General features: G+C 40.3%; 3 protein-coding genes across 4 annotated transcripts in view; 1 reads left to right on the top strand and 2 right to left on the bottom strand.

Moving 5' to 3' along the window:
• tm9sf2 (transmembrane 9 superfamily member 2) overlaps positions 1-27,780 on the top strand; it is a 29,506-nt gene extending 1,726 nt beyond the window's left edge. The window contains exons 3-17 of one of the 2 annotated variants that reach the window (XM_041947503.1): positions 2,714-2,807; positions 4,235-4,362; positions 7,331-7,460; positions 8,167-8,291; positions 8,540-8,651; positions 10,376-10,455; positions 11,109-11,217; positions 13,436-13,568; positions 15,641-15,760; positions 20,744-20,801; positions 20,952-21,111; positions 21,366-21,517; positions 21,952-22,063; positions 23,956-24,127; positions 27,433-27,780. In XM_041947503.1, coding sequence (XP_041803437.1) covers positions 2,714-2,807; positions 4,235-4,362; positions 7,331-7,460; positions 8,167-8,291; positions 8,540-8,651; positions 10,376-10,455; positions 11,109-11,217; positions 13,436-13,568; positions 15,641-15,760; positions 20,744-20,801; positions 20,952-21,111; positions 21,366-21,517; positions 21,952-22,063; positions 23,956-24,127; positions 27,433-27,500 — 1,753 coding nt within the window. In that variant the 3' untranslated portion in view covers positions 27,501-27,780. Of the gene's footprint in view, positions 1-2,713; positions 2,808-3,757; positions 3,836-4,234; positions 4,363-7,330; positions 7,461-8,166; positions 8,292-8,539; positions 8,652-10,375; positions 10,456-11,108; positions 11,218-13,435; positions 13,569-15,640; positions 15,761-20,743; positions 20,802-20,951; positions 21,112-21,365; positions 21,518-21,951; positions 22,064-23,955; positions 24,128-27,432 lie in introns of those variants that run through there. The other variant, XM_041947504.1, reaches the window with a different exon arrangement.
• A 26,428-nt stretch (positions 27,781-54,208) lies between these two features.
• pcca (propionyl-CoA carboxylase subunit alpha) lies at positions 54,209-101,089 on the bottom strand. The gene is made up of 25 exons (XM_041948032.1): positions 101,024-101,089; positions 98,751-98,828; positions 98,436-98,483; positions 98,074-98,142; positions 97,724-97,837; positions 95,756-95,809; positions 94,494-94,625; positions 93,556-93,592; positions 92,545-92,623; positions 91,780-91,882; positions 86,804-86,898; positions 79,664-79,814; positions 78,198-78,341; positions 77,155-77,229; positions 76,958-77,026; positions 76,733-76,808; positions 76,408-76,621; positions 75,672-75,774; positions 75,311-75,409; positions 75,058-75,111; positions 70,052-70,192; positions 55,096-55,174; positions 54,895-54,960; positions 54,519-54,638; positions 54,209-54,402 (listed from the first exon to the last, which is right to left on the bottom strand). Exons 1-25 carry the CDS (start codon positions 101,075-101,077, stop codon positions 54,209-54,211), a joined length of 2,448 nt encoding a protein of 815 aa, XP_041803966.1. The 5' UTR covers positions 101,078-101,089.
• A 3,120-nt stretch (positions 101,090-104,209) lies between these two features.
• Positions 104,210-121,598, bottom strand: zic2b (zic family member 2 (odd-paired homolog, Drosophila) b). Its single transcript, XM_041947510.1, has 2 exons — positions 120,876-121,598; positions 104,210-108,773 (listed from the first exon to the last, which is right to left on the bottom strand). The coding sequence occupies exons 1-2, from the start codon at positions 121,396-121,398 to the stop codon at positions 108,142-108,144; spliced, it is 1,155 nt and encodes a 384-aa protein (XP_041803444.1). The 5' UTR covers positions 121,399-121,598; the 3' UTR covers positions 104,210-108,141.
• Between the last annotated feature and the right edge of the window lie 7,601 nt (positions 121,599-129,199).

A 129,199-nucleotide genomic window follows, 5' to 3' on the forward strand; every position in this document is an offset into this window, starting at 1 on the left:
CAGCTTATTTTGCTGTTGCTATTGACTCTTGTTTTGAGATTTTGGTACCCCCAGATTCCTCACTGGAAAATGAGGCTTGTCATCATTGGAGGCAATCTCAAATAGAGCAATATCGAGATGAGATTCTGCAACCAGTGGCAATCCCATATCTCCACAGTCTGGGACTGAACTCTATCCTCCAAGATGACGCTCACCCCCACAGTGCAGGGTTTTATCAGAGACTACCTCCAGAATTTGGGAGTGGAGAGGATGGAATGGCCTACCATGAACACTTGTGGGATCATCTTGGGCGTGCTGTTTTTGCCTGAGTGACCAACACAACCACTTCGGCTGACTTGTTACAAATGCTGGTTGAAGAATGTGATGCCATCCCACAGCAGTGTGTGACCAGGCTGGTGACCAGCATGAGGGGGAGGTGCCAGGCTATTTTGGCTGTGTATGGTTCTTCCACATGCTACTGAGGCTCCTGTTTGTTCATTGAATAAATTGTAAATTGTTAAATTGCCAATATGTCTTGTTTCTTCAGACTTCAATCATCCGATTCACCAAACAACACCAAACAAAAGTCAGTAGCAGAATAAGCTGTTTGGCATTGGCAGAGAACATTTGGCAATTTTTTCATGGGCACAACCCACATACTCTCTGCTCATAAAAGGGAAACTACTTCCTTAAAAAGGGAAATAAACAGGCTTTCCAATGGTATAAAAACGTATTTTCATGAAGCATTGCTGAAATAATCTACCATACAAAAAATTCCTTTTTTTTGCGCTGTTTATTTTAGTCCAAAAACATTCAATAATTGTTATTGTTGCAGATTGAAGTTAAAGATGATTTTTAGGTAAATAGGTGGCCATTTTATCCATTAAATACAAGAAGTTGATTTTTAGGCAAAAATTCAGCAGTTTTATGCATTAAATGCAATTAAGCAACATCTGTTCTTCACAACAGTGTTTTCTTTTCATAAAAGTAGAACAATTATCTTAGTTTGTGTAAAGTTTTAAATTGAAATACATAAACAGTGTTCAAATTAAGTTTACCCTTTGAAATACTTAATTCAAACTTGATCTGATATAAATGAGATATAATAAATGCTCGTTATGAAAATTGTGCAGACTGGTTGTCAGTGAATTCATTGGCAAGCCCATGGTCCCTTTAAATAAAATGTAAAAAAAAAACAAAAAAAAAAAACACGCTACCTTCAAAGTGAGGTAAGTAATTTAAATATTAAGTTAATAACTTTTTAATTTGTGCTTTTGTGACTCAATGGCATTTGGACTCAAGAACATTCTTGCTCAGTAAGTGATGTCAAAGCAGCCCTTGGATAACAATGCAGCACCTGTTGTCTTATTTCATTCAAATGATGTCTAATGTCAGTCAGCATTCAGGGAGTTTTAACCATGTATCTGTACTAATTTACTGTATCTATCTGGTCAGAGTTCACATCAACACGACTGCTGTAATCTGTCAAAATTGGCCAAAAATTATCTTCAATTATTCTCTCTAAAAATGTGAATGTGATCGATTCATATGTATATTTTTGCACATTATGTCCGTAAGAGGAAAAGCCATTACAGAGACACATACTTTGCGTGTATTATTCCAACATAAACATCTTTTAAAATATTTACATAGCTACACATTGCAAAATAAACAAATAAAATAATGTCATATACCATGTTATTGAATTATTTGCTTGTTTCAGCTTGATTTACATCTCATTTTCAATCAGTGAAAGAGAGGTGTATACAGAGTTTCCAGTTTGTGCCGGTCCACGTGTGCTGAAAGATTTCAATGTCCCAGACAAACAGGAGAAATTCCATTCACCTATTATCTGATTATAGACCCTATTTTCACAGTTTTTTTGTGTCCAAGTTACTGGAGACAACAATTTTTCAAGTTTTCCAGTATTCAGCGAGAGCGCTGTAGCTGGCAGCCATAAAACAGGCTGCAGAGTTAATCCCCTAAGGTGTTTGCGCACTGTCAGCGTAGGTCCATTGAGTGTTAGATTTTGACACTGACGGACTCAAATAGTTATACTGTCCGACAACATTATGCTGTTATACACTGCTGTTACATTGCACTCTCCAAAGCCTCCAGACTTCATTCACAGAAACTGTAGTTTTATCGTCATAACACACATTTCATTCAAACACAACAGACATAAAATAAAACTCACCAAAACCTTTACACTGTTCTAACAATCACCATCTCTGGTTTGGCTGAAATAAACTCGTACTGAAACAATACAGGAGAGGAGTCATAAAGTGGGTGCACATCTGAGAAGCAGCAAAAACAGCATGTAGAACCAAAATATTTTTGCATCTAACTTGAATATTATTTTCAGCAGACATTGTGACTGTACAGACTTAAATATGTCAAACTTAAATAGGTTTCCCAGTAAAAAAAACTGAACAAAACAGTAATTACTGGACAATGGAAACTCTGGTTGTGTGACTCCTGTCCATCATGCAATGTATTTAGCACATCCACCATGGTGGTGCTGCTTTTTTCCCACAACTGAATATACATTTTCACAATCAGATGTATGGATGTTTTTTTTTACAATACAACTATATATTCAAACAGCCATAGACTGCTGGAATGACGATTTGGGGTTGCGGGGGAATGCAGTGTGCAATGGAGAATAGAGACATTGTGCAGTTTCATGTATTTGGCCCGAAACACTTTGAGCAGTCACCTCTTTTTCATGCAGGTTTGACTTTTGCTCGGAGAAAACAATGAAACGTCCATCTGAGAATTTGGGACAGGTTCTTTTTGGGGAGAGGATTGAACCCTCACCATATAAGGTAACACACTTCTACACACACACACACACACATACAGTGGTTCAGTGGATTTATTGATATAGACAAAATACACACAGAGGGTTGTTTTTTGCACATGCAAGCCGATGTTAGGCCAGGTGCAGAAAAGTAGATTCAATAAAGTAGAGCTGCAATTAACAACTATTTTCTTTATTGATTAATCTGACAGTTATTTTCTAGATTAATGAATTAGTTGTTTGATCTACTAAATGTTCATCTCAGATTTTGAATGTTAAAGGTGTTGTCTTTAAATATCTTGGTTTGCCAATTCAAACCCCAAAGATATTCAGTTTAATATGATATAAAACAGAGAAAAGCCAGAAATCTCCCTGTTTGAAAGGCTGAAAGTAGTGTTTTCTGCCATTTTCATGGGAAAAATTGCTTTAAAGATTAATGGCTCGACAAAATAATTGGAGATGATTTTTCTGTTGATCGACTTATCTTTGTACCTCTACAGTAAAGGAAAAAGAAGAATATTTATGTACTGGATTATAGCTCAAAGGGCAAAAGGTAAAGACATACTTTGCCACAAAATTGGTGTCATGCTGATATCATTGTCAATGCATCAAGCAAAACAATCTAGATAACAACTTTCAATGAAATCCAAGGAAGGCTGAAACTAGGCCACCTTTCTTCAGGTCGAACTGGCTGGTGAGGAGTCGAAGGTATTTAACCTCTGTGGGGTCGTGACCATGGTTGTTGAAACTACCATGTTGTGGCGAGATGTGTGAATATCAATAAGGTTGTCACATGAAGCCAACAATGAAAAGTTGTTAAATCTCCTGGGAAGGAATGAAAAGACAGTATTGAAGGTGGGAGATAATGAACAAGTAGTATGTCTCTCATTTTATTATTATTATTATTTATTCACATATGGACATAATGTAGAAATATAGATACTGGAATGGTTTGAATGTGTTTTTTTTAGATGGAATATACATAATACATTTTCTGCCCAAGTTTGACAGCCCTAGGATGAAGTGATGGGAATTTGATGGTCAAAGATCAAGGTACTGTGACCACAAAACACATTTTTTTAGCCATAACTCAAGAATTCATCCGATCATTATGACGAAATTTCACTCGAAAGTCTAGTAGGATAAAGAAATGATTTTTTTATTTTCCGGCTATTTTTCGGCACCATAACTCAGGAGCAGAAGGGGACATTGTGACCACATTTCACAATTTCCGTTACTGAATTTGAATTCACATTACTCTTGGGTGCCCACTTTGAAACTGTGGTAATTATATAGATCTTTTGTGCTGGCGGGTTGAAGATGGTTGTGAAGCATCGACCTTTAAAAATTTGTAGGTCATTTGCAGCATTGTTAATATCAGTGATAGCTGACAAACAAAAGCCAGTCGTTACAGTGCCAGGGCACATATTAACTGTGTGTATTGTCTGTCAGTTTGAATTTAAGAAACCTGCAGTGTGTCAGAAGGTGTGTACCAAAACCTACGACACCAACAACCCATCAGACAAAGCCAAACTGGACTTCCTCAAGAAAGGCATGTTACTCAACTATCAGCATCACTGGTATGTATGATTCACTGACATACATGTTTTGCAAAATAAATGAAAATGCAACCTCATGGATACTAGCTTGCAAACACATTAAAAACACACCAGAACACAACAAGGGATCTGTAAACCAAGTAGGTCTGTATAACAGAAATGATGTCAGTACATGAAAATATAATTCTGCCTTCAAGTAGAATCACTGCCATCATTTGCCCTTTTTCATGCATGTTCAGAACAGTTCAGTGTCAAGTCTTCTGAAATGTGACATGACTGTATGAGTGAACAGCGGTTATTTGGAAAATCACACCAACAATAACTCTATGATTGTCAGTGGTACTGTAGGCAGAGCTGGTGGTGGCTTACCCACGCCTCAGCATCCCTCTGATCTGTGTCTGCCCTCAAGGAGTTTTCTCATCAGATTTACCATCAGTTAGATTTGACATACACCTCTGATTTTCTTCAAATGCAATTAATTTAGAAGCAATAGCTGTTTAGTCAGGACCACTTTAAGCTGGGTATACAGTGCAGTGAAAAAGTATTTTCCCTCTTCCTGATTTATTATTTTTGTGCATATTCATCACACTTACATCTTAAAAAAAAGAAATCAGCTTTCCAAATATAGGGTTAATCACTGTTAATTCATGATTTAACAAGGGGGCAAATTACTTTTTCACAAAGGGCCAGTTAGGTTAGGGTTAGCATTTCCCCCTTAATAAATGAAATCATCATTAAAAAAACGCATTTTGTATTTACTCAGGTTATCTTTGTCCCATATTAAAATTTGTTGACAAATATGCCAATAATATTTTGTGTCCATGCAACACGTTGTGTCGCCATGGCGCTTTCAGATGCTCTGTTTGCCGCTTTGCACAAGTGCAGGGAGAAAAAGGCCCTAATTTGGGGGAATCAACTCGTAGCTCTGCTCCAACCGTGTGAGAATCTGCGGACGGCCGACCAAAATTTCCCCAGTGAGCAGAATAGATCAGGCTCAATGACAACAGAAATGCCATTGATTAAGTCAGACATAGCATAAAAGGTGGAGCTGGGGTTGAGGAGTTAAGTTTTAAATGGCTTGCAGTGGAAGCAGGCTATGACAGCTTAAATAGAGCGCCCTGTTTGAGATGTGCCAATAAGGTGTGAAGCAGAGAATCAGCTGAGCTGTCAGCAGGTGTGGGCTGGTTTGAGATCTGTTCAAGATTGCCTTTATTGTCATTGAGCATGGACAAAATTTGCATTGCAACCCTCGTGTTAGAAACAACATAATAAAAAAGATAAGAAAGATAATAAATAAAATAAAGATAATAGACTAAAATAAACATGCAGTTAAGATATGCGTAAATGCAATAAAAATCTACCAGAAATAAAAATGTACTAAAACAATAAAATATACCAACAACAGCTAAAATATACTGAAATTTATATACTGAATGCAGCTGACAATATGGGTCAGCCTGTGTGTACTTAAATGTTAAGTACACAGAAGGTGCAGGTGAAGGTGGAGGTGAAGTCTGTTGGTGGTGGTGCGGATGTTCCTGTACCGCTTTCCTGATGGAAGAGGTACAAACAGTCTGTGGCCCGGATGGCTGGGGTCTGTGGTGATGGATCTCGCCCTCTTCCTGAACCGGCCTTCATATATAGAGTCTAGGTCAGGAAGGGGGCAGGCCACGATTCCCTGTGCAGGAACATGATGTTGTCCACACGCTCCACCACTTCTCCGTCCATGAGGAGGGGGGCGTGGTCCGTCTTTCTGGACCTCCTGAAATCCACAATGACCTCCTTGGTCTTCCCTGTGTTCAGCACCAGGTTGTTGGCTGAACACCACTGGGTGAGCTGGTGTATCTCCTCTCTGTAGTGGGTCTCGTTGTTATCTGTGATGAGACCCACTACTGTAGTGTCGTCCGCAAACTTCACGACTGTCTTGGTGGGGTGGATGGCAGCACAGTCGTGAGTGAACAGGGTAAAGAGGGCTGGGCTGAGCACACAACCAGAGGGGATGATGTTGCGTTCCCTGTTCTCACCACCTGAGGCCTGTTGGTGAGAAAGTCTCTGATCCAGTGGCACAGAGACGCAGGCAGACCCACTGCGTGTAGCTTCAGCGCCAGCTTATCTGGGATGATGGTGTTGAACACCCGACGTAGGTGTTGGGCTGCTGCAGGTGTGTCAGGGCTGTGTGCAGGGTGATGGAGACAGCATCCTCTATGGACCGATTCCCTCTGTAGGCGAACTGAAGGCTGTCTAGGTCCGAGGGAATGAAGTCTCTGATGTACATGAGAATAATCCGCTCAAAACACTTCATGATTACCGGGGTCAGAGCAACAGGCCGGTAGTCATTCAGGCAGGTGATGGATGTCTTCTTCGGTACCGGAATGATGGTGGAGGACTTGAGGCACTGAGGAACCGTAGACAGCTGCAGGGACAGATTGAAAATGTCCAGGAACACTCCTGCTAGCTGGTCAGTGCATGTCCTCAAAGTCTTGCCTGACACCTTATCCGGTCCTGTAGCTCTGCGGGTGTTGATCCTTCTGAACGTCTGTCTAAAAAGAATACATGTCTAAAATTGGTAAAATGATTATTCTAATGAATTATCTCAAGAAAGAACAAGTCAACAAGAATGAATCTGACCAGACATTGAATGTCAGCTTTTAATACTTGGAAGTTAGGGTTAGGGTTTTTGATGTTCTTGGTGCTACAGATGCATTTCAGTCAGTACCTAAAAGTTCTAAGGGTCAATACTCAGCTATTTCTCTTTTTCATGGTTTCTAATATACTAACTAAAAACTATGCTTAAATTTGTACACAATTTTGAGAGAAAATTTACTCAAAAATGTGACAGTGGGCAGAAAATGATTATTATTTTGAATAATCAGACTATTTTAATGCTGTACCATCACAAGCTATTGTTTTTTTTTGTGTGTGTGTGTGTGTGTGTGTGTGTGTGTGTGTGTGTGTGTGTGTGTGTGTGTGTGTGTGTGTGTGTGTGTAGGATTGTAGATAACATGCCAGTAACCTGGTGCTATGATGTTGAAGATGGACAAAAGTTTTGTAATCCTGGTTTCCCTATTGGCTGCTACGTCACAGAAGCAGGCCGACACAAGGACGCATGCGTGGTCAATGTGAGTGGTTCACACATGGACAAAAACAAAGCCCTCTTGAACAGAATAATTTAAATGTTCACAAAACTTTCTGTATGAGTATCTCCACCTACACATAATTAAAGATAATACATGATAGTTCTGGCTTCATGATTCCTTACACATAAAAATTCCCATCAGTCCTACACAATTAGGTGTACAGTTTTTAAACTGAAAAAGACAAAAGAATACTAATCAGATCTTAATCGCTTTATAATTAAACATGTTAACCAAAGGCTATTCATTTGTGGGATTCAATACTGTATAGAAGAATGATCATGAGCTCTGTGAGCTCTGATACTTCAATGCCAGTGACGCGTTGACACATTTCTCAGCCACTGACGACTGTCATATCAGGGTTTTAAGTTGCACTAAGGATTTCTTTAAAATCATTACCTACCTAGCTACTGTGCATAATTTTTTGTTTTTAAAGAAAAAGAAAAAAGAAAGATAGAATTAATCTGATGCAATTAGGTGTTTGTGGGTCAGGTTTGTTTAGGGGTAGAAATGTGGTCAGCTACATGCATCACTGTCTGCCACCGTTGTTTTTCCTTTATTTTTTTTTAGTACTAGCAGTTGTCTGAGTGCTTAGAGTTTGAATGTTTTATATCCTACACATAGCCATAACTGTAACACATTATTATCCCATCTATGCTTTGAATTTTTGTGTCTTGGTTTTGTTTTGCAGTCTAACTTTAATGAAAAGGATGCTTTTTACATCTTTAACCACGTGGACATTACTATCCATTACCACATTGTTGAACATGAACAACTCGGAGCACGATTGGTTGCTGCCAAGATTGAACCCAAAAGGTAACAAATGACAGTTTTGGCTGGTGTGGAGCATTTTATGTTCGGGTCAACTGTAGATTTTTTTTTTGCAGGAGTGCTGGTCCTTTGCCCTGGTATGAAAACCATGTATTCCACTAATTGGTGAAATTGTGTGATGTTATTTAGTATTCTCATAGGTTCTGCCTGAATTATAATCGTATCTTTATATGCAGATTACATGTTGGTGGACTTCCAAAATCTATTTCCATTGTATCTCTTTCTCTATCCAGCTATGAAAACCCTAATGATGACAGCCCTGATTGTTCCGGAGGGCCAAGGTTCCTAAAAAACAAACACACAGGAGTGTTCAAGATCCCATACACTTACTCTGTCAACTTTGTGGTTAGTACAATAATATCATCTTGGTGGTTTTAATGCTGCCCATGTTTTGTGAGGCTCTAAAGGAGACCTAGGCTAGAGACTGACTTTTTGTTTTTGTGTGGACTGAAATGTTTTTTCTCTGGGGCTTTGAAAACCCACTGCCTCTAAAACTGTTCTGCATTTTCATTCAGTACAAATTTGCATCATGTTGTTCCCCAGAAAACTGTGGAGTGGAGGTGGAAGTAATGTTCACATTCAGGTCTCTATTTTCATGATCATATGTTATAGTTGGGCACGACAAAAGCTATGACATGCACTTTTAACACAGGGCTCTCACCGTCATGGCATGTGAATCCTTTGGAGAGTTTTTCTCAGAGGACGAACAGAGTTTCAAATGTGACTACAGCAGCTCTAATTTACGTCCAGGAGCAGATTTTTTTTTGCTATTTATGTTTCTGGGCATGTTGAGGATCAAAGTAGTAGTATTAAAGTTTATTTTAGTTAGATTTTACTGTTTTACTTGAAAAATATTTGCGGACAATCTGGGAATGAATAGTTGCCTATTCAGTTCTCTATCTTCATTGCACCATAGCCTTGATATTCCGCAAATAAAATAGATATGTTTTTGAAATAACACTTTGTTGTTTCTGGAAGTACCACTATGAAATTTAACCCAAACAATACTGATCACATCATGTTTGTCATCACAGCTACCCATCGGCCTGTATTGTGATTAATGGCTAAGCTCCAGGCAGTACTTTGACCAGACTTGTTAAAAAGATGAGATGCAGCTGGTTCCCTGGATACCTGAAGGTTTTGATTGGAGACAACAGGAAATAATTTGTAGGACATGCTGGTCTTGAATAACTTATTATAGTGGAGTTTTTGCTGGCCTTTGATTTTTAATCACACTGTGTATTCAACTGCAGTAGAAACTGGAGAATAATTTATCAGAACTGACAAGTTTCATGTGCACAGAGGTTTCTGAGATGAATTTGAACAGCCTGGTGCTGGTTGCACAAAATGTTAATACCACATCTGCCGTTGGTAAGCATGTCTTCACAATTCACGATCACTACAATTAGAGACGATTAGAATGTCTACAGATATGTATTCGCTACCTTCAGATGGCTCAGATGGCCCTCAATACAGGCTACTTGTAAGAACAGAACTGAAAATAGAAAATGAGCAAAACATGAATAAAGGGGTTTGTGTGGGTGTGCCCTCATCAAATGAAGTCACCAAAATATTGCAGAACATAGGTGCACTTCATTCTAGACCTGCGCTGAGCACAAGATGCACTCATCCTTGGCACCAAGATTGCAGTGCTCTTCTTCTCACACTGGGGTGCACAACAAGTAACCAAGATACCAAGCTGGCACTTCAAGGAAATAACCTCAGTGAGGCCTGGGGAAATACCAGTACAGCAGTACGGAGCAGCATTGTGTGCCATGCGCCCGCACCACAGTATAGCCCTAAGGTTTGAATTCTGTTGAGGCAGGCCACCTTTGATACAAACAACTGCAGGAATGTGACTGCTCTGTTCTTAAAGCATCTTTTCAGCATATCACAATGATTGATTTTAACTGCATTCTGTGATCTAGGTAAATATGTGAAATACAGTAGTTTTATACCAATCACCCAGCCCTCCCCACCAAATTGATGAAACATATTGATTTATTATGATAAAGGAATGTAGCTGAACACAGAACTGTTTGTGTATGTGTGTCTCTGTCTGTGTGTAGGAAGACAAGAATATTCGCTGGGCATCTAGATGGGACTACATCCTGGAGTCAATGCCTCACACCAACATCCAGTGGTTCAGGTAAGACTCAAACACAAACACACTGCCTTATGGTGATATGACATAAATTTAGTGCCAAATTATGAATGAAAAAATATTTTCAAGATGAACTAATTGTGGATTTGAAGGTTAAGCTCATGTTCAAAAATGCTCTGTCGCTGACGTTTGGAAGCTCAATAACAGCAAAGGTTGACTCAAAGTCAAGTGGTAATCAGATTGCAAGTCAAAGTTTGAGAGTATGCAGGGGCAGATTTGTAACTACTGACCCCAGAGCCAAGATTTAAGTGAGCAATAAGTGCCTTCTTTGCTAGACCTTGTAAGATGCATAATCTCATCTGAGCAGTTTTTTATGTTGCATACACACTTTAGGTGATGGCAGCGCGAACTCCACTGGATTTTAATCAGCACTAGTGTATGAAGTGACTGTCAGGTGATTCTGCCTGTCTTCCTTCTACTCTAGTTCTACAAAAAATGTTGTTTCAATAAAGAAGTATAGCAATAATTAGCCTTTTTCCCACATAAATTCAGTCTCATTCAGGGGCAGTTTTCAGTAACAGCGGGTTGACCCATGTCACCTGAGACAGTCCACAGTGATACAAGATTAATAAACATGTAAGTAATGAGCCTATACAGTCATACAGTGATAACTAATCCTTGCTGTTTTTTCTCCCCAGCATAATGAACTCATTGGTGATTGTGTTGTTCTTGTCTGGAATGGTAGCCATGATCATGCTTCGGACTCTGCATAAAGACATCGCCAGATACAATCAGATGGACTCTGTAGTAAGTACCTGTCTCTGTTGCTGATAGAACACTTTTGAGCTTAGATAAGCTGTGGTCAGAAAATTGTGCAGTTACAATGATGATTTGCCAACTTAATTGTAACTGTACTAGTGCAGTGCTCGTTGAAAACGTGCCTAATATTTTGGCCTTTGGTTTTGCTGTCTGCAGCTCTCTCAATATCATTGACCTGCTGGGCCAAAGAGCCCCTGCAGTTCTAGACAGAGCAGTTCCAGGCCCCACGTACACATGTCCTACCAGTTTTTTTTTAACCTTCTTTAAACTTTATTAACAACACAGTAATGTAACAATATGCCACGGTTTTAGACAGTTTTTCGAGGTGTTCCCAAAAACGTGAGCCACATGATAATAATTATTGTTATTTCTGCTTCTTTGTTAAATTCCATTTTATTCACTGAATATAGGCCAAAGCTCACATGAAAAGGAAAATGGACAATTGTTTTATGTATTAACAACGTTAAGTTATCCACAGTGTAAGGTTGTCGAGACATTAACGTTAAAAGTCAAATTATCTGACATCTTGTTCGGTATAACCAGAGCAGTTGAGAGAGAGAGGGTTAAAGTTGTTAACTGTAAGATTTCAGTCCTGGTTGATTTGGCAACACCTGTAGTTACTGGTGGTAACAGCAAGTGTGGTTTAATACACATGTCACACAATTCTTGTGGCAACAAAACAAACTATTGTTGTTGTCTTACTAAAGAAGTCATGCAATTACTGGTCTTTTTCCAACATCCTGTAAGCAACCTTGGTCTGATTTTATGCTGCACACGGCATGAGTCTGCAAACGGCAGGGCACAGTGAAAGGACACGGTCACATTGCAGAGAAGTTGGAGGTGTGCAGTCTGCACATTGCTGTGAGATGAAAAATGCTCTTTGTTCCAATACCCCCTGCAATAATTCAAACTGATCCGCTGTCAAAAATTATGAAAAAAGACTGTTGTCTTGTTTTGTTGATGCATTTTTGATGAATGATGAAGGTCAGTGTCAATGTCACTAACTAACACATTGCATTTTCTATGTCTACTTCATCATAAAAATCAACTCACGTTTCAGTGCTTTAAATGCTTTTAATGTGAAGCTGCAGCAGAAGGAAATGTTTGGATTGTATTAGCAGTAACCTAATACAGCATTTTTTCCAGGAATGTTGCCATACACACCTGGTTCGTAATATTGCATATAGAAATACTGTAATACTTTCAGCAGTGGGCCATAGGCTCAATCACCACTGTGCTACTTCATTTGGCAATAGAAAGGCTAGAGACTGAACTTCAACCCAGAAATTAAAAATACTTTCTTTTCTTCTTTGCTGATTGTTTTGGTGTGAGTTGCAGAGCTCTGGAGATGTTGGCTCAAGAAATGTCTGCCTTCTCTTAAATATAATAGAACTAGATGGATTGTGTTGCTCAAAGCAGCAAAAAAATACATTTGAAAAATTCACCAGCAATGTCTTTTTCCAGAAAACATGATCCACTTACTCAAGAAAATCAACACACCTTGTTGTACAAACTGTTTTCTTTCTACTGAGCTCACTGTGCAGAAGGAAAACATTCATCTACTCATGGACAGGAGTCTCATGCTCAGATGCAAACTTTGATGGCAAGTGGCATCTAGTTCCATTATATTCGAAAGAAGGCAGACATCTCTACAGCCAATATCAACACAATCAGAGTCTCTTGTAGTTGGTAGTGTCCTGCATTTTCTTCCACACAACTCATATACAGCAGAACTCTGCAACTCACACCTAAGCTTAATCTAGATGGATCGATTGCACTACAGGTAAAAGAAAAAAAAAGATTTTGAAGTGTACTGAGATTGTTGCTTTAATCCTATCCCTTTCTCTACATGGCTCTGGGTAAAGTAGTCACTGACTGTGGTTTAAAACTTGGGCATGTAGGGTGATTCATGTTTCTCTTGTTAGAGCTGCTCATCCAGACTACTTCACACTTGACACTGCACCTTCTTGGGTCCTCAGCAATACACCCAACAAGTGTTAAGTGGATTGGAAGAACAGTTGTCAAGAATATTGAGGGATGGGCTGACAGACAGAGACTCCTCATTTAGTCAAATTTACCATCACATGAAATGTAATCATACAAGGCAATCATGGCACTACTCTAGCATGTGACAGTTGCATCTTGCAGACTTTAAGAATAAGCTGTGTTGTTGTCATCATATGTGTTCTTCTATTTTGCTCTCCAGGAGGATGCCCAAGAGGAGTTTGGGTGGAAGTTGGTCCATGGAGATGTTTTCCGACCTCCCAGAAAGGGAATGCTGTTGTCGGTTTTCCTTGGCTCTGGAACCCAGATCTTCATTATGACCTTTGTTACCCTTTGTATGTTGTTGATTTCTTCCTGATTGTTTAGTACAATGAAAAACAATCATAGATGCGAAAGTAGTACCAACTAATGGCGACAGTGCTTGGTAGGTTTTGGTGTTTAATTATTTGCTTTTTACAAACCATCAGCTTTTGTGTTTTTCTTTTGTCCACTCTTCAGTCATATCTACTCAATAATTAATGATCCGTGACTCTTTATCTTGCCTGAATAATTAAAAAGTAAAAAAATACAAGACATAGAACATCTCATTGCATCGAGTAATTGAGAATAATCAATTATTCATGCTATTAAAAAAGTTTAAAAAAATGCAAATTTACCTGCCTGCCTCACTTTAGGACAGCTCTTGAAGCATCTATGTTATACATAACATAATTTGTATTGGTTATATAAATTATTCAGTTCAAGTTCAATCACTGAAATCTGGGGACTCTCCTTATACCCAGACATTGAAGTCCAGTAGGGCAAGTGGCATAATAGCGCAGGGGGAAAATTGGCATTTGCCCTTGTAGTCAGTAGACATGTTGGGTCGTCAGCCACTCATGTTTGTAGTGCTTTATTGTGCCTTGCAGGTACTTGAAAAAGTGCTTGCACACTTGGTTATTTATGCTCTTTTCTAGCCTTGCACCTACAGGATTTGTATAACTGCTCTCCATGCAGGTACTTCACAGTAACTACTGATGCCTTTCAATGAAGAGCTCTATCTCTTCTTCTGACCCATAAATACCATAATAACATAAACAACTATTGCCTGGTCTACTAACATTAATATAAAATGATATTGTATCCATAATTCAGTAACATGGGTACACAGTAACATGGTACTAAGAGCAATAAATGGGCATTTTTAACATGTGAAATGCAAATTTCATATGAGAAAATGTTTTATTTTAACGTGATTACTTTGATTGTCTGTAGATAGTTTGCGCAGACATTTTTCCTGTTTGCTCCAATCACAAACATCTGTGTTAAATACTGTAAATCAGCATCTTATTGACATCGTAGTGGAAATGACAGGAAGCTGCAGTGCATGGTGAATAATCTGCATTACTGAGTGACCATTATTGATGAGTCACACATTGATGCCAAGGGAAAATCAATGAGGGGATGTTGAAAGACTAATGCAATGCAGCTAGTGTCTCTCTTACAAAGTTTGTCCACTCAGTGCATTCTTGGTCACAATCCATCAATGAGTAAATGGTAAATGTGAAGTGTGGATTCTGAGAACAGTGGCAAAATGTGCATTTTAGAAAACCCAACAAAACTAAAATCATCGCATTTTAGAAAACATTAACACATTAAAAAACAACATTTCAGACAACATATCAAAACTTAAGACACATTTTAGAAAACACAAAACAATAACATTTTAGAAGGCAACAAAACCGAAAACAGCATTTTAGAAAACATTAACACATTAAAAAACACAGCATTTTGAAAACGCAACAAAACTAAAAATGTGACTTAGGAAAGACATTAACAACTAGAAAACAACATTTCAGACAAAATATTGACACATTAGAAAACAAAAACAAAAGCACAATATTTAAGAAAGCACTGTAGTGCCATAAATAAAATGAAAGAATAATTAAAATATGTTTTTTTTTATTTCTGAAATTATTTTACATTTTTAATTCAGTTAAATCTGATTGTTTTACAATTTTTTGCAAGTATGATCAGTGTCAGTCTGATAACAAAATACATTGTTTTTAATCTTTTTATTATTACAACATAAACATGAGTTTAAAAATCACACTCTATCACATCATGTTGATCAATTATAATTCAAAATGCGTCATTCTTGGCAACACACATTGAAAATACCACAATGCTCACAGCCATTGTTCCCAGTTTTTAGTGGGGAGGTTTGGCTGAAACTGGTTTGTTAGTTGTGTTTTGCCCTTTGGGCCCACAGTAAAATTGCAATAGTGGTCAATATATCAGAATCAGTCTTAACCATGAATGTTGGTACCATCCTAAAAAATCCAGGATCAGTGGTGCTCTATATCTGCCTTACTTTTCCTGACTTCAACTGTTTAATGTGTAACAGAGTAATCTCTGCCCTTTCCAGTCTTTGCCTGTCTTGGATTCCTCTCTCCGGCGAACCGTGGGGCTTTGATGACGTGCGCTGTTGTTCTCTGGGTTCTTCTCGGAACTCCGGCTGGATATGTGGCTGCTCGCCTCTACAAATGTAAGTAAGAAAGAAAACAGGAAAGGGTTTTATGATGAAAGGAGAAAAAGAAGAAAAATTCAACGTTGGGCTGCGGCTACAAATTGTTGGACCGGAATTTTGCTTATTCGTTTACATGATAACCTTATTTTTTCATTAATTGCAAGAATGACATTTAGGGGAGATTTATTCATTTATTTTTCATGCCACAGCTGTCCTTGCATCATGTCACTGCATTCTCTTTTTTAAAACTAATGAGACCGTGGAGCTGTCCATGTGCCTGACTATTTATGGCAAAATAAGGCTCATTGTGCTGAATCGTGAGATTCTGCAAGATAGTAAGTGAATAGTCAGATGATAGTGAGTTGCTATTGTCAGAAAGAGACATTGAGTTGTATTGATTGTTTGGTCTGACTGATTTCGGTGCAATTTTTAATCAATTTTATTTATATAGTGGCATGCAAAATTTACATTAGTGCGAATAGTTAAGTGAGTAGAAGATGCGCTGATCACCAAAGGTCATTAAGTTAAAGATGAAACATCCTCTTCAAGATTAGTGCATTGCATCAGAAGTTTGCAAAGAAACATCTAAACAAGCAATGAGCAAAGGAACACCACTATCAAGCACAGGGGTGGATCAATCATGCTTTGGGCTTGTCTTGCAGCCAGTGGCATGGGGAACATTTTACTGGTAGAGAGAAGAATGGATGCAGTTACGTACCCGCAAATTCTGGAAGCAAGCCTCACACCGTCTTTAAAAGATACTGAAGATGGCCCACTCTCCATCACCTGATCTGTTAAAGCAATTGAAAGTGAAGTTAATCTCTTATCTACAAGATATGCTAAGACATAAGACATATGAATATGGTGATAAGACGGGGAAGGTTTACCAGCTACGTCATAAGAATGCAGATCAGTCTATATAACTTATAGACCTCTGAGAGATCAATCAATGTTTCCATACATATTATTCAAAGCTTTATACCTCGAATCCAATAATGATGAGTCTTTGATTCATTGTTTCTCAGAAGAAACAATGAGACAAGCGGTCATATCATTATTTCCATAAAAAAGATACAGCCCCCCTAGAATGCCGCTCATTTTGACCTATTTCCTTATTGAACTTATTAAACTGCTTGCTAAAATGTTAGCCCGCTGTTTAGAAACAGTTTTACCCACCATAGTTTCTGACGATGAGATTGGATTTATTCAAAATTGTTATTCCTTTTTTAATATACGTGGATTACTAAATATCCTTTACAATCCCACTCCGCCTGACATTCCTGAGGTACTTTTATCACTCGATGCTGAGAAAGTGTTGGATCAGGTGGAGTGGGAATGTCTTTTCTATACCCTAAAAAGATTTGGATTTGGCATAAGGTTTACATCATGGATTCAGGTTATCTATTCATTCCCTCTTGCAGCAATTTGCACGAATAATCTTCTTGTCACTATGTCCTGGGACCAGACAAGACTGCCCTTTGTCCCCACTCCTATTTGCCTGGCAGTCAAACCATTAGTATTTGTGCCATGTGATGACATTTCAATTAAAGGTATATGGAGGTGTATCCCTCTATGCAGATGATATGCTCTTGTACTTATCTGACCCGTTAAACTGACTGCCACAAACCTTACTAGATACATTTGGAAATTATCAGGTTACAAAATAAACACACAAAAAATTGAAATTATGCCTATCAACCCTGCAGCCAGAGTTTACTTATTTGGCTGTAAATGTAGTACTTTAAAATAAGTAAAAAATTAATTTAAATATTTGGGAATCTGGATCACTCATGATATTAAACACCTTTACACGGCTAACTTACCCTCACTTATAGATTCTCTTCTCCTCTTTACATGCTTTGCTTTTCTCACCCCTTGAATCTATATCCAGTTACTCTATTAACTCAGTGGTTAAGCATTCTTTGCAGGTCTGGACAGAGTTCAGTTCAAGCTTTGTCACTTAATAATTTATCAATCAATGACCCTATAGCAAGAAACAAAGTGTTTAAACCCTCTGTTCCAGATGGCTCCTTCAATACCTTGACTAAGAATGGATTAAGCATACATTAAATTACTGATACCTGTTGATGATAATTTTGCATCATTTGAGCAGCTGAGATTAAAATTTAAAATCCCTAATACTCACTTCTTCAAATATTTGCAACTTTGCAGCTTTGTGTCTTCACACTCCTCCAGCTCCCTCCTTAAATCTATTTTAAAGCTAAATTCCAACCCTAAATAAATTATAAGTAAAATTTACACTCTACTCAACTCTTCTGGTCAGAAAAATGGGCCATGAACATGTACAGATGGAGTCGGAAGACGGGAGAGAGGAGCTCAGTGTATCTTGGGAAGTCCCAGTCGAAGCCTATAGCAGCATAACAAGGGGCTGGTCAAAGACAAGCCTAAGCCAGCCATCTGCCCCCTTGACTGAGACTTCAAGATGGTTCCACAGGGGAGCAGTTTGATAGCTGGAGGCTCGGTTCCAATTCTACATTTAGATTTAGATAAGCCTACATTCTGGGAACATTGTGTTCTAGTTGATTTATAGGGTACACTGAGCTCTTTAATCTGTGATGGTGCCTTACCATTTTGGGCTTTGTAGGTAAGGAGAGGCATTGTACAGTGAGCCAGTGCAGAGAGGCTAATATGGAACAAATATTATCAGCTGGGGTGTCTTAAGATACTTATTGGAGCAGCCTGATAATAAGAAAATAATCCAGCCTGGAAGTTAGTTAGTTAGGTTGATGTTAGTTGGTGAAGGTCAGTGGGAGAAAAGCAGTTTAAATATATATATATATATATATATATATATATATATATATATATATATTTAAACTGCTTCAGGTTTAACAGCTGTTTCTAAGGTTCCTGTGTTTAAAGATCAATCAGTACCACTTTAGGGCATGAGTTGATACATTTTGTCTGTAGTAATTAGAATTTTATTTTTAAAAATCGGAATACATAGCTCAATAGAGAGTAGAGTAGTGCTGAAAAGAAACCTGAGGTTGTATTTATTTTCCTCTATCAGTAGTGAGTAATGGGCAGTACTTAGGGCAGGCATGTCCAAACTCATTCCATAAAGGGCCGTGTGGCTGCAGGTTTTCGTTCCAACCAAGGAGGAGCACACCAGGCCAACCAATCAACATCAAGGGATCCTTTAGTTATCAGCTGAAAAGTGAGATCAGCTGATTAAATGAGTCCAGCCTGGTGCGCTCCTCCTTGGTTGGAACGAAAACCTGCAGCCACATGGCCCTTTATGGAATAGTTTGGACATGGCTGACTTAGGGCCTTCATATATGCTTTATGACAATCTTGCCATGCTAGATCAATAGCAAGGTCGAGAGTGTGGTTAAAAGTAAGTGGTGAGAAGCAAATCAAATCTAATAATGAGATATACACATTCCTAACATTAGTCATCATAGCAATAATTACTTTGTCCTAATTAAGGTCTAAACTTCATGAAAACTCAGAATTCAGATAAATATTTAGATTACGGACTAGGAGTGCGGAACAGTATAGCAAATAAAATTGGTCGTAGTGTTTTCCAGATTTTATGTGAAAGACTAAGAACAGGCTTTCAAATTAGTTAGTTTAGGTCTGGAATTGATTAATAAGTTGATTAATTGCTTTTGTCTTACAAAGCACTTGTGTTGAAAAATTCTGTCTTAATAATAATTGTATTAATAATGTCAAACTCTCATTTATACTATTTACTGAATGTACAGACAGTTTAATTTTTTATTTCACACACATTTTTTATTTTATATTATCCCAATAACCGGCAAACTGAAAATACATCATAAATATAAACTAATAAATATTGTAAATAATGTAAAATGATATTTTGTCTGACATGACTTACTGTCTGTTTTCAAATGAGGCAGTGGGGAATATGGCTACTCTTCATCTTGATAATTTTTTGTGCTCTTCAACATGCAGACTGGCTCCATGACTGTGTTGTGAGGGATGCAGCACATGACTAAAATCTGCCATACCATACTAGGGGGACAATGCACCAGTGCATCTAAATCTGCTTTTTAGAATGCCAAAAGTGCAGTCAATTACTGCTTGTTTTGATGTGTGCCGGGTTGTAAGCTGCTTCCTTTTCATTTGTTGGATTGCGCTCCAGAGTCATCGTCCATGATTGCAAGAGAGAGGATGGACATCAGAGAAGAAGTAGTGAAAGCATTGTGTAGAGCTAGAATATTTTCACATCTAACACAAAAAGTAGACTGGAGAGACTTAAATATGTTGGACTTCAGCAAAAAAAAAAATAAAAAATAAAAAAGAGTTATTACTGGACAACAAAAACTGGCTTTTTTGACTCTTGTCCATCATGCAATGTTTACAGTGCAGCTGCCATGCTATGGCCAATATTAATTTTCACAATTGAATGTATGGGTTTTTTTTTTTACAATTTAAACATATATTCGAACTTAGAATATTTGTTGACAGCCCCAATAGGATTTTTTTTTGTCGATATTACAGCACAAACGTTTTCTTAAAGCACCTTTCTTACCCAGCAGCCGGAGGTTGTCATCCATGTTTTGCTCCATGTGACAACATTCTGAAGAGACTGCTGTTCCTAAAAATATAGCTGTCATCCACGGTCATACACTGTCATACAACTCTCCCAGGTGTTAATAATTTTCACTGTGTGTGTGGCTGTTAGTGCTGGTGTTTGTGAATTGGACTGTTTTTTCAATGGGGTCATTTGCATAGAAAGGGGCCAAATTTTCACCAAACATATGCATATTACCTCATTTAAGTTAATGCAGATAGCACCAGAGCACTGAGACTCAATTTGCTTGGTAACACATTTCGATACATGTCAACCTTTGCAGGTGCTTTAAGAATTACGTAGTTTATTTTTGTCTTATTTGTGCAAATGAAGCTGCACAGTCCTTTCGTGAATTTGCTAATAACATAACAGCTTTCCATTTTGATTTGATTTCTAAAAATCCTTTTCTTTTGTTTTTGTGTTTGGTTAATTGTCAGCTTTTGGAGGAGAAAAGTGGAAAACCAATGTTCTGCTGACAGCCTTCCTTTGTCCTGGGTAAGACTGTTTTGGCCGGCTCAAACACTGAACATAATAATGGACACAACACCAGGGTAGAAGCTTACTGCATGATGAAGACACAACCACTTGATCACACTCTCTCACTCATTAAGTCCTTCATCTAACACCCTCTCTGTCTCTGCTCAGGGTGGTATTTGCAGATTTCTTTGTGATGAACTTGATCCTGTGGGGTGAAGGGTCTTCAGCATCCATGCCATTTGGGACCCTGGTAGCCATATTAGCACTTTGGTTCTGTATCTCAGTGCCACTTACCTTCATAGGAGCATACTTTGGCTTCAAGAAGGCAGTAAGTAAATATAAACCTACATACCACATACTGTACATCCATTCATACCTACTACACTCCATAATTGTTGGCATACATTTAATGCCAGTGGTGGATATAGAAAGCGTAAACTGTCACGTCAACATTGTCAGTCAAGTACAGTAAGTACTCAAGTAACTAAAGAACCGAATGTGAAAAACAAAAAACTTGTATCTCTTTCTCTCTCTCTCTCTATCCCTCTCTCCCTCCCACTCTGTTGTGACTGATTGTTTAAGGGTATTGAACACCCAGTGCGGACCAATCAGATTCCTCGTCAAATCCCGGAGCAGTCATTCTACACAAAGCCATTCCCTGGTATCATCATGGGAGGAATTCTGCCGTTTGGGTGTATATTTATTCAGCTGTTCTTCATACTGAACTCCATCTGGTGAGAATGAAGAAAAAGGTTTGGCTGTAATTATTCATAGAGAGTTAGAATGCACCTTGTGAGATCAGTTTTTGCTACTAGAATTAAGTATGGAAAAAAGCACAATTCTGCCACTCCATGCCCTGTTACTCACCTAATCCAAAATTGTGATAGTTTAAGATGAATTTAGTGTACTTGTTGGTGTTTTAAATTAACAGTAGTTATTTTTACATTGCATTGTTATTATTATTACAGAAATTAGCTGACTTTTCAACTGTGAGATGAAATCAACCTATAAATTGTCTAATTTTGGCAGAATGACAGACAAACAACACGTCACAAGGTTGAATTCTGTTATTGTATTTCCTAAATATGGTGGCAAACGGATGCTTTTTATATATTGTATTTGCTGTAGTCCATTTAAGAAGACAGAAATGTCTCTTCCCGTCATCCAGGTCCCATCAGATGTACTACATGTTTGGCTTCCTTTTCCTTGTCTTTATTATCCTGGTGATCACCTGCTCCGAGGCGACCATCCTGCTCTGCTACTTCCACTTATGTGCTGAGGTGAATAGTATGATATATATACAATAACTTGAGATATTATCATCTTTATGTTTTATACTGATAATTTTGTATTAAAGTTGTTAAAAATAGTTATTTTGTCCCAGTATTCAGTATTCAATAGTAAATTTTAGCAGTTTTATGTATAAACTTACTGTTACCATTAATTATATCATTCCACTATTATTTTCCCCAACAAGTGTGCAGGTATTCAGCTGCATCACTATGGACTCCAAAGTGTCTGTGGGACAATGAGAACAACTATACATCTCTTGGAATTAGCTCAAATGTTATGAGGGAAACTTTACAAACTTTCTGTACTTTAAATTTACAAATTTAAAGTACAGAATACATCTGCAGTTACAGTTTGATCTTAATACATTTATTTGACATGAAGTCTAAAGATGTGTCCTGCAGAAAAGCAGTCATGGTCCCAGTAAATACAGTATCCAAGAACAGAATAGACATTTTCCAAAAAATTATCAATTTAACCCCAACCCTTAAGGCAGGCATGTCAAACTGATTCCTTAAAGGGCCATGTGGCTGCAGGTTTTCATTCCAACCAAGGAGGAGCACACCAGACTGGAGTCAATTAATCAGCTGAGCTCCGTCTTCAGCTGATAACTAAGTGATCCCTTGATGTTGATTGGTTGGCCTGGTGTGCTCGTCCTAGGTTGGAACAAAAACCTGCAGCCACACAGCCCTTTATGGAATCAGTTTGACATGCCTGCTTTAAAGGATAACATAGTTCGATGCCCCCCACCGGACTGGCAGAGTGGTGGAGCATTCACTCCCCCCCCCTCCATTAGCTGGCTGATGTGCCCTTGAGCAAGGGCACATCTTAACCCCCCAATATGCTCCCCGGGCGCCTGATGCGGCAGCCCACTGCTCCTGTGTTTCTCACTGCATGTTGCATATGTGTGTGTTTCAGTAAATCAGCGATGGGTGAAATGCAGAGATGCAGTATCTCTAGTTTGGGATTACTAGAGTGAATAAAATTAAAATTAAATTAAATTTACAACCTTTACGACCTTATTTCTAGCATTATTTCTAGCATTAAATACGACCATATCCGTATAATACGAGTACTCGGGGGCATCCGATAATAATAATCTGCGGTGAAACTCGTTCACATTCCAATATTTTGTTCTGATATGCTGGTGCTATTCCACTCTGAGCCCGTGGTGGCATGTTATCAACATCCAGCGTCTCTAGGCAACTACCTCTGACGTGGATGATGTCATTACCGAACGCCGGGCGCTGCGAGCAGCTAGCCACAACACGGCTAACTCTGCGGCGGTCGGCTACGAATACGCAATAACGAACCATAGCTGTGCCAAACTACAGCTAAACTAGCCGACCGCCGGCTCAGAGGGGAATAGCACCAGCATATAATAACAAAATATTGGAATATGAACGAGTTTCGCCGCAGATTATGCGTTTATAGAGGCTGCGCACGGATGCCCCGAGTACTCGCATTATACAGATATACGCGCCACTCCTCTGGGGTTAATTTCTTCAAAACGACTCCAAATGCCACCAAAGTTATCTGGGTGAGTAAATGGTCGTATTTAATGCTACAAATAAGGTCCAGGTTGTAAAAAATGAAAGTTATCCTTTAAGGCCTAGGAGCAGGGGAAGTCTGAGATGCCTTATTAGATGTTCAACAAACCAAATGATGTCTGAATATATTTGTATTTGTTGAATTTGAGCTTGACTTTGTTTTAGGTTTCTGTGTTACTATGATTGATTCAATACTTACCAGCACGTCCCAGCAGTTCATGGCTCTGGAAACAAGGCCACTCTTTTAACCTCTTCACTCGGGGCCTACATTTACAAAACTGTTTGTTACTTCCCGTACATCTCAACTGTGGCTGTTTTTCTCCTCTTCATAGGACTACCATTGGCATTGGCGTTCCTTCCTGACCAGCGGCTTCACTGCTGTCTATTTCTTGGTCTATGCCATTCATTACTTCTTCTCTAAGCTGCAAATCACTGGACTGGCCAGCACCATTCTGTATTTTGGATACACCATGATCATGGCTCTCATCTTTTTCTTATTCACTGGTAGGTATATAAAAAAAAGGGAGGGTTGCAGTAATTCTTAATTCCAGATCATCACAGTTGTTATGTTTCTCATGAACACGGCTACAAAATGGATTCTTTTTGGAGGTTAAAAGTTGGTTGAAAGTTCTCAGTTTAGAGAGTGGATATCTTGCTGTCAGAATTGAGGTATTTTTAAATCTGACTATTATCAATTAAAGGGATTACCGCAATAAAGTCCATGGCAGTATTTTTTGCAATATTAGAAAAAGAAAGAAATTAAAATGACTTGAAAATGCCCTTTATTAGTACATTAGTGTCAACAGCATTTTCTTTTTCATATAAAATGTGTTTTAATCTTAAAATGCTTCTGCTGTTGGTCACAGCTGGCTACTGTGATCGAAGCCAGCTGCATATGAAGCATGTGCAAAAAATTGGCCTAAATTGTCTTTGGCAATGAATGCGTGAACCAAGTACAATTTCAAAACAAAAACAATGTAGCAATCAGTAGCAGTCATTTTATAAAGGTATTAAAAGAGCTGCTCCATTGGGTGACCACATCCATGATTAGTTCATGTACTGGCAGGTTAACAGTCTCTGTTTGGTGGTCAGCTCAGCTGTTGCAGTTGCAAACACTGCTACACGCCTCACTCAAACAAGTAGACGGCTAGCATGGCCTACATTCAAACCTGCTTGTTAAGCAGTTTACAGTGTGTGAAAAAGACTTACTGTGTGGCGACAGTCCGGCCTCTCTCACCGCTACATCCATATTTCGTGCATTGTCTGTAATGACAGCAATACCGTGATGATTGTTGTTATTCTTCATATTGAGCTCCAAGACAGCAGATTTAAAAACCTCAGCTATGTTGAGTGCAGTCTCTGATTGGAAAAGAGGCCACGTCTATAGGTCAGTAACTTGTGAAGTCCACCCTTCTGTGGTTATTGAGATGCACTCTGCTTCTTTAAGGCTCAGTGTCACCTTAGCTTTTGTCTCTTGCTACAGTGCCGGTATCACTGTGTGACTTGAGTGTGTTCCTAATGGAATTGTAGAGATTAGCTCCAATGTGTTTACTAACCTCTGAAATCCATTGTTGTCAGCCACAGAAAATGGCCTGAAGTCTTTGGATATACAGTATATTCATTGATGCATCTTGTTATTTCTTCAGTGACGAGGCAGGTCTCCAAATGCTTCTTTCAGGCTCCTTTGGCCTGGCTAAAGCTTTTTTCTTCACAGTACGATTTTGTGATTTTAGCTTTTCTGGGTAGCGGTGTGCCAAATGGCTTCTCAAGTTTGATGTGTTTCTTGTTGTGTAGTTGACCGTCATCCGGCAGTATTTGCAAGCTGTTTTGCATTTGTCAGTTTCTTTTTCAACATTGTCAGTTCATGAAATTAGAAATCCAAAAACGCCGCCACACGTCAGCTCTAAAGGTCGATGGAGCATCCTCAGTCTCACAGTTGGAACTGTGGAAATCTTTCTCCACAGAAGGGTTATCTTGAACTCTTGACTCTATCCCCAAATATGCAGCAGTAAGATCACTCATGTGAACAAGAGCAGTGGTGTATGTCACAGTTAGGAGTTTGGTTTTTTTTTAATTACTTATTATACATAGATGTAGCAGAATGTAGCTGGCATTAATGTGTTGGGGTTTGAATGTAAATAATCTTGGTACACTCTTTCAAAAAAAAAAAGACATTGAATGCATTTTGTGCAAAACCAATGAAGAGTGATCCACTCTTTGGTCTACACTGAGAGTTGCTGTGCTTGATGTACATAGTTAAATCCTATAAAGAAATGCGACTTAGCAAATGTCAAAGCAACCTGTAAATTACTAATGGAGCTGCTTTGTTGACTGTGACCACTAGAGGATTTTGTACGATGTAAGCATGTGAAACAAACAACTGGGAGGGACAAGAGTGTTATTTTCTCCACTTATCCTATTCGTAGTACATCACAGAATAACTGTCTAAACTCACATGTTTAAGAAGACTTTGGATAGGATGAAAAATAATTACACCAGTGGGGTGTTTTTGTGCACTTGGTCACTTGTATGTTCATAACAGGCTACAGTCTGTCAGTCATCACTGGACCTTTTCCTATTTTAAAGTCTACAAAAACTGATTTTTTCGGATTTGAATGAAATAATTGAACAAATTGATGATACAAAGACCTAAATGACACTTCACAGCAATGGTCCCCAACCTTTTTATCACCGCGGCCCAGGAGGGGAGGGGGTGTATGTAGATATTGTAAATTTAAGAATAAATGTAAATCCACTGTGTACTCGTATGCAACCTTATTAGAGGCTTCCTCGTAACATTGCACCAACGACATTGTCTTTTAATCCAGGGTACTTGGTCTCCAGGTGGCAGTTTTGAGGCTTCATTGCCTCATTAGAGAGCCGGTCATATGATGCACAGCGGGCTCGGTGTGTGGGAATCACCTGTTGACAAATCCAGATTTCAAATAGGACTCCTTTTATTGTCTGTTAAAAGCTTTTTTTCTTGGAAGGCTCTTCTGTCTCTTCACTGGGCCTTTTCCCCTTCGCAAAGAAACTTTCCAAAGACATCTATTTTTTTACTCATTTTGCGAGCTTGTAAGTTAAATTTGAGCTCTCAAGTGACCCAGATGTAACTGAGAGAATCCGGTCATTTTTCAAAATGAAAGATTTTTCAAAATAAAAGACAGTTCAGACTCAGATAATAAATAAAATGGAAATAATTAATTATTTCTTGTGCGGCCCGGTACCAATTGATCCACGGACTGGTACGGGTCTGTGGCCCGGTGGTCAGGGACCACTGCTTTACAGTAATAGTAAAGGTGTTCACGTCTATTCATTTTGAATGCATACAGCCAATGGGGAAACTCCAATACTTGACCGACCAATGATGTACATTCAGTCACTCAGGAAATCAGTGACAGATTTTGGCCCTGCATCATTGCGGTCCAGCAAAAATATTGAGTTGTCCAGCTTTAAGTCTGGCTTCTGCTGTTCACTATTCCAGGGGCCAGTTGTATAAGCAACTGAAAGCCACATAGTGTTTTATGCATTTGACTGCCCAAAGTTGATAAAGGGTGAAACAAATTAGTCTAGAAGTTGTGCTCAGGGAAAAGCTGTAATATTAAACGGTTAAATCTTGTAGTGTCCTGAAATTGGATTCAGCTGTGCTAAAAAAAAAAAAAAATCAATGAATCTCTAATGTTGAATCATTGACGGTGTTCCACTGCCCCTCAACCTCACATGTGTATACATTACATTATGCTGATTTTGTGCTATGGAAAAACTATTTAATATAGCTCTAATTTAATGTGTATTTTCTCTGTCCTCAGGTACAATCGGCTTCTTTGCCTGTTTCTGGTTTGTTACCAAGATCTACAGTGTGGTCAAAGTAGACTGAAGGATTCCAACACAAAGCAGACTATACATTGCTGGAATGGCTGGAGGTTGTTTTTTTTCCATCACTCTCTGGAACATGCAGCACTGTCAAACTGAACTGAATATTATAACCTGAACCTTCACCTTTGCATTTCCTCAAGCACAGAGGACTTTCTGCTTCTGACAGATGACAGTTTCCTTTCTTTCTGTGCCTATAATGTTTTTGTGTGAACATGTGTACACTGGGTTGTAATTTTAAACATACAGTATCAATCTTGATGAAATAAATAATAACTGTACGAGCTCCTTCCCAGTATCTGACACATGGAAAGCTGGCTCATGCCACCCTCAGACAGTGGAGTGACCCAATGCAGACTGAGGACAGAGGCTGTGTCAGCAGTCATGCATGCATTTTACTTTGTTTCATGATTCCTGCACTCTCTGTTTGCAGATGTTGTTGGAAATTGTAGCCATACAAATAACATGACCAGTTGTGGTCACTGGATATGTCAAAATGGGCCAATGCGGCTGTTCATTCTTAAGGCCCCTCTTACGTGCAGCGAGAAATGCAGCCTACTTTTGTTTAAATTTGAAGGTTCATACCAGTGAGTTCTCAATGGTCTCCAGCTTCCTCACATTATTGTGATTTTCATTTATTTGCTGTGTTGGGGGATAACTTACAATTTGGAAAAGAGGTACAGGTTCAGTGAACTAGCCTTCAGTTCTGTGAAAGGGAGATCCTCAAAAGACACTAAAGCACCTTTATAAACTAAATTCAGAATATTTCTGTTAATTTTACTTGAGCCATTATTTCACTGTGTTAATGATTTATTAATTTTATCATGAGTTGTGAAGGACCTCACAATCACACATCTTGCTGATGCAACAGAGTTGATAAAACTGCACTTTGAAATATCAAGGGGTGATTAAAGGCATTTCTATATCCATGTATGGTTAACTATGGGAGTGGAAATGTGGCTCAGTTACACAATGTTTGATATTTATAAAACAACCATGTGTACTTGTGGCTTTGTAAGTTAGTTAGCTTAGTCTTAATTGTGAAGCCACATAGTTTTATGCATCTGACTGCCCAAAGTTAATAAAGAGTGAAACAAATTAGTCTAGCCTTGGATCTGTCAGCTGTGTCCAGGGAAAAGCTGTAATATTAAACAGGTTCAGTGAACTAGCCTTCGGTTCTATGAAAGAGAGATCCTGCATGCCTTGTAAGAGGCAGCCACTGAAATAAACCAGTCACAGTTTGACAGCTTCCACAATGCAAGGAAAAAAGTATTGTATTCTGTTCTATCAGAAAGCCCAGGTCCAGTCTCACTTTTGTGCTAGCCTCTTTTGCATTGAGGGTCAGCACACACCAGGGGGCAATCTTGATGCCTGCCCTGTTTCCCAGCATCAACTTCTGCTCCAGAAAAGCAGCAACTGTATCCAATTTGCTTCTCAGAGAGGTACTTCCTAGTTACTTATTTTGTCTGCAGCTGGTGCATATTGCACTTTGTGTATGCGTTGTCCAGTCATTGTAGGTTTCAGGACAGTCCCAAGCTTAATTCTTGTTTAGTTAAGGCTAACGTTACCAGCAGGAAGTATTAAGGTAGCCTGTTTGGCTTACATTATGGGCACATCAACTTTAGTTTCACATTGGTTCAGCTTTTTTTAAAAACTGATTTGGAAAACAAAGGAATGGCACCTCTTTACCACACGGAATATCTTACCTATATGCACATGTATAGGACAGCCACATGTAGATAGTCTCATCAAGATTATATCTTATGTCCTCTCTTTCCTCACCTGGTCTTGGATAGAGGTTATCCAGGAATGAAATGCATTTTTGTTTTTCTATTTTTTAGATGTTAACGCTGCAAATGTGCAAAATGGATTGGAAAAACAGAGATTTGGTGGTGGTTGAGTGTGAGTGAAACAACAATTTATGAAATTTGAAAGATGCTGATTTAATTGAATGCATTTTGAGTAAAAGCAATGAAAAGTTATCAGCAGTTTAGTCGACACTGACTGCTGTTGTGCTTTTGAAAAATGAACATATTGAGGAATTAATTTGTGTAACCAGTTGTTAAAAAAATTAATTCTGAGCCTTTATTGAGATTCAAGAGAACAGAACAGCCTGGTCAACCCATTCTTCTTCTTGAAAAGTGAAAGTCATTCTTGTGAAACGTGACCTCCATGAGACAAAGTTTTTCAGTGATCGGCCAGCTGACGGACTGGTTATTATTTTTACCTCACATTAGTTGTTCTCAGCTTTCTGCACCAGGCTTGTGAAGAGAGTCAGTGAAACATCCCATGTATCATAGGCTTTACCTTGATAAAGTTCAACTTTATGGCATTTGAAATTTTTATTGTAAATAACTTTTGTAAAAAATGTGGAATAGGAATTGGACCTAAAAAGATGTAACTAAATGCACTTGTTCATTACCATGGAAACATTCTCCTAATATCCATGTTTTAAACTATGATTTGTCATATTTTGGGTGTGAATTAGGTTGGTCCAACAATTAACTTGGATTTTTTTCCTCACATTTGAGTTCTAAAGAATTTGCATCCTAATTAAATGTTGCTAGAAGGCATGACAAGAAAAGTACAATACATATAATGATATTTTAGACAGGAGAGGGTGACATTGACTCAAATTTGAAACTGCTGGCATAAATACAGTAAGATGGAGGTGATGACACCCGATTATGGCAATCGGAGGTCACTAAAATTAATGTGGAGTTGGTGTGTACGTATGCAAAAACAATGTTGGACTCCGCAGTCTTCTCTGGACGCCTGCCAAATGTGACCGGTAATGACATGTGTAGCTGCATGTCAGCATGTCATTCAATTGCTGGCTGTCGAGGTGGTGTCCAGCAAACAGTGGGTTTCATTGATAATTGGTAGAGTTTCTGGGGAAGACCTGATTGATAGTGCTAAAGGTTCATTCCATAATACCCTTGACTCTATCGCCCCCCTAAAAAAGAAAATAACAAAACAGAAACCCACAAATTAAAGCAAACATCACGGAAACTTGAAAGGAAAGGCTGTGTGACCAATTTAGAAATATTTCGTTTTGCCTGGCTAGACAGTCTTAAAATACACAGGAAAGCCCTCCTAAGTGCCAGAGCAGCCTATTACTCTTCACTGATAGAGGAAAAAGAGCAATCCCAGGTTTCTCTTCAGCACTGTAGACAGGCTGACAGTCATAATTCTATTGAACCATGTATTCCCTTAACCCTCAGTAGTAACGACTTCATGAGTTTCTTTAATGATTAAAATTGTCACTATTAGAGACAGAATTCAGCAACTGCTGTCCTCAGTGGGTACTGATTTATCTTCAAATACAGAAACTATACAAGTAGCTATTAAACCTGTTGTATTTTGAGACAGCTTTTCTCCTGTCGATCTTCAACAACTAATCTCAATAATTTCCTTATCAAAATCAACCTGTATCTAAGATTCTATCCTGATCAAACTATATATATATATATATATATATATATATATATATATATATATATTTAATCCTTGAGAAAGCAGTTGCTAGTCAGCTATGCGATTTCTACATTCACAGAGACAGCATTGGTTAAAGTTGCAAACAACATTCTAATTGCATCAATGACTTGTTTCTGTACTAGTCTCACTAGATCTTAGTGCTGCATTTGACACCATTGACCATGGAATATTATCTATTACAGAGACTGGAACACCTCATTGACATTAAGGGAACTGCATTAAGATGATTTAAATCCTACTTTTTAGAATGATTTCAGTTTGTACAGGTTAATGATGACTCCTGTGTGTACACTAAAGCCGGTCAAGGAGTTCTGCAGGGTTCTGTGCTTGGACCAATCCTATTCACTCCCTCTATGCTTCCTTTAGGCAACATTATCAGCAAACATTCCATGAATTTTCACTGCTATGCTATGCACCCAGCAAGACTTACCAATGAAGCCAGAGGAAACCAACTTAAGAAAATAAAGACCTGGACGACCGGCAATTTTTTTTTTTGTTGTTCCTCAATTCAGACAAAACGTTATTGGTACTTGGGACACCTGAGAAACTGTTTATGTATGTAATTATGTCGATATAGCAACTATGGATGGCATTGCGCTGGCCTCTAGCACCACTGTAAGGAATCTGGGAGTCATCTTTGATCAGGATATGTCATTTAACTCCTATGTCCTGAGACAACTTAGGTTGTGATTTGCTGCTGTATAAATAAAATTGAATTGAACTGAGTGTTCTTCCAGTGTTACGTTTTTTCACACCCAAACTAGTAAAAAACGTGACTGGCTCGGACCTCAACAAAAAAAAAATCACATAAGGCATAATGAACATAAAACAGAGAAAGAAAATGTATGTAAAGATAATATGGAAAATGAAACCACTGAATAACTAAAAACATCAAGTTAAAAAAAAGAGTACATAAAATACATAAACTCAAGTATGCAAACTGTAATGCAACCAACCGTTTAAAAGAAGTACAGCAGTGCAAAAATGCCAGGAAAAGCATAAAAGTTTCAGACCTGTATCAGGAAAGTCATAGCTTGTTAAAGGCTCAGGTGAAGAGATTAGATTATATACGTTTTCTGCTTTATTTGAAAAATATTCAGAAAGCTGGCTTCTCTGATATCTATAGATAGTGTGTTCTAGAGCTGTGGGGCATAATTGACAAAGGCTGTGTCATCAATTTTCTAGTTTGGTTCTATTACATAAGGGACCTTAAAATCAATTTTAAATGTTACAGGAAGTCAGTGGGGAGTAGCTAAAACTGGACTAATGTGCTCTCAGAGATTTGAACGAGCTGCAGTCTGTCAGTGTTTTTGTTTGTTTTGTTTTTTGTGAAGCCAGTAAATAGTGCATTACTGTAATCGGAGTCTGTTTGAAATAAAAGCCTGAATCCGGTTATCAGCATCTTTTTGGTTCCTAAATGGTCCTACTCTAGTGATATTTTTAAGGTGGAAAATTGACGTTATCGTCACCTTGTTGATGTGGGACTTGAATCTTAGATCTGAATCTAGGATAACAAGACCAACCAACCAAGACCTGTACCCTCAGATTTAATTCAGGGAGTTAATTTTTCCAGATTATTGAACAGCATTTCTTTTTTTTTGTTTTAGAGCCTATTTCAATTTTGTCCTTTAACTTCAAGAAATTATTGCTCATCCATTTATTTGGTTCAGCACAGATACACATAACTATGGAAACATGCATTGTGCTATCTAATTATGTCACCAAGTAGCAGCACGTAGAGTATGAACAGTAATGGACCAAGGCAGCTGCCTTGTGAAACCCCAAAGCAAATGTCTCTCAGACACACGATCCCCATGACTGACATAAAACTTCCTCCCTTTGTGTTAACCTGGGTTAAAGTAATCGTCAGAAAGGCTAACTAACTTTTCAAGATGATGAAGATATCATGGATATAAAAAACACTGCACTTAGGTATAAGAGGACAAGAATTGAGACTTTCGCTAATTATTTTAGTAAGAATGGTTTTATTGCTACGGTATGTTCTGAAGCCTGACTGAAATTCCTCCAGGATGATATTTTCTTCAAGAAAGGAGAAGATAAATCTGTTCCAGTATCTTACCAATCAAAGCTTGTATATGGGCTGATAGTGAGTACATTACCAGCTAGGTTGGGTTTCTTTCATAGGGGTTTTACAACAGCTATTTTGAAGCTGTGCCTGGAAAGATGCCTGATGCCAGAGATGTATTTCTAATCTTCAGGTCATGACTTCAAACACTGTCAAATACCCTCTTTAAAAATGCTGCAGGTACAGGTCAACAGAGGAGGTGGGCGAGTTACACTCAGAGCTCAGCCAATTTAATTATTTTTGACTTATTTAGTGCCAAATCAGAATTAAAGATATCTCGGGACACTCTCCATGTTGAACAGATCAGGATGACGCTCTTCAATGCACAGGGGCCCAACAATTACTGCATAAGCAAGCACAAGTTAAAACTTCCTTTTAACATGCAGGTTTCTAAGGTGTTAAGTGCCAAGTACTATAACTTCAGTTTTGTCTGAATTTAGTTACAAAAAGTTGTCGGTAGCTAACTGGTTTCATCTGACTTCATTGATAAATATAGCTGGGCTTTTTTTGCACAACAGAGTACTTTGTGATAGTGTTCCAGAAAGGAATCATATACAGGGAGAATAGAATTGGTCCGAGCATAGAACCTTATTGAACTCCATGACTAAAATTTTGTGTGCATAGAGGAATCATCACTGACATGTACAAACATAAAGGACTGTAGTAACAATAGCACTAGCATTCAGGCTGGAAAATGAAAGAAGAAAAGGGGGAAAGGGCTGGGGCTTACCGAGGCAGCATGGAGCAAACCAAAAGAGGGAAGGGTCCTTTAAACTAACTACCTGTGACACTGCACACCAACCAAAGAGGGGATTGTGAAGAAACCACCACCACCAGGGAATTGGACCGCTGCCTTGGCCACGTTGCCTGTCCAACAGAGAAAACTAAAGTTAATACCGTGCCATGAAATGCTTATACCACTTGTGACATAATAATCACTCATAAAAACCCATTCTCTCACACACATTCACAACATTAACCATTCATTGAAAGACAGAATAATCACAAAAAACATTACTAAATGAATTTATGCTAATTAAATCCTAGTTTACACAATATACAGTAACAAGTAACAGATTAAGGTGTATGGCTAAAAATAGGCTTTAGGGCATTCAATCGTTCGCAACTGGACCTCGTCAGTTTGTCTTAGAAGACGTTTCGCCTCTCATCCGAGCAGGCTTCATCAGTTCGTACGCAACCAGACTAGATAGGACAGCTCTAGTCCAATGCAATGGTGTTAGGATCAAGTATTTATCCCCTGAGTGAGGCCAACCCCCAAAACCAAGAATGGTATCACTCTATTGTGAGGCAAACGATCCCCCCATTAAGGCGGGGTGGGGTGCAACCCTTGGATGTCAACGACAGTCGTTTGCCTCGTTAGTGTTCCATTGTTGTCATTGGGAGGCTCCTGGAGCCATGTGTGAATGGCTTTGTTGTTTATCCTCAGAGGCTAAATCTTTGAATCTTTCTGGGAGAGATGAAAGGACAGCATTGTATGTGGGAGATAGGTGGTGTCTCAGACCTCCCCCTCTGTTCAGAGATGGTTTTTCAACCTTGACATAGATGGCTTCTCGTACTCCTCTTTCAAACCATCCCGGTACATTTCAAACCTGGGAACACTCTCAGACAAAGGCTGGTGCACTTCAAAGACCGGACACCTCACACTCAGAAGAACAATCTGGTTTATGCAGTCCAGTGCAGTGAGGAATGCACAGACTTGTATATTGGGGAAACCAAGCAGCCACTGAGCAGACGCATGGCACAACACAGAAGGGCAAACTCTTCAGGGCTGGACTCAGCTGTTTACCTGCATCTCAAGGTTTGAAAGAGGAGTACGAGAAGCCATCTATGTCGAGGTGGAAAAACCATCTCTGAACAGTTGGCTTGCAGTTTAAGGGAGTACTGCTGAGCGATGGAGATCACGACAATGAGCATCTGCCGGGGGACAAAAACTGAGGCATTTACTTTTTTTCACAGGTTTTGGCAGGTTTTCACTGGTGAGCCGAAACTCCTCAGACAATATTAGGCTTGGACACGATGCAGAGCATCCACCAGGGAAGGATGGAACAGCGCCAGGTCTCTGCTCGCAGTTTGAGAGAGCACTGCTGAGCCCTGTAGATCATGATGATGAGTATCCGCCAGGGGACAAGGTCTCTTCTGTCGGCTTGCAGTTTGAGAGAGTACTGCTGAGCCCTGGAGATCACGATGAAGAGCATCCACCGGGGAAAGAGGGGAAAATCCACGGACAATATTAGGGTTGGACACAATGACTCCTGACCCAATTTCCAAGGCACAAAAACATGTGCTATGATGGAGGCCCTCCAACACCAGATGCCACTGACACAGTCTGACACACACATACACAGCCTGACAAAACGCACACAACCCAGAGCTCACCTCCCATGATGGGCCCTCTAGTAGTCATAAGAAATGGCCTGCTGCAAGCAGCTCAATTCCCACGAGACACCAACTCCCAAAAACAAGCAGGAGAATACCTCACTGAGACTGCTATCACTAGCGCATAAGTAGAATCTGCACAGGAAGAGCCAGCAACAGCAATAGCATTCACAGATGTAGACACAGACAGCATACCCCTTCACCAAGTAGTACATCAGTTATGGCCTGTAGTTACAGAGAAGTTCCCCATACAGATAAAATCTGCTGAGTTATGCCGCATTCCACCAAATGAAAGTTAGAGAGGCACAGCCTATCTGTCAGAGACCTATGGCAGGACAGAACAGGTGAAAACCCAGCCACAAGTGAGACCACTGAAATGCTGTTTAAAGGAAACAAGAAGCCTCACTGTCTCCCACTGTGCAAACTTCAATGAAGACTGTGGTGGGATTGTCAAGTATGGCATGCAAAGTCTGGGCCGCACATGTCACTCAGTACATTGACAATGAACTAGAGCAACAGGAACAGGAGACGAAAGACCTGGCTACTCTCCAGGCACAATTAGTAAAATCACAGTTGAAGTAGATGAGGGATAGAGCCAATCAAGCCAAGGCATCTGCTTAACAGATGCTCAAACAAAGTCAGCCCCAGCAGCCCCCACAGGCTCCACTGCAGGCTCCTCCACCCATGCCATCTCATTATTCTCCCATGCCCTATGGTCCCTATCCAGACCCTCCTCCCTATCCACCTCAAACATCTCAACCATCAGGGCTCCAGTATAGGCCTATATTCAATAACAGCTATAGGCAAAAGCGGTACAAAAGACCTCCCACATCACAAAGAGCAACCAAAGCATCGTAAATACCACTCATTGAGCAACACCATTTATTGACTCCAATGCATTTACACTATCAGCACATAGGATTCAAGGTCTACAACAACTCCTTAAAAAAAACCCACATCCATTTTACCAGTGCAGGTGCTAACATGGCCACACAGATGGACTCTACACAAGACCATGACTGTGTAGCAGAAACCTAGAAACTACACTCCACACTACAATAAGAACCAATTGAAGATGCTCAAATGACTCTCTATTGTGACATAGTCTTCACTCACAACTGGTGCACTAGTAATGTCATATGGAAGCTTTAGGGCATTCAATCGTTCGCAACTGGACCTCGTCAGTTTGTCTTAGAAGACGTTTCGCCTCTCATCCGAGCAGGCTTCATCAGTTCGTACGCAACCAGACTAGATAGGACAGCTCTAGTCCAATGCAATGGTGTTAGGATCAAGTATTTATCCCCTGAGTGAGGCCAACCCCCAAAACCAAGAATGGTATCACTCTATTGTGAGGCAAACGATCCCCCCATTAAGGCGGGGTGGGGTGCAACCCTTGGATGTCAACGACAGTCGTTTGCCTCGTTAGTGTCCCATTGTTGTCATTGGGAGGCTCCTTGAGCCATGTGTGAATGGCTTTGTTGTTTGTTTTCAGAGGCTAAATCTTTGAATCTCTTAGGGAGAGATAAAAGGACAGCATTGTATGTGGGAGATAGGTGGTGTCTAAGACCTCCCCCTCTGTTCAGAGATGGTTTTTCAACCTTGACATAGATAGCTTCTCTTACCCCTCTTTCAAACCATCTGTCTTCTCTGTCCAGAATATGCACATTTTTATCCTCAAAGGAGTGTGCTTTCTCCTTGCAGGTAATGCAGGTAAACAGCTGAGTCCAGCCCTGAAGAGTTAGCCCTTCTGTGTTGTGCCATGCGTCTGCGCAGTGGCTGTTTGGTTTCCCCAATATACAAGTCTGTGCATTCCTCACTGCTCTGGACTGCATACACCAGATTGTTCTTCTGAGTGTGAGGTGTCCGGTCTTTAGGGTGCACCAGCCTTTGTCTGAGAGTGTTCCCAGGTTTGAAATGTACCGGGATGTTGTGTTTGTTGAAAATTCGCCTGAGCTTCTCTGATACACCAGACACATGTGGAATGACGATGTTATGTCGTCTGTCCCTCTTTTCTTCCTCTGTCACCCTGTTCTTTCTGGAAGCAGCTGAACTTTTCACAAAAGACCAGCTGGGATAACCACAGGTTTTGAGGGCCCCTCTCAGGTGTTTGTGTTCCTTGTCCCTTGCCTGTCGGCTGGTTGGAACATTATCAGCTCTGTGTTGTAGAGTTCTGATAACACCTAGTTTGTGTTCCAGTGGGTGATGTGAGTCAAAAAGGAGGTATTGGTCTGTGTGAGTAGGTTTTCTGTAAACCCCAATATGGAGGCGCCTGTTCTCTCCAATGTGGACATCACAGTCCAAAAAAGGCAAACTCATGTCCTTGACATCCTCTCGAGTGAATTTGATGTTCTTGTCCACTGAGTTAATGAGTTAATGTCATATGCTGTGGTAGAAACAACACACACTGGCCGAGAGACAAGACAAGCGTACACAATACCTCAACCTGCTTCAGCACAAATGGCAGAATTGGTGACTATTACTGAAGCATGTAAACTAGCAAAAGACAAAACTGTGACTATCTACACCAGGGGTGTCTAAACTTTTTTCACTGAGGGCCACATACAGAAAAATATAGGAGGGGCTGGGCCACTTTCTGGAGGTGAGCCTCACCTTTAGTGTATTAAAGTTAGAAAAAACAATTCACAGTTGGTCAAATATGCTATATTGTTGAATATGAACACAGAAAAACTGCCTTCATGACAGCTTTCCATAAATGGATGTTTATTGATTTATTCAGAAAAAGGCTTGGCAGCTCATTCTCAGAACAGCAGCCTCAGATTTCTTCTTAGTCAGGATGGTGATCCCCCACAGTACAGAGAAAGAACAATAAAGGGGAAAATGGGATGGGTACATTTCAAGCTTGTTATTTAAGTTATTAGGCCTATTAACACACATTAACGTTCGTTAAAAACTATTTTTAGAATTAACAGACTGAACTGGACTTAACAAGAGTGCATATAATTTTCGTCAGTTATTCTGGTGAGTATGAGCTGCGCTGGGTATTTAAATCGGTCAAGGCGCCTCACTGAGACTGAGACTCCAGACAAATGGCACTTTGATCCAAGAGCAATCGAATCTGCATCACTTGAGATGAGCTGATTTTGCACAGTGTGTGCGCTGTGCACAGCGATGTGTACTCTGCATGTTGACAAGAAACACGCATATAAGAAAGTGGTGCACAAAAGCAGAGTAGTGACATACTAGTACTAGTTATGTGCATGCATGCTTATTAAGACACGGATACTGTGGAATATACTTTGAACTCAGCTAAAGTGGGAACCGCATTGCACTCAGTGGGAGCAGTGATGCTGCCTTGAACCTTCTACCTTGCATTATTTTGGTTCTGCCATGTTTGGTAACCTGGGGTAAATTTGTTTTGTGATTGTCTTTTTGGTGGGGCAGCTGCCTTGTTCAACAGTAGCTCCCCCTGGTGTTAAAAATAAGAAGTGCAATGCACTCAAACAAAATTTTCAAGAGCGGGCCATATTCTATTCTAAAATTTCTTGCGGGCCAATTAAAAATTGACTGTGGGCCACAGTTGGCCGCGGGCCTTAGTTTGGACACTCCTGATCTACACAGACTCACCCTGTGCAGTGCAAGCTGTACACGTCACTAGAGAAGGGAAGGACCTTTTTTGTGACCTCATCTGGCACCCTTGTTAAACATTTGAACCAACTATTTGACCTTTACTATGCATTATTAGAGCCACGGGTAACCATTTTCAAGTGCAGAGGACATCAAAAAGGAGATGGCAGAATAGCAAAAGGAAATTACGGAGCAGATATGGCTGAAAAAGCAATAGCAAAATACAATGTAAATTGACACATGACACAAAAAACAGTAAGTGATAAGCCATATAGGGAATGTTGTTTGCCAAATAATGTGTTGTTTTTCTCTCGTCAGTTATGCCAACATACGCTCTTATCCTTACATTTGCAATATTTCATACATGGGCAATATTATATATTTCCTTTACATTTTGTGTAATGTAACAGATCATTTACTGTTTTGTATATTTTATTTTTCTGTGCAATAGTAGTAACACTATTTATTATAAATTTTTTTTAAATCTGAGGGCAGCATACATTGTTTTTTTCCACAGCTATTGGGGCAATGCATATTTTTTTACATATTTTTAATATATTTTTTCATTTATAGTCAAATTTCATTTTGCTTGTATAATATGTACATATATATCGTCTACTTTTGTCCCATCTGAAAAACAGGCATGGAAAGAGAAAGGAGCCACAGAGGATAATTAGGGCTCTGGAGAAATCATGAAGGCAGGATAGTAGCTCCAGCTGGACTACTAAATCTAATATGCCAAGAAGCCCACACTAGAGGTCACTGTGCGAGCTCTCATTTCTCAGCATTGGTGGCACCCCCACTTTAAAGACATCACTAAATATTTTGTGCAATCATGTGACATCTGTAATCAGTTTAATCCAAAGGTTTCACTCAAGGCAGGGTTAGGAAGTTTTCCAGTTCCTGATGCCCCATGGAAGGAGATAGTGATTGATTTCACTGACATGGATGCAGATCACAGAGTTGAGGGAAAGAGATATCTTAGTCTGTGTATATCCATTCTCAAGGTGAATTGAAGCCACACCTACCAAAACTCAAAAAGGGCTAATCGTACTCTTAAAGAGGATTGGCTTAAATCTGCGCAGACATAGAACTAACCTGGATCGAAGCCCTCCCTATAGTGCTATTTAACAATGAATGTCAGCCCACATGAGATTTTGACAAGAAAAATGTCCTGTCCATTTACTACTGCACCAACAGACTGAGCACCTGGATCCATAATAATCCATCACACTGTGCACCATGAGACAACATTGACTGATGTTCAAAATGACTTAGGAACCTCACTGACTGACAATGACTATAACTCTTGACATGAAATCCTACCAGAGACTGAACAGACCTTAACTGACAAAACCCTCCAAAAAAGACTCCACTATGGAGACTAGGTGTAGCACTCAAGTGGCTATAACTGTATTTGTTACATTAAAACTGATCATTGTAATACCAGTTTTGTGGTGGGAGACCTAACCATCAAAAGCACAATCAATCCAAAGTATTGCCAATAACTCAGTACCAGTTCCTCCCACCACTACTGCTCAACATCTGGTTAAACAGTCCTTGAGCTTTGACAACGGACCTGTAAATACTTCAAAGTACTTTAGCCATTGGCCTCACCAATGATTTTCCCCACCAATCTGTACCCATGTCAAATACAACCACACCTGTCTAGTGAGAACTGATGCTACTGGCTCATATGTTTGTTGTAAAATGTTGTAAAATTCCTGATAATTGGTGTGTTATCACTGTCAACGTCACGTCATTCGACTAATGTTGGTTGATCAAACAGGGTTTGAGACATCCCTGTTTTGGTGGGTCACTATAAACAAAAATCTGGACAGTTAATTTAAACACAAGATACTTGTGCTCAAAAAGAGGATTCATTCTCAGTGAAGAACCTTGGACCCCTAATCTGCCTCTATACGTGCCAAAGAGCAGTGATTCCTAACATGTCTCTGGGGGTCATCAGGTGGATACCTCCCTTCAACAGTGTTTCGCCTACTTAGTCCCACTACACCTCCAGGAGGCTAGGCGGTGAACTTCTGCGTCCCAGAGTCACCCCCCTAGTGCCAGTTCACACTGCTCCCACACCATCCAAACAGCACTGCCATGTTCAACTGACCCAGGCCTGTTTAGGAGATGCTCCAGGTAGTGGCCAGTACCGATGCTACCATTTAGCTAATGCTAACCACTAAGAAGTACAGAAGAAGACAATACAGTTCCAATGCAACCATTTAGCTAATGCCAATGCTAAATGCTAACCGCTACCTGCTAGGAGGAACAGAAGAAGACAATACAGCTGGATTCACCTATACTGTTAATGTTAACTGCTAGATGCCAATACTAACTGCTAAGATACTATCATACTACCACCGCTTTAGCTATTGTTAGCTGCTACAATGCTAGCACAGGCCTAGATGCCACATGTAACTGCCAATTGCCGCACTACCATCTACCATCATCTACCCCTGCCTCTCACCAACTGCACCAATAAAAGTGGGATGGGAATACAAACCCTGGTTCGGGTAAGGGGAGAAAAGGAAAGAGGTAGAGTTAAAGATGAAAGTAGGGATTGGATACAAACCCTTGTTTGGGTAGGGGGTAGAAAGTTTAGAGGGTGCTGAAGGTGGAGGCCTAATCGACGGCCTCTTCTAACATTTCCTTTAAGAAGCAAACAAAACAGGAAAACAACCATAAAAGAACAAACAAGCCAACTCTGTATCTTACAACACAAACTCACCTGAACAGACCACATGGTTTCAAAGAGAGACTCTAGCTGGCCACACCCCCACCTTATCTACACTTCCTCTTCCTGGATCTCTTCCTATTGGGAGGGCAAGAAGATGGGGTGGGGAAAGCAGAGGAGAGGTGTCTTGTTCAGACTTTAACCTCTTCTCCTGCCAGATTAGGCATGCATGTCCTCTGCCTCCCCCTACCCCCTCACTGCCCCTATTTCACCCCCCAACTACTATTATTTGTCCTAATCCATATCCACTGACTAGACTTAGCAGCCTCATCTGACATCTCCCTCGCTGTCTTCCTTAAATTTCACCCTTGCACTCCCAGCTCCCTCAGTGAAACAGCTGACCCTGCAAGAAAACCTCTACACCCCACTTCAACCGGACAAACCCTGGTCTTCCATCCCCTCTGCTCAGATTCTTTAACCTTTATACCTAGTCTTCTTCCTTTCATAAGCTGCCTCCACTGAATTTTCCCAAGGGACTGTTAACTCAATAAAATACAGTTTTCACTCATGGACCATAAGACAATGTCAAAACTATTTCCTGGGGCACAACTAGCTTTCCCAAGTCCACCTGCATTTGCCAATCAGGCCCTACCAGGCAGCCACCTACCTGCCTTCTCCCTGACTTAGCAGCTCTATTTTTCTCCCCCTCTTGAACAAACTGCACACCTAACCCCTTTCTAGAACTTCCAGAATTCACCTGCTTCCTTCTCTCTTCAATGCCTGCAGCTAAGCTTCTCAGCACCTAAATATGCCGCCATGTATACCGGCCTTGTGATAAGCTAATTCTACAACCTGACAAAATGTGCTTTGAACTTGTCCCTGAGCAGAGTGGGCACAATTGGTCACCCTGTACCCAGAGACTTAGGTTCTGCGGGGTTGGCAACACATCGTATGTCGACCCTATCAGAAATTTAATATATATTAATATATATCCATATTCCACAGGTCCCTCCAGCTAAGTTTCCTCTTCTCAACGCCTTCCCAATTCAACCATTGTCCCTGTTTGGCCTGACCAACTGCTTTTGCCCCCCTTAACAACTCCTCCTGCCTACGCACCTGTTCCACTACAAGCTTTCTTTTCTCCTTTAGACCTGCTTTGTTCCACACTGGTTTGCCTGGGCCAAGCCCCAAGCCTCCCCGGCTAAATTGAACATTGCCTGCTGTTTCTGCATGCCTAAGAGCTGCCTCTGCCTCCTGCACTGCTGCCCTTGGGTTCCATTTCCTCCCCCCAGAAGGGTTCGGAACCACATTGCTAACTAACATGTCCTTACTCCCAGATAATAAAAGTTCTGTCCTAACCTTAGTGCATTTAAACTCCTCTGTTGGACTGGATACTGGCAGCTGAAGCATTCATTTCCCATACAAAGCTACATTGCTTAAGCACCTGGGAGCACCCAACCATTTGCTAATATAAGAGCTAACTAGCCTTTCCATTCTCTGCTACAGATAATGAGACTTCATATACTGACATTGGCCACATTAACCTAGGATACAAGCCAAACTGCAAACACCACAATCTCAGTTTTCCTGGGAGCCCTGATTTATCTATTCTCTCCAGCCCCTCTGCAACATCCTTTCTAAATTGCACAACCTGTTCATCATTCAGGTCCACATTATACCACCGTCCTAGACTCTTGACTGATTTCTCCCTAATTGTTGGGATTTCCTCACCATCTATAGCAAACTCCCTATTACTTACTTTCCCTCTGTATATTGAAATACTCCTTGACTTACTAGGCTTAATCTTCATACTAGCCCACTTGAGATTCTGATTGACTTTATCTAACAACCTCCTTGTACATGGCACTGTTGAAGTTAGCAGTGTCATATCATCCATATAAGCTCTGATTGGTGGAAGACGCATTCCATTCTGCCGTCTCTCCCCACCTACGACCCACTTGGAAGCCCTAATAATTACCTCCATAGCCATTGTGAAAGCTAGCAGGGAAACTGTACATCCTGCCATAAAATCAACCTCCAATCTTTGCCAGTGTGGCAACGTGGTGGTGGTGGTACCTTTATATTATATAGGGGCGGTAACAGAATGATACAAATTGCAAGCCAGACAACGCCACCTAGGGACTTTCACCCAAGGAATTTTACCCAGTTCTACACAATAAGGCAAACACAGGTTCGAGCACTACAGACAGATGTGGTTCAAAAGCAAATCAGAATTTATTAATGATTTAAACAAAAAAACAATTATTAAACTGGAAGTGTCTGTTGGAGGGAAAGAGATTAGCACTGAGCAATGAATGCAGATCAAAATTACGGTAGGATGTATGGAAATGTATTACAATTACAGTAACTGTTTTTCACTTAAAACACTTCCAAAGTGAAATATTAAAACTATCAAAAAAAGGGAAGGGGAAGTGAGTGGAAGCCAGCAAGGGGGAGGCAAACTACCGAAGGAGGTGTCCCAGGAGTGCACTTACTCACCACTCGTGAACTCACAGCAAACACACAATAAACGGGTGCAAACTATCGTGTCCCAGTGCCCTTATCACTACAACAGAAAGGTGCCGGGAACCACCCCGAGTGCCTAGCCTCCACCGCCAGCCAGCAACCACTGCACTGTAAGGGAGAAGAAAGCAAATGTTACCAAAGAAACAGTTAAAACTGTATTAAACCAGTTGGTTCGAACTAAAAGGGCAAATTTTAATAGCACTTAAAACCAAATCTAAAACAAATAACCCAAGACAAAACAGCACAAATAAAAACAAATGGAACAAATACAGAACAAAACAACTGAAACAAACAAAACAAACGAATCCAACAAAACAGCAGCTGATTGTGTCTGAGCAGGTACTACAGTTACCCTGATGTCCTCGGTCTGGGAAAAGTCACCACTACAAAAGAGGCAAACAGTGTTAACATTTTGTGGGGTTTGTGGAAGTTAAACATTGTTAAAAAAGTTAACAAACCTCAAATCCCTCCCAATGCACACCACGACGACCAGGTCACCAGCAACAGACAGCAAACTACCAAACACAAACAACACATGCTCACAATGCCCCTGCCAAAACAAAAGTCACAAGAAGTCTAAAATGACCTCCAGGCCACATTACCCACCTCAGAGACACGACCATGTGGCAGCCACCAGGCACAGACAAAGAAAGGGCAGCCTTCATGCCACAGGTGTCTTAAATAGGCTACCAATTTAGAGGGGTTGGGAAAAGGGGAGGAGCCGACCCACCTCCCGGAGAGGCCGCAGTCCGCGGCCTCCAGCTCAGGCTCTCTCTGCCACACCAGCCTGTTGTGAGCTCTGCGATACTTGCACACAGTCTGATGTCTTGTAAATATGCTTTCACCAAATTAACAACTACCTCCAGCACTTTAAAGTAGTGAAAGGAACTCCAAATAAGGCTATGCGTCACTGACCCAAACGCATTAGCCAGATCTAAAAATACAACATTCAAGTCTCTTTTCTCCCTCTTAGCTGTCTGAATCTGATGCCAAATCATGCTAGTATGCTCTAAGCATCCTGCAAATCCTGGCATCCCTGCTTTTTGCACTGTCAAATCTATCATACCATTCCTTTCTAAGTAATTAGCCAGCCTCTGTGCTATGATTCTAAAGAAAATCTTTCCCTCAACATTTAGGAGAGAAATAATCTGAAACTGGCTAAGGACCGATGACTCCTTCTCCTTAGGGATTAAAGACACCCCCTGCCCTGCGCCATGCTCTTGGAATACTTTGTTTCTCCCGAACTATTCTCAGGTATCTCCATAGTGTCCTTAAGATGCCAGGTGCACTCTTATAGACACGGTAGGGGACTCCATTAGGTCCTGGGGCCGAAGAAGCCTTTGCACGCCTAACCACCTCCACAACTTCTCTCCATCTAGGTGGGCTCACATCATTTTGATGTTCAAAGGCTCAATAATATGACTAGTGATGCAATAGCTAAACTACATGAACAATTGGCTGCTACTTCCCTGATGACTTACCAAAATGAAATGGCCCTTGATTTTGTCCTAGCTGAAAGAGGTGGTTTGTGTGCTATGTTTTCCCAAGATTGCTGTGTATTCATCCCTAATAACACAGCCCCAGATGGCTCCATAACTCAAATCCTTTCTGGTCTTAAAACTATGTGTGAAGACCTAGCAGAACACTAAGGGATAGACAATCTGCTAACTGATTGGCCAGACAGAACCTTTGGCAAGTGGGAAACATTAATTATGTCTGTGTTTCTTTCACTAGTTGTAGCAGTGACTGTGTTCATCTTATGTGGATGTTGCTACATACCATGCATCAGCCCCTCTGTCTAAAATGTATTACCAAAGCCATTAATGATAAATTCCCCACACCACTTCCTTATCAATTAACACAACATGCAGGTGAAATTGTTCCACTGGTTTCCCTCTCTGAGGCCGGAGAGGATGACACTGAAGCTTGCAAGGATGTTGACAACAACGAAGACCGCTGTTTGTACTCCTAGATACACTGATTTTGCTAAGGTTACCACATATTCATACACAGCATTGCATACACGTAGAGGCGTGAGACCCATAGTTTTCTCTTATAATTATTGTGCTCATTGCAGGCATGTTATCAGTAGAGTTATGGAAGCTTGCACTCTCTTGGGAAAGTGGTTGGGTTCCCAGTGTTGAGGTTTCAAGTGGTTTTTATTAACTGAACTGCGGTTTTTACAGAGTACCACTAGGTGGCAGCATTACACATCTTGACCTGCATTGTCAAATTACTGTATTACAACACTCCCACTTAATTTTACAATTAACTTACCAGTATGTCCTTTTACTAACATAAATCACTTAGGAGATGTATTAAACTTAGACTCTTCTTAGACCATAAGACTTCATTTTAAACAAAAAATAGCAAGACATTTAATTTACATTAAATTCCTTTTTCTTTTTCTATCTTGCTTACCAATAGTCTCACTTTAGACTCTATCAAACAATACTAAACATTAGCCTACACTTAACAGAATTACACAGCGCAAAGTCCAATCTCTCTCCTAAGATATTCAAACTTCTGCTTTGCTAATGGCTTGGTCAAGATATCTGCCTTCATATCCTCTGTTGGACAGTATTGCAGTTGAATCTGTCCATTCTGCACACATTCACGAATGTAATGATAACGAATGTCTATGTGCTTTGTTCTTGAATGATCAACTGGATTCTTAGCTATAGCAATAGCTCCTTGGTTGTCTTCCAGAATCACAGTTGGCGTAGCATCCATTCCGAGATCACTCAGGAGTCGTGTAAGCCAGGTACATTCTTGTGCTGTCTGGCTGAGAGCAACATATTCTGCTTCAGCTGTTGATAGTGCAACAGTGCTCTGTTTCTTGCTGAGCCAGCTTATTGCTCCTCCACCGAGTAGGAAAACATTCCCGGTTGTGGAACGACGATCATCCTGATCTCCTGCCCAGTCAGCGTCTGAGAAACCAACTAAAGTTTCAGACTCTGACCGCTGGTACTTGAGAGTGAGGTCGATGGTACCTTTCAAGTAGCGAAGTATCCTCTTCACAGCTGTCATGTGTGCAGTGTTTGGTTTGGCGTTGAACTTTGACACAGCACTCACTGCTTGTGCTATGTCTGGCCTGGTTGCCATTGCTGCATATAGCAGGCTCCCTACTATTGACTGATAGGTACCTGGGTTCACTGGGTTACTGACACCATCATCCTTTTGTAACTTCACATTTGCATCAGCTGGGGTCGTGACTGGATTTGCTTTATCCATCCCATACTTTTGAAGAACAGCTTCAATGTAATGCTTCTGGTGAAGGTACACACTGTTGTTTGTCTTGTCTTGAATGACTGAGATGCCCAGTATGTAAGACAGCTCACCCATGTCTTTCATCTTGTATCTCTTCTTCAGAGCAGCTTTCAACTCAGTCATGCTCTCCAGTGACTCTGTGATCAAAATCAGATCATCGACATAGACATCTAATATCTCTAGCTCTTGTCTAGCTCTCACAAACACACAGGGGTCTGATGTGCTCTGGTTGAATCCAATGTCTTTCATGAACTCTGTGAAAGTCTTACTCCAGCAGCGAGGGGACTGTTTAAGGCCATAGATTGACTTCTTGAGCTTGCACACCAAGTGCTCTTGGCCTGGTTTGATGTACCCATCTGGTTGCTCCATGTAGATTTCCTCCTCCAGATGTCCATTCAGAAATGCAGTTACGACATCCATCTGATGAACATGCAGGTTGTTCTGAACAGCAAAGGACAGCAAGGTACGAATTGAGCTGAATCGTACAACAGGTGAGAAGGTTTCATCATAGTCAATGCCATAATTCTGTGAGTAGCCCTTGGCAACAAGTCTACACTTGTATCTCTCCACTTCTCCATCACTATGGTGCTTGACTTTGAACACCCATCTCAAACCTATTGGCTTTCGGTCTTTTGGCAATTCCACCAAGTCCCAAGTCTCATTCTCAAGCAGGGACTCATACTCTAAATCAGCTGCTTCCTTCCACTCTTTTGCATTAGAGCTCATCATTGCTTCCTTCATTGTACTTGGTTCTTTTACACTACAGACATTTGCATAATGTTCAACAGTCACTATGTCTGCAAATTCCTCATAGGCATACCTTTTTGGGGCTTTTCTGATTCTCCCACATTCTCTCGGGGCTTCAGTGACTGGTGTCTCATCAGCTGTTGCTCCTCTCTCATCAGGACCACTGTCAGCATCACTGTCTGAACAAGACACTTCCACTTCCTGTTTCCAGTCAAAGTCAGTTTCGTTGAAGATGACGTCACGGCGAATCAGAATCCTCCTTTTCTCCTCATCAAACAGACGGTAACCCTTGGCATTGTTGGCATATCCCACGAAGCGAAGTTTCACCGCTTTCTTGTTCAGCTTTCGCCTCTCTACCTCTGGAACATGTGCATATGCCACACAGCCAAACACTCTCAAGTGACTGATGTTCGGTTTTCTGCCACTCCATCTCTGGTAGGGGGTCTCTTGCTTCAGAACTGATGTGGGCAGCCTGTTCTGCAAGTAGGCTGCTGTTGCTACAGCCTCTGCCCAAAACATTTTTGGCAGCTTTGCATGAGACAGCATACTCCTTGCTGCTTCAACTAATGTCCGATTTTTTCTTTCAGCTACACCATTTTGCTGTGGTGTATGGGGTACAGACATTTCGTGGTGGATGCCTTGAGCTTTCAGGTATTCTTGAAATTCTTTCGATGTGTATTCCCCACCGTTGTCTGTTCTCAGTCTTGTCACTTTTTGTCCACACTCATTAGAGAAAGTTCTCTCAAACTCTTTGAACTTGCTTAGTACTTCACTTTTCTGCCTCATGAAGTATACCTTGCAGCATCTTGAGTAGTCATCAATGAATGTCACGAAATACTTTGCTCCACCTATGGATTCAGTCTGCATGGGACCACAGACGTCACTGTGAACCAGTTGCATCTTGCGCTTTGATCGGATTTCTCCCACTGACTTGAATGGCTTTCTAGACAGCTTGCCCTCCACACATGCTTCACAGAAGGGGCTCTCTTTTTCAGCAGGAAAGTCCATTCCACTCACCAGAGGTTTCACCTCCTTCAGCATGGTGGTGTGGCCTAGTCGTTGATGCCATAGACTGGCTGCAACTGATGCACTTCCTGCTGTATGAGAGGGTGAGACACTCTCCATCACATCCAGCTGATATAATCCATCGGATCTTTGTGTTCCCATTCCTCGAAGATCTCCATCTTTTCCACGTATGTAGCATCGGTTCCTCTTGAACTGCACTGTGTTTCCTTTTTTCGTGGCAGCTCCCACTGAGAAAAGATTTCCGGACAGCTTGGGAACATACAGCACATCATACATTGTGACATCTTTGACATCACTCATTTTGAAAGTCATTTTCATTTTTACATTTCCGAGTCCTTGGGCATCGACTACTCTGCCATCGCCCAGTTTCACTGCTTGTGACTTAGCAAATTCCTGGTAGTCCTGCAGTATTTCTTTTGAACATGTCATGTGTTTTGATGCACCTGAGTCAATCAGCCATTCAACTTGCTTGGCTTTCTCATTCTGATTTGTTTCTCTGGCAACAAATGCACTGTCTGTTGCACTCTCAGAATTCTCATTATCCTCACATGTCATGCGCTTAGCCTTGTGGGTTTGATTTTTCTTTTTCAATTCTGGACAATTTCTTTTTAGATGTCCCTCTTTCCCACATTTAAAACACTTCCATTTTGACCTGTCTATTTCAGACTGTGGATCCCCACGCACTTGTGTTGCCATTGCAGAAGCGCCACCTGCAGTTGTAACACTGGTACTGTCATTTGCCTGCAATCGTTTTTGTTCTTCATTAATCAGTGACTGCTGCACGAATTGAAGAGTCAAACTTTCCATCTTTGTCTCTAGGGCAGTGACAATCGTTGCATAGCTGGAGGGAAGACTACCCAGCAATGTCACAATCTGATCCTCTTCCTCAATTACAGCACCTATTGCACCAAGCTGATCAGTTAACTCTTTCATGCGTTTCAAATGCTCGGTTATCGTTTCACCTTCCTTCATTTCACATCTGAAGTACTTCTTCTTTAGAAACAATTTGTTTGCTAGGGTATCTCTCTCAAAATGTCCCTTCAGCGTATCCCACGCCTCTTTAGGTGACTGGCAACTTGTAATCAGGTACAGTTGAGATGTACTTACATTAAGCACCAACATCGAAAATGCTTTTTCTTTCTTCCTAACGAATTCGGCTCGTGCTGCCGCGTTAGCATCTCCTGCTAATACCTCCGTCTCCATTACCATGCCCCACAAACTTCGAGCTTTCAGTAGATGCTCCATTTGGAATTTCCACGTAGCCCAGTTGTCTGCTCCACTTAGCTTCTCGATAAACAGTCTGTCCTCCATTGTGAATCCCACAATACCGAGTACTCCTCACAAAGTCCGTGTGAAACCGCTGTTTTAAGCTAAATTACAAGAACTGACTGGACCTAACTGGGCCCATAACCTGTTGAAGTTTCAAGTGGTTTTTATTAACTGAACTGCGGTTTTTACAGAGTACCACTAGGTGGCAGCATTACACATCTTGACCTGCATTGTCAAATTACTGTATTACAACACCCAGTACCATGATGACTACTCCTGATATGAAATGTTTAGTTTATGCTTTTAAACATTATGATTGTTTCTGTTGATTCACTTTGTTCTGTTTACTATTTCCACATTCAGGTGCAATTAAGAATTGCTTGCTGTAAGTCACAGCAACAAAGAACAGCTTACACACACTGGCATACATATAGGATGCTCAACACAATAAAGACATGCTTACATACCCACTAGACGATTATGAGACTTTTACTTTTTTGTAATTGACAGTTTATTATTTTTCAAACAAATACAAGCAACAAACGGGTGAATGGCAAAACAAAACTGACAGGAACACAAAAACAGACAGAAACACAAAAACACAAGCCACCACACTGGCACTGCTCAACAATCAATCACACATCAAGTACAAATCACTGCCATAATCACAGTAGCAGGCTGACCATCAGCTCACAGTCAGCCAGTCTGTAAAGCGGCTCCATGTGGACATATATTGATCCAGTCTATCTAGTAGAGAGTACATCACCTTATCATAAGCAGCTAGTTGTGCCATTGTTGTAGACCATTCTTCATAGGGGGTGGCCATTTATTCCTCCAGTGCCTTAGTAATATCCGTTTAGCTGTTGTGAGAGCCAAAACAATCCATCTTTTCTCAAAACATGAAAAGTCTTTGTCCTGAAGCTCCGTAGTCGATCCCAAGATAGACAGTTAGTTTTGTAGAAATTTGAAACTTTTTGTGCAAGACTTCAAATCTAATCTGATGGATGTTATTCCACCAGTCTTTAAGTACTGGACATGTCCAGAGTATATGTAGTATAGAGGCACCACTCCGCCTCATCTCCAACAAGAGTCTACTGGTATTAAGTTCCATTTATAAAGTTGTTCTGGTGTCCGATGCCATCTATGTATTATTTTCAGTTGAATGAACCTATTACCTATTTCTTTGTACATTGTATTAATGTTCTTTAAACATGATTCCCAATCCTCAGGGGATATGCACACCTCCATATCACCTGCCCAGTGCTTCTTAACCTTGAGTAAAGGGTCACACAGTTGTTCCTGTAATAAACTATTAATCTTAAGGGTAATGCCTCTGCCTGAGCTTGATTTAATCAGCAGACCTTTATTGGACTGCCTATAGGACAGGTAAGCGGGCCTCCTAACCATTTAGACAAGACACTTTGTATTTGGACATACCTCCAGTATTGATTATGAGGTCATTTGTATCTATCCCGTATTTGGTTGAAACTTAAAAAATGCTTGGTATTGCTATCAAATAAATGTAAAATATAAATTATCCCTACTTTTTGCCAAATGGTCCAGTTAACTGTTTTACCCCCGATTAGAATTTGTTTGCTATTCCATAGAGGTGCATTAGGGGATTTGAACGGCCCGCTCTATGTAATAGATAGATAGATAGATAGACTTTATTTATCCCAAGCTGGGAAATTGCAGTGCAGCAGCAGCATTACACACAGTGAAATAAGTGGTAACACTTTATTTTAAGATACACCTATTCACCATTAGTTAGTTGCTTATTAACATGCAAATTAGTAACATATTGGCTCTTAATTAATCATTATTAAGTACTTATTAATGCCTTGTTCTGCGTGGCCTCATTATGCAACCAGTTAGCCATTAACTAAAAGTCTTTCCTCAATAACCTCAGAATTATTGCTTATTAGTACTAAGTAAGGAAGTTGTTGTATATGAATTATGATCTTAATATGCTTTGCTTAGTATGGACTTAATAAGGTGGTAGTACCCCAAGAATAATTATTCTCCCTTAATACCACTTGATGAATATGGTCTGTTCTTACATAAGAAAACACAAAACTACAAATATTAATAGTGTCCAAATAACTCTAAATTAAGTCTTTGTTACATAGAATATGTTCCCCATACTAAAGTGACATCTTGATCATTACTAATTCACTAATAGTTGAACACTTATTAACCAACACATGTTCCCTAAACTAAAGTTGCCTCCTTTTCACAATTAGTTAATATGTTATAGCACACAACTACTGCAATAAACAAGTGATGGGTTACACCTTTGAAAAATGGGTTCCCTCTCATTCAGTAGTAGAATAACAAAGACAGCACAAGTACAAATACCTCATTTATTAAACCACTGGTTCAGGTTTTCCCAAGGCTGACAACAAATACTGCTCGACCAGGTAATCTTCCTGAAATTTCAAACGCTGACAACTGTATCAGTGTATGTAAATATGTCATGCAATATGGTATCAAGTGTATAAGCAGGTCATACTGTATAATACAGGTACTCTATTGTTGAAAAACACTGCACAATATAAAGTACAAAAATACAAAAAATTGAAATCTAAAAAATATAAAACCTGCACAGCTCAACTTGACTTGTCAAAGGTTAGAACAAATGTACTGAACTGTACAAACATTGCACTTCAGCAGCCTAAACTTGCTCTATAATTACGGCATCAGGTGACTGATTCCCCTGTGCACAAATATTTCACTTTTCTAAAACCATGTAACAGAATTTTAACTGAACAAAGAAGCTCACTTAAGTCCTAATATTTCATCAACAAGGGGAGGAGTTGACCTGTGGCCTTCATGTCCTCTATAATGCTCTTCTTCTCAGAGGTTATGTGCGTTGCACACCTCTTAGCAAAGGACTGCAGGGTCTCAGTTGCAGGATCATACTTCAGGGTGTTGAAGGTTACAGGATCCACAATGCTGAGCTCTGTAATTGCAGCAGTCATCTTGATGGTTCCCTGGTCCACGCCATTGATTCTGAAGGCTTCAGTCATGGTGCGGACTTTGCTTAAGCTTTTCAAGACTTTTTTATATCTGCTGATAACCTCAGCTGGCCCTTTCACTGAAAAATATATAAAACAAAAACAAAGAAGAAATGAGCACAAACCACGGCTTAAGGTCAACTGAAATTGCTCAAACTGGTCACTTCTCTTTTGATAAAAGTATGAAGCATATTCTAGGAATTGAAGAATCTGCTCATTTCTTGATATGATTTCAAGCACAATATGTGGTTCAGAATCCAATACAAAAATGAAAAAAACTGTCAGATCTGTATAGTTGGTAAGTCTTATGTTTAATTCTGAGAGACAATCTTTCTAGCAATACATTTGATGTTGGGTAATAATTAGTGTGAATGCTGCAAATGGAGCTTTATTCTGATGAAAGCCATATTTTTGACTTTAGACATTTAATTTTTATTTATCATCAGATTCCTAGTATATTCAGAATCTAGAACTGAAGATTTTTGCCTCATAATTACTTCAGGACATATTTATAACAGCTCTTCCAATGCTTTTATTAATACTTATTTTTCATGACCACTTGGTGCTAACAGGGCAGGTGGTTCAAGTTATGCCATTCTTACCTCTTACATGAGCTTTTCCAGGCACAGCCACAGTTGCAGATGCAGGTGGCTGTGTCCGACGTTTCTTCCTTCTTTGGATGACAACATCACTGTCCGAGGACTCACTGATGAAGAAGATGGGGGAATGACATCATCTTCATCCATGTTGCCGTCATCATCCTCATTGTCGTCCTCCAAAGTAAATACTTTAGGTTGAGCTTTGATCAAATAGAGGATAGATGAGACAAAGATCAGATTTTTATGAAAATATATCACACTGTTCATTACAATTACATTATATTTTGCAGATACAAGTTGCCCCCAAATCACTCACATGATCTCTTCTTTCCCATGATTTGCTCACGCAAGAAATTGCGCTCTTGCTCAAGATACTTTATTATTTTTTCTTGCCATTGGATCCTGGCTTCTAGGAACTCCACTTTGGAATTTGATCCTTAGAAATAAGAGAGCAGGATACGAAAAAGATTATGATTTGACAGTATTAAAAGAGTGAGACAGAGAGAGAATGACATGCATGCAACAAAGGTAGTGGACCAGATATGGTGTGTGCCTTAATTTAATTTGTAAGCACACACATGTATACTGACAAAATCTCCCTACAACTTTAATCTCAGGCGGAAAAATCACGCAAGAGATGAAACTCAGCTTAGACAACAAAGATACACTGCTAGAAAATGAGAAATCATTACCTGATCCTATGCTGCTTATGCTGCTGCAACTTGGAGCAGAGCCTTTATCTCCTTTATCTTCAGGACCTACAGAATGGCATAGGTACAACAAAATGTATGCATATAACATATGACTAGATGACTTTAAACGTTTAAACTCATTTGGACAAGAAAATTATTTAAGTATTACAGTTCCTTGAAAGTTAACAGAGAAAGATTTACCATCCAGATTATTTTTGGTCTCCTCTGTCATCAAGTCATCTTTAGGGACTTTAAGGGACAGTTGCTTCTTGGCCTTAGGCTATAGAAATATAAATAAATTAATGTCACTATAACTGGCAAAATGTAACTTAATAATAATCTACACAAGATTCAAAAGCTCTTCTTGTTCAATGACTGCATAGTGCATAACGTATTTTTCATTATAAAATGTTGTTCATACCAGAGATGGGACCATGTGCAAGTCTCAAGTAAGTCCCAAATCATTTTTCTTTGGGCAGGTCAAGTCAAGTCTAAGTCACGTAGTTATTGCAATTTCACCCGCAGAATAGAAGATGAAATCTGTTGTCATGACAACACCATTCTCAGTCTTCACTCATTCCAAATAGTTTTAGATAATAATTTGATATTTTATAGTCTATCCCCCGCACTCTCTCTCCCCCTCCTTCCAGCGGTCCTTTCAAAATAAATGCATAAAATAAATGCATAAAAGTCCGGGAAAAAAAAACGACTGAGCTGTTGCCGTGCCGGTGAGAAATATAGTTGTGGCATTATTTTTTGTCAAGTCAAGTCAAAAGTCAGCAAAAGAGCGACTCGTGGCCAAGTCACAGTGACTCGAGTTCCCATCTCTGGACTACGTTAAAGCATTACGCACCTGCACTCAGCTATCTTAACATTACATAAGCTAATTAGCTTCGACACTGCATATAAACGGGAGGGTTTAATACTCTTTAACTATGTAAACGGCCGGGGGACGGGTGTTATGATGTCCTTGCAAAACTCAGGGAGACTTTCAACTAACAGGCTAGCGCTTAACTTACCATTTTTGTTAGACGAATTTCGCTCTTCACTCTCCAAGCTATGAATGAAACGTCAAATAGCCGCCTTCTCCATGAGTACCTTCCTGCAGGTAAGATGGCCGACAAGGATGAAGTCTTAAGCGGAAGTTAAATAATTGCCTTCAAAATAAAAGCTTACAATATATGCTGGAAGTATGTAAAGTTGTTTTTTACAACGATTTAAAAAAGATATAGATATAAATTGCTCTTTCTGTGAAGGACACCCTTTAGAGATATTTCATTTATTTTGGTCTTGCCCCCCCCCCTCTCCAGCAACTTATGGATATTTGCAACTTGATTTCCACCTGTATTGATCCACATTTTTGCCTTTGCTTTGAAAAATAAAAGCTTACAATCCATGCCGGAAGTCTCAAGCGGAAGTTAGTTAATCGCCGCTAAAACAAATGAAAGCTCACATGTATGTTTACACAGAATTTTATGCATTTTGTCACATGACAGCAAAGTAACAGCCAATTATTGGATTAGAGCAACGCATCGGAGTAGCACGGCTGCGGATTGGTAGATTCTTATGTCAGTCATTACACTACAAAGTGGGTCACTTTGCGCCTTTCTTGAAGCAGGACTGCGAGGTTGAAACCATAGACGGTATACATCCATAGTAATAAAAAAAATCGCCATGGTATGAGATAAAAAAATGAAACTAGAAAATTCCCTCTGGGAAATTTTGAAAGGGACACGGGGTGTGTTCGAGCCGACAAAATTATCTACGTTTTAAAGTTTGAATGAAGTCTCTAGGACCAAGTATGCCCGAGCAGCGGACAATTGAAAAAGGCTGAAATTTGAGGAAATTTCCCCATTCATTTCTTATGGGAAATTTATCGCAGTTGTTTGCGTCTTACGTCGGCCTTCGATGGTCATAGCTCGAAAACCGTAAGAGATATCAAAATGTGCCGAGGGTCATTTTGAGCCGACAAAATTATCTACGTTTTAAAGTTTGAATGAAGTCTCTAGGAGAAACTATGGCGAAGCAGCGGACAATTGAAAAAGGCTGCAAATTGAGAAAATGGCAGATATCAGAGGTAGTCAGTCCCTGATTAATGAATTGCTCTCAGCTGTGTTTCTGTGGCTTTCTCCTTGTCTGTCTCTGTTGATCACCTCAGCTGTCTGTGTCTGCTTCTCTCCTCTGCTTCATGTCTCTGTTAACATGAATTAATGAACTGAATCAATAAACATGAATGGAGCTAATGCTAACGGAGCTAACAGAGCTAACACTAACTGAGCTAACAGCTAAAGGTGCGAATATAGCTAACGGCGCTAGCGCTAACAGAGCTAACTGTGCTAACAGAGCTAACAGAGCTAACGGCGTTAACAAGGGGGCGGGGGGATGGGGTTTTCATTATGCATTTGTCTGTGTGTGTGTGTTTATGTATCTGTCGTTGTGTGTGACTGCGTATGTGTGTGTCTTCGTCTGTTTGTGTGTGTGTGTGTGTCTGCTTGAACTACACAAGCAGCCCAACCAGCTCCTACATGGAGATGTGTCTGGTATATGTGTGTCTGAATGTGTGTGTGTGTGTGTGTTTGTTTGTGTGCGTGTGTAACTTCTGCCCCACCTGCTGATAATTACCTCTCTACCTCTCCCACTTTTTACCTGTTCGCGCTTGGTGAAGCTGAGTTTAACTGTTTGTTGGACGGAGATTGTTTTCAAACAATGCCCTTGTTTTGACTGAGCTCGTTAAGATAATCATTCTCAGGCTTGTTGTCCTGCAGATGTGTGTGCGTGGGTTATTGACCGGTGTGTGTGTAAATGACAGTTGCACCTGTTAAACTCTTCCCTTGAAAAGCGGCTTTTTCGCTGTCGGTTTCTTCCGAACAACTTGCGATTGTGTCAAAACCGTAGCTGCTATCAAAAAACCGATTACACTGTGAGATGCGGACAAGTCTGGGCCAGATGTACGTGTGTTTTATGTCCAGATATTCTTTAGAAAAATGACAAAATGGTCGACTTAAAAAGACTCTGCGACTCAGAGAACAGGAGTTTGTATTGTATGCAGTGAGATTTGGGTTCGGCGAACCTCCTGAACTAAATCCTCTGGTGAGAGAACCGTACCTCGTATCAGAGTGTACTATAGATCATCGGACTCCCGAGAACTTCCTGAGTCCGGCCATCTCCTCGTTTTATTCCTGACACAACAACTTTTCGTTTTATGGCGATCTAAAGACAGGAGGCATTTCTGCTTTGCTCACAAAACAGCTCTGAATTTTAACATGGGACTTAATGGGAGAACAGGAGGGCGCTGGCTGCACAAAACGTCTCACTATTTAAATTCAGTAAGTCTCTCGGCTTTTTCGAGGACATCACACGAAAGAGGACAAGTTTGTCTACAAAATGAGCCCAAAATTATGCGTGTAGAGTGTAATTTGTGGCCGTAGCGACGAGAAAAAGAGAAGATTTTCAGATCGTTTTTAGACTCTGTGCCACTCTAGCACGCACTCTAGCACGAACATTCCGCGCAATACACACCCATTATAATCTCAAAATTTCCCGCCAAACGATCACTGTCATTGAACAGTGACTGATCAAAAACTATAGGACCAATCAAAATGTGGATGAACACACCAATAGACCAGACTTGGGTCTACATTTTAAAGTTGAAATGAAGTCTCTCGGTGAATGTATGCCTGAGCTACAGATGTTTGAAAAACTCCAATTTCAATCTTGTTTTTTTCACCGGTCCCATTCATTTCTTATGGGAAATTTATCGCAGTTTTTCGCGTCTTACGACGCGAAAAACTGCGATAAATTTGAGAAAAGTAATAGCACACCGATCCCGAACAATACGCACGTTTTGATATATAATTTGCGAGGGTTTTCTCAAAGCTGCGGGGCGAGTTTGAGGACGAAAACTTGGAGGAAGATGAAAAATAATAACTAGAAAATTCCCCCTGGGAAATTTTGAAAGGGACACGGGGTGCGTTCGAGCCGACAAAATTATCTACGTTTTAAAGTTTGAATGAAGTCTCTAGGAGAAACTATGGCGAAGCAGCGGACAATTGAAAAAGGCTGCAATTTGAGGAAATTTCCCCATTCATTTCTTATGGGAAATTTATCGCAGTTGTTTGCGTCTTACGTCGGCCTTCGATGGTCATAGCTCGAAAACCGTAAGAGATATCAAAATGTGCCGAGGGTCATTTTGAGCCGACAAAATTATCTACGTTTTAAAGTTTGAATGAAGTCTCTAGGAGAAACTATGGCGAAGCAGCGGACAATTGAAAAAGGCTGCAATGTGAGAAAACTGCAGATATCAGAGATAGTCAGTCCCTGATTAATGAATTGCTCTCAGCTGTGTTTCTGTGGCTTTCTCCTTGTCTGTCTCTGTTGATCACCTCAGCTGTCTGTGTCTGCTTCTCTCCTCTGCTTCATGTCTCTGTTAACATGAATTAATGAACTGAATCAATAAACATGAATGGAGCTAATGCTAACGGAGCTAACAGAGCTAACACTAACGGAGCGAACAGCTAACGGTGCGAATAGAGCTAACGGCGCTAACGCTAACAGAGCTAACTGTGCTAACAGAGCTAACAGAGCTAACGGCGTTAACAAGGGGGCGGGGGGATGGGGTTTTCATTATGCATTTGTCTGTGTGTGTGTGTTTATGTATCTGTCATTGTGTGTGACTGCGTATGTGTGTGTCTTCGTCTGTTTGTGTGTGTGTGTCTGCTTGAACTACACAAGCAGCCCAACCAGCTCCTACATGGAGATGTGTCTGGTATATGTGTGTCTGAATGTGTGTGTGTGTGTGTGTGTGTTTGTGTGCGTGTGTAACTTCTGCCCCACCTGCTGATAATTACCTCTGCACCTCTCCCACTGTTTACCTGTTCCTGTTCAGTTTTGACGTGCTGTTTTTAATCACTTTTTAGCTTTTGGTTAGCCCTTTTGGTGTGTGCATTTGTGTGACTCCTGTCTCAACCTCTTTGGCAAAGAGCTTTCTGAAGCTGAGTTTAACTGCTTGTTGGACAGAGATTGTTTTCAAACAATGCCCTTGTTTTGACTGAGCTCGTTAAGATAATCATTCTCAGGCTTGTTGTCCTGCAGATGTGTGTGCGTGGGTTATTGACCGGTGTGTGTGTAAATGACAGTTGCACCTGTTAAACTCTTCCCTTGAAAAGCGGCTTTTTCGCTGTCGGTTTCTTCCGAACAACTTGCGATTGTGTCAAAACCGTAGCTGCTATCAAAAAACCGATTACACTGTGAGATGCGGACAAGTCTGGGCCAGATGTACGTGTGTTTTATGTCCAGATATTCTTTAGAAAAATGACAAAATGGTCGACTTAAAAAGACTCTGCGACTCAGAGAACAGGAGTTTGTATTGTATGCAGTGAGATTTGGGTTCGGCGAACCTCCTGAACTAAATCCTCTGGTGAGAGAACCGTACCTCGTATCAGAGTGTACTATAGATCATCGGACTCCCGAGAACTTCCTGAGTCCGGCCATCTCCTCGTTTTATTCCTGACACAACAACTTTTCGTTTTATGGCGATCTAAAGACAGGAGGCATTTCTGCTTTGCTCACAAAACAGCTCTGAATTTTAACATGGGACTTAATGGGAGAACAGGAGGGCGCTGGCTGCACAAAACGTCTCACTATTTAAATTCAGTAAGTCTCTCGGCTTTTTCGAGGACATCACACGAAAGAGGACAAGTTTGTCTACAAACTGATCCCAAAATTATGCGTGTAGAGTGTAATTTGTGGCCGTAGCGACGAGAAAAAGAGAAGATTTTCAGATCGTTTTTAGACTCTGTGCCACTCTAGCACGCACTCTAGCGCGAACATTCCGCGCAATACACACCCATTATAATCTCAAAATTTCCCGCCAAACGATCACTGTCATTGAACAGTGACTGATCAAAAACTATAGGACCAATCAAAATGTGGATGAACACACCAATAGACCAGACTTGGGTCTACATTTTAAAGTTGAAATGAAGTCTCTCGGTGAATGTATGCCTGAGCTACAGATGTTTGAAAAACTCCAATTTCAATCTTGTTTTTTTCGCCGGTCCCATTCATTTCTTATGGGAAATTTATCGCAGTTTTTCGCGTCTTACGACGCGAAAAACTGCGATAAATTTGAGAAAAGTAATAGCACACCGATCCCGAACAATACGCACGTTTTGATATATAATTTGCGAGGGTTTTCTCAAAGCTGCGGGGCGAGTTTAGGGACGAAAATTTGGAGGATGATGAAAAATAATAACTAGAAAATTCCCCCTGGGAAATTTTGAAAGGGACACGGGGTGCGTTCGAGCCGACAAAATTATCTACGTTTTAAAGTTTGAATGAAGTCTCTAGGACAAAGTATGGCCGAGCAGCGGACAATTGAAAAAGGCTGCAATGTGAGAAAACGGCAGATATCAGAGGTAGTCAGTCCCTGATTAATGAATTGCTCTCAGCTGTGTTTCTGTGGCTTTCTCCTTGTCTGTCTCTGTTGATCACCTCAGCTGTCTGTGTCTGCTTCTCTCCTCTGCTTCATGTCTCTGTTAACATGAATTAATGAACTGAATCAATAAACATGAATGGAGCTAATGCTAACGGAGCTAACAGAGCTAACACTAACGGAGCGAACAGCTAACGGTGCGAATAGAGCTAACAGCTCTAACGCTAACAGAGCTAACTGTGCTAACAGAGCTAATAGAGCTAACGGCGTTAACAAGGGGGCGGGGGGATGGGGTTTTCATTATGCATTTGTCTGTGTGTGTGTGTTTATGTATCTGTCGTTGTGTGTGACTGCGTATGTGTGTGTCTTCGTCTGTTTCTGTGGCTTTCTCCTTGTCTGTCTCTGTTGATCACCTCAGCTGTCTGTGTCTGCTTCTCTCCTCTGCTTCATGTCTCTGTTAACATGAATTAATGAACTGAATCAATAAGCATGAATGGAGTTAATGCTAACAGAGCTAACAGAGCTAACACTAACAGAGCTAACACTAACGGAGCTAACAGCTAACGGTGCGAATAGAGCTAACGGCGCTAACGCTAACAGAGCTAACTGTGCTAACAGAGCTAACAGAGCTAACGGCGTTAACAAGGGGGCGGGGGGATGGGGTTTTCATTATGCATTTGTCTGTGTGTGTGTGTTTATGTATCTGTCATTGTGTGTGACTGCGTATGTGTGTGTCTTCGTCTGTTTGTGTGTGTGTGTCTGCTTGAACTACACAAGCAGCCCAACCAGCTCCAACATGGAGATGTGTATAGTATATATGTGTCTGAATGTGTGTGTGTGCGTGTGTGCCTGTGTAACTTCTGCCCCACCTGCTGATAATTACCTCTGCACCTCTCCCACTGTTTACCTGTTCCTGTTCAGTTTTGACGTGCTGTTTTTAATCACTTTTTAGCTGTTGGTTAGCCCTTTTTGTGTGTGCATTTGTGTGACTACTGTCTCAACCTCTTTGGCAAAGAGCTTTCTGAAGCTGAGTTTAACTGCTTGTTGGACAGAGATTGTTTTCAAACAATGCCCTTGTTTTGACTGAGCTCGTTAAGATAATCATTCTCAGGCTGGTTGTCCTGCAGATGTGTGTGCGTGGGTTATTGACCGGTGTGTGTGTAAATGACAGTTGCACCTGTTAAACTCCTCCCTTGAAAAGCGGCTTTTTCGCTGTCGGTTTCTTCCGAACAACTTGCGATTGTGTCAAAACCGTAGCTGCTATCAAAAAACCGACTACACTGTGAGATGCGGACAAGTCTGGGCCAGATGTACGTGTGTTTTATGTCCAGATATTCTTTAGAAAAATGACAAAATGGTCGACTTAAAAAGACTCTGCGACTCAGAGAACAGGAGTTTGTATTGTATGCAGTGAGATTTGGGTTCGGCGAACCTCCTGAACTAAATCCTCTGGTGAGAGAACCGTACCTCGTATCAGAGTGTACTATAGATCATCGGACTCCCGAGAACTTCCTGAGTCCGGCCATCTCCTCGTTTTATTCCTGACACAACAACTTTTCGTTTTATGGCGATCTAAAGACAGGAGGCATTTCTGCTTTGCTCACAAAACAGCTCTGAATTTTAACATGGGACTTAATGGGAGAACAGGAGGGCGCTGGCTGCACAAAACGTCTCACTATTTAAATTCAGTAAGTCTCTCGGCTTTTTCGAGGACATCACACGAAAGAGGACAAGTTTGTCTACAAAATGAGCCCAAAATTATGCGTGTAGAGTGTAATTTGTGGCCGTAGCGACGAGAAAAAGAGAAGATTTTCAGATCGTTTTTAGACTCTGTGCCACTCTAGCACGCACTCTAGCACGAACATTCCGCGCAATACACACCCATTATAATCTCAAAATTTCCCGCCAAACGATCACTGTCATTGAACAGTGACTGATCAAAAACTATAGGACCAATCAAAATGTGGATGAACACACCAATAGACCAGACTTGGGTCTACATTTTAAAGTTGAAATGAAGTCTCTCGGTGAATGTATGCCTGAGCTACAGATGTTTGAAAAACTCCAATTTCAATCTTGTTTTTTTCGCCCGTCCCATTCATTTCTTATGGGAAATTTATCGCAGTTTTTCGCGTCTTACGACGCGAAAAACTGCGATAAATTTGAGAAAAGTAATAGCACACCGATCCCGAACAATACGCACGTTTTGATATATAATTTGCGAGGGTTTTCTCAAAGCTGTGGGACGAGTTTGAGGACGAAAACTTGGAGGAAGATGAAAAATAATAATAATAAGAAGAAGAAGAAGAAGAAACGCGCGGGATAGTAATAAGTGACTCGGGGCTACGCCCCGAGTCACTGGCTCCTGCAGCAGAGCTGCAGGAGCCAGTGCCTCGGAGCGTGCCCCGTGTCCCTAACTAGAAAATTCCCCCTGGGAAATTTTGAAAGGGACACGGGGTGTGTTGGAGCCGACAAAATTATCTACGTTTTAAAGTTTGAATGAAGTCTCTAGGACAAAGTATGGCCGAGCAGCGGACAATTGAAAAAGGCTGAAATTTGAGGAAACTTCCCCATTCATTTCTTATGGGAAATTTATCGCAGTTGTTTGCGTCTTACGTCGGCCTTCGATGGTCATAGCTCGAAAACCGTAAGAGATATCAAAATGTGCCGAGGGTCATTTTGAGCCAACAAAATTATCTACGTTTTAAAGTTTGAATGAAGTCTCTAGGAGAAACTATGGCGAAGCAGCGGACAATTGAAAAAGGCTGCAATGTGAGAAAACTGCAGATATCAGAGGTAGTCAGTCCCTGATTAATGAATTGCTCTCAGCTGTGTTTCTGTGGCTTTCTCCTTGTCTGTCTCTGTTGATCACCTCAGCTGTCTGTGTCTGCTTCTCTCCTCTGCTTCATGTCTCTGTTAACATGAATTAATGAACTGAATCAATAAACATGAATGGAGCTAATGCTGACGGAGCTAACAGAGCTAACACTAACGGAGCTAACAGCTAGCGGTGCGAATAGAGCTAACGGCGCTAACGCTAACAGAGCTAACTGTGCTAACAGAGCTAATAACGGCGTTAACAAGGGGGCGGGGGGATGGGGTTTTCATTATGCATTTGTCTGTGTGTGTGTGTTTATGTATCTGTCATTGTGTGTGACTGCGTATGTGTGTGTCTTCGTCTGTTTGTGTGTGTGTGTCTGCTTGAACTACACAAGCAGCCCAACCAGCTCCTACATGGAGATGTGTCTGGTATATGTGTGTCTGAATGTGTGTGTGTGTGTGTGTTTGTTTGTGTGCGTGTGTAACTTCTGCCCCACCTGCTGATAATTACCTCTCTAACTCTCCCACTTTTTACCTGTTCCTGTTCAGTTTTGACGTGCTTGTTTTTAATCACTTTTTAGCTGTTGGTTAGCCCTGCTTGTGTGTGTGTTTGTGTGACTACTTTCTCAACCTTTTTGGCAAAGCGCTTGGTGAAGCTGAGTTTAACTGTTTGTTGGATGGAGATTGTTTTCAAACAATGCCCTTGTTTTGACTGAGCTCGTTAAGATAATCATTCTCAGGCTTGTTGTCCTGCAGATGTGGGTTATTGACCGGTGTGTGTGTAAATGACAGTTGCACCTGTTAAACTCTTCCCTTGAAAAGCGGCTTTTTCGCTGTCGGTTTCTTCCGAACAACTTGCGATTGTGTCAAAACCGTAGCTGCTATCAAAAAACCGATTACACTGTGAGATGCGGACAAGTCTGGGCCAGATGTACGTGTGTTTTATGTCCAGATATTCTTTAGAAAAATGACAAAATGGTCGACTTAAAAAGACTCTGCGACTCAGAGAACAGGAGTTTGTATTGTATGCAGTGAGATTTGGGTTCGGCGAACCTCCTGAACTAAATCCTCTGGTGAGAGAACCGTACCTCGTATCAGAGTGTACTATAGATCATCGGACTCCCGAGAACTTCCTGAGTCCAGCCATCTCCTCGTTTTATTCCTGACACAACAACTTTTCGTTTTATGGCGATCTAAAGACAGGAGGCATTTCTGCTTTGCTCACAAAACAGCTCTGAATTTTAACATGGGACTTAATGGGAGAACAGGAGGGCGCTGGCTGCACAAAACGTCTCACTATTTAAATTCAGTAAGTCTCTCGGCTTTTTCGAGGACATCACACGAAAGAGGACAAGTTTGTCTACAAAATGAGCCCAAAATTATGCGTGTAGAGTGTAATTTGTGGCCGTAGCGACGAGAAAAAGAGAAGATTTTCAGATCGTTTTTAGACTCTGTGCCACTCTAGCACGCACTCTAGCACGAACATTCCGCGCAATACACACCCATTATAATCTCAAAATTTCCCGCCAAACGATCACTGTCATTGAACAGTGACTGATCAAAAACTATAGGACCAATCAAAATGTGGATGAACACACCAATAGACCAGACTTGGGTCTACATTTTAAAGTTGAAATGAAGTCTCTCGGTGAATGTATGCCTGAGCTACAGATGTTTGAAAAACTCCAATTTCAATCTTGTTTTTTTCGCCCGTCCCATTCATTTCTTATGGGAAATTTATCGCAGTTTTTCGCGTCTTACGACGCGAAAAACTGCGATAAATTTGAGAAAAGTAATAGCACACCGATCCCGAACAATACGCACGTTTTGATATATAATTTGCGAGGGTTTTCTCAAAGCTGTGGGACGAGTTTGAGGACGAAAACTTGGAGGAAGATGAAAAATAATAATAAGAAGAAGAAGAAGAAACGCGCGGGATAGTAATAAGTGACTCGGGGCTACGCCCCGAGTCACTGGCTCCTGCAGCTATTTCATAGCTGTAGGAGCCAGTGACTCGGGACGTTGCCCCGTGTCCCTAACTAGAAAATTCCCCCTGGGAAATTTTGAAAGGGACACGGGGTGCGTTCGAGCCGACAAAATTATCTACGTTTTAAAGTTTGAATGAAGTCTCTAGGACAAAGTATGGCCGAGCAGCGGACAATTGAAAAAGGCTGAAATTTGAGGAAATTTCCCCATTCATTTCTTATGGGAAATTTATCGCAGTTGTTTGCGTCTTACGTCGGCCTTCGATGGTCATAGCTCGAAAACCGTAAGAGATATCAAAATGTGCCGAGGGTCATTTGGAGCCGACAAAATTATCTACGTTTTAAAGTTTGAATGAAGTCTCTAGGAGAAACTATGGCGAAGCAGCGGACAATTGAAAAAGGCTGCAATGTGAGAAAACGGCAGATATCAGAGGCAGTCAGTCCCTGATTAATGAATTGCTCTCAGCTGTGTTTCTGTGGCTTTCTCCTTGTCTGTCTCTGTTGATCACCTCAGCTGTCTGTGTCTGCTTCTCTCCTCTGCTTCATGTCTCTGTTAACATGAATTAATGAACTGAATCAATAAACATGAATGGAGCTAATGCTAACGGAGCTAACAGAGCTAACACTAATGGAGCGAACAGCTAACGGTGCGAATAGAGCTAACGGCGCTAACGCAACCAGAGCTAACTGTGCTAACAGAGCTAATAGAGCTAGCGGCGTTAACAAGGGGGCGGGGGGATGGGGTTTTCATTATGCATTTGTCTGTGTGTGTGTGTTTATGTATCTGTCGTTGTGTGTGACTGCGTATGTGTGTGTCTTCGTCTGTTTCTGTGGCTTTCTCCTTGTCTGTCTCTGTTGATCACCTCAGCTGTCTGTGTCTGCTTCTCTCCTCTGCTTCATGTCTCTGTTAACATGAATTAATGAACTGAATCAATAAACATGAATGGAGCTAATGCTAACAGAGCTAACAGAGCTAACACTAACTGAGCTAACAGCTAAAGGTGCGAATAGAGCTAACGGCGCTAACGCAACCAGAGCTAACTGTGCTAACAGAGCTAACAGAGCTAACGGCGTTAACAAGGGGGCGGGGGGATGGGGTTTTCATTATGCATTTGTCTGTGTGTGTGTGTTTATGTATCTGTCGTTGTGTGTGACTGCGTATGTGTGTGTCTTCGTCTGTTTCTGTGGCTTTCTCCTTGTCTGTCTCTGTTGATCACCTCAGCTGTCTGTGTCTGCTTCTCTCCTCTGCTTCATGTCTCTGTTAACATGAATTAATGAACTGAATCAATAAGCATGAATGGAGTTAATGCTAACAGAGCTAACACTAACGGAGCTAACACTAACGGAGCTAACAGCTAACGGCGCGAATAGAGCTAACGGCGCTAACGCTAACAGAGCTAACTGTGCTAACAGAGCTAATAGAGCTAACGGTGTTAACAAGGGGGCGGGGGGATGGGGTTTTCATTATGCATTTGTCTGTGTATGTGTGTTTATGTATCTGTCATTGTGTGTGACTGCGTATGTGTGTGTCTTCGTCTGTTTGTGTGTGTGTGTCTGCTTGAACTACACAAGCAGCCCAACCAGCTCCTACATGGAGATGTGTATAGTATATATGTGTCTGAATGTGTGTGTGTGTGTGTGTGTGCGTGTGTGCCTGTGTAACTTCTGCCCCACCTGCTGATAATTACCTCTCTACCTCTCCCACTTTTTACCTGTTCCTGTTCAGTTTTGACGTGCTGTTTTAAATCACTTTTTAGCTGTTGGTTAGCCCTTTTTGTGTGTGCATTTGTGTGACTACTGTCTCAACCTCTTTGGCAAAGAGCTTTGTGAAGCTGAGTTTAACTGCTTGTTGGACGGAGATTGTTTTCAAACAATGCCCTTGTTTTGACTGAGCTCGTTAAGATAATCATTCTCAGGCTTGTTGTCCTGCAGATGTGTGTGCGTGGGTTATTGACCGGTGTGTGTGTAAATGACAGTTGCAACTGTTAAACTCTTCCCTTGAAAAGCGGCTTTTTCGCTGTCGGTTTCTTCCGAACAACTTGCGATTGTGTCAAAACCGTAGCTGCTATCAAAAAACCGATTACACTGTGAGATGCGGACAAGTCTGGGCCAGATGTACGTGTGTTTTATGTCCAGATATTCTTTAGAAAAATGACAAAATGGTCGACTTAAAAAGACTCTGCGACTCAGAGAACAGGAGTTTGTATTGTATGCAGTGAGATTTGGGTTCGGCGAACCTCCTGAACTAAATCCTCTGGTGAGAGAACCGTGCCTCGTATCAGAGTGTACTATAGATCATCGGACTCCCGAGACCTTCCTGAGTCCGACCATCTCCTCGTTTTATTCCTGAGACAACAACTTTTCGTTTTATGGCGATCTAAAGACAGGAGGCATTTCTGCTTTGCTCACAAAACAGCTCTGAATTTTAACATGGGACTTAATGGGAGAGCAGGAGGGAGATGGCTGCACAAAAAGCCTCACTATTTAAATTCAGTAAGTCTCTCGGCTTTTTCGAGGGCATCACACGAAAGAGGACAAGTTTGTCTACAAAAGATCCCAAAATTATGTGTCTCCTATTCACCGTTTGGATTTTACAGCAATTTTAGAAACACATTTCAGGCGATTTTTCACCGGCTGTCTCACTCTAACTTATGACATCACCCACTGTAGAGGGAGAGATTCTGAGCATTTTTGTGAGAAACTTGATGGTCTTCAGATGGTCATAGCTCGAAAACCGTAAGAGATATCAAAAAATGTGCCGGTATTAATTTTGAGCTGACAAATTTATCTACGTTTTAAACTTTGAATGAAGTCTCTAGGACAAAGTATGGCCGAGCTGCGGACAATTGAAAAAGGCTGAAATTTGAGGAAATTTCCCCATTCATTTCTTATGGGAAAGTCTTCGCAGTTGTTCGCGTCTTACGTCGGCCTTCGATGGTCATAGTTCGAAAACCGTAAGAGATATCAAAATGTGCCGAGGGTCATTTGGAGCCGACAAAATTATCTACGTTTTAAAGTTTGAATGAAGTCTCTAGGAGAAAGTATGGCGAAGCAGTGGACAATTGAAAAAGGCTGAAATTTGAGGAACTCCCCCATTCATTTCTTATGGGAAATTTATCGCAGTTTTTCGCGTCTTACGACGCGAAAAACTGCGATAAATTTGAGAAAAGTAATAGCACACCGATCCCGAACAATACGCACATTTTGATATATAATTTGCCAGGGTTTTCTCAAAGCTGCGGGACGAGTTAAGGGACGAAAATTTGGAGGAGGATGAAAAATAATAAGAAGAAGAAGAAACGCGCGGGATAGTAATAAGTGACTCGGGGCTCCGCCCCGAGTCACTGGCTCCTGCAGCTATTTCATAGCTGTAGGAGCCAGTGACTCGGAGCGTGCCCCGTGTCCCTAACTAGAAAATTCCCTCTGGGAAATTTTGAAAGGGACACGGGGTGTGTTCGAGCCGACAAAATTATCTACGTTTTAAAGTTTGAATGAAGTCTCTAGGACAAAGTATGGCCGAGCAGCGGACAATTGAAAAAGGCTGAAATTTGAGGAAATTTCCCCATTCATTTCTTATGGGAAATTTATCGCAGTTGTTTGCGTCTTACGTCGGCCTTCGATGGTCATAGCTCGAAAACCGTAAGAGATATCAAAATGTGCCGAGGGTCATTTTGAGCCGACAAAATTATCTACGTTTTAAAGTTTGAATGAAGTCTCTAGGAGAAACTATGGCGAAGCAGCGGACAATTGAAAAAGGCTGCAATTTGAGAAAACGGCAGATATCAGAGGTAGTCAGTCCCTGATTAATGAATTGCTCTCAGCTGTGTTTCTGTGGCTTTCTCCTTGTCTGTCTCTGTTGATCATGCCATCGGTCTTGTCTAGGTATGTTTGTAAACCTCAACAAATAGGGATGTGTTACCGTATCTCCAGGATTGACAGACACAGCCACCACTGTGCCTGGCATTGGTGAACGCAAGATGCTGCTGGTGTCTTCTGGAACTTTCTCTGGCATGTAGGAGTTCAACTCTGCAGCCAACTTGGACAGAACACGAACCTTAAACTGCAAAAAAATAAGCAAACACAATGTGAGAACAATAACAACAATAATAATATTATCTGTATAAGAAATAGATAACATATTGCAAAAAGACCAAAAGGAAATGGTTCCTGATAAAAAGAGAGCACAACCACTACCTAAAAGGGAACACCATTGATTTTATACAGCAAGGTCTGGCCGTCTGTGAGCTTACCAGCTTACCAATTTCTACTGAAATTAACACACACACACACACACACACACACACACACACACACACACACACACAAACGCGCGCACACACACACACACACACAGAAAATTGTTGGTACCCCTCGTTTAATGAAAGAAAAACCCACAATGGTCACAGGAATAACATGAATCTGACAAAAGTAATAATAAATAAAAAAATCTATGAAAATTAAAAAATGAAAATCAGACATTGCTTTTGAACTGTGGTTGAACAGAATTATTTAAAAAAATAAACTCATGAAACAGGCCTGGACAAAACTGATGGTACCCCTAGAAAAGACTGAAAACAATGTGACCACAGGGACATGTTCAGTCAAGGTGTGTCCTCTAATTAGCATCACAGGTGTCTACAAACTTGTAGTCAGTCAGTTGGCCTATTTATACGGTAACAAGTAGTCACTGTGCTGTTTGGCGACATGGTGTGTACCACACTAAACATGGACCAGAGGACGGGAAGGAGAGAGTTGTCTCAGGAGATTAGACAGAAAATTATAGACAAGCACGTTAAAGGTAAAGGCTTCTGGTTCCTGTGACTACAGCTGCACATATTATTCAGAAATTTAAGATCCATGGGACTGTAGCCAACCTCCCTGGAGGTGGCTGCAGGGGGAAAATTGATGACAAGTCGAAGAGACAGATCATACGAATGGTAACAAAAGAGCCCTGAACAAGCTCTAAAAACTGTAAAGGTGTAGGTCAAGGTACACCAGTGTCAGATCACACCATCTGTCGGTGTTCGAGCCAAAGTGGACTCATGGGAGATGACCAAGGAGGACACCATTGTTGGAAACAAAACATAAAAAAAAACGGCCTGGAATTTGCCAAACTGCATGTTGACAAGCCACAAAGCTTCTGGGAGAATGTCCTACGAGACAAAACTGGAACTTTTTGGCAAGGCACATCAGCTCTATGTTCACGGACGCAAAAAGGAAGCACATCAAGAAAAGAACACTGTCTCTACTGTGAAACATGGAGGAGCCTCTGTTATGTTCTGGAGCTGCTTTGCTGCAACTGGCACAGGGTGTCTTGAATCTGTGCAGGGTACAATGAAATCTCATGACTAGCAAAGTATTCTAGAGAGAAATGTGCTGCCCAGTGTCAGAAAGCTTGGTCTCAGTCGCAGGTCATGGGTCTTGCAACAGGACACCCAAGAATGGCTAAGAGGAAAACATTGGACCATTCTGAAGTTGCCTTCCATGATCCCTGATCTAAATCCTATTGAACATCTGTGGAAGGAGCTGAAACGTGCCATCTGAAGAAGGTAGCCTTCAAACCTGAGACAACTGGAGCAGTCTGCTCATGAGGAGTGGGCCAAAATACCTGCTGAGAGATGCAGAAGTCTCATTGAAAGTTACAGAAATAGTTTGATTGCAGTGATTGCCTCATAAGGTTGTGCAACAAAATATTAAGTTAGGGGTACCATCATTTTTGTCCAGGCCTGTTTCATGAGTTTATTTATTAAATAATTCTGTTAAACCACGGTTCAAAAGCAATGTCTGATTTTCATTGGTTGATTATCATAGATTTTTTATTTAGTATTACAAATTATTTCTGTGGCCATTGTGGGTTTTTCTTTCATTAACCAAGGAGTACCAACAATTTTGTCCACGTGTGTATATATACATACATACACACACACACACACACACATATACATACATATATATACACAAACATATATATATGTGTGTGTGTGTGTGTATATATATATATATATGTGCATATATATACACACACATAATATGCATATACATATACGCACACTCACAAACACACAAGTACTGTGAAAAAGTTTTAGGCAGGTTAATAAGTGTTTATACAAAATGCAAAGCGAGCGAACAAAAGAAAAATCTAAATCAATTCAATATCTGGTGTTACTACCCTTTGCCTTCAAACCAGCATCAATTCTTATAGGTATACTTGCACACAGTCAGGGATTTTGTGGGATTTTAGTCAGGTGTACGATGAACCAGTTATACCAAACATATGCTAATGATCACCAATTTCACATGTAGGTTGAAACACAGTCATTAACTGAAACAGAAACAGCTGTGTAGGAGGCTTAAAATTGGGTCAAGAACAGCCAAACTCCACAACCAAGATGAGGTTGTGGAAGACAGTTTCTTGTATCAGGTCATACACCATGGTAAGACTGAGCACAGCAACAAGATAGAAGGTAGTTATACTGCATCAGCGAGGTCTCTCCCAGACAAAGATGTCGAAGCAGGCCTGGGTTTCAAGATGTGCTGTTCAAGCTCGTTTGAAGAAGTACAAAGAAACGGGCAATGCTGAGGATCATAGACGCAGTGGTCAGCCAAAGAAACTGAAAAACAAGCTTATTTCCTTTCCAAATTGGAAGATGTCCACCAGTGCCATCAGCTCAGAACTGGCAGAAACCAGTGGGACCAAGGTACACCCATCTACTGTCCAAAGAAGTCTGCCAGAAAAAAAAAAGCCATACCTCTGACATGGAAACAAGGCCAAGCTCAACTCAACTATGCATGAAAACATAGGAACTGGGGTGCAGAAAAATGGCAGCAGGTGCTCTGGACTGATGAGTCAAAATTTGAAATATTTGGCTGTTGGCTCCATTTTTGCAAATGGAGTTGGAGATCTGGTCAGAATTATTGGTGTCCAAATACAGGCAGATACAGTGAAAAAATTTTAAAAATTAGGACATCCTATGAAAAGATGTGTTTTTTGACAAATTTAAACATATGATAGATTCAAGTAATATAACTTAACAAGTAAAACTGAAGCAAATAATTTCAAAACCTTCTGTAAAATGTAATAAAATAAAAATGCAATTTTTGTTGAGGAGTAAATTAGGACCCCCCCACATTTTATCCCTCTTAAATTGGCTGAAATCACACACACATCAGGTTCACATGATTACTACATCGTCACTCAGCATTTTGAAAGAGACTTGCCCTACTTAACCCTCAGTCATTCAGTTTGGTGTACTCCTGACTGTTGACGTGAGAGTTAGCACCATGGTGAGATCAAAAGACCTGTCCGAGGCCTTCAGAAAGAAGACTGTTGCAGCGTGTGAGTCTGGTATGGGATTGAAAAAGATCTCAAAAGATCTTGAAATCAGCCTTTCCACTGTCTGGAAAATAGTGTACAAGTGGAGGACATTCAAACCAACTGCCAACATGCCAAGGTCCGGCCGTCCAAGCAAGTTCATCCCAAAGCAGACCACAAGATGCTTAAAGAAGTCTCCAAAAAGCCTAAAATCTCATCACAGGACCTACAGCAGGCACTGGCGACTGTTGATGTGAATGCATGCCTCTGCTATCAGAAAGAGACTGCACAAGTTTAACTTTCACAGGAGGTGTGCAAGGAGGAAGCCTTTGCTCTCTAAGAGAAACATTAAGGCCAGACTGAAGTTTGCCAGAGAGAAACAAAGACAAGGAACAGGACTTCTGGAATAATGTTCTTTGGACAGATGATTGTAAAACTGAATTATTTGGACACCAGAACAGAGGACGTGTTTTGCGAACACCAAATACTGCGTTCCAGGAAAAGAAGCTCATACCAACTGTGGAGCATGGAGGTGGAAGTGTCATGGTTTGGGGATGCTTTGCTGCAACAGGACCTGGCCAGCTCACCATCAGAGAATCTACCATGAATTCTGCAGTGTTTCACAGGGTGCATGAAGAACATGTGAGACCATCATAAGAAATTTGAAACTGAAACGGAACTGGACCCTGCAACATGACAATGACCCTAAGCATACCAGTAAATCCACCAAGGACTGGCTGAGAGTCCTGGAATGGCACAGATCTTAATCCTATTGAGATGCTGTGGGGTGACCTGAAACGTTCAAGAAACCCTTCAAACATCACACAGGTTAAAGCATTCTGCATTGAGGAGTGGGGAAAACTTTCCTCAGACTGATGTCAGAGACTGGTAGAGGGTTACAAGAAGTGTCTCACAGACGTTATTTCAGCCAAAGGGGGTAACACTAAGTATTAGGGGATAGGGTGTCCTAACATTTTCCTCAGTTAGAATATGCATTTATGGTGATGTCTTTTGCTTAATGAGAAAAACACTGTTATTTTCTGTTGTTTACCTGTAATTAGATCACTTTCTTTTCCAAAGATTAATAGAAACAAGATTAGACATTGATTTGCAGCAGGACAACGACCCCAAACATACAGCCAGTGTCATTAGGAACTATCTTTGGCGTAAAGAAGAAGAAGTCCTGTAAGTGATGGTATGGCCCCCACAGAGCCCTGATCCCCACACCATCCAGTCTGTCTGGGATTACATGAAGAGACAGAAGGACTGGAGGAAGCCTACATCCACAGATGATATGTGGTTACTTCTCCAAGATGTTTACAACAACCTACCAGACAGGTTCCTTCAAAAACTGTGTGCAGTTATGTCTAGAAGAATTGATGCTGTTTTGAAGACAGAGGGAGGTCACACCAAATATTAATTTGATTTAAGATTTTTCTTCTGTTCATTCATTCACTTTTGTTAATTGATGATAATAAACTATTAGCACTTCCATTTTTGAAAGTATTCTAAGTTAACAGCATTTTCTCACACCTGTCTAAAACTTTTGCACAGTACTGTATATAGCATGTGTTGTTATGTAATTATAACTCCATGCAGACATGAAACCTTACCGATGTGCCCTGGTACTGCAGGACAATCTTTCCTGAAGCATCTCTGTGCAGACACTAAAAATGCAAAATGCTAATATTAGATGATTGACCATTGACAACATATTAACTGTACTACAACTGCAGTCGAAATAACTGACCTCTGTAAACTGGTGATTTTTTTTTCTTTTAATATGCTGTTTTTTCATCTCTTACTGTGTACTTATTGTGGTAAAAAGATATATGATTTAACACCTTGAACCTGTGTGCGTGTTACCTGGAGCATCCTGTGTGTGCCATTGATGCTGAGTGGAAGCAGTGGGGAGGCCAAGTTCCACTGTCCACTGACTTCCACCTTTCCTCCATCCACCTCCACCTATGAGAAAAAGATTTTTTTGTTCTTAGGTTTCCTGATGCCTTGCTGTGACTTACCAAAAGACAGTGACATCCTGTTTTGAGTCTACATTGTGACTATAGTTACAGTTAGTTACAGTAACTGTTACTCATGAAAGGTGTGTCCAAACCTTTGACAGGTGTTGTACATAGATTAGCCTTAGGGACTTCAGGACACTAAATACCAATATCAATACAGGAAAATTGATAGATTTTATTTTTTAATCGATACATTAAATACTCACAGTATAAACATTTCCTGATTTCATGACCTCCATAGAATGACATCCCTCCCCCAGCTCCGCACACAGCTTCCAGGTGCTACATTCCACAGGGATGGAGGACACTCTGCAACACACAAGGCTCATTTTAAAATATTTGGGGCCAAAGCATCAAAACGTAATCCTCTTGTGGGTCAACATCCATTGAACTATCGGAAATAAGAAGTGTTTTTGTGGTTCCCAGACCAATACATCCTCTAAAACAATCTGGCTGATCATGTCGTCGCAATTTGAGGAGTTGTCCCAGTCCCAGTTAAAACTTTTATTCACATCATATCTATAATTTAAGGTTACACATTTGCTTATTTTTCATAAGCAGCATTCTTCAAATGCTGGACATCCTGTTTCAAAACGATTACATGTGTAACCTTAAATTATAGATATGATGTCCAGCATTTGAAGAATGCTGCTTATGAAAAATAAGGTGTGCCTAAGACATGAAATGGTGATTAAATATAGGTCTGGTACACTGAAGTAGTCAATTGGCTTTGGCACACCTTATTTTTCATAAGCACCATTATTCAAATGCTGGACATCATATCTACAATTTAAGGTTACACATGTAATAGTTCTGAAACAGGATGTCCAGCATTTGAAGAATTGTAGCTGCATCTTGTGCACACTGTGTGTTTAAGGGATGGTGTGTAGCAAACTAGACCTCTGTTCTCCCTGATGACATCCAGCTTGCTCGCATCCTCACCTCAGGTTACCCAGGACCTTCTCTGAACGGAGCTGAGCAGTGATGTAGAGTGCTGCTGCTGAGGCCAACAGCTCCCTCCGTGTGTTCACATCAAGCAGGTGACCCTTGAAGCCATCGGGGTAAACCTCGGGCAGAAAGTTGGTGCTGATGTCACCAGAGATAAAGCGGGGGTGGGTGATGATTTCCCGCAAGAGGGGAATGTTGTGGGTCACACCTTTAGAAAGCATTACGCAGTTCATTACAGAAAGAAAAGAAAAGCTAATGTCTATTTAAAAAGTGACTATGTGTCTGAGCTGGCATTTACTGAGACAATCTCTTAGTGCACCTCTGATAACGTAGTTATCCAGTGCGTCCTCCATCCTGGCAAGGGCTTCAGCTCGTGTAGCTCCATAAGTAACCAACTACAAATAGATAAAAGGAAATTATTGCAGAAACCACAAACCCTTGTGGAATGGTGGCCTTTTGTTATCATTATTGTTGCGACCATCTGTTCCGGATGGTCATTTACGGATCATTTACAAAGCCATTCCATATTCAACACATCACCAACCTTAGAGATCATGGGATCATAGTAGATGCTGATATCACTTCCTTCCTGGATGCCACTGTCTACACGGACCTGACAGAGTGAGGAGCAGATGATAACATTTTCCTACTGACACTCACCAATCAGGAAGTGGTTTGTGTGTTAGGAGAATATAATTAGAAAAAAAATGGGTGAAACTAAAACTACACACACACACTTACATTGCTGAGGTTGAGTGGCTCTTGGTATTGAGACAGTCGTCCAATGGAGGGAAGACCGAAAGATTTGTAAGGATCCTGACAGAACAAAACAACAGAGAAACAGATCTCACTCAGGTTTCACTCACAACAGCACCATAAGCTGAAAGTTCCATCAACAAAAATGTTATACTAATACTAATACTAAAATGGAAATACTACAAATTTGTCATACAAAACTACATAGTTAGATGCAATATATACAGTTTATGGTCTTGCACTCTCTTGCAGGGGACAAGGACTGATTCATTACTGTGTTCTTTTACAGTGCTAAATCAGAGCAGCAGCATGTTGTAATGTCTGTTGAGGGACTGAATGTTATATTTTTAAGACTTCATCAATTTTGTAAAGGAAAACCAAAGACAAGTTATTTGGAGGGGTAAACTCTCACTGTTTGCTGAGTAGCACTTACCTCTAACTGAAGGCATACATGCATGTCATATTAACCAACTTCAACACAAATACGGTAACAGTCTTGGAAAATATATAACTACATCTGCATAGCCTGCTGCATACAAACAGTTTGTTATCTGATGTCCTATAATGCTTGCTATGTTTGTAAAAGCACAAGATTAAACTTGTCATCTTATGTACTTGATTTTAAGAGCCCTTTAAACATTTCCATTATTTTAGTGTGCAAAAGTACAAAACACTGTATGTTTATTATCCATTTCTTCCATATGCAACTCCAATATTCAAGGCAATATTATTTTTATACTATTTTTTTCATATAATGTACATATATACAGTTGCTTTTTATTTCAAAAGATTTAACATTATTAAACCTAACCACATTGATATTTTCTGTTACAAATACACCTTAATACCTCTCACACATGCTCTCATACACTACATAGACTTACACCCCACCCACCCACACACACCCACACACACACACACACACACACACACACACACACACACTCACTCACTCACTCACTCACTCACTCACTCACTCACTCACTCACTCACTCACTCACTCACTAACCCACAAAAACAAGTCAAACCTCAGCATAGACGCGGCTCTCAATGGCCCAGCCGTTTATTGGGATATCTTCTTGTTTGTGCTGTAGACGATAACCTTTGGCAACTCTGATCATCTGCTCCACCAGGTCCAGACCAGTAATACACTCTGTAATGGGGTGTTCCACCTGGGGTCAAAAGTTAAACAGAGAAGAGGTTTCTGCCAGCACACTAGTAGTGTGCTTGAGTGTGAAACTCAAATTAATGGCCTTTTCCAGGTATTTCAGTCGCATCTTAACTCCATACATACTGATGAAGACCATGAGATGCGGTTGAAAACTCTGGGAAAAAAGCATGTAATTAGACCTTGAGTGACCCTAGCAGAGTCCAGCCAGGAACTTTTGTTGTGTGTCTTTCCCCATCTAGCTCTGGTCTCATTTCCTGTCCTCTCTCTCTCTGTCTCTCTCTCTCTACTGTCTCAGCTTCACTGTAAACTGTAAAAGGTGAAAATGTGAAAAAAGAAATAGAAAAAAAAGCTGATTGTTCAAGTAAACACCAGTGCACTCGCCACTGAGCTGGCCTTCCACATAAGAAGACAGCATCACTGATACTACTTGTTCAATTCTTCTAAATAGACCTCCATTTTATCAAGCTTAATTTCCCAGCCTCATGAAATCATTACAACAGATACTCTGGTAACTTGTTTTTTTGCTTACTGTTGGCAATTTCATTATGAATATGATTAATCTAAACAGTAAAGGTATAGCTTCCTTTGTGATTCCTTATTCCTTCCTGATTTACTTGCCTCTTCTTGGCATTTGTTTCTGATTGGTCAACAGGCAGCTCTGCTACAGCAAATTCTCGTGAAATAAATTTGCTTAAAGTTGTGAGTTAGAGCCCTGGGTGATGCAGAATCAACATGCCTGTGCCGCGTGGTTTAGATACACATGATTTCAAAGATATTTTTAATTTACAAAGTTTTAAATAGCTTTGGTCCATGCAGTTTGCTGAATGCACATGTCTGCTGACATCTGTCTCCTCCTCTTCCTACTCATCCTCCCCTTCTTCTTTGAGTCTCAAAATCTCCTTTGTGTACACAGGTTCACTTAGCTTATACGGGCATCTTACAGAACATAACAGACCATATTTTTTTCCAGGTAGCTGAACATGACCACAACATGCCATTGGTGGCAAAGGTGAGTTCAACCCTCAGACCCAACTGATGCAGAATGAACACCTTATACCTAGCTGGAATGCTGTGTAAATTACAAACACACTGTATGATTTTGAAGTTTAACGGTAATTTTGATCTGGATAGTTCTGCTGATAGACCCCCCTTTATTTCTCACTTGATGTCCTCCTCCTCAAAATGCCCAGTCCTGACTCACTGCTGGTTAGTTTTTTTATATTTCAATTGCTTATTGCAAATTATTGCTGATTGCTAGCTGGGGGAAAAAAAATGAATGTAAACCCAGGTGTCAGAACTGTGTCCACACACACAAACACAGACCTGTAGTCGTGTATTCATTTCCAAGAAGTAGAAGTTCTTCTTAGAATCCACCAGGAACTCCACGGTGCCAGCGGAGGAGTAGTTTACAGCCTTGGCCAGCTGCACTGCCTGCTCACCCATCGCCTGCCGTGTCACTGGGTCGAGGAAAGTACTGGAGAGGACACAACACTCGACACTCAGACTCAATCCAGGAGTGCAAATGGGGGTGTAATAGAAACAAAATCCACAGCTTGAGATCTTTTTAAGATACAAACCAAAAAGTCACAAATAGAAGAACCAGCACCAGTAACTTGGCAATTAAATCACAATTCACACAAGCAGTATAAACATGTAGCTAGGTAAAAACAAACATGAATAGATCAGCCCCATTGTCACTGATACCTGGTTCAGCTATTTGAGTCAGTATTGTATTGCTGCATCCCTATTTCATAAACTAATTTTGATGACTCAGCCACATTTTAGACACTGAGAGAAGAATGAAAACAGATCAAATTTTACAGTGTGGCCATTCTGTCTATCTATAATATTTTGGTTGACAGATTAGGTAGATAGAGCACCGTCTTTGAATCCAGCTGCGTTGCTCCCACTGGTTGACTCTGAATTATGAAAGAATGATTTATTGTTAATTCATATTTATTTTTTAGACGTGCTTAAACTGGCATCTGATTGATTTCAATATACAGTATAACCTTTTGATTAAAAGAGATAACAGATATTTTTGAACATTTTGATTATTGCTTGTCATTGATTACTGATCATTTTATGATTTTGGTTTACATGTTGATCTTTTGAGTGTTTGATTGAGAGGTCATGTGCTGCTTGTCAGGTCAGCACATTACCAGCTGGCAGTTTGTTTGTTTTATTATACTGCAATTACATTTTATATTAATGCCACCACTCACCTCTTTGGACTGCCTTGAATGGCACTGACTAAAAAAAAAGCTGCAGAAGCCTACAGCACTCCCAGCAACAACACCATGCTTCCCTGGCTTGGTCCCTCTAACATTACAATGCCAGAGCCACCAACCATCAGAACCATCTACGAGGAAGAACCCTGGCCCAGGCTTGGAGCAAAACCCAAGGCACAGATCTGCACTTCCTCATTTGGAGCAAGGATTGTCATCCAGGGCAACAAGGAAAAAGGTAGGAACTCTGTAGAACTCCAAGGAATTCTATACTCTACCTCCAGAGTCTAGTCAGCTTGGAAACAGGTTGTGAGACTCCTCTCTTACATTGATGTCTCTATGGCATCAGAAGAAACCTGGATTATTTCCTGGTTTAATGGACAAGGGATCCTCAAAAGCCAAACCAACAACACACGTATGGGAATATCACCAGTTAATTCAACCACCAGTTTAACTGAAATACCAGCACAACATTGGCGAACAGCTCACCAAGTCCAGGTCCACCAGCCAATGCCCATGTCAAGTCACAACCCTAGTTATAAGTGACTCCATCATCAGAAATGTTAAGACAATTGTCCCAGGTACCACTGTTTACAATATAGAAGACCGTTATCGAGATCCCAATAAACCAATATGACATTACCAAGGTCATTGTACATGTAGGCACAAATGACATGTGTAAGGAGCAGTCTGAACTACTGCAAAGTGACTTTGTACATTTATTCTGCTCACTTAAGAGATCAGAGAAGCGCATATAAGTGTCCGGCCCCATCCCCTCCTGTGGCCATGGTGTTGAGCATTTCAGGAGGCTACTGCCTCTGCACACTTGGCTAGTGTGAAAATGATGGCATTCATCCTAATTGCCTGGGGGCAACACTACTAAAACTGCTACTGTTGACAACGATGTCAACAATAGGGAAATTAGCCATATCAAAACCACATTCATCTGGGGACAGGATCACAGTGACTGATCTCAGGCTACGCTGTATATTCAACATCACAAACAAATTATCGATCAATAGTACATTTATTATTTAATTCCAAAATGAAAACATTACACTTCATAAAGTATTGTAGCCTACTTATAACACAAGGTATGGCAGGGGTCCACAACAGTGTTTGTCCAAGGGCCACAATTCTTTAGTTTTAAGAGTTAAACAGTCAAAATGTATTTAGGCCTAATTAGCCTATTATTATTTAATAATTTAACTTTCTTACAAAATTAATGTTATTTTTATGGGTCTATACCAAGGTGTGAGAACAGACTAAAAAAAAATTAAAAATCCATAACGATAACAAGACACTGAACTAGAAAAGACGCCCGCCAAAGAGGCAGTCAGTGCTCAATACAAAACCCACAGTTCAACTACTAATGAATACAAAATGGTCCTTATCTCAACAAAAAAACTCCTTTTCATGATCCCAGGAAGCTAACAAAAATACTTAGTCTGAAACTCAATACAACAGTTGCCGGCCAATGCACCAAGTGGAAATCAGTCAAAAAAGTGAACGATGACGTTACAGACAATTACTATGCCACATACTACAGGTAACTTTCAACCAGCTTTTTAACCACAAGTGCAGCTGACACCCCAGTGCCAAAGACCATGTTAGTGTTAACTACTCCAACACCAGTTTTGACCACCACAGCCTCCTGCCAATTATAACCACAGTGACAACATTCTGATTTTGACACCTATGGACGCTGCAAGAATAACTACTGCAATGACTCCCAAAATTACTACCACCGCCCTAATGATAAAATAGATGAAGAGACCACAGGCACAGGCGATGATTATAATGAGCAATGGAGACTAGTTCGGCGAAAAATGTAGAAGAGCAAGAAAGAGTCATACTCACGTAGCAAAGAGTGGAAACTATGACAGACAAACTTTGGGAAAGCACAAACCAAAATGGATGGTATAAATGGGTATGGAATACTATAAAAGTGACTTCTAACAAATACATAATGTGTGCAGGAGCACCATTAACATTAACAACAATTATTCCAGAGAAATATACATTTGAAGAATGTGCCATGGTGCAGCTAAGGGAGTGAAGGGAAGGGAGATTTATCCCTCGACAGGGCTCAGCATCACTTGTTGCCTTTGTTTGTGTAATACAATGGAGTGACCGATATAATTAAAGTTGAAGAAACATCAGATGGGATTCACAGACAGAAAAGAGAATGTTTACTGGATTAAAATGTTTAATTAAACAGCATTGGCCAGCCTACAGGAATTCTAGATGTGTTTAAAGCACAACATGAAGTTTGAGCTGGAGTCTTTATTGTTATTGTTATTGTTATTGTTGTTTTTATTATTATTATTTATCGACAAATATTAATTTAAAAAGGAGGATGAATGTTTGGGAAACACTGCTGTACCTTTATCTCTAACAATACTGCATCTGATAGCACATTTTCAGTTGCTATGAATAAACTGCAGAATTTGAGACAAGAGTTTAAGGAGAACGCTGGCTGAAACAGCTTGGTCATGGGATTGGTTATGGGGAGCACTGTAAAAGCAGGGGTCATTAATAGCTCTGATTGTAGATTTTCTATTGGCATTGTACCAATGCTAAGAAGGCAGTGCCTGAAGATGATGGACAAACAGAAGAATGACAGTTTTCCTGTTCTAACAGGTTTTTTGCTCCTACACGCGGTGAACTCATTTAGCTAATTTTCTGATCATTATTATCAACAGTAAAACAAGCATGCTATGTAGGGTTAACACATCATTGTCATTGTTTGAATATATAGCTTAACTTTAGCAATATGGTTTGATCACAAAGTTTTATATACACAAGTTGATTTTGCTGTATTAACCTGGACACTATGTACAATTAATTTCCTTCTGTATGAGGATTTACACCCTCACAAGGGGGGCTACGTGGTAGAATTTGTTCATGCACTGATAATTCTGGAAAATTCCAGGCACATCCTGTCCTGCTAAAGTCCCTGATACCTTTGCAATAACAGAATAATTAATAGTACGTGTCCTAAGAATGTTCAGGCCATGGATAAATAACAGGAAAGCTTAGGTCATGGTAATCTGCCATGTTCACAATAACAACACCATGTAAGGAATGTGACCTAAGATAAAGCAATGTTGAGAATGATATATTTGCCTGGCTGGACATCTTCCCAAAAGGAGCTGGTGTCGGTCACATCTACACAGAAGCCTGTGTGGGTGTATGCATGTCTGCAAAAGTATATAAAAGAATGCGACCACAATAGGACAGGACTTTGCTGTTGAACATCTGTGTGTGCTAGCTCATTCAGTCACGGAAGAAAGACAGCACAAAAACACAATGAAGCAAAGAAAAACAGTTAGAGCTGCAGTAGCTAGCTGCCACACATTTGGAAATACAGTCTTTTTGCCTCGCTGGGTTGGTAAGCTAATGAATAGCCACTCTTTGGACAGACTGGACCTTTTCGAGTGGTGAGTAACATTACATGTGCACATTTTCTGTATTCACTAATACTATGCAGGCCAGATGGGAAGTTGACAATATGGCTGGGTCCAGATATACTTGCTGTTTGGTCCAGATGCAGACCAGAATCCAGAACTTGAGAAGACCAGCTGTAGATCATAATATACTGCTGGTCTTACTGAACTGGCTGACAACTCTAAGTAGCCACAGATAGCCACTAATGAAAGTGAGAGGAACACCTGTATTCTTATTCATAGAACCTTAATGAAACTGATTTGACCCCACTGCAGGCAACAGTATAATCAATGCATTTGGGCTGCTGCTGTGATTTGGAAAAGAAATAAGTAAAAGGAAGAATTAACCCAAAAATTGTCTGAAAGAGTCCATGAATTAAGCTTGAGGATGGAGACACACCATGATGGTGTGAGTGAAATATATTAAGTAGTATGCCCTTACCAAAAATACCTTTCGAAAAATATTGGATACTGAGAGTCTGATATTGCGTGTGGAAGATGCAGTCATCTACCTGCTACATAGATCTCTTTCCCATCTGGAGAGCACTGGGAGCACAGTGAGGATCATGTTTTTGACTTCTCCAGTGCGTTCAACCCAATCCAACTATCACTGATGAGGGGGGAGCTGGAGTAGACTGCTACCTGGCTGCGTGGACCACTGATTACCTCACCAGCAGACCTCAGTATGTATGGCTTTGCGACCGTGTGTCGGATGTGGTAGTTCAGGCAACACTGACAGCTGCCACCTCCAGAAGTTCTCTGATGACACAGCCATCATTAGATGTGTATCACAGGGGATCGAACTGGAATACAGGGAAGTCATAACTAACTTTGTTGCCTGGTGTGGACTGAACCACCTGCTTATCAATGTCAGCAAGACTAAGAAGATCGAAAGACCTCTGCAGGAAAGTACCACGGACTACACCAGTGAACTTCCAAGGTTTGGACATTGAGATCGTGGGGGAGTACAAATACCTGGGTGTCCACCTCAACAATAAACTGGACTGGTCCACCAACACAGATGCCCTGTACAGGAAGGGCCAATTGCTGAGAAGACTTAGGCCCTTTGGAGTGTGCAGGACACTGTTAAAAACTTTTTATGACTCTGTGGTTGCATCTACAATCTTTTACACAGGGGTCTGCTGGGGCTGTGAGGGACAGAAAGAGACAAGAGACAACAAATTGGTCAGGAGAGCTGGCTCTGTCCTGGATTGCCCTCTGGACACCTTTGAGGACGTAGGTGAGAGGAGGCTGTTAGCTAAGCTCACATCTATCGTCGACAACCCCTCTCATCTCCTGCATGGGGGCTCTGAGTAGCTCCTTTAGCAACAGCCTACTGCACCCACTCTGTAAGAAAGAATGCTACCACAGGTCCTTCTTACCAACAGCTGTCGGAGTGTTCAACTCCAGCATTGCTGATTAATGTAGCACTGGGTCCATATTCATACTGTTTTTGCACTAATGTGTGATTTATTTTCCTTTCAGCCTGCTATCACATACAAGAAATATCTGTCCAATATTACTTTTTCGTTCTCTTTAATTACTTAACCTATGCATTTTTTTTTCTACTGTAACACGTACATATTTATTACTGTGCAATAGAGTAAACACTGGACTAAACTTATCCGTACCCACCATGTGCAATTTTAATCCATGTGGAATTTCTGTTAAAACTGTGAAATTCTCATCATATTTTTGGTTGTATACTTTTTACGGCAATATTTTTATAGTTCTTTTGTGGCAATGTATATTTTCTTTTATATTTCATATAGTTCTTGTAAAAAAATGAACATTTATATAGTCAACTTTTATTTTGTATTTTTCTATTTTGTTTGTTTGTATTCTGTTGCCTGCTGCCTGTAACACTCAAATTTCCCTGGCTGGGGATGAATAAAGTCTCATTTTATCTTACCTTAGTGCATTGCCGTAGGCACAAATACACATAGAACTTTTCTGTTTTTGAAAAAAAAAATGGAAATACCTCATTGTAATGTTGTGTATTGATCAGAGTTTGTAATTAAACATTAGAGGGGGCTGCAGAAGAATTTCTGTTATCCAACTGGGCCACAAAATGCTTAAGTTTGGGAATGGTTGATTTAAGGAATGTTAACAGAGTCAGACAGTTTCTCTCCCAAGCAGAAAAGTTAATACATACATTGACATTATATCATTTTTACCATTGCTTTCTTGTGAAGTTTTTTTTTTATCTTGTCTTATCATGTTCTTTTTATTCAACAAACTGCATTTACTTATTTGTATTGTTTTATAATCGATTTTATATATGTATATATTATCTGAATTTATGTTAAGCACTAGCATTTTGTGTGCAACTTGAACTCTGAAGGGATTCCTGATTTGTCCCTTGAGTAATAGTAAGATAGTGGCAATTGATGATCTAAAAAAATCAAAAAGGGGGTATCTGTGAAGGAATTTTCCTTCTTTTGGACTGAAAGGTTACATGAAAAACTCTCAGTGCAGCTGTCCAGATATGGCTGGGCTGTATCTAGGGTTGGGCTGTTCAACAGACTCAACAGGCTGTCTGCCTGCCTTCCCTTAAAATGTATTACATGTGAGGTAGGCATAGTTTCCCATTTATAATCCACACCAAACAGAATCCTCAAATATGTATAGCTGAGTGAAGAATAACCTTACTTGGACATGTATTAAGTCTATTGTTGCTGTAGTTGTGGTCTTTATTACAAAAGTTTGACCTTGCCAAAAGCAAGTTGGTTGCATTTGTCCATGTTGATTTATAGCAAAAAAATTGCCAAGAGTTTCTCACTGACCTTGGAGCCTCTTCCACAACCTTCTGGTTCCTCCTCTGGATGGAGCACTCCCTCTCATTCAGCCACAGAGCATTACCATGTTTATCAGCCAGCACCTACAAGAAGCACAAAGTATTCTTTGGTTGTCTGGTGAATGAGAGCCATTAGGAATTTCTTTTGCGATATTGACTTTGTTTTTTGCTTTTTTTGTCACAATAGCTGCTATTTGAAACAGCTAATGCTCATAATGATTCATTATTGACATTTGAAGATAAACTATATGTCCCAATGACACTTTGCAACAGACAACTTACAGTATTTTCACTTGAATTCTGTTCTGCAACAAGCTTTGCACACCTGGATTTGAGGATGTTGTGGCAGTCCTTCTCTGTAGATCGTGCCAAGCTCTGTCAGGTTTGCTGGGGACCATCGGTGGACAGCCATTTTCATGTCTCTCCAGAAATGCTCAATTGGGTGCAAATCTGGGCTCTGGCTGGGCCACTGCCACTACCCCTACCCCTGCATTGTTTTGGTTGTGTACTTAGGGTCACTGTCCTTTTGGAAGGTGAACGTTCCGGCCAGTCTGAGGGCCTGAGCACTCTGGACCAGGTTTTCATTAAGGATGTCTCTGTACTTTACTCCATTCTGCTTTCCCTCACCTGCGACAAGTCCCCCTGTCCCAGCCTCTGAAAAATATCCCCACAGCATGATGCATTGTGCAGGTGACAAGTAATGCCTGATTACCTCTAGACATGATGCTTAGAAATGACAGTATTTCAGGTCCTTTCTTGTGGACTCCAAGGGGGGCCAGTTTTTCACCCTGGTATATGCTGCACTTGATGGTTCTGTGATGGTCTTGGAGTTGGCTTTCAGTGTTGTTTTCTACAGCTGCATTGAGTTGTTGATACAGGTGATCAGTGCACCGTTTAGTGCCAAGAACTCTAAGATCCATGTGTTGAGCGCTTAGTTGTACGCCTTTTTGCAATCAATCCAGGCAGTGCTCAGGTTGGTCTGCCTGGTCTTAGAGTCTTGGGTGACTGCTCTACCAGTTGCTGGTGCTGTCTCCATTGCCCTTCTAAGCTTTGGTCATATGTTGACTCGTGTCTACTGAACTTACCTGTAATGATTCTTGAGAAGAGCTTCCATGTTGTGGAAAGGCAGGTTATCTGCCAGTAGTTTCAAAATGTTCCCTGTACCCTTGAGGAGATCATTCATAATCAGGATTGTCCAGTCATGCCAGGATCGGACTACACAATATTTCTGTCTATGATGATGTCAGATCTAATGATCACAGTGCAAGAATTCTTGCTGTGCCTTGGTTGGGTGACTGGCAAGACTACACGTATGACCCCACCTAATCACAGCACATCTTATTTCAAAATCATGCACAAGTGCAAAGGTCACTGGGGAAACAGGTGAAGCAACTGTCAATCAGTTTGACAGAGGCATTGAGTCATCTTTTTTAGCTCGATCATGGCACTCTCTTGAGGAAACGTCAGATATGCAGGGGCACTTATGCCACAGCTCAACAAACATTTCCTTTTTTTCCATTGTCTTCACCTGACAGCAGCAACCTCAGCACCCCTCCTCCTCCTCCTCCTCTTGGTCATGGTTACCTGACTGAAGAAAGCACCTAACTGGTAAATGCTCAGGAACATCGTGGGAGATGTCACACTAGGCATGTCAAGAGAAAAAAATCCTGACATGCTCAACATTGGGGTGTTGTGGAGGGTCCCAGATGCTGCACCACAGGTCGTTCAGTATGTCACACTACATGGGTATAGAAACCCAATTGTTGTTCATGATCAGCCACGATGCTGGTAATTTGCCAGCCACAACAAAATCACCTCGAAATTGGGCAAGATTTGTGTAGTCTGATCTGATCTGATCTGGCTGAGTGCCTGCTATTAGCAGCTCAGTCATATGTGCTGCCAAGCGATCACGGAGCGCTGCCTTTGTGATGTTAACCTGTTCTTGTTCTGGGTGGTTGCTGTGGCCTGCTCTTAGGTCCACCAGCCACTTGACGTTGGTCTTGTGTGATGCCTTTCTCCCACTTGCCCTTTCAGGGTCAGCTCAGGGTGGGTCTGTCCTTGTGGTGTTATTCCCACTGATCGGATGGTAGGATGGGTCTTTGGAGAACAGGCCATTGATTCTGTTGCCCTGTGCTTCTGTGATGTATCTCGTCATCTCTTCAGCAACTAGCATACATCTTCATGCAGCCAGACCTGCGACTCTTTGTTTAGCAGTTTCGAGAGCATCTCTTAGGTTTAAATAACCATAGTACAAAAAGTAAGGAAATTTGTGTTTGGTAGATTATTTCTTTGTTGTAACAATGCTTCTTGCTAATAAATCTTATACTGTTTGAGAGACTGTTTATTTCCCTTTTAAATGGTGCCACATTTGTAGGGAACATGCATTTGTGGGATGAGAAGCAGAGCTGAGTATGTGGGTTGCACTTATGAAAAATCTGCCACATCTTCTTTGCCAATGCTGAGAAGGTGATGCTGACTGCTGCACTGATAGAGTAACATTGTTTGGTGGTGATGGTGTGGGGTGGCATTTTCCTCACTGGAAAACAGGGGCTTGTCATCATTGGAGGCAATCTCAATGCAGAGTGCAGTGGCAATCCCATATCTCCAAAGTCTGGGACCAAACTCTATCCTCCAAGATGACAATGCTCAGCCAAACAGAGCAGGGTTTTATCAGAGACTACCTCCAGAATTTGGGAGTGGAGAGGATGGAATGGACTACCATGAACACTTGTGGGATCATCTTGGGCGTGCTGTTCGTGCCTGAGTGACCAACACAACCACGTTGGCTGACTTGCGACAAAGGCTGGTAGAAGAATGGGATGCCATCCCACAGCAGTGTGTGAACAGGCTGGTGACCAGCATGAGGAGGAGGTCCCAGGCTATTTTGGCTGTGTATGGTTCTTCCACACCCAACTGTAGCTCCTGTTTATCAAATAAATAAATTGTTAAATTGCCAACATGTCTTGTTTCTTCAGACTTCAATCATCCAGTCAAGAGTCAATAGCAGAATAAGATGTTTGGCATTTTCATTCGTCGTTTCATTCTCTACCACAGGCCTGGGAGTTTGAGGGTTCTGCGCAGTATCTTAGCTATTTCTAGGACTGCACTCTTCTGGACAGAAACCTCAGATGCTGTTCCCGGAATCTGCTGCAGCCGTTCTCCCAGTTTGTGGGTCACTGCCCCCAGTGCTTCGATTACCACTGGTACCATTGTTGCCTTTACTCCCCACATCTTCTCTTCCCTGGCTCCTCTTTCAGCCAATGGTATTTTTCAAGCTTCTTGTGTTCCTCCTTGAAGTTGCTGTCAGTCTGGATCACTATGTCTACTGCCATCCTATGTTGTTTGTCTATCAACATGATATCTGGTTGGTTAGCCACCACCATCTTGCCAGTCTGGATCTGGTAGTCCCATAGGATCTTGGCTCAATGATTCCACTTTGACCTTGGGGTGTCCAGCCCATACTCAGTACAGATGTTTCTGTACACTATATACACGTGTATATACAGCTCTAGAAAAAAATTAAGAGACCACTACAATCTACTACTAGTACTTTTACTACTACTACTACTCTACTATCTATCAGTTTCTCAGATCATCAGATTTTATTATTCCTTGGTATGTGTTTGTGTACAAAGAACATTTTTGTTTTATTTTATAAAACACTGAAAAATAAAAATATTGTCATTTAGAGCATTTATTTGCAGAAAAAAAAACAAAAAAGATGCAATGTTTCAGACCTCAAATATTGCAAAGAAAGCAAGTTCATAATCATTTTTAAACAACATAATACTAATGTTGTTAAACTTAGGAAGATTCAGAAATCAATATTAGGTGGAATAACCATGATTTCCAATCACAGCTTTCATGCGTCCTGGCATGCTCTCCACCAATCTTTCACATTGCTGGTGACTTTATGCCACTCCTGGCGCAAACATTTCAAGCAGCTCAGCTTTGGTTGATGGTTTGTGACCATCCATCTTCCACTTGATTACACTCCAGAGGTTTTTAGTGGGGTTTAGGTCTGGGGATTGGGCTGGCCATGACAGGGTCTTGATCTACTGGTCCTTCATCCACACCTTGATTGACCTAGCTGTGTGGCAAGGAGCATTGTCCTGCTGGAAAAAACAATCCTCAGAGTTGGGGAATATCGTCAGAGCAGAGGGAAGCAAGTTTTCTTCCAGGATAACCTTGTATGTGCATGCATCCTTCGCAAAGATGAATCTGCCTGATTCCAGCCTTGCTGAAGCACCCCAGATCCTCCACGTCTCCATCTAACCATTTGATGACCAAGTGTTGGGGAAAGCTGAAATTGGACTCATCAGAGAAGATGACCTTACTGCAGTCTTCTATGGTCCAATCCTTCTGGTCTTCTGCCAACCTAAACCTGGCTCTTCTTTGCTTCTCATCCATGAAGGGCTTTATTCTAGCTTTACACGACTATTACTATTTCGAACCGTTCTTGATGTGCACTTCACCCAAGCTGCCATTTGCCATTCTTTTTGTAGGTCACTTAATATCATCCTACAGTTGCTGAGTGACATTCGAATGACATGACGGTCCTCCTGGTCAGTGGAGAGTCGTTTTCGCCCTCTGCCCGTCTGTAGCTTTGTTGTCCTCAATATTTGCTGCTTGACCTTGTTCTTATGAACCGCCATCCTAAAATTTCAAGGATGGAAGCAACCTGACGCTCACTGTATTCCTCTGCCAGTAAAGCCAGAATTGAACTGTTCTTTTCCTCACTCAAAACTTTTCTTATCAACTCTTTTAGCATGGTCAATAGTTATTTTGTGATTCCAATTACTTTTGAACTACTAGCACTGTTTTTGCCATCCTGCTGATTCTATTGCAAGAGGATGGTGATGACCACAGCAGTGGTTTTTATACTTTTCCTTGTTAAATAAGATTTGGTTCAAATGATATATATATATACATAAATATAAATTGTTCATATATGTTCTATTATACCTGTATCTCTATGTGTCTGGGGCTGTCGATGTACTTCTCGATGAGCAGCCTGTCATCTCCAAAGCTGGAAGCTGCTTCCTGGGATGAGAACCGGAAACCTTCCCTGTAACATGAACAAACACAAAAAGGTTGCAGCAGCTAGAAAGCATAAACAAATATCAGTCTTTCAGAATTGCAAAAACCTGCAAAAAGACCACAGCAAACTCAATAATTTTAGCATCCACAGTGCACAGGCCAGTTGAAAAGAATAATGATGAGCTTTAGCTGCCACAACAGGCTGCCACTCTTGAAGTGCAGCTACTATAGAAAGCGCTATAGCACTATAAGAAATATATGCTCATTCTGAATTTGATATCAGCAACACTTTTTAAACAAGTTGCGACAGGAACAACAACCTGTTTGGAACATTCCACAACTTAACAGGTTAATTGGTAACAGGTGATTGCATCGTGACTGGGCACAAAAGGGTTAAAAGGTTCAGCCGCTCATAAGTAAGGATATCACTTGAAGTATTTGAAATAGTTTCAAAGTAGTAGTGACTGTGTTTGGTAGTAGTTACTGGGCTATTTGCAATAGATTTTGTAGTCATTTGTGAGGTCAAGTAGTTTACATAATTTAAGCAGTACACTTAAGAAGCAGAACTGCCCTCCTTAGTTTGCGCTGTGAAGGCTGTTTATTATACATTATTTTATCAATAAGGATGTGAAAAAGAGTGGATGATGATTTTTGTACACTGAGGGTGTGACACAAACAGGAATACAGTACCTTGTCTCCTCATCATTCCAAGCAATCCTCATTCCTTTCCCTCCTCCTCCTGCAGATGCTTTGATCATCACTGGGTAGCCTAGTAACAACAAAGATAAAGCAACATCTCAAGTTTAAAGGTGCATCTCCAAAAGTGATTCTTCACCTTACTTCAACCACCGAAATCTGACTAGCCTTTTATGAAGAGAGGCAGTCGTGTATCTATGGCAGACTACAGAGGTCATGGCCCAAAAATGACCAACAAAAGACACCACTGTACAGTCATAGATCAAAATGTGCTGTTTATCAAAGGGCATTGGACCAATAACAACTGTCCAAGCAAAGCTGAGTGTATTAGTAAATCAGATAGCAAAGAGGAGTGCAACATTACTCTGTATACAAAAGACCTGCTTTTATTTTTTTCGTTTTTGGATGTCTAGATCTAGCTAAATTTAAGCTTTTGAACTGGTCTTGATCGCAGCCTCTGCCAAAAATATGTGAACTGCCCTGAAAAGATAAATTCATGCAAGAGAACCAATGAATTTGGTTGGACTCTACCAATTTTGCCAGGAAGAGTGGTGAAAGATCCAACCAGAACTCCAGAAGTTTAATAACTACCAAAAGGAGTTGACTGAGAAGAAAAGAGCAAAGTGATGTGCAACCAAATTTGAGTTGTGTTGGATGTACATTTTTGACTCATTAGATTTAGTTACATTTTTGGAAGAAGCAAAAAATAAATAAATTGTAGAAAACAAAACCTTTTTTTTCACCAGAGAAAAGCATCAGTTATAGAAATCATTAAAATCTCCAAATTGCTTTGACACAAATGTCCATTGCATGTAAACTTTTGACTGCAACTCTATGTAAACAGATAATAAATAGTAAATCTTCATAATGATGAACATCTCCTCTGACAGATGGGTGTGTGGGGTCAAATGAGTGTGAGATCATTTCTGCAGTGAAAGAGCAGTGGGATTCAGCTCTGTAAGACAAACACATACAGTACACTTTCAGTGGGAAATGATGACTTACCAATGTCCTGTGCAATCTTCACAGCTTCCTCAGCATTCTGACACAGAGAGGGGTTTATGTTTACTGATTATGAACCAAAGCATTACTTACAACTGTGCAGTAACTGTCTCTTCCATGCTTTGGAGCCAAATTATTTTTCTCAGCAATAAAAAAAACAACATAAAATAGCAGACTAACATGTCCTTCTGAGTGGTCCCTGAACACAACACACACGTAACAGTTCATATCATGTCAATGCATCATAGCAGCTGTCCAGAAAGTGGCAAGTAGATAAATTAAATGGCCCTTGATATAATAAAAGTTCACTATCCCTGTGGTGAAGCATAACTTGTGTGTCCAGGTTTGTTTTTGAGTGTGGAATGGGCTCATTCCTGCACTTTGTGACCAATGGGGGGAAAAAAACAATTGCACAATTGCTGTTCTCACCAACCAAAGACTCAATGGGTGTTCTACTATCTCCAGCCCTCAGGACAGTAATGGGCCCATTGTGGCTTGGTGGATCAAAATGGGGCAAAGAAGATGACACACTCCAAAACCAAACCACACAAAGGTGAGACTTATGCTTTATAGGACATGGAAATGATTGATTAAACAACTTAAGAATTGCAATAACATTTTTAGAATGATGTAGTGAGCATCTCCCCTTAGATTTCGGTCCAGAACCTCAGGTAAATATGATTTCTATGTCTGGATGCTGATGGATCTCAGCGGTGAACAGAAATTTTCCAGCCTGTTTGTGTTTTCTAAACGTGTTGTTTGTGGTAAAAATGTTTTGTATATGGGCTGAATGAAATCACTTATTGTTGTATAAGTAAAAGTAACAACATTAAGCATTATTTTGGTATTGCCTATTATAGCATCGAAAAGTACTGATGAAAAAAGAACAAGTGAATAAGGGAGAGTGTTCCATAAAGAGACCTTAGTGTGTGTGCCTGTACCTTGACGACTCCATCGAAGCCTGGGATAGTATTGACCTTAGCAGCCTTAGCGATCAGCTTGCTCTCAATTTTATCCCCCATTGCCTGGATAGCCTGGGTGTCTGGGCCAATGAATGTCACATCCTCTGCCGCCTAGCAACAAAACAACAATACAATGACATTTACATTATCAAACTTGTAATATTAATATTGAGAGAACAGAAAGCTGAACTCTCACCCCTCTGCTGAGCTGGCTCCACTAGTCTCACAACACACACTGTGTTTGCAATCATTATTTGTATCGTACATCTTCCTAAAAACATGAAACATTAACGTTAACGTTGAGGAGGGAGAGGGGAGATCAATATCCATCTAATGTCTGTGTGTTCAGTAGTGAGGTCAGGAATGCTAAACTATGTCTAAACAAGGATAAATACATTTTTATTTCAACATTCAATAGTTGAGAGTTTAGACTATGTTGTCACACATACAGATCTTCCAAGGTCATGAGTAAACTCCCATACTCAACTGCTCTTATATCTTTGTCCTAATAAATAGATGCTAGTCAAATACCGAGTATTACCCTAACTTAGCGTGAGTGCCTCAATAAGTAAATTTCAGCTGCATTCAAACCATGGAGCACTTGTTACCACTTGGAAAGCTGGTGCTTACATGATAGATGACAGTCACCTTGGATGTGTGTCACACCAGAATGGGTTAGCTTTGACACAATCATGTAATGTCTCCCCATTTATTCTCAGTTACACAGTCACACCAAATCTGAAGTCCCAGATCAAAATTCAAAAGGTCATGACAGCTCATTCAAGTGTTTCAGTATACATTATCCTCATTCTTTCGTGAATTATTTATTGATTATTTATTAGCATAAATTACTCATGTTCATGAGACTACAACAAATCATTAATAATCCTAAGACTGATAATCAGTAAATCAGTGACAAATGCTTTTCTCCACTAAAATAAAAAAAAAAAATCATGGCTTAGCATTTGTCATTAATTCTTAATTCATAATAGTCTAGTCCTTGTACAATTTTTCAATATGTCTCAATATTTTCCATTGGCAATATATTTCAAAAGTCTTTTGTATAAAATGTACATAATATAGTCAACTTCCTATTTTGTATTTTTTATTTTCCATTGCCTTGCTATTTCTACTTCTATTGCTGCTGCATGTAACACCAAATTTCACCAACTGGGGATTAATAAAGTTTATCTTATGTGTCAAGAGATAATACATGTGTATTTTATTCAATGTGTACTCACCAGTCGCTTTGCAAACTCTTTGTTTTCAGAGAGAAACCCATAGCCAGGATGTACCTACAGAGAAAAAAAAAATGTAACCTTTACTTGTTCCAAATGCTTTCAAACACAAAGCTATAGCTTTGAATTATACAACCAGAGGTATATTCAACAGATCGACCGATTACCGGCCGGGCTGATTATTGGCGCAGATATTTGGAGTTTTGACGTATATTAGTATCGGCCTTTTTTAAATCCGATGGCCCGATATCAAGAAATCAATTAAAAACTGGGTTATTTCTCTCCTGCCACTTCTGTCTCGAGCATTGTTCCGCCCACGGCGCCATCTGATTGGTTAAGCGAGCCACAGTATGCCTAAGTGGCAGAGTCAAAATGAAGTGAAAGCTGTCCTCACACACACGGCGGAGAGGGAGCCCCCTCAGGATTTCCACACAAGAAGTTTTCCCACACGAGCGCCAGCATTGCGCCAGACAGAATCATTTGAAATAATGCTGTTGGTAATATCGATGTAGAAACAGCCCCTGATAGTAGAAGCCTCTGTGTGTGATTGTGAGAGAGAGTAAGAAATTCAATTCAGTCTTGTTTTGTTGCAGGGAAGCACACTGAGATGAAGGCTGACGAGCTTTTAGCGTAACATTAGCTCGCCGGTCCTGCTCTAAACACTCAGCAGACTCAATGGGAGAATGTCTGTTATGCAGAGAATAGTGTTTGCATGAAAGACACATGGAAAAACTTTACAACTCACAACTACTAACGTTGCTGTGAGCTTTCTGGTCCTATGATCTGAAAATTAAAGTGAAGATGAGTCGCTATGGGCTAATTAGTGTTTAACAGCTGGTCTAATCCCTTGCAACAAGGCTGCTGATAATATTGATATGGAAATAGTGATAGTGGTAAGAAGTGTGTGTGAGAGAGTAAAATTCAAGAGTCGTTTATCTGAACAAAAAGGTGGAACATTTTAAATCCTGTGTGAGCTCATTAAAGCCCTAAAGGCTGTTTGTGTTCTGTCAGGAGTCTCAGTAGATTATACTTTTTATGTAGCTTTTGTCATATTAATCATTAAAAATGTAGCAACATAGTTTTGAATGACAGGGTCCCTGCTATTGTATGAAAATATAAAATTTAATAATGAAATCTACTGTAGGCTTCCCAAATGCTGTAATATTTGTTTACTGTGGAAAATTTCAAGGAGCTATTTAAGTTTTTATTTTAAGTTTACAGGAGTTGATGCTGAGCCTGGGAACTCTGTTTTAAGTTGGAACAAAAAGAGCAAAGTTCAAAGTCATTTCAGTTGTTGTGACATTTTACTTTATTCACTATGTATAGAATTCAGGGAGCTATTATATAAGTTTGCTAACGCCATGTACTTTTTGTTATGTTTGAACTTAAAACAATGATAAGTCATTTCAGTTATATTTAAATGATGGAAACATTTCAGGTAGCTATTTTTTTAAGTTTTTATTCAACTTTATAAGAGATGCTTCTGACTCTAGGAACTCCATGCACTTCTGGAGCTATTTGTTTTCTATTTGTTCGGTTAAATAAACATGCTTTAGGCATTTAAACCAGGTTCAGTGTTTGTATTATTCAACATTTTTACACCAATTTTTGCACTTTTACTGAAAATGAATATCGGCTCCAAATATCCGTTATCGGCCTCTGTAACTGCTAATAATTGGTATCGGTACTGAAACACCCATTTCGGTCGATCTCTAGTATACTCTATCAATTAAAAGTAGAGAAATATTTAGAACTAACAAAATCTAACCAGATGAATGACTGGTACTGCTGAGAGATAGTAGTTTACAAGTGTATACTAACTGCACAAAAGGTGAACCAGGTGAATCATGCAGCCATATGGTTCACGGGTTAGAGGAACTTTGTGTTGACTTAATGAGCATGTATATCAAATACACAGAATGTCATGCATGCCATTTACCACAGTCACATAAGAGCCATAGAAAAGCTTACAGCTTGTGCTCCAGTCACTCTGATGGCATCCATAATGGCATCCATGTTCAGATAGCTCTTACTGGTGGGTGCGGGACCTACACACACTGCTTCATCAGCCATCTTTACATGAACCTAGACAGACAGACAGACAGACAGACAGACAGACAGACAGACAGAGACACACACAGATGTCATCAGAAAAGTAGAAAGTGTGGTACAGACTTGACACATACAAACTGATTTAGGACACAGTTAAAACAGTGATACAACACATTTGGTTTCAGAAGACTATGAGGGATATGTATCATACAGATGTGTTTGATGTGACTTCAAGTTTGAACAATGGATGAACACAGATGGCAACTTACAGCGTTGGAGTCTACATCACTGTGAACAGCTACAGACTGGATGCCCATATTCTGACAAGTCTTGATCACCTGATGGAAAAAACACAATATTAACACTGAGGCTTCACTCTGCAGTCAATATCAAATACAAGACTGAGAATAATATCGTTAGGTATGGTTGTTGTGAGTTATGGTGGAAACAAAGAAAAGCAGTGAAGTAAAGTTTGTGGCCCAGAAGATGCAGAAGTGGTCAATCAGCCCTACTGGGTTTCCTTCACCAGCTCCTCTGTCTGAGGTGGAACAAGGTCAAGCTCCAGTGAGTGTATGTATGTCTTTAGGTGTTCAACGGTAAACTGCCAACAGTTTCTGTCAGCCAGTCTTACTCTGCAAGCAATCTCCCCTCTGTTGGCGATGAGGATCTTATCAAATGTCTGTGGAAGACAACAGCACACAGATTTAATGTGTTCACCACTGACACTATTAAAACTTTCTTTACTCCATCTATTTGTCAAAAGACTAGCAGCACAAGCACTTTATTTAACCGTAACTCCTGAGCAAGGCAGAAATTTGATTAAAAACACTAAATTACATCTTGCCTCGCAGTAATTATATTTAGAGATTTTCTTCTGAATCAGCAGCTGATAGTTGAATACATCACTGGTTAGCCAAACCAGAAGGAGAAGAAAGCTGGTCATTACCTTTTCACTGGGATTGTAGGTGGTGGAATATTGAACGTGGCTGTGCACTGCACAGCAATTGGACTGGAATGAGGCATACTGTAAAACGCATAGAGAGAATATATTAGGCTACTGTGTCATTTCATTTCATTCATTATTATGTGAGTGTTGTTGTAAATGATGTCTAGGGGTGTTAGGTGTAAGGATTGGCTGACTGGTGGAGGGAGATCTTCACCTGATCTATGTTTTATTTGTACTTCACATAACACCAAAAAAGCAGGGGTGACCTGCTGGTCTGCACCTGAAATGAGATTCTACGTCTTTCTGTTGAACACATGCTCATTAACAAACAACTCTGGTTAACCGAGGTCGAATATAACCAGCAAATAAATTAAATGGAATGTATTCATGACCTAATTTAGTGGCTATTTCATCAATTATGTGAGTAATGACAGTACGCATACTGAAATATCTCAATGAACATTTGTGAGCGGGTTAGCATGTTAGACAATGGCAACATACAGCAATTCAGCCACAAAGCCCGGGTGACAGAGCACAATCAGGGCTATCGCTCTGCTGTCGCTCATTTATTAAAATTAACAGAACTGTTGTGAAACATTGTTCAAATGATCAAACAGTAAAGGAAGTGGGGCATGCTTAATGATACTTTGATACTATGATGATGACAGTACTACACAAGCATCCACAACAGTGAATCTGGTGGTCTGAATTTGCAGCATTCTGCTGATCTTTCTTTCTGTCTCTCTCTAAAAATGGATGCTTGTCATTCAAAATAACGTAAGGCAGTCAGTCCACAGATATCGCACACAAAAATAAAAAAATATTATTTTATTTACAGAATGACTGATCATCAATCTTGTTTGGTGACGTTTTTTCAGTCTAACCAGTCTAACATTGTGTATTTTATAGTTTGGATTACTGAAAGTTTGCATTGAATTCATTATTCTGATAAACACCATTGTCATACTGATGATATTTCAATGGGGTATTTAAAAAAGTAATTGTCTTCATTAGTCCTGAGACCACCACTGTGTAAAGGTAATGCTCAAAATAATCTAAATAAGCTAAAATGAATTATTTTTACAAAACCTTTTCAAAACCTTGTCCCTCTTTGACCCATATGTTTAGATTTTAAACAAACTCAATTTCAGATTCTGCTTATCAATTCCTATTTTAATCTCTACAACAAAGACACATAAACTGACATAAATGACAACTATCTAAGGAACAAAACAAAACATATCATACTATGCTACTATGCGTTAGGAATTACATATGTGTGTGTGTATATATATATATATATATATACACACACACACACACATACATAAATACACACACATAATCTATAGTCTTGTATAAAATTTACATATATAGTCTACTCTTATTTTGAACTTTCTTATTTTGTAAGTTTTACTTTCTATTCCCTAATGCAATAACATTGCCTTTGCAATATTATTGCATTATTGATTATGCCTGTAATAAAAATTTTCTCCAGGTGGGGATTAATAAATTGATATTATCTTATCTTACTACAAACACGTTACCAATAGGGGCACATCAATCATTTTTGGCCATAGGGCCCCCTAGTGGGCAGATCCAGTCTAGCACGAGACTTTTTCGAGGGTTCAGTCTAAAAAGCTTTGCAGCAGCAGTCTGGTCCTCTTCAGCAACACAGCGAAGTCTTGCACAGGGAAGCAAAAATGCATTGCAGTAGTTTTTATATTTGGTTTTTTATTTAACAAATATGTGAATAACTGTAGCTGTTTCTCATCTGAGAAAATTCACATGCTGGTCAAAAGTCAACGAAAGATGCAGCCGGTAATCAGAGTTGTTTGGTAAATAATGTAACGCCTTACAATTTGTATTGACCTTTCGGCCATTAAAATAAATATATGTCAAACACATAACATATATTTTCTACAACCGTTTGGAGCACAACCTGTCTGAGACAATGTCAAAGTTATACTTGGCTTACACTCTTACGACGGGAACGCCAGACATTATTCATCATTATTTACTTGTCAAGCAACAAGCTCATAAATTTAGCATTGTGACTGATTATTAAATTATGTGTTACCATCTAATCTAAGGAAATTCCGAGTGTTATCTTTACGTCTGCTACGTCAAGAACGTTGAGGACTGTCGTTCCTGTCATTTGCAGACTGTGGACTACGTTAACAGCTGTCATGTCATTCGCGCGCTGTTAGTAAGCACGCAGTTGTTATTTTAACGAGCTTGTGCTCTGCAGAATCAATCTATGGACAGTTTACCTTTACAGTGAAGAGCAGCCTGTTCAGGGATGGAGAGAGTCTGTGGGCCGCCATGTTGCTACACTGTGACCGTCAACCACGCCACTGACGTGATGACGTTAGCGTCTTAGAGAGACGGCAGAGGTTACAGTTTTTCCATACGATGCTTCTGATTGGCTTAGCCTGATATTATTACCCTAACCAATCATCACTCCTGGTGTTCAAACGTAACTAGCCCAACCTATGTGTACTAGCCAATCAGAGGCAGAGTAGGGTGGCTCATGCCTTAGCCACTGAAAGAAGAGCGGTGATGAGAGAAGTGTCAGCTCCAGGCATGTTTTTTCCTCTCAACCTTGTTGTAAATGCCTCGTAAATGGAAACATTATTTAAAACCCCGTTGAACAAATTATTTTGTATTATGGCAGGCATTTCTTCTTCCAACGTGTTTCTTTTGTCTTTGGGTGCATTTGTTTTCTGTCAAGAAACAAGATTCCTTGTGGGGAAATTTTCGAAGAATAAGTTGGTAACTAAAAATGTTTTTGTAAGAAACAAGCTCCGGGATAATTTTTTGCATCGCACTGGATTTTTAGGGACTAACTGATTATAACTGGTAAAAATATGCCAAGTCAGTCTGCAAAGGACAGGTCCTGAAGGATAGCTATAAATACACCAGTGAGGCACAACATGCAACAACTTGGCTGGATCACTGGATATGTAAAGGTGAGGTTCATGATTGTTGAGAGAAAGTTGGGATCTTGTATGGTTTGGCCACAACGGATCACATACTTGTCAATTAAATGTTGAGATTCTACCTGAGTTATGAACCATGCACAAGTGGGAAATTAGATTTGTCTAATCTTAAAAGATTACTGGCATTACAATTCACTGATTGATAAGTAATGCTGATATACCACTTGATGCTATTCTGTGTGGCAATATTAACTGTGAGATTCTAAGATCACAAGAGTGATCTATGTGTAATGTATAATAGTACATTTTCTAAATAATGTCAGGAAATCATTCTGCCAAAAAAGGGCAAACAACATAATTTCAGACCAGGATGGCCTGTACTCCATGTAGAGTCCAAACAAAGTTTTTACACCTGTTTTTATCAGGAAGAGCAGTGTATGGCCCAGAATGTTAACACAAGAATGATGCAAATGCTAGATTTATGAATGCTGTAGGCTTTATTAAAAGAAATTAACAGGTCATGAGGGCAAACTCCATGGCCAAAAAGCTTCAGCAGGAAAATGCAAGATTATCAGTTACGCTTAGAGGCCTTTGCCATCAAATACTAATTGATTTACTGGGTCTGAAAATATTGCTGACCTGTGGAGAAAACTTTAGAGGGATATTTTTACCTGGGTTATGAGTGATGAATTTAATGTTAGTGATGTTTCTAATAATGACGGTGTGGTTATTAGACCAGGTGAAATGTACTATGCCATCAAGAAATGGGCAGTGAACAAAGCATGTGGACCTGAACAAAAAAAAGCAGAGCATCTGAAGCATCAAGCATGGAATCTCAGTGCAACTTGCAATGTGTTTTTCTGGGTTCTTAATGCATGGCATACTACCTGTCATTTCTTAGAGTCAATAGTCAAAGACAAAGCTGGTAAAGTCTAGCAAATTAGCTAGAAAATTAGCAACCTGCCTGGTATACTTTCAAAAGTACTGGAACTAATTCTCTTGGATAGGCTTCAAGACACTAACCATCAATTTTGTTTTAGAAATGAACATGACACATATTTGTTTATATATGCACTGCATGAAGTTGTTGGTACGTATAGAAGATGTTACACCACATCATTTATGTCTTTCCTGGATCTGCAATGTGCAGCGCCAGTGGTGCAAACTTATGCCTTTAAAACAGCCCTTTTTAGACCCTACTGTACTCCACTCTGAAAAAAAAAAGCAAAATGAAATGGCTTCTGGTGAATTCAGAATCTTGGTCAAGCTCCCAAAACAAACAAGTGCAAGACATATATTTGCGACTAGTAATGTAATATATTTGTGCCCTTTCATTCTGTTTCAAGGAATTTAATTTTATTTGTGACGATCTTTTAGTTTGGGACCATGAGTGAGTCCTTTACACTAGGTTTCTTTGTAAAAGTCTTCACTATTGTAAACACCCAGTGCTAGTTTTGTCATGCCCTCCACATTTTGTTATCCTATTCCTGCTCATTCTGACTGGCTGTGGGCAAACCTGTTCCCAATCCTGAATCAACTGATGATTACAGCTGTGGCGAGGAGTGGCCCTCCATTGTTCACACTGCAACCTACCTTATAAGAAGCCAGGTGACCACGACTCGACGCTGGATCGTAAAAGTTCTTTTGTCAGTCTGTCTGCATATGCCTAGCACTTTGGTCCTCTGGCTTGTGAATTGTTCTGCTCTAACCTTGGTTTTTTTGTGATCCAGATACCCTCCTCTGCGCTGCATCTCATCTCCTGCCATTCCACAACCTGCTCTGCTGCTTCTACTGGCTCCTGTTCCACCTTCATCTACCCTCACCCTCTGCCATCCAGGAGTTTTTCCTGCCCTCCATTCCAGTCCGTCAGCGCCGGCTCTTTTGCTAATCCCCAGTGTGCTTGCGCTTAGACCATTTCTGTTCGTCCTTACAATAAACCTAGGTAAGGGATTTTGTGCTAGTTATTTAGTATCTATAGCTTCAATTTAAGTATGTATAGCTTCAATTTAAACAAATCATTTGCTAGGAATAATTTATCGGGATAACACCAGTGATTGAATTGAAAGTTGCTTGTATTTCTGTTATTTCATTCATTTGGCCTGTTTCCAGCCTGTCAGATTGTGTAATGTAGCACATGTAGCCTTTTTTGTGGTTGAAAGAAATTGGTCACAGATGATGTATTTGATTAATGAAATAAACAAAAATTAACAGTGAATACTTCCGCATTTAAGTGACTGCTTCCTTTACCTCTGTGGATATATATTTATAACATTTACATTAAAAAAGCTGTTTAGCAACAAGATAAACAAATAGTATGAATCACCACTAAACACTCACTAAACTATGCAAAAAACCCTCATTATTTAAAAAAAGTCATAGACACAAGACTGCTTAAGCAGTTGAAGTATACATGTTGCCAGCTACATGCAGTATTAATGTGTGCTTAACAAAAGACTAAAGTTTTTAATATTTAAATTGTTTATTTAACAAATTACATTTTGTTGTGCATGAGAAAAACAATTCAATGAGAATTCATTATATATTTTTTGTATTGCTCTGTAAAGACTGCGGTTTCATGCTATAAACCAGTGAACCTGCATGAAAAATGCAATTTTACTCAAAAAGTCTAGTATCTCCAACCAGTAATGTGACCTACAAAATATTTTTCAGAATTAAAAAAACAACATATAAATATATTTTTTAACTGATATACTACTGGTTCAGTTTGTTTGTGACGATCTTTTAGTTTAAGGACCATGAGTGAGTCCTTTACACTAGGTTTCTTCGTAAAAGTCTTTACCAATGTAAACACTCAGGACTAGTTTATATGACACACTACCTTATTCTTGTTTTAACAGATGGGCATAGGGCATCAGGTTTGGTGTAAAGGGGATTTCATGCACATCTGTCCTTTCTAGGGAAATGCAGATTGATGATGGATCCTGAAAAATGTTTGTCTGTATTAACTTTACAAGTATCTTATTGGCAGTAAATATCCATCCATTTAGCTGTCACTCTGTGTGGCCATTACAGACAGCTGTGACTATAGCACCCGTGCCACTAATTTATCATGTGTTGGCCTATTATTCAGCCATCATTGTGATGATATCTCAATCAGCATTTTTAAACATTAGATGCAAGATCAGTGATTATTGTTCAGAACTCATATTGAATCAGACAAAAGCTTCGGATCAAATGAAAAGATCATTATTATGGGGAAATGGTTTGGATGTAAATAAAACAAATGGTAAAATTCATCACTCTAATAATCGAAATGAAGTTTATAAATGCGCTATTGAGTGACGTCATACACAATACAGTGTATACTGCAAAATAACACAATTGTTGAAATTGGCAAAAATAAGCAAACAATTTTTTACTACGTAAGGTTACACCTTACATTTCTTGTCCACCTCATAAATTAACCTGCAGCTATCTCAGGTATAACTGCATAAAAAGTATGCTGAGGTGCGCACATTTTTTTTGTGTGAACTCCACTTTATGTGTGGGAAATGGTGTACGCATGTTTTTGTTAAAACACATCTGCCCCCTGAGCATATTCTAGCTCACATCAAATAAGTGGAATAGCCTAGTACACCTGGACAAGTCCAGCACAGGACTAACACATAGGCTACAGTGTGGACAATGATTCAAACTTCCGTTTCCAATATTATAATATATAATCAGATCTTCACGTGTTTGGATCGTGGGAGAACACCCTCAGAGATAAAGAAATGACCATGTAATTTCCACATAGAAAGGCCCCAGCTGGATGATTCAAACCCAGGGCCTTCCACTGCTTGGGTCCAAGCAGTTGCTTGCTCATGTCTAAAGATTATTGCTTTTGAGAATCAAAATGTCAATGACATAATTCTGCCCTTGCTCTCAAAAGCTGTTCTGCACTTTGGCTAAAAGTCTGTGTTCTCTCTGTACTCTAGACTTCCAGATTGATTACGTATAATTTGTTGACACTTACAATCCACAAATCACATCTACTGTTTAAAGGGAAATTCATGTTTCATTCAACTTGGGTATTGTGGTTGCAGTTTTGTCTGTCATTCTTTCCAGTAAAAATAATCACCAAGTTAATAGCTTGGGATCATGGTGACTAAAAAATGTTTTCAGCAAACCAATGTTAGCCATTTACTGTATATTTCGAAGAAAAAACAAAGATGAACAGGATAATTATTTTCAGAACAATCCCTTGTAAACATTGCAGTTTACAAGCCCACATCCTGCTTCAACTTTGACCCACTGTACTTACTGTAGTTGTGCATGCAGTTTTCCTGTGCAATGAGGAATTATTAGGGACACTCACTTTCAATTTTACCCTGGTTGTAAAAACCTGGGCCAGATGCATAAAACAGTGTAGGTTTATGACTAAAACTGTGTACGCACAAAGACAGAATTATGTAAATTAATTTAATCAAATTTATAAAGCCACATCTATGGCTAATTCTTTGTTGAACTGGGGACGGCCTCCTTTTCACTCCCAGTTATCCATAAATGGATGCAGAGACACCCATAAACATCTGTTTGCATATTGATCCTTCTGCTGGCTCCGCCAGCCTTTAGATCTGTTGATCAAGTGCAACTTCACTAACTGTGTTGCATCAGTGAGGTTCTCCAACAGCAGCACAGCAGCTGTCACTACTCACGGCTGTGGCTATTTATAGCACCTTCATCACGAATTCATCACGTGTACCTGTAAACCATGTCAATCATCACTGTTAAACATCAGAAGGATGATCACTGATTGATTTATAGAGCTCATATTGAAACAGACTTTACAAAGTGCTTCATAATTCGTCATTCACAAATAATTTAAAATTAAGTTTCAATGTGGCCTTTGGGTGACAGAACACAGAACACTAGACTACAACATAATAACACAATCAGGGAAACTGACATGTAACGTAAGCAAATAATTTTTTCACTCTAAGGCTACATGATTTCATGACCACTTTATCATATCACCTGCAGCTATCTCTTGAAAACTATGTGTATGCCTGCTCTGAAGTTACTGATGTGCGCACATTCTTCTTTTATATATACCGGTTATGTGTGGGAAATAGTGTATGCATGTTTTTTGTGCGTACGCATCATTTATACACCTGGCCCCTGGGTTTTAATACATCACAATCTTCTTTAGAATAATATTATAATCCTGTGTCATTGCATGTTTAAGCAGTCTTATTCAGGTAGGCTTTCTTACATCCAGCTTCAAATCCAGCTTGAAATGAGCTATGAGTGCATGTATAATGTACATGAGTAAAAGTCACTTATTAACCATTTAAAGTGTCCTCAATGCAATAACTTCAGATTTTGTTCAAGCAGTACCACAATCTTGCTTAAGACAATCCACTTGTTTCCTTGATTCACTGACACAGCATGCTTGCGTTGAGTCAACACTCAAATCCAAGATGTCACCTTTTATGGCTGCACGATTTGATCCAAAGGAAAATACCAGAGGTCTTTTTTATTTAATACACATTTCCATGTTAAACGAACACGGGTATGACATATATGGTAATTTTGGTAACCTTGGGGTCTTGACTAAAATGCAAGTGGAGTGTAAACAGATGCAGGTGATTAACCCACTGAAAGGTCCACAGAATTGACAGCAGGACTAGTCACACTGTCTCCAAACTTCAGCTTCACTGCTGGCTGCTGTGTTGAATTAGAACATGATCACATGAAACACTTTGAACAAGTTACTCCCAATGGTTTATTAGTAAAGGCCTCAGTTTGCTTTAAACAAAGTGCTTGTCAGATTGACTCATTGTACTCAAGAGTTCGTTTAAAGCATACTGAGGACAATCAACAGATCCAAACTTGCTTCAATCCTATGTGCCTGCTTTGTTACCATGTGGACTGTGCTACTGTGAGCTCAGGTTAACATTACCCACTTTTCATCAGTGGCAATTTAGCCCTTGAAATTAGGTGGAGCTCATAGATAAACTGGTAAATAATCTGCCTCTCTAGAGAGATCATCATGTACTAACACCCTCTTCATATTCTTTAACGACAGAGGCAGAGCAGTCACCAACATTCCCTGGTCCATTTGTACAATGTTATCCCCTTTGTTAGTTCAGATTAGATAGCTAACACTGATTAGATAACTTGCAATTATATGTTTAACATTTTGTTTGATAACCATAATGATGGAATTCCTCTTGTTCTTTCTGGCAACATGTAAGCCATTGGTTTTGGTCCACAGAGACTGATGATGTCCAAGCTGAGTTTTGTGTATGCGACAGAGTAAAACCTCCAAAATGATCACAGCCTTCTCTATCTTGGAAGGGCCACTGATGTTGAACCATACAACTGCTGGTTCTGGAAAATTACAGCAACTATGATTCCGCAGAGCGTTCTCTGGCCTGACCCGGCTCTGACAATACATTATGTCTGTTCTTCACATCTAAATTCACGTATATAGTGCCTCCACCCTACGTGATGTACTCCTCGTCATCACTAGGTTCTGATTTGATGTGGTCTGGGTGAAGAAGAGGAAAGTGTGGAGATGTAGTCCTGGTACAGACATACCACTCTTTAATGTTAGACAACTGAGGTAAGGCTGGGTTGACTGAGCGCTGGCTCCTCCGTGGGATCCTGCCACTCTGCTGTTTCTGGGCCAGCTGACTCTTCAGGCCTGACAGAGAGAGATCAAGAGGCATTGCCATTGGAGATGAGCTCCGCAGCAGCAGCTTATGGCCCACTTCGCCTGCTGAGCTGATATCCAATTCGTGATTGGACAGAAGAGGAAAATGAGCATTTTTGTTGGCATGTGATGGAGAGAGGCGGTTAATTTTAAGGTCGAGGGGCTCAGTAAGAGCTTGATGAGGTTGTTGGAGCTGATGAGGGATGGAGTCGTACGCATCTTGCGGTTCAGAGGTAGGTGACGACTTGATGTGAACCTTCATGTGTTTCCGCAGAGAGCTGGGGTGGGTGTAGGACTTGGTGCAGCCCATGGCCTTGCAGTCGTAAGGCTTTGAGGCTGTGTGGACCTGTGAGTGCTTCTTTCGGTCACTGCTGTTGGCAAAGCGGCGCTCACAAAACTCACACTGGAATGGCTTCTCACCTGAAACACAAATATGACATTTGCCATTATCACAGTCTAGAATAGGCCCCTAACAATTGGTATGGTTGACACTCCCACATATTTAGACATACACTTCTATTTTTTCTTTAATGCCAGTGATGTCAATTTGACCTATGGTGCTTCAATGTAACGAGCTGTAAAGGAACTCTCTATTGTATATGTGCCTATGTTCAGGTAAATGAGATTTGGAAGGGGGGCATTAATAAGAAATTTAGAGGATTCTTTAGAAATTGTGTTTGCAAATGTTCCCACAGTACCCATGGAGTTATTTAACTTGGACCAATCAAATAATAATTAATAATCTGCTCTTAATCTAACAGCAGAGCAGTTTCAAGTTTGTAAATTACAAGCAAAATTACTTGTTGACTTAATCTGGGAGAAAACTTGATAACACTGATGTCTGGGTTAACAATACAGCGTCCTGCAGAAAACAAAAAAAAAATACTACTTTGAAGCAAACTGAGTGTTGGTTGGGAATTTTCTCATGCATGAAGAAATGGGTAAGCTATATAAATGCAATGTTTACCTTGCAAAAGGTCATAGGTTGGTTTATTTATTTATTTAAATTAACTTAATTGTTGTACATACTTGTTTCTTGTTTTTACGACCGTTTCCCAAAAATTATTTTTGGAAATCATGGATGCACATGGCATGGCTAGCCTGCACAATTGTGAATGCACCATGAATGCTCAACAATATATATATATATATATATATATATATATATATATATATATACACACACACACACACACATATATACATATATATATATATTATATATATGCATATGTATACAACAACAGAGCTTATTTCAGCAAGATAATGCCAAAGCACATTTTGGACATATTACAACAGCATGGCTCTGTAAAAAAAGAGTCTGGGTGTTAAACTGGCCTGCCTGCAGTCCAGACAAGAATGAAACATAAAATATGACAAAATAGACCCTGGACTGCTAAGCAGCTGAAATCGTACATCAAGTAAGAATGGGGAAAACATTCTACTTTCAAAATCACAGCAATTGGTCTCCTCCGTTCCCAAACACTTAGAGAGTGTTGTTAAAAGAAGAGTTGATGCAGCCGAGTGGTAATGTGGTAACTCTCATGACCCTTCCCCAACCATTTTGAAATGTGTTGCTGGCATCAAATTCTAAATGAGGATATAATTTTAAAAAACAATGACATTTCTCAGTTTCAACATTTGATATGTTGTCTCTTCGATATTTGCATTTAAAAGGGGGATCTACTGTTTTACAAATTGTCACATTCTGTTTCTAACTATGTTTTAAACTCTCCATCCTGCAGCCAACAGGCAGTATGACATAGTACAATAATTACTATTTTAAAAATAGTTATGATGATTCTAAATTTTATTGCATATTTGATGGAAAATGTTTACATAGAAAAATACATTAAAAAATACATGTTTTTGAGACTGTTATTGTTTCAGTGCTAGGTTGAAATTATGTTAGCTCATGCTCATTTCCTGAATATAAATGGAACAAACTAATTGGAGACACATGTTGTGGTCCTGTTGTGTTCTGTTTTGTGAGCATTTCAGCGAGCAACAAGCTGATAAAATGCTAGAAGATAACTGTAAGATCTTGCTATTTATCTGCATACTGGAAAAAATGACACTGCCTAAAGTAAATTTGTGCAGTATGCAGGGTTGAGGAGGACGACAGCCAAGGAGTCACTCCATTTAACAAAAAATAAATAAATAAACAAATAAACATAAATGTGTGTATCTGTATGTATATGTGTGTGATAGATAGATAGATAGATAGATAGATAGAGTGGGGGAAGCTAACTGATATTCGTAGTGTTATAGTTGTAGTTGACTAAAGAAAGGCCTATTTCCAAGATTTGCAGCTGTTTCATGACACCACTTCACAACCACACAGCACCACATGGAAAATGGCATAATGGCAGGGGGTACCATCAGCTCTTATTTCAGAAAATGAAATGCCTCAATGCCTGAACAGCATAAACCTGTATGGTCATAGGCTAATCCACTGCCTCTCTCTAGTTGAGTACAAGTGCATTGAAGTGAGACTAGAGATGGAAGAATCAAGAGGAACAGTGATCCAAGCTGCTGCCCCATGCCTGGAAACAGGAAAGAAGTGGACAGTGGAGAAAGTGGTACAGGAGGCAAAATCTGCTCTCCACCATGGCAGTATTGTGGACCAGGTCCAACAAGGAAAAAGTAGCTTAGAGCATGGAGAAAAACAACCTTGCTGGAACAAGGCATCCGCACAAGAGTGGCGGACACTGGTAGTAGCCGAAGTCTGCAGGCTGGAGGAGTCACGTATATGTGTCAAGGCTGTGTCGCAAGCTAAACAGGGCAGTGGATGACATGGAAGAGTGTGGAAAAACAGTAGATCAGCTTGAAGGTCATGTGGGAGATGGAGTCTAGGAGGATGAGTTTCCTCACTTGAGCAAACTCCGATGTCCTTCCGACCCCCAAAAATCTTAAGCAATGGCTGCGGGAAGATCCATCATGCCCCCTGTGTTCAACAACAGCTACATTTAGACACATCCTCACTGGGAGTAAAGTAAGGAACCAAAGGATGGTATACATGGAGACACAATTGAGTGCTCTAGTGCTTGGTAGGGAGAACAATCAACAATGCCTTGCCCCCACCACAATCAACCCAGTTGTGTTAATTGCCAGTTGCCAACTCTCAGTGCATGGTGTACTTTTTGGAGCTCACAGTCCCTTGTGAGGATGCTGTGTAAAAAGCCAGCAAACACATAAAAGCATGGTTGGAGAGCAAAGATCTGCCCAACAGAGGTGGATGTCAGGACTTCGTGGCAACATCTACTATAAGACTGATAAGGGACCTGGGGGTCAGCAGACAAGCCCTTCACCATGCCGTTAAGGAAACATCAGAGGTGGCAGAGCAAAGTAGCCAGTGGCTCTGGCACGACACTCAGCCTACTGGAGACATCATGGCCACAGTCAGCAAAATATTGAAGAAAATAGGAGCTGACTTGATAATCCCAATGATGTGTCTGCCCAACTTCTCATCATCTGTGAAGTGTAGGTAATTGCTACAGAAATATAAGGGCGGATCGGTTAAGTATTTGAGTAAACAGAGCTCTGAAGTTGGAGACAAATTTAAGTAATTTATTCTAAAGGCCTTGTTTTTGAAAGTTTGTTTTTTAGCTTTTGTGAATAAATTAATGTTACTGTTACATAAAACTGTGGTTGTGTTTTACTCTGTGTCATCCTCCCTATAGAACCTTGATAGTATACTAGCAAGCCTGAAGACCAGGTTTTCCTGTGAGACCCTACTTTTAAGTGGTGCTTATATATTACTGACAAAATGATTGCTTCAATTGGCAAGCCCTCTTTCACAGTAAAATCTGGACCCAGTGGATCAACTCCAGATAGGTCCGACTCCAACTAGTTGTGTAGTTCTGTCCTGGGGAGGTTGAGAAGTGAAACAATCAATCCCCCCAAAGAAAAGATCTCAGACTGTTCCTGCCACAGCCCATTCCACCACCAAATTATCTGGTATTTAACCCACAAAACAAGCTCTGTCAGTCACACCAGCAGTTTTGTACAATAATATATATTGAACCCCCAAGACATTCAATGCCTAATAGTGGAGCATGTTATCAAGAATGGAGCTTATGCTCCAAAGCCAAGCGACTCCATTCCTTCTCAGGAAGTGTCCCCAAAAACCCTGGTGAAGTTGACTTTGAGACCTGATGCCTACAGGTTGAATGTGTGTTCCAGGACAGCCAACCCACTGACATGCAAAGAAGGATTGTGCCTGAAAGTTTACTTTCACTTGCTTAAGACATTGTAAAACAACTTGGCTCCCATTCATATAGGCAGTTCAAAGATGTGGTGTGAGTGAAGCTAACGCCAGCCGACAGCTATTCAAACATTTCACTCGTGGCTGCTGGGATCAAATGTTGCATCCGATCCTCCAACAAAGAAAAATGAGTCCCCACCAATTTCTCTGTACTTGTCTTCCAGCTGCAAACAGAAGAGAAAAGGAAGACAGCAAAAATGTACAGAATGCAGTGACTCTTTGGGGATATTAAAAGTGAAACCTTCTTTGCAGCTTTAGGATGTTTTAGAAGTCACTGACAAAAACAAGCTTAATGCAGACATTCAATAGAAATACAAAACACAGAAAGAGGAGAGTTCAGGAGAGAAAAAAAATAAGAACAAAAGACAAGTACAGTACTAGAGCTGCCAATGGTAGCAGCTGGTGTTCAAGTACATTGGCCAGAACAAAAACCGCGGTTTTTCTTTCAAATGTGAGGAAAATTGTGACATTGTCAGACAATGCAAAAATGCTGCCAGCAAAGGCCTTGTCCACAAGAATTACACAGATCTGAAAGCAAAACAGCAGGAGTGGAAAGCCAAATACAGCAATAACCCCCAGCCCCGGTGACAACTATGAGTCATTCCACAAGCTCCATCTGCCTTCACAGCCAAGTCCACCATTGTACAACCTTCTGAATATAGAGGATGCAGGTGGCCAGGCTGTGTCCTGTCTGGGGTACACAGAGTTAAGCATCTTCTTCCCAGTAGAAATTGCAGGGAAGCCTGAAATACATACCTTTGTACTTAACGTGCCTGATTGCAGGGCAAACAGAGGAAGTCCTGTTCTGGTTGGTACAAATGTCTTGGATGTGCTTTATGAAATATATACAGCCTGTAGAGAAACCAGTGTCAGCAACAAACAAGTACATTGTACAAATACTCTTCTGATAAAAAAATGTTTAACAAATGTTAAGTTGAACAAGACAGTAGGAGGGTTGGAAAAAGAAAGCTGCTCAGCAAGAAGTGTGTTACCATAAAGGCAGGTGAGAAAGCTGTTTTGTCAGGGTATGCCACAAACATCTGTATTTCTGCAGGCACATCGCTGCTAGTTGAGCTTTCAGCTTTGGCTTTACCTGGTGGTCTGATGTTCTGCAGCTATTTCATCACTGCCCGAGCTCAGACATCTTTTAAAGTTCCCATCCTTGTTCAAAATGAAAGTGCTCATGTCATCAAAGTGCCTGCTAGTCAGATTATGGCAGAACAGTACATAGTCAACATCAGACCAATTCATAAAGACAAAAATAAATGATTTTTCTTTAGCAAAAAAAGAAAATAGTGTGGCTCATCAAGCACCATGCCTGACAACATAATGTAAGTAGATGTGGACAAACGATTATTTTTTTTTGTTGACGTTACAGGCAAGTCAGTGTGCCTATGTTAGTTTGTTAGAGTATGGGTGCCCAATGAGCAGCTCTCAAAAGACCACATTCTGACAGAGACAGTGTTATGCAGGCAAGTTTTGTGGTAAGCAAGCCAATAGCTAAGAAGTTAAAACCTAATGTAGACAGAGAATTTGCGAAGGGATGCCTTGTTATTACTGTGGAGCTGCTAGCACCGGATGAAGTAAAACTGTTTCAGAGTGTCAGTTTATTTGGAATAACGGATAAAGATGAAGGGAAAACCTGATGTGTAAACTGTGTGTAAAGTGATAGTGTGGACATTTGCAAGTACCTCTCAGAGCTGAACCTCAAGCTCCATCCAGCTTCCGCTAGGGGTGCCACTGAGTATGGCCCCTGAAGGATGCAATAAAAATTTAAATGGCCCTTGATAGGAAAAAATGTTCCCTGCCCCTGCTCTACACCTTCCCACCTGTTGTGGGCCAAGACCTGAAAGCTCCACCAGGCACAACAGTTACTATGTACAACAGCATCAGCTTGCCTGATTCAGCCAGCACTCTGCAGTTTTACTTCACAGACAGCTAAACTCTATGTCAGACGTTTTTGCCACATGTATTTACACTATGAACACACTATGGCTCTTACGAATCACATATGACTCTCAGATCCCACTCCCATCATGCATAGCCAAGACCTATTCACCTCTAAAATTCGGAGGTTGTCAAGCTACAACTGAAGGAACTGTGTGATTCCAACATAATCCCTGAATTCCTGAAGTCCATTTGTGGTAGTTAAAAGTAAAAATGGCACAACCAGGCTAAGCATTAATTAATGCAAGTAGAATAGTAAGATAATCAAAATGCTCATGAGACAACAAGAAGCCTTTTCAGCACTGGCAAGTTCAAAATGATCAGGTCCAAGTGCCATAATGTGGTGAGACTCATTCACAAACTCACAACTACAGATTGTGGGCTTCACATATGCTGAAAAGCCTTACATTCGACAAACTGGTGCTAGTTTGCATGGTTTAGGTGATGCCCTTTCCAAAAGCAACATGGCCAGTAGAGAGTGATTGCTTTTACAAACAGAGGGCTGTCTGTGAAAAAGCTATCCTACCCATAGGCTTGAGTTCCTTGCTCTTACGTAGGCAGTCAGTGACAAATTCTTTGACTACCTTTATGGAGCACAGTGGTAATTGACAACAATACCCTGATGTATGTCTTGACAACTGCTAAACTGGATGCTGCAGAACATCAGTGGTTAGCTGCTCCCTCAACATTTGAGACTTTGTGCAGCTATCAGCACACGCTTATGAATGCACTAGGCACAATACAACTGGATAATCTCCATACCAGCTGATGTCTGGGAGACAACCAGACTTATCAAACAATCACAGTACAATAGTCAGAGAGTCTAAGTTGGAAGCTAGAGCTCATACCTGAGTGAGGAATGTCTGAATCCTTGGGAAACATAAAATAGCCACAAATGGGGCCAGACTATCAGGGGTAGTAGAGGGTACAGGGTAGCAGAGGTAGAGAGGGACCTGCCTGTTTATGTCATACCTCCTTGTGACACTGATGTCACTGAGAAAGTGTTGCATCACGATTTGTTGCTACCCTGTAGGTTCCTACGTTCTGCTATTGTAGAGCAAGATACGCAGACAAGCAAGAGATTTTAAGGCAGTGTTGCTAGGGGTGAAAAGTCTGACAGCAAAGAGAGTGAGAGTGGGACAAATACACCCAAAAAGCAAGCAGGCACAACTGAAAATAAGAACAAAAAACAGTCCTGTGAGGGGGATAGTTCGACTGTGACCAATATCTTATCTCAGCACAAGCCCACTACAGATAGTGGAGTTGGAGAATCAGTGGAAGAATATCGTCTTTATCCAGGCACCACCTTTCTAGCTACAAGAATCAGTCTGCAGTCTGCAGCATGTTTTATGGACAATCGACACTCACGGTCACGCTCTTGATTTGGTTTACTTTGGGACTTTGGATCTTAATTTTCTATACACTGATGACTTTTTTGTGTCTGACAAGTGCATTATTTTTGCTACTGTCTTTAATGCTGACATCCAACCCCTCAAACGCAAAACCCGTTATTGCACTCTCAATAGTCCCTCTGCTACCAACTTCACCTCTGTCTTTACAGATCTTAGTAAGGATATGGCTTCAAATTCCCAGATCAATGACTTCTGCAAGGATCAAGCTATGTGATTTTTTTTTGTCTTTCACGATGTTCACTGTGTCAGATCTAACAATCACAGTGCCATAAACTCTCGCCTGTCACCTGACCATGACATGGCAGACTGCAAACATGAGTCCGACTACTCACAGCATTTCACGATAGGGCACAAGTTCAGTTGTAATCAGGGAGGCGGGTGAAGCAACTGTCAATCAAACTGGCAGAAGCACTGTGTGTGATACTGGCAGTCTTATGCACTGAAAATAGAAAACAAAGAAAAAAACGGCTGTGGATGTGCTATAACATCAAAAGCAAATGCAAGAGGTGGTGTAAACTTCAGCTTAATTGGTCATTATTTATAACAATAATTAATTTATAACAATTACGACAGGTTCATATATAGTACATTTTTTAATTCCATAGTTATTTATTCTAAAAGGAGCAGGCTTGGTTGTGTTGGCCGCATCAAACAGGATACTTTTAACATTAGATCTAGAATTAGTAATGATTAGCATATCCCTGCAATTAGGACAGGGGATAACGTTATGACCACATAGCCAGCTACTCGCTGGGCTGATGAAGTGCCTCCACTATTTCTTGTCAACATTTGTCTTTTCTGACTCAGTCATAGTACTCTATCAAGGAAATGGCAAAAAGACAGGGGTACTGTTGCCACATCTCAATTAACTTTTCTTCTCTTTTGTTGTCCTACCCGACAGCAGCACCCTCAGCATCCCTTCTCCTTCTCCTTGCCATGGTTACCTGACAGCACTCTGGAGAGAGCACCTGATTGGTAAACGCTCAGGAACATGACGTGGGGGATGTTGGCCATGGCACTGGCAAATTTGTTGGCCATGACAAAATCGTCTCGATTGGTCATCAGGCTGGATTGGCGTAGTCTGATTCAGGCAGTAGTCTCCTCCTTTAATAATCAACCCTAGATATTGTTGCTTCTTTTTAAAACAAATCCATTCATTTGGTTAACTCATTCCCTTGGATTATTGATGACATACGTTCAGGTTGAGGTGGAATACACTAAATTGGAGGTTCAGTTTACTCACAGGAAGCAGCTACTTTTGTAAAATAGAAAGCAGAAAAAGTTTGTTTTTCTAATCAAATTGATTGAGGAAAAACCCCATAGTTTTTTGCTGAGCACAATCAATAGATCATTCTTTGTGTATGAGGACCAAGACACAAGGTCAAAAACGTTGCCTTCCTGTACCCCTGTAGTTGACTGTCCAACCTGTGTTTCTCTGCTGAGCCAGTTTAGCCTAATTTCACTGGAAGAACTGAGGCTACTGTCTCCTAAATGCACCCATCCTCCATTTCTCTTGATATTGTTTGAACCTCTCTTCTTAAAGATGTTTTTAGTTCCGTAGGACCAAATATATTCTCCATTATGAATTGCACTCTTTGCTCTGGCTGTGTTCCGGATTATTTTAAGCATGCAATTCTTCAGTCACTCCTAAAAAAGCCAAGCACTGACCCATTGCTTCCCAGTAACTAGTTCAGCTGAAACTACGGGGCTATACTATCAGAATATCACCTCTTGAGGTACAAAGTGGTATTATGAGACAGGACTGGCTACAGCTAGTTGGTTAGCTTGCTAACTTCAGTAGATATCTCTGCAACACAATACAGAGGTGTCTTTGACATACTATCGTAACTGTTACATCTTCACATTCTTTTGATAACAAAATTTTTCTTCAATGGTTGTATTGTAAGGTACCTCTTAACTCCGGTTTTCCTGCACTCTTCAGGGAAAATATTAAGCCAAACTTTCTTAAAGAGACATTGCTCTTGAACCACAAGATAAAAAGTGTCATATGTCAACAGCCTTCTTGTCAATTTGGCATCTATGCAATTCATAAAGGTAAAATGTATGTGTGGACAAACTTTACAGACTTCAACTCCCTACCAGACTCCGTTGGTTAGCTGCACTATTTTGGTGGGAGACAACCATGGGAATGAGAGGTGAAACTTTCCAAAATTAAGATTTCTCACTAAAAACGGGCTCCTTGGTGTATGAGATACAGGCCAAATTTAACATTAACTCATAACACTCTTAATTCACCATGTAACACTGTAAATTCACCAGTTCTTCCAATTAATTTTGACATGCATTCATTTTGGTGATACTCTGGAGCTAAAACAAAAACAGAAGATATATCTCTTAAAAAAGAACACTATATAAATGTTGCAGGACTATGAATGATGCTAAATGCCACAGTATCATCCAACCACTACCCACAGACGGTAGCAAAGACAAACCTTGCAGAAACATCGGCCGAGGCAGGCCTCATCATCAACACAGACAAGACCAAGGTAATGCGCACTAACACCAGCCATGACCCATCCAACTGAAAGGACTAGAAGACATTAGCACCTTCAACTACCTTGGAAGTGTTGTGGGCAAAGATAGAGGGACAGATACAGACATTCAAGATTGAATTGGGAAGTCTAGAACAGCTTTTCTTACACAAAGGCCCATTAGGAACTCAAAGGAAATACGCAAAAACACCAAGCTCTGGATATTCAACACCTTGTTAAATCAGTGCTGCATTATGGTTCAGAAAGATGGAGAATAATAAAATCATCCACCAGCAAAGTCCAATCCTTTGTCAACAAGTGCGTAAGACCCATCTTAATGATACAATGACCAAACACTATCAGAAATGAAGATCTGTGGGAGAACACGAACAAAGAGAAAGCACACACCCAGATGAGGACAAGGAAGTCAGGTCAAATTGGACACGGAAGCCCAAAACCAATGTAACGAGTCTAAGAGAAAGTGAAGGAAGCCCAGTAACACCTGGAGGCAAAGGAACTAAGGTACACCTGGCCAAAGCTGGAGAGGGCGACAGAGAGGGTTGTGGATGACCTGTGCTCCATTAGGAGAGAAAAGGTTTAAGTCAAGTCAAATTCTACAAGCAAAACACTGCATACAAGCCCATCTATAAAAATTGGTTTGTTATATATAATAATGATTTAAAAAGACTTCTTTTCAGAATATCATTACTGTTTGGCAGTAAAAGTCCTTGATTAAAAAAAGTTAAATTGTGCAATGGCATAAACTGATATAATGAAATAGCTAAGCCCGCTGTTTAAATGTACAGTTTGTGTAAGACTTGGACAATGTCCTTTAAAAAGATTATTTGATTCACAAATAATTTATTAATTATACGTCAATTTTGTGAGTTTACATTGGACATCTATGGTGTGTGTGTTTATGTATATACAGTATATGTATATATTTGTTTTTATTTCCTCACTTAAAAAAAGTGTTGTGTGGGTTATTTGTGTTTCTGTGTTTAAAGACATAATAAAACTATGACCAAAAAAAATGTAATTGCTTTTTAGCTACTTTGAGCACTGTATAATTTCAACAGCCCCATAGACATCAAGAGAACTAAAATATATTTACCTAAACATACTCCATTGGCAGTTTATTAGCTGACGCTAAAGCAGCCTAATTCAACAGCTCTGTAATAAATCCTCCTTTCATGAAGGTTTTCATATTCAGCTGTCAAACTGGTTCAGCTAGGCGTTGATTCAGTTTCGGGGTCATTTTGGAATCTGTAGTTTGGAGGTCCTGTTGAAAAGTATTGCATTATACTGAAAAGTGTAATTTTGTCCACCCTATTTATGAGGGCAGATGGCACCACATTCTAATAAGACATCCTTTACAAAGGGTTATAACTAATGGGTTTATAAAATGTAATTTAGTATTGCTGTATACATCTGTTATACAGTTTTAACATGACCAATTTTAAGTGCAAAGTTGTGGAAATTCTGCATGGCTGGCATTTATCCTCCATCATTGCACTTGCTTTGTCTTTTTAGCTAGCTTTTTAGTTCAAGAGGGTTGTCACCTAATGAAAAACTCTGTAGAATGTCCTGGTAGCCTTAAAGTTTCACTGATCACTATAGGGACTTATGATGAATATCATCTACACTCTCTTGTGCCCCTAAGAGATACTGAAAGACAACAGCCAAAGGGATTGTTCACAACCTGAAAACTCCAGGGTAGCTGGTAACTGATCTATACAGTATTAGTAAATGATTTATTATCCATTAATAAAGCTATTAACTAAAGCATATAAACACAGTTGTCTAGGTAGAAAGCAGCAGTGGGTACACTCATGGTCTCACTGATAAAAATGGAGTATCACTGTGATAAATCTGGCAACTGAGTTTACTAAAAACTGTGCAGGCTGTCACAATAGGCCTGTGCGATTATCTGATTCTGGGTAACTGGAAGAACAATACAATTTCTGCAAACTACATTTTTTATGCAGACATGGAACTGAAATGATAATTACAACCTATGGGTAGCCTTTGTCTCCACCCACTAATTTCGGTTGTGTAGACCTACATCTACTCAATTTAATTTGAATCTGCTCTCATCCTTTTCTCGTACTCATAATCCAACTGCTTTGTGCTGCTTCCTGTCACCTTGCATGACTCCTGAGCTGCAGTTTCGACCCGTGATTCCTCTAGGAAACAAGGGGGCAATGAAGGGCGGGTGTGAATCAACACTGAACTGAGCCTACGTAAACATGGAGGCGATTCTTAACAAACTGGGAACAATCTCTATTAACCTCTATTCTCCATCTCTGTCAGGAGGCTGCAGTCTTGACCGATGACGCGGATTTAAGGATCAGACTGTATCACATCGCTCTCTGTGTGTAGTCATAGAACCATGAAACCCTACCAGTGTGCGTGCGCGTGTGGATCTTGAGGTTCTCGGAGCGTGCGAACATCTTGCCGCAGTTGGGAAATGCGCATAAAAAAGGCTTCTCCCCGGTGTGCACGCGAATGTGGTTAATGAGTTTGTATTTGGCTTTGAATGCCTTTCCGCCGCGCATGCACTCGTCCCACATGCAGACATGACTTAGGGTCTCGAGCCCCGCTGCTACATGCTCGGTGGTGACGTGGTCCACCAGTTCGTGCATGGAGCTGAAAGTTTGGTCGCAGACGGATGTCGCCGTCCGCCCAAGCCTCTGCCTCGAAGAAGTTCGATCAATCCATTTGCAGACCAGCTCGGTTTTGACGGTGGGGCCTTTGGAGAAATCCAACAGGCCGTCCATCCCACCGCCGGTACCACTGTCGGCAGGAGCGGAGATACCAGTGGCTCTCGGCTGGAGCGGTGAGACGATGCTAGAAGCCCCGGAGTTGTTGTTCCCCAGCGGAGAGACGAGGCCATTGTGCCTGGCCACTACAGCCACCCGCTTCATGCTCAGCACGGCGGGCTGCCCCGCTCCTGTCGCCAACTACGATCCTCTCTTCCACGTAAAATGAGTTCAGTCCAAGAGGCAAAGCGTTCAACAGTGTCCTGCTTCCTTCCTGTGTGTTTTGGTGAAAAGGAGAGCGCATGCGGCAGTGTCTTTACCCCCTGCTGCTCGGTGTTAGATCCCGAGAGTCAGAGCCTCCATGCTTTTATTTACTGTGTGAATGGAGGTGAACAGAGTCGACGGAATACAGCAGGCCACGACCCAACACTATTTAGCGGCATCCTTGTCTCCTTTCCTTCCTCGCTCCTTTCGTCATTCCTTTTCTTTTTTAACACACCTACAGTTATGGTAAAATAAGTAAGCAGAGTAAGCAAATTCACAACCAGTAGTTGTCCATGTGACGAACCTATCAACCCAACATTTCATGTGAATTTGTGTTGAAAAAATATGAAAACTAGGTAGTAGTGTCTTTTTTATTATATTATTATTTATTATCATTATTTTTATTATTGAAGAATACAGAATGTAGTAAACCTCCTTGCCATGAAATGCCACTTTTCTGAATAAAAAGTGAGGGAGCACTGGTCTTTGCACTAAAGCAGAGGGTAAAAATAAGTTAATATACTATAATAAATGTAACAACAACAACAATAATAAAATAATAATAATAATAATAATAATAATAACCAAATTATCTGCAGGGTAGTAGACCACTTTGGAAGAAAAAGTAATGATGCTGCGAATCCTAATATTATGAGAATACATGTGCAATTTGAAGTAAAAATGAAACTTCTTAAGTTAAAATTTAAGAGACAAAAGCTATGCAACTAAAGTGATAATATTTCTAAAAATACATTTGTTGTAATTTGTATTCAATATTCAGATTTTTTCATTTCTTACTTTTCCAAAAGCAATATTTGTAAAACCAGTAATAATAAAAGCATAATAATACCAATCAGCAAATTAGTAAGTAATTTAAAGTACTCACTTAGCATAGCCACTTTCAAATTGTTGTCCTGTTACATGAGAATCACTACAGCTACATTCATCAGATAAATTAAGTGGAGTAAAAAGTCCAGTGTTTCTTTCTAAAATGTAGTGCAGTAGCAGCATATAGTAGCATTAAATGGAAATACTAAAATTAAGTTCAAGTATCTTAAAATTGTACTTGAGTGAAGTATTTTTTTACTTTCCTACAGTAGTTGTCTGTCAGTCTATATGCCAATAAATCAGTTAAATAATATGTGAATGGCTTTGCTGGACATGATTAATAATGATGTTTCACCATAAACACAGGTCTCTACTCTGTGACTTTTCTGCTGCAGCAAGTTTACATTTGCCTGTCGTTTGACATGTGGATGTGTGGATGTTGGAGGTCTTTCTTGGCTTTTCATCACTTCATATGGAGTTTTATGTTCACGTTGACGTCCTGTGAACTCTGATTTGCAATACCCGTCCTACACACTACATACTATGTATCTCAGTTAGGGGACTGCTGACTTTATCCTGAGGACAATGTTCTGAAACATTAATTTGTAGGATGTAAATGAATCCTTTACAGTCATGCATGTGTGTCTTTCCACACTTGTCTTTGATGTGTGCCAACAAGCCAGCACATCATAGAATTGGTGTATGTTTTTCAGCTGCTGTGTATATGTCATCAATCACAATCATCTATCTCCTAATGATTCACACAACACAGTTATCACTATCACCCATGCCACCCTTACATATCACCTATGTTGTTTATATCATTTCTCCAATGAATTGACGTACTTCTACAACTGCAAATTCAGTAAAGATTATTATTATAATTTGAGACTCTGTAAACAGTTTATTTTACAGTATTTTTTTTCCACATAATCGTCCCAGAAAGCACAGTTTGCACTGTAGACTGCAGACGTACAAAACTTTGGTCACTATAATCACTATTAAGTAACATGCAAATGGAGACAGCAGGTTTGTCAGATGGAATTTCAGAAAAATGGAAGCGAGGAGAGTACAAAATGCAGATTTGGGGTGTGTGAAAAAAAAATAGAATAAGAATAAATGGAAAATAGTTGTGGGACAGTAGTTGCCCAACATTTTCATATTGAATACGGCATCATTTTGAACATAGTGTGTGGAGTGACCAACCTATGTCATTTTTGAGTTCACCATCCATTTGACTTGTTTAATTTTTGCCACCAGGAGTATTTCAATCAAAATAATAACAAATGACATAGTCGATGATGTTGTGAAGTAGTGTGGGATTGTGGGAGTAGTCTTCATTGTTAAACAACCACTGTTGCAGATGAAAATAAATAATCATGCTCCACCACAAGCAAGCAACACAAACAACAGTTAATAATGTAATTGCAAGGTAGCTAGTTCACTGACTTCCCTCATCATTGGCAAACATATTATATGGTGTTTCCCCACAAGTTACAGCAACTATAGGTGGTAAAGGGAATATGACACCAGTGACAGGTGTCATTGTTCTCAAGTTGGTAAACTGACGAAAGCTCAGATGATGTTTTGTGAATTAGATAGTCACAAATATAACAAACAAACAGAACAAGCTACTGTGTGACTTCTTGTCATTGTTCTCAGCTGTCCTCAGGTTGCACTTCTAAGGCTGGTAATATCTGGGGGTTTGTCTAAATTGAACTCTTTGAATATCTCATCATCTACAAGTAGATAGTGACTATCTACTTAGTCACCAGCTATTGGATTTGGAAAACCAGCTATTGGATTTGGAGAGCCATGGCTTATCATGTCTTCTTGTTCTCCACGATGAGATAGATGAAATTGCCAACGACCATGCAGCATTGCGCCCTGCCAGTGCTGAGACCAAAGGAGGACTGGCAGTTCAGCAGTAGGAGGTACCTGTGATGGTTAGAGTCACAGATGTAGCAGCATTGTTACCTTGCTGGGGGCTCAAAATGCATGGTGGGATTATCTCAGATTACATGACACATGGCAGTGTATGTATGTGCAAGCAGATATATGAAAAGGTTGAAAGAAAACTTCTTAGACTCAGAAATAATCCAGTAAATAATAAAACCAGGTACATTTAAAGACATGCTAACAAACAGATGGTCCCACAGGAAAGACAGGAGTAGTTCAGAACTCTTTCAGGTACTTAGTACTACTTGGCAGCAGGATAAGTAAACTGCCCTCTGTTAAAACAGAGGGTACACTTTGTATCCTATCAGGGTGCATCAGACTCTATCCATGGTAAAAAGTTAGCGCAATGTTTTTCTCCATACACTTTACCAGGGTCTCAATGACAAAAGCAGGGACTTCAGAAGAGACATTAAAGGATAACTTTCGTTTTTTACAACCTGGACTTTATTTGTAGCATTAATTACGACCATTTAGACACCCAGACAACTTTGGTGGCATTTGGAGTCGTTTTGAAGAAATTAGCCCCAGAGGAGCGGCGCGTATATCCGTATAATGCGAGTTATCGGGGCACCCGTGCGTAGCCTCTATAAACGCATAATCTGCAGCGAAACTCGTTCATATTCCAATATTTTGTTATGATATGCTGGTGCTATTCCCCTCTGAGCCCGTGGTGGCATGTTATCAACATCCAGCGTGTCTAGACAACTACTTCTGACGTGGATGACGTCATTTTCAAGCGCCACGCGCTGCGAGCAGCCAGCCACAACACGGCTAACTCTGCGGCAGTCGGCCAGTTTAGCTGTAGTTCGCGACTGTTATTTTTCACAAAATGGATGAATATTTTTCCGACTCTGAGGTGGTGGACGATGGTGGCTCAGAGGGGAATAGCACCAGCATATCTTAACCAGATATTGGAATATGAACGAGTTTCGCCGCAGATTATGCGTTTATAGAGGCTACGCACGGGTGCCCCGATAACTCGCATTATACGGATATACGCGCCGCTCCTCTGGGGCTAATTTCTTCAAAACGACTCCAAATGCCACCAAAGTTGTCGGGGTGTCTAAATGGTCGTAATTAATGCTACAAATAAAGTCCAGGTTGTAAAAAACGAAAGTTATCCTTTAAGCCCTATGTACCTCACCTAATGACTCCATTATCAAGCAGATTAGAAAAGCAGTTGGTGGGGAGACAGAAAGCCAGAAACGATGTGTGTTGTGTCCAGACCTAAACCACTGGCTGCAGCACATCACAGCAATGAGGCCATGAGTGAATATTACCACAAAACAGTTGAAGGAGAAGTCAAAGCCAACCACAGATCTGACTGCTTAGGTGTCAGCTCTGACCAAAAGCTTTGGAAGTTGATCAAGCATCCTGATAACACAGTCAAGACTCTGGCTAGTCTGTTTCACCACAACTGCAGCACTGCAGACAAAGCCCACATAAGGCCCAAATGTGATCAATGTGTCAAGTAAGGACATCAGAATTCTTTGCATCGCTTCAGATGTGATCCGGCTGGCCTTAAGGGCATTGGGCTGCCTTCAGAAATGGCCAAAGTCAAGACACTCGAAGAAGTCATTGGTAATGGACAACCAGTGACCCAGAACGTCATTCAGTCCCATATCACAACAAGCAGTAAAGAGGGTAACTAAACCACAACAAAAACCCAATAAACAACCAAAAACACAAGGCACCAAGCTGATAGGAAAATAAATACTGTCATGCCTAATAAATGGAGTTTCAACAGACAAGACTCAGGAGCTTAAGTTATTCTTGTGTCAAGAACCTGGTTTGAAAATATCTTAGCAGATATTCACATAAAACCAATGAGAAGTCTGTGTGAGGGAAAGATTTGTGTATCACTGCTGTTAATAGCCCTCCATTTCCATTTGATGGCTGGGTCAAGATTTCACTTAAGCATAGGAAAGTCAAAATTTGCTTGCCAATGTTGGCAATCCCATTCTCAGTGGAAACACCTTAGCTTGGATTTGATGTCATTGAGGAGCTTACACTGGAAAATAGTGAGCAGACAGAAAATATTCTGAAATTGGCACCTCTACTAAACCATGTTATGAAGCAGAAAAGTGTCAGGCCCTTGACTTCCTGATGTGTTTCCCGCCTGTCTGATTGTCTCCACCTGTTCTTTGTTACCTCGTGTATATATTGCCTGCGTTTCCCTTGTTTGTTTTAAATTATGTATATCTGTATATATTTTCACAAGGGATACGTGACGTGAGCGGGGAGGAGTTAAGGTGCTGAGACACCACCTAGGGGAATTTCACCCCCAGGAAATTATACAACTGGACCATTCAGCTAGTCAGGCTGCACAGGTTCAAAATCAGCAGCCACCTTTGCCAGAGTGCCTGTCCAACAAAAAGAAACAAAGGTTAAAACCATGCCATGAAATGCTTATAATGCTGGTCAGTCATAAAACCCACACACGTTCACACCCCGTAACAACAATTAACTCAAAAGGAAAGCAATATTAATATCAATATTATTTTGTGTTGAATGTTTCAACGTCTGCTGAGTTCCATGTGAGCATCCTACAAAGTGAGTATCAGAAGACACATAAAGACATCTTGATTGTGAAAGACCTCATGGTGTGACCGTTCTTCTGGAGTCATTTTGAAATTATGGGGGGATGCCCATGGTTGGATGTACTCAACAAATACCCATGCGTAAGGATGCCGACTACAGAAAGCATGGTGAAAACACCTGAATATTACAGGGAAGCATTACAAATATATATTTTTGGGGATTTTCTTTTTGACTATTTTGGATTTGAATTGCTACCACTAAAAACAAGTAAAATGCAAATTTCTGAAAGTTGTCTGTAGTCTGTAAGGGCCACAGTATTGAGGCTTAACAGCTATTCTGATTAGACAATTACGAATTCTTCTGATTATTATGATTATTATTAGTGATATACAAAATGTAAATAATAATGTCTTCATGTATATTCTACAGTTTTTTGACGAGGTTGACTGAACCCATCGTTCAACAAGCAGCTGAAAATTTACCAGGTAGTCACAATGACCTGCTAATGAACCTGATGGCTGCCACCGTGCATCCCAGGCTCTAATCCTAATGTACTTTCAGTAAAAATGCCAATGAAGTAATTCATTTACTGACTGGTTGCTAGTTATAATCTCGTCTCACTGTATGTTGTTTTCTTTTATCTCAAGGGCCTAGGGGACAGAACTGGGCTGAAGCAGGTGCATAGGGAGCTGAAGAAGAGGATCAGGAGAGCTACAGGAGGAAGCTGGAGGAGCGCCTGCAGGGGAACAACTCCAGAGAGGTTTGGAGGGTCCTGAAAACCATCTCAGGCCACAGCAGTGACAGTGGCAGTGGCCCTGAATCTTGAGATTGGGAATTGGAAATTGAGCTGAACCTGTTTTTAACAGGTTTGATTCTACCCCCATTCCCTCCCCCAACCAGCAGAGCCCAGACCAGTGTTACTTCACTTTTACACCCTCCACTTCAGCATGAGCCTGAATCTGGAGAGAGTTCCAGTCCTGTTCCTGTTTTTTCCTACTGCTATTGCCCACTGCCTGTAACTCCTGAATTTTTCAGCTGGGGATTTATAAAGTCTTATCTTATCTTATCTTATCTTATCTTATCAGTGCACACCCACCACACCTGAAAAACACTGACCTTCAGGATTGAATTCTCAGTATTGTGGAAGAGGGAGACAGGCCCCTGCCAGTAACGTAACTCTGAGTCATTAACCTTCTGTGCTAAATCATCACGCCTCAACTGCACCAGTGCCCAAAATGCATTTGAAGCACATTTACTTGTTTGAAGTTAAGTTAATGTTTGATTTGTTCATGCATATGAACCAAATTTTAGCATCACCTGTGGTTTAGGTGATGAATACTTTCTGTTATGTGCTCTGAAGGAATTGAAATGCAACCCACATGTTAATTTGATGGCCACATATGCATTTCATGATAACCCAAGTCTCACAAACGTAAGGATGCGAGAGAGCTTGATGCAAAAGATAAAATCGTCACTTAAAGCGCTTGTAGAGTAACACATTTTTTTTACCCAGTATGAATACAAAACATTGCAGATATCGAAAGTACATGTCTCTTTATTAAAGAGATAAAAAATAATTCAAAATAAAATCTATAAATACTCATATCTCAAGAGAAAGAAAGAAACAGACAACATTAGTTTTCAAAGCAATAAAAAAGGCATTTAAGATCTGACTGACTGACTCCATCATGCAGTCTTGTCATAATCATTATAACCATCTTAACCAGCTCTCTATCCCAGCTAAGGTGACAGTAGGGGTTAATCAGTGTAGGTTATTTGTAGTCCCCAATAGGATAATGTAATCCTTGCATATTAATATAAAGATCATGTATTTATTTGTTTATTTATACAAATACCATTATCATAATTACTATAATGCATAGTGACAAACATATTGACTCAAGATAGACCATAATTAAGGCTTGCCAAAACAATGTAATCATAGTGAATGTTTTTTTAAACTATTGATTTCAACATAATGTGAATAACAGCTCCAAATAAAAACGTTTATTACCCTTTTTTGCGAACTTGCGGCATCATCCTCATCAGACTCAAAAGACTGTATATATGGTATGCATGGTGTGAAACATGCATATCAGAAAGTATTCTCACTTTTCATGTGTATGCATGGTTTATACATTTGGTATGGAAAAAATAGTCAATATAATCAGTCATTAATATTTGGTGCTGATGAAATGATGTTCACAAATGATTTCCCAGTCTGCAGTTGTATATCGCTTTTTGTGTGCATGTGAAAAAAAATTGCACACATGTATCTGAAATGTGAATTTGTAAAACAAACAAACAAGCAAAAAAATTGTGACAGTGAATGTAAAATAAAGTTTTGCAACTGTAGCCAGGTTAATATATATAA

The sequence above is a fragment of the Chelmon rostratus genome, chromosome 11, assembly GCF_017976325.1.
Source record: "Chelmon rostratus isolate fCheRos1 chromosome 11, fCheRos1.pri, whole genome shotgun sequence".
NCBI classification, from domain to species: Eukaryota; Metazoa; Chordata; class Actinopteri; order Chaetodontiformes; family Chaetodontidae; genus Chelmon; species Chelmon rostratus.

Excerpts from the sequence above, each read along its gene's own strand:
- pcca (XM_041948032.1), bottom strand. The coding sequence starts at position 101,077 with ATGGCGGCCCACAGACTCTCTCCATCCCTGAACAGGCTGCTCTTCACT. Across the intron at positions 98,829-101,023 it reads GGCTGCTCTTCACTGTAAAG|TATGCCTCATTCCAGTCCAA; the intron begins GTAAACTGTCCA and ends TGCGTTTTACAG. Across the intron at positions 70,193-75,057 it reads TGCAGTACCAGGGCACATCG|TTTAAGGTTCGTGTTCTGTC; the intron begins GTAAGGTTTCAT and ends ATTTTTTTGCAG.
- zic2b (XM_041947510.1), bottom strand. The coding sequence starts at position 121,398 with ATGAAGCGGGTGGCTGTAGTGGCCAGGCACAATGGCCTCGTCTCTCCG. Across the intron at positions 108,774-120,875 it reads CCACACGCGCACGCACACTG|GTGAGAAGCCATTCCAGTGT; the intron begins GTAGGGTTTCAT and ends TTTGTGTTTCAG.